General features: G+C 44.6%; 2 protein-coding genes across 2 annotated transcripts; both read right to left on the reverse strand.

Moving 5' to 3' along the window:
- Positions 1-16,270: 16,270 nt before the first annotated feature.
- Positions 16,271-97,042, reverse strand: Add2 (adducin 2). The gene is made up of 16 exons (XM_051175018.1): positions 97,002-97,042; positions 52,886-52,984; positions 50,694-50,910; positions 48,861-48,999; positions 43,030-43,181; positions 42,535-42,615; positions 37,658-37,807; positions 35,683-35,826; positions 34,216-34,314; positions 29,670-29,846; positions 27,467-27,724; positions 26,369-26,488; positions 25,853-25,942; positions 23,991-24,138; positions 22,707-22,832; positions 16,271-17,087 (listed from the first exon to the last, which is right to left on the reverse strand). The coding sequence occupies exons 3-16, from the start codon at positions 50,874-50,876 to the stop codon at positions 16,783-16,785; spliced, it is 2,172 nt and encodes a 723-aa protein (XP_051030975.1). The 5' UTR covers positions 50,877-50,910; positions 52,886-52,984; positions 97,002-97,042; the 3' UTR covers positions 16,271-16,782.
- Positions 97,043-103,768: 6,726 nt separating this feature from the next.
- Figla (folliculogenesis specific bHLH transcription factor) lies at positions 103,769-107,900 on the reverse strand. The gene is made up of 3 exons (XM_051175024.1): positions 107,688-107,900; positions 105,838-105,990; positions 103,769-104,014 (listed from the first exon to the last, which is right to left on the reverse strand). Exons 1-3 carry the CDS (start codon positions 107,898-107,900, stop codon positions 103,769-103,771), a joined length of 612 nt encoding a protein of 203 aa, XP_051030981.1.
- Between the last annotated feature and the right edge of the window lie 36,279 nt (positions 107,901-144,179).

Here is a 144,179-nt window from a genome sequence, read left to right on the forward strand (position 1 = left end):
ACCCAAGCCTCCTTCTTTCTTTCTTTCCTTTGTACAAGTATACATCCTCTATTTGCCTTGACTTCCCTACCAAATCATACTGATACGTTCCTCCTAAGATTGGCACGAGGACTGAAATGGTTAGGATAGTGGGTGGATGTCCACTTGAACCATAATCAATAATCAAGATCAAGTGCTGGAGAGACAGCTTGTTAAGAGTGCAGAGGACCGGGATTCAGGTTCCAGCACCCACATGATGGCTCACAACTACATGTAACTCCAGTTCCAGGGGGATCTGATGTCCTCTTCTGGTCTCCAAGGACACTGTAGGTGTGTGACACACACACACACACACACACACACACACAAGACAAATCATTAAAATTAATTGATAGATGTTAGCTATAATTGGAGTTGGACATTAGCTACAAGGTCCACCAGGTTTAAGATGCCTGACTAATTATAATATATCTAATACCTTAACATGTAAATGATTTTAAAAAACAAATAAAATACTTACAAGGGTAGGATAAATAAGATGATTCCAAAGCTATAAAATGTTGAAACTGAAAAGTGGAATGGAGAATGGAAAATGAAAAGGCTGCATCATAGAAAAAAAAAACTTTCAGTGTGTGTGTGTGTGAGAGAGAGAGACAGACAGAGACAGACAGAGAGAGAGAGAGAGTCTCATGGAGACCAGAGGACATCAGATTCCCTGGACCTGGGTTTATAGGTAGTTGTAAGGGACATAACCATGACAATCACAGAACAACTGATTAAATTAAAATATGACAGGAATGAGAATGCAATAGAAACACTTGAAGCCATATTGGAAAAAAAAATTCTGGAAAAGACAACAAAAAGGAACAGAAAGCAGGAGAGTCAACATATATCAGAGGGCGAATAAAGGAAATCAAGAGATCCCAAATATAACCAGAGCAATTCAAAAGAGAGCAGAGAAAATTGACAGTAACAGGACCAGATCAGAAAAATTTCCCACAACTGAAGGATGTGGCCTCTCCAGACTTGCAGGGCCTTCTGGGACTCAGCAGGTTGATTAAAAGTAAACCTAGATGAAGACACTCCATTATGCAATTTCAGAACTGTGAGAAGAACTGGAAGATCCTGAAAGATTTCAGAAAGAAAGAATATTAAATAAAACAGGAGGGGAACCTGAATCGCCTTTTAGTAGCAACACTAGAGACACAAAGGTTATGTCAATCAGCTTTCTGTTATTATAGCAAAATACATAAGGGGAAATTATAAAGAGAAAAAGTCCATGTTTCTCAGAGTTTTTATAGAAAATTATTCTGAGTAACTTCTGGAAGGTGAAAATAAGTACAAAAAATTAAGGCAATAAAAAAGAAGGCAATTATTAACACAGATTAAAAACAAAAAGTAAAAAAGGAAACCTCATCATTGGGCAAGACTTGGCTGTGACTAATATTTGTCCAGGCACAGCAACATAAACAGAGGCCACTGATTTGGTCCAGGACTGTAATAATTATATGGAGGGGGAGGGGACAGGAAGTAAAAATACAGAGATGGTGGAAGAGAGACAGATTCCCATCTACCACCACAGGAAGTCTGTGGCTCAAGTAGAAGATGGAAGCTCTTACACACTAGTTAGAAACACAGATGTGCAGTGTCATGAAAATAGATCAAAGTAGCAGCCTCTGGGGCCAGGAACATGTGGAGCATGGAGAGGTGGGGTAGGGAATTGTATTTTATTCTATCAGATCAATTTGATGTTTGAAACAATGTGCTCTAAAAAACCAAAACTTAAGTGAAAAGACTAAAAGGTTAATTTCCTCTAAGGAGAGGGCATGTGATGTGTGCCCCCACTGCTGGGCTGCCTTTTGTGAGGGCCCTGGCTCAATGTGTGACACAGGAAATAATGGCAATTCTTCCCAAGTTAGTCTCCAGTTTTCTATAGAAGTATTAAAATATGCCATTGTATTGTTTTTTAGTATAGAATACTAAATGTTGCAACAAATGAAGAGAGTGATCCATAGGTAAGAAAATTACAAGCAAGTAGAAAGCACTTAAATGCACGTTTGACAATGACCTAAGTGTCAGTTGTATTAGTCAGCTTTCCATTGCATTGACAAAATACCCAGGATGATGAACTTAATAAGGGAAGATGTTTTCTGAGGCTCAGGCTTCAAGGTCTAGTCATGCTTGCTTGCTTGGCTCTGTTGCTTTGGGATTGTTGGTGTCTCAGTATATTGTGGTAAGAGTGTAGGTCGGCAAAGGTATTTGCTTCATGGTGGTTCATGAGCAAAAAGAGACAGGATGAAGATGGCCTGGGTACCACTATCCCCATCAATGACACATCTTGATGATGTGACTTTCTCTAGGGGCCCTCCACTTAGAGGCTCTACTACTTTGCAAGAACACCTTGGCTGCGACCAAGTCATTAATACATGGGCCCCTGGGGAACACTCAAGACACTCAATCACTGTAATTTGTCATGTAGCTGATTTCCTTTTTGACTTTGTAAGAAACCTTTAGACTTAGAAGCCTGGCCCTCAGCCCAAAAGAGGCCATGGAATCTGCTACTCCAGGCTTCAAACTTTGATATATGAACACCCCTCCCTGAGAGCTGAGTCCTGCTCATCTCCCCAACCCCAGCCCAGGATGGACCCAACAGTTATTAGCCGATGAACTCAGAACCATCCATCCATGAAACAGAGAGTGAGAGGACTCCTGCTTTATTTCATCTGTAGACCCCAAGATGGAAGCTAACACTCTTGCAGGGTATGGAGGTGTGTTTATGTGTGTGCATGCACGAGTGTCACACGTGCAATTCCTGTGGGTTTTGTAACAGCACCACAGCATGGGGGCTTTAAACAATGAGCTGTGCTCTCTAACAGTTCTGAAGGATAGCATTCAAAATCCAGAGGGTGGCATGGCTGTGCTCCTGACAAATGCTCTAGAGAAGACCCTACTTTTCCCATCCAGCAGCCTCAGGAGTTCTCTGACACTATACTGGTCTCTGCCTCCACCTGCATGTACCTTCTCTTCTTGGTCTTGTGGGATTCCTCCCCACCCCCAGTGATCTTTTTTGTTGCACCATGCATTATAGATACCGCCTGCTAGATTAGAGCCACATCTACCCTATGCTCTGTCCAGCTGCATCTGCTAGGATTCTATTTGAAAACCAGGTCATAAATTGAAGTAGTTCAGACTTGAATGTATCTGTGTAAAAAACAGATTTTCTGTCCTTGGCCTGGCAGGCTTACCTCTCCCTGGTGCCATTGTCCCCTCTCCAGGCAGGAGGCTCTTTACAGAGACCTCCACCCAGTTTCTTGAAGCTGTGTCTCCCAGCTGGGTCCTAAGGAGAGGACTCAGTATGACTGCCAGGGAGGTCGATCTGCAATTCAGAAGAGGCTCTTAAAAATTAGACATCAGGGCTACAGAGATACAGAGGACCCAAGTTCTGTTCCTAGCACCCAGGTCTCCGTGGCTTACAATGGCCTGTAACTCCAGTTCTGGAGAATCAAACGCTCTCTGCTGGCCTCTGCCCACACCTGCACTTACACATATAAAAAATTAAGGTCTTCAAAAAACAGATATTGAGAGTTAAGTGAATGGAATAAATGATACATGGTGAGTGAAAGATAGGATTTTAAATTCAGCTAAAGGCAGCATGGAAAATATTCAAGAAAGTCCTCCCTGGAATCTGAGTATCTTATTCATCTTCTCATAAGCACTGACAGAATGCAGAGAATTCTGGGCATTGGACTGCATTCCACTTTGTGAAGACATGGTCAAGGGCATTTTGGGTGCAATGTCCATCCCACTTTTGAGATCACAGAGCCGGAGTGCATTCTGGGTAGCAACATCCACCCATCTCTGAGAGGAACATTCCAGGTAACAACATTCATCCAGCCTCTGAAAGAGTCAGAGTGCATTCAGCCACACTCATTACCCTGAGAAGACTCTGTGTTTGTGAGCTTTTCTTGCCCATCAACCTCCTTGGTACCTCAGAGTTCCCAGCCATGGTTAGAAGTCTGGGGGCTACCATTGGCCTGAGTTGCTCACCTGATGTTGATAGGTTGGGCCTGACTTTTCCTGAAATCCAATGTCTGGTTCCCCTTCCCTTGCTGTGGTGACCTACCCTGCCCATAGTGACTCAGAGATAGGAGCCCAGAGTCGGGGATGTCTTTCCTGCCATGCAAGAAAGAGACAGTGTTTTCACTGTTTAGATGATGCAGTCTTTTGGGTGGCAACATGCTTTATTTATTATTATTGTTATTAGTAGTATTTTATGCCCAGAGACATTTGGGCATAAGAGCAGGAGGTCATGCTGGCCCTGTGTATTTATTTTTAAGGCCATGGGATCATTGTGAATCACTCTTTAATGACTCACTCTGCCCTGTAATTTTGAGGAAGAAGTTTGTCTTGAGCCCGCCTCCCCACCAACGACCATTGTTTCCTTGGTTGTGACCAGATACACCACTTCTTCAAAAAACAATGGTCCACACCTGTGTGATAACTGGTGTCATCTTGCCTGGGAGTCTTCATTCTCAAGGAGTGATACATGAGAGGCACCCAAGACAGTCTTTCCCAAGGAGAGTGGGGAGGAGTCTAGCCAGCTCACACTAACTTCTCAGAATGGGTGTAGACAGCTGGCTTCCTCCCAGAGACCCCTCTGCTACCTGGAGGGAAGTCTACATGGGAAGCACAAGGGCTACCCAGGGTGAGGACAGCCACCTTGGCCAGACATCAGGACCAACCATCATATCCTACAAAAATAAGCTTCAAAAGCTTTGATAAGAAGAAGGCATGTAATGACAGACTGCACTCCTCTCATCTAAACATCTGGAATCTTCTAACACACTAATTAACCCTCTACCCTGAAGGAGAGGAACCCATGCTTGCCACCCTAGAAGGACACCTCAGTTCCCTAGAAGCCAGCACTGTCCCTGAGCCAGGAGTTCCATAGGGTCCAGCTTCAACCCTGTCAGTGTGGTTCTTGAATCAGTGCGTGAGCCTGGATTCACTGTGTTAAAAATGACAGAACTTGGGCTTGCAAGATGGCCCTCTGGTAAAGGCACTTTGCCTCCAAACCTTATATCTTTCCCAAGGACCCACCTGGTGGAAGGAGAACCATCTCCAGCAACTTGTCCTCTGATCTCCATACATGCACCAAGGCATGCGTGTGTTCCTTCTACCCCCGCATAAAGATGGTGCAATACCATTTTTTAAATTGGAGAATAAGGGCTGAAGAAAGGGCTCAACACTTAAGAGCTCTTGATCTGCCATCATGAGGATTAGGGTTTGAATCCTAGCAGCTATGTAGTAAGCTGGGAATCCTCTCAAAAGCCTGGATCCCAGACCTGAGTGGGGCAGGAAGATGACTGGGCTCACTGGTTTTCAGCCTAGCTGATGTTCAGAGAGACCCTGCCTCATAGGGAAAGGCAGATGCTGCTAGGAACTCACTGACACATATGTACCATGAGTACTCACATAAATCAAAATAAATCTCTTTGATAAATGGAGTAAGTGGTAATAGCTAGTGCCTTGTGAGGTGCTGGTAGGCGAAGATGTGGTGTGAGAGCTACATCTGCTTCAGGAGGATTGTGCACCATTTTGCAGGTCTGATGATGGGTGTTGTGAGCTGGGAGGGAGGGTTGGCCTGCAGTCTGTTAGTCAGGGCTCCTAGCTGAGTAAGAAGATCAAATGCCACAGATTGCAGGAGACCCTCGGAGAGTTTACTCACACAGAAGTAGAGAGGGGGAGGCAAAATTCCTGTTTCTGGAGGCCTGTCCCTTCCCTGACAGCCCACAGGCTGTGATACCATGGGCCCCATTTCCTGGTCACTGGTGCTTACACAAGGCTTAGTCAAGATTTCTGGGGACTTGAACAACATAGATAGTTCTAGATTAAAATGCTATCTTGTTCCTTTTGAACGCCCCACAGCCATCTTAAAAATATTATTCTGCTGTGTGTTGCTTGCTGTTCCTCCCAAGGGCTTGAGGAATGTTATTCAGGTGGGGGTGGGATGGGATAGGGGTGGGGGATAAGGGGAGATGGAATGAAAAGTTTGATATTGAAAAAATGGGCTGTAATCTGTGAATAAGCTTGTTCCTGGGTCTTCCTCACTCCTCCAAGGTCACTTGGAAGAGACAGGTCCATAGAGACTATGTTGCACTGAAGGATCAGGCTAAAGGTAGATGCATGAGTCATAGAAATACAGGGTGTTAGGAACCCAGCATGGTGCCCTGAGCCCAGCAGGTGGGGCTGGCTGGGCAGTTAAGGACAGATCCAAAGACATCCTTGGGAGGCATGTCACGGGAGAGATGTGTGAAAATAAGCAGTCCTTTGGGGGCATTTCTGGATTGGTGGGTGAATGCACCCCCTGGAGGCAGTGCAGTGTGTCCTAGAAGGATGTGGATGTTTTCCCAAACACAGTAGCAAAGTTTTCCCCATTCACTGTTAATTTCAACTATTATATCAATTTTCTGCAAGACAAATTACTGTCTATAGGATATTCTGTGTAGCTAGTGAGAATTGAAGATGGAAAGCACACTTTTTTTTTTTTTTTTTTTTTTTTTTTTTTAAAGTGTTTAATGTGCAGAGTCAGGGCCAGGCTTGAACAGGTGATTTTCAATTCTCAGCAGGGCTCCCGGACTCCTTTTTTTTTTTTTTTTTTCTTTTAAGTCCTTGTTGATATACACCAGGGATGCTTGTGGTGATAATAACAATAGCTAATGTATTTCCTGTCCCACTGTGTTCTTCAAGCTCATGTGTCCGGTGAGATGGAACACCACTGTTAGCTTTGTTTTACAGGGAGGACAGAGAGTGGCCACATAGCCAGTAAATGACAGTTCTGGGACTTGAACCCAGACAGCTTGACTCCAGAGCTCCCTCAGCCTTTCCCTGAGCTGCCCCACCCCACACACATCATGTACAATGTCTGAGACAATGGCACTGAGTAGCTGAATGCAGGAAGGCTCTCGCATGAAAGCAGGCACACCAGGATTTGTGAACACACCCACTTTGCCCCTTCTTTATCCCAAAAGGTTGGGAACCTACAGAAGTTAGGAGCAGGGATGAGGGTGAGGAGCCTGAGCTACAGACATCTCTGTACCTTGCCTGAAGATGGGAGGAGGGATAGTGGGTGTCCCCCAGCTCTTCTGCTCTACTACTCTGAGGCTGTTCAGTACAAGCCCCACCCTTGTCGTGCTAGGGCCAAGATTGGGTGTGGTGCAATGTGCCTTTGATCACGGTTCTTGGGAGGCAGAAGAGGCAGGGGTTACTGCATGTTCAAGGCCAGGTAGGGCCACACAGTGAGGGCTTGACTCAAGAATAAATAAAGAAGTAAAGGAACTGGGTGTGGGGGTGCCTTGGTGTGGTGGTGCACACCTTTAATCCTGGCACTCAGGAGGCAGAGGCAGGCAGATTTCTGAGTTCGAGGCTAGCCTGTTCTACAGAGCTAGTTCCAGGACAGACTCCAAGGCAATACAGAGAAACCCTGTCTTGAAAAAACCAAAAATAAGACAAACAAAACAATCAAAGAAACAAAAAAGGAGAGGTAAAGTAAGGAAAAAAGGAAGAAAAAGAAGAAACCCAATTCTGTCTGTATTCCTAGGTAAGTGGGGAGGGGGACTCTAGGTGATAGTCACAGACAGGGCAGCAAGTCCACAGGCCCAGAGCAAGAGACCATGCCAGCAAACACTACTTCCCATAGTGGGAGAGAGGAAAACTGCCACACTGATCTCCAACAGACTCCCAGAAGCAGCCACAGTGTTGGGACATGGCCGACCAACAGGATGCAGGGGCCTTCCCATATACCACCAGAAGTAGCTTCCTAAATGCAATCTGTGGGAAAGAAAGTGGACCAGAGAGCTGGGTCGTCCTGGGTGATGTGATGAGTCCTTCTGTGGCTTTCCAAGGAGGAGCACCAGAAGGGGTCCAGCATTGTTCCCTACCTGTGCTAGTTCCTCAGCCTCAGAGAGGAGAGCTAGATGGCTTGCCATGGAGATTGTGACCAGCATCTAGGTCCACTGTTGCCCTTGCTGTCATTGTAGTGACTCCTGGTATGTGTAGATCAATTTAAGCAACAGACATTGATCTTTTTTCAGCTGATTTGTTTGGCTTATACCAGCTAGGGCAGGGGACACTGTCTTCTTCCCTCTGTATGACAAAACATTTCCCATGCAAGCATGTGGTCATGCCTTCACAGAAACTCTCAGAGGGTGACCAGGCCTCTCCCCAGGGCTTTGGGCAGAAATGGGGGTCTCTGCCCCAGGTTCCTGTGGTCTGATTACCCCAGGTATTTCCTCATTGTACAGATAAGAAAGCAAAAGCAGGACTCTTATGACCTTAGGGCTCACCCCATACCATGGATGGCTCTGGAGCCCTGGCTCCTGTCTGTACCCAGTCTTTACCCAGGTAGTTTGTGATGTTAGGTCTGTTCTGAGTTCTTAGATGAGTGAGGAAGCTCATTGTTTTCAGTTAGAAATTTTGCTAGTGAGAAAAGAGGGAAGCTACAGGACAGCTTAGCTGGAAACAAACACCAGGAAAAGTGAGGAACTTCTGCCATCTGGTGGGCATTTTGGGTAGTGGCAGTGAATTGAGCGAACTGGTGGTCCACCAAGTGGTTAAAGTGGTTCTATCTGGTGTCTATGTCTGGTCCTTCCTTTTTTTTTTTTTTTTTTTTTTTTTAATAACTACCACACAGCCATTTGAAAGGAATTCATATTCTTCTTACAGGCTATTTGCATCTATTAAACCAATATGTTTTTATTGTTACATTAATTGAACCTGCTATATTCATACCCCCCCCCCCCCGAGTGTGTGTGTGCATATATATGTAAATTTTATCTACTTGGTGTGGGAGTAATGAGGCATAAAACCTCTCCTTTAAAGTTATGATTTCTTCATTTTCTTCACATTCCCATTTATTTTATCTTCATTAAAAAACATTAACTTTCTTTTTTGCATTTGTTTATGGGTGGGAGTACCACAGTGCACATGTGGAAGTCGGACAACTTGTAGGAGTCTGTTCTCTCCTCCTGCCCTGTGGGTTCCAGGAATAGAACTCAATTCATCAGTCTTGGAGGCAGGAGCCTCTTCCCACTGAGCCCTGCCTCTCCTTTATTTCTGAGAGAGCTTATATCCCTCTAGGTTTGTAGTTTGTTTCCAGTGCTTTAAGGGTGTCACTCCACTCTTCTTCCTGGCTTTGTTTCCAACAAGAAATGGCCCCTATCTTCTTTGTTCTCTTGCACACACGGGGGGGGGGTTGTTGCTGTGTGTGTGTGAGTGTGTGTGTGTGTGTGTGTGTGTGTATGGTATATACACATGTGTATGCAAGAAGTCCAGCAGTTCACACTGGGTGCCTTCTTCCATCGCTCTCCATCTTTATTTTTGAGACTAGGTCTCACTGAGTTGGAAGCTCATGGACTCAGCGAGGCTGCTCATGAAGACAAGAGGGTTCTGTTCTACCTCCCAGCACTGGAGACACTTTACCAAGTGAACCATTTCCCCAGCACCCTCATTCATTTTTCACAGCTATTTTTATGTTTTATAGTTTGGTAGCTATATTACCTTTTAGAAAAGATCATCTTTAAATTTTTATGTCACCTCTAAGTTAATAATTATCATGGACTCAATGTTTGTGCCTCCTAAGTATATAGATTGAGGCGAATTAACCCATTTGCTCTTCTAACCATTTAAAAATCATAAAAAAAATGACACATTTGGTGTGTTTTACCTTTATTCTCCTCCAATTTATTATTTTTGCTTATTTCAATAAGTATTTTTTAAATGCTTACATTTGGTTTGCGAATGAGACATTAGACTTAGATTATATATTTAATTGCTCACTAACTTGGTTTAATTGCTGGGTTATTTATACTGATTTTTCATTCACTTGTGTCCCAGTGGCAGGTGTTCTTAGGTGTCCATGGGACCATGTTTAGACTTAGCTTATGTTTTCCTCATCCTGCTTTTAAAAATGTTAGATATCTTAATCAAAGGTTGCAGTAAGATGGCTGTAGACCCCAGCTCCCCACTTGCACTGAAGGCAGCCTTCACTTTTCATATTTCTAGAAAGCAGGGGGCACTGCTTCCCTTTCTGCATTCATCTAGCAACTTCAGGGGAAACATGAGGAGGAAGCAGGTCCTATCACCATCTTTAAATATTTTATTCTTATAAAATCATGTGTGTGTAGGTACATGCACATGAATGCAGGTACCCACAGAGGCCAGAAGAGGGCATCAGATTCCGTGGAGCTGGAGTTACAGGCAATTGTGAGCTACCTGATGTTGATGCTAGGACCCAAATCTGAGTCCACTGAAGGAGGAGCAAGTGCTCTTAATCACCTATCTCCCTAGCTCTGTGGTCACCCTTAAGCCATACCAAAGTGGAGTGGCACAATGATGGTTGACCTAATCAATGGGAATAGCTACAGGAACAGAAATGGGCACGTGTTCTACCTGCTCAGAGTGATTTCAGCATAGGTGTACTTGACAACTTTGGAGCGGGAGAGGGCCTGGGTGTCCTTGCTCTCGGGTTCATAGGATCCAGTGGAGGGGAGGCTCAGTATGCTCAGATGGGAACAGGAAGATGGGACTCTGGCTGTGCTGTGGGTGCTGGTGTGGGACCTGCCTGGAGCAGAGGCCTGGGCTGAGGGCAGAAGCATCTTTTGTGGAGCATGGTCTGGGGTCTTGGGACCATGGAAGGGCAAGGCTTCTGTTTGTGTCTGGGCTTTACCAAGTGTGAACCTGAAGCCTTGAAAGTCCCCATTTTCAGAACCTGGTCCTCATCTGTAGAGTAAGGAGCTGTATAATTGGCCTCAGGCTTACAGGGCTAAAACCAGATGCTCTACATGATACACTCAGGTAGACCTGGCCTGTGTATGTGGATGCTCAGTAAGGGTTAGGTGGCCCCCACACTCCTCTGGTGTTGTGTGGGGTTCATGTGTGTGTGTGGGGGGGCATGTGTTTATTTGGAGGTTGACATCAGGCATATTCATCAATTACTTTCTACCTATTTTTAAGACACTGTCTCTCACTGAATCTGGAGCTCACGAATTCAGTTAGACTGGCTGGCCAGCTAGCCCCAGAAATCTATCTCCTTCTTCCCAATGCTAGGGTTAACAGACACAGCCAGCCATACCTTATTTTTTATGTAGGTGCTGGGAAGTGAACACTTTACTGACTGAGACATCTCTCCAGTCCCTCTTCTTATTTTTGTACAGAGGTAGGAGAGGACAAAAGGAGCTTTCCCTCTTCTACTCTCCACCCCAAGCTCAAATGGCTTCTCTTTCTAGCTCTCTGCTGCTGGTCTAACATCTGCCTCCACACTGGTCTCCACACCTGCAAATGCAGGGCCAGCCATCTTGACTGCTCCTGTCTTATCTGCTGCAAAGCAGCCTTTGCAACTGTGTCGGCCCCACCCAGTTTCTCTTGCTCAGAGGACTGTTTCATGGCTTCCCCTCCCACATCAGAACTTAGCAATATCTGTGTTCAGCTTTCTACATGTAAAAAAGGTTAAAGTTCCCTGTGTGATTCATATTTCTACACATGGGCCCCCTTCCTGACTTCCACCTCCCCAAGAACCAGAGCCCCGAGTAGCAGACAGAGTGGAAGCCAAGCACATCTGGTTTACTAGGGTAAGATCTGCAGGTGAAATAACAGCATACACACAGAAACCATGGGCAGAATCCACCCCAAACACAGTCAGATACCAAAGCAGAAAAAGGCCTTTAGAAAGATCTCATGGAAATCAAAGGGAAGCTTTGTTGCTCATAGATTCAAACAGAAAACCATATAAAGCAATATATATATATATATATATATATATATATATATATATATATATTGCAAAATAAAACCCATAAGCCTAACCATCCAACTGCTCATCAGTGGCTCAATGTGTTAGCATACAGAAAGGCAGAACCATTTGTGGGAACGATGTGTGATCTCGGTGGTGGGGGGGGGGGAGGGCAACATGTCACAGCACAGAGTATTACACTGAATCCCTCTTCAAAGCCTCACAGTACTAGGAAAAGTCCAATACACACAGCCTATGTACAAGGGAAGACAGTAAGTTATAACTTTCATGTGATGATTGTCCGACAGACATTTCACCAACACTACCCACATCATTGCATACAAGACACCATACTCCCTGGCCAGCCTGGGTTCCTGCCACCCTGCACCCCATGGGTCCTGCTAGGTGCCTCCTTCTGTCCAATCTCTTCTAGGAGAGGGAGGATCCTGGGACTCATCACCCTTAGCAGTTCAAGGAATTTACAGACAGGGAATTTTGTGGTATGAGTCACTAATACAGTAAGACCCACAGACACAAGGTGGCATTGAAATGAGGGTCTGAAGCTTCCCCAACCTTACTGACATCATGTAAGGGTCTGTGATGTTTCCCAAGTGAGACCCCCTGGTTTAGGTCCAGCTGCCATCCCTATTCATGTTAAAGGGGCCACAGGCTGGTTTGCCAAAGAGAAGAGCTTAGGTCCTTCTCAATATTCCTTGAATTCTGGTGATGTCATCTCTACCCAAGAGACAAGGGAAGTATACTCAGGGTCCAGCCTCACTCAGGTGCTTGGGACAGAGAGGGTGAGGAAGCAGCTGAGGACCCTTCTCAGGCTAGCCTGCACCTGAGCCCCTCCCAGCACCATGAGTCTCCTCTGTCTTGAAGACAGCTGGCACAAAAGTCAATCTGGAAAAAAACTAATAGCCATATGTGAATGAGGCAGGGCATGATTTCCATACTTTCCAGGGACACCCAAATACTGAGTCTTGCTAATTATCCCTGTGAAAAGAAGCCCACTAGGGCACTGCCATGCAACGTTGATGGAAGATGGTTTGTCCCCTGCAGGCTATTCCACTGTGTGAAATCCCCAGAGACCCCCTAGCAGAAGGGGGTCAGGAGCCTTGGGAATAGATGAGTACCACCTCCTAGTTAGATAGGGCTCTGTAGGTGCCTCTTCACATTGGAGAAAGAGGATGTGTGCATAGAAAGTAAATGACCGTGTTTTGAGAACTTCAGTGGCCTCTGGACCTTTCTTCTCACATTAAATCACCTGTTTCAAACCACACATGGAACAGGCATGATGTCCTATTAAGCTGTGATGTGCCCTGTCCTGTCCATGGGAGCAAAGAGCAGATATCTGGCATTCCACTCAGTTCTCAGATTTTCTGAATTACAACATGGGGCCATGGAAAAGTTCAATTGGGCTTAGTGACAAGAAATGTTGTAAGAGGCCCCATAGCCTCTCTGGCCACAGTGGATTGTTCTATGCGAAGAGCGAAGGGTATTTGTGGGACCACATGTGTAAAATAAACAAGGGGTGAAAGTTTCAATAGTCCTATTCAGCTGTCAAGAACTAATTACATTTGGCCTAGAATTAAGACATAAAATTCACACTTATGAATTCACACTTAGGCCTGGCACAGTGGCCTACATAGGGCATGTCCTGTCCCTAAGCAAATGTAGATCTAACCTTTTTCACTCTGGGGCAAATGGTTCTTTCAAACCCATTACAGCATTTCTGCTCACCTCAAAGGAGCAGTGGCCCTGTTACCACAAGGTCAGATGCCTGCCATCTTGCCACATTGTTAATCTATAGGGGTTAGGTTCAGGCATGGTCTCCATGATTGGGTGGCTTAGAGCAGTGTCCCTCATCCCCTGTCCACAGAACAAGGACTTCACACTCATTAGGAAGTGGCACCTGGCTCTTTCCATGACTTAAGAGGGAGAAGACCTCAACTCAGCTGATAAGAAGCTCAGATACAGGCTAGAGTGCAGGGCATCTCTGGGTAGGTTCTCCCAACCCCGGGTTGGGGAATGGGCACACAAAACAGGTAGCCCTCACAGATCACAACCACTTCCAGCATGTGACATCACAGGGACCAGGATTGCCTCTCTCTGTCCTACTTCTGGGCACCTGTGTGTGGGAACAGGTCAAGAAGCTGCTTCAATTTTCCAATCAGTTGGTCCCACAGTAGCACCACTACCCTTCTTGGCAGCAATTACAGTGGCTCAGTGAAAAGGAGGCCAATGGCTGGTAAACTCTGAATTTGCAAACACCCCTCCTCATTAGTTGGACCATGGACTTTTACTTGAAAGCCAGAGAAAATGCCCTATCTGGGCTGTACAGCCATCTCTGCAGTCCTCAGAGTTGTGCACATCACATCCTTTATGTACAAGGGAAGAAGGGAATAGACAAAATATCTTTATACTTCTCCCATCATTTCATTGCAAAGCAAAACAGGGCCTGAGGCTGCGAACCCAGTGTTATTAGCTCTTGAAAACTTCTTCAGGTGTTTTTATCCCAAGAATCCCATGAGAGGAATTTTAAGCTAGAAACTTACTGGTACAGTGGGAGAGAACACAGCACAGGATGAGCCAGCAGCCTTACCCACACTCTCTCCACTTAACCACCAAAATGGCTCTACAACATACTTTTATTTATGATTCTACCCTAATGAACAGATCTCCCACCCTGTCTACAAGTCTTCTTATGACACAGCCTTGCCCACCTGGAATGTAAACCATTTCTGTCACCTTTTACATAATGCTCTGACAATACTATCTGGCTCTGCAGGACAGTTTGTGGAGTATGCCCCCTCCCCCTGCTCCAGGGAAGTTCCTCTCTGTTTTTAAAATCTGATTCAGCCATCAGTTTTCCAGAAGGCTTCCCTATGCCCAGCCCCAGGAAGACTGGATGGCCAGTCATTGTTGTCCTGGCTTGCCTGTTCTATAACTTGTCTACATGTCTCACATGTTCACAGATGAGTGTTTTCTGAACAGTATGAGCTGAACTCAGGGCCTTGACTCCAAAGATGACACTCCAGCAAAGTTCTGACACTTTATCCTAAGCAAGCCTCACTGTCATAAAGGTAACAAAGGGAGCATGTTGGGCAGCGGCAACAGACTTCATCCTGAGCTCACACACACCTAGGCAGGGTTGACACCTCTCATCTTTTTTTATTTTTTCCATCTGACTATTAAGAGAATATGGGTGTGAAATCTTATTTCTAAGAAAGCATCTCCTGTAGAAGTTTCTGAGCATTCACACACAGGGGCATTGGGTTGTCTGTCATTAGATTAGACCCAACTAGGAAGCAGAGCAAAAACAGGGCCTGGGCAGAAGCCACAGATCTGCTCAAGACAAGTGTGGGGGCTCTCTCGTTGCAGCCAGAGGGTTCAGCTCTACATTGTCAGAGACATAGGTCTTACCACTACCCATGGTCACCAGGCGGTGACTGCATCACTTAGGGTGACAACAGGTGACCTCTTTAAATTCATCCCAAGTGCTAACACCACACAGCCAAGACCAGGTGCAGAAATGGCTAATGGGGCAAAGCCACTGTCCATTCACCACAGCTGGGAAGAGCCAGCACTTGGCTCAGACTTACCTGGGTTCAAACCCAGCCTGAGCTCTTGCTCAGCAAGTCATTTATCCCTGATGGGGTTCAGTTTTCTTACCACAAAAAGGGAGGAATGGGACACTGAGAGGACAGAGGGTAAAGCCTGTATGGTGTCTGTAGACAGCAAGTGTGCAAAGTGAAAAATGATGGTGAGTCAAGAAAATTCAAAAATACCTTTACAATAATCTGGACAAAGAAGAGAAATGCTCTTTGAAGATGCTGTGCTTTAGGGAAGATGGATTGTCTTAGAGCCAGAAGTGTTCATTATTAGCCAACACTTCTCCTTGGGAAGATATGGAAAAATGTGGGCATTTACTATAATAGCTGTGCCTATCACCAAGTCCAGGATGCAAGACAGTGATGAGGTTGGGAATGCCAGGCATGTCTCTGGAACTTGGTGAGAAATAACCCAGAAAGACTCATTATTGACTGTCATATGCTGGACCTTCTGTGACTCAGAGTGGGGACCCAAAGAGCTAAGGTCAAGGTGCCAAGAGTAAGATGTTCTGGTCTATGGGTAAGGGCTCTGTCAGGGCATGTGGGAAGGCCAAAGGACACCTTTGGCAAAGCCAAAGTGGCATTTGACCCTCCTTGCAAAACTCAACTCCAGCACAAAATTTAGATGTCCTCGAATTTCTATCCTGAGCATGAGACCTTTTCTTTTGCTACTGTTGGGCTTAATTTTGCAGCCTGAAATGCATAATACAGACAGGCCAGGATCCTAGGCTCTTAAATTTATGGCCCCTGTCCACTCATTAAGCTGACTTGGCTTGCCCTCTATCTGTTGGTTCTTGGGGTTCTTCCATCCATCACTCAATGGGTTCTATGTCGAAAGCTTAGGATTAGTGTTTGGAAAAGTACAAGCTAAGCCATCAGCCTGGGGATCAAAGATTAACTTCTATTGGGGGGAAGGGGAACAGGTCAGCTTGCCTAGTTACTTTGAACAGGGGAAGGGACCCAAAATGGAAGAGAGAAGCACGGCTTCTTGCTGTGGAGACAGCTCCATCAGCAAGAGGCAGGATTCCTGGGAAGAGATGGACCTCATTCAGAGGAAGTCTTAGCCTGTGAGCATTTGTGACCATGCCTGGTGCTTGGCCTTCCTGCCCTGGGCTCAGGCTGGCAGGTGGTGTCCTAACAAAGGCAGCCTAGGACTAGGCAGTGTTGAACAGAGGATAGAGCATGACCATGGTAGTCAGGAAGCTCAAATCTAGGGCAGGCCCTGCCACCAACTAACTGCGACTGTGGGCAAGATACCTGTTTTCTCTGGGAAGGCTGGCTTTAAGCCCCCCTCTGAGTGCGATCCCAGGTCCTTCTCTATACCTCATTGGCCCTATGCTCCAGGGGCAGAGTTGGGAGAAGGGCAGGGAAGGAGGGCAGGGATACAGCAGGAGCCACCAATCAGGATTCCACTTTCTCCTTCTTCTTGCTCTTCTTCAGGAAGGAGGGGGTTCGGAATTTCTTTTTCTTTTTGGAGGGTGACTTGGAGGGTGAACCCTCTGGGGACAAGGGGCCACTGGTAACTGACTCAGTTTTGTCCTTGTAGCTGTCACCATCAGTGTCAGCATTGGTGGTCATCTGGCCCAGTCCTTTGCTGAGGATCTCTTCTGCACTTGGCTCCTCTTCCTTCCCATTCACCACTACCCCTTCCGGTTTCACTGGCTCAGGCTCCATGGTGGCTTTGCTGTCTTCTTTCTTCTTGGCATCTAGGAAAAGACCAGAAGACCCAGCTATAAGATTTCATGAAGGTGAATGTTCAAGAGGTCAACAGAACCACTTGTAGGGGAGGTCTGGAGCCAGGGGTGGATGGGTAGGCTGGAATGGAGTGGGAGCAAGGATCCTGGAACAGAGGGCTGGAGCTCTCATCTCACACCCCCTGCCTTGGGGAACATAGCCTGGGCAGGTGTTACTCTAGGTTCTTGTCTACATATTGAAACACATATTGGTTTCTGGACAAGCACTGAATTCAGGCACCAAATGAGAATGAGGAGGCAAGCCCAAGGGAGGAGAGAGGCTGTGGGCTGCATGTTCTGGCTGTCTCAGTGGAAGCATTGTGAGAAATGGCCCAGTTGTACCAATCAAAACATGATGATGACAGGTCTTTATACCTACACAGCAGCAAGGAACTTAGGGAACCAGTGTCTTTCCAGGTGGCAGAGAGGAGAACCAGTAAGGACCTAGCATTTCCATAATAGAATCGACAGCCCAAGGTGGTCCTTTCATTCTAGTGGCTGCCAGGTTCACCAGGCTCCATACTCAAGGGCATCGTGCTTAGACCCCAGGCACTAAAGTTCTCTGCTGTCCCTTCTCCCCAACTATGCTGAATTTGAAACTCCTGTGTAAAGAGGGGAACTATAATGCCACAGACATTGAAATGTAGAAAGTGATTGAAAGACTGCCTGATTCCCTCCTTCCCATTTTACAACTTAGAATGGGAGAGTTACAGGTCCTGGCTTCTGCTTCCACGTGCTTCCTTCCCATCTATGGGCTGAGAGGCCTGCTGGTATGTGTATAAGTTGACTGTGTCTGTGAGCACAGTGGGGTGGTGTGTGAGAGGTGAGCATTTGAGTGTGGTATAGACTATGTATGTACGTATATGTGGATGTGTGTGTATGATGGGATCATGAATAATTTTGAGTGTGAGCATCACCATCAAAAGGATTGGCCTATGGTCTGCTATATGGGAATGTAAGAAACAGAGGAAGGTAAAGCCATGCTGCAGAAGTACGTAAGAAAAATACTCTAGAGTTCACACTGCAGAGTGACTTGAGACTATAATTTGTGTGGATTGGGTGAGCTTGGTGCAGTCAGATCAGGCTGGCTCAACAACCTGGCAAGATCTTACAGTGAGGACTTTTGTTCCTTCTCAATCTGGCATGCCAAAGTTCTTTCCAGATCTGCCTGAGTGTGGGATCCCTTTTAGTAGTAGAGACTGGCTGCTGCCTTCTATTCATCCCACTTTCCAGACTGAAGCCTGAACTACAGCCCTGACTACTGCAGCGTGAGCTCTGGTCTCCTCACCTCCATGTGTATTCCCATGGCAGTGTACCTCAATGCCATACATCTGTTGGGACAAAGTGCTCTCTCTTGTTTCTCCTCCATCTTTGACTTGTTCTTACCCACTGTGGATCCTTTGACCTGTCACCCAGGCTCTACAATCTGGGGAAAGCCCCTCTCCTTTGTGTCCAAAAACTTAACCTTATACAATAGATTTGCTTTTTATGCTTGGTCTTCATCTAACTCCAATGTTGTATGCTCATTTTACATTGTCATATGCTGTCAGAACACAAACTTTATCAGCAACAATATGGTTGAACCTTTTACTGTGTGAGGCCAGATGCAGGTTCCATGGAGGAGATCTGGCTTCTTCAGGAACATGCTCAGACACATGACTGCTGGCCTGGCATGCCACTTAGACAGCAACAGCAAGGGAGACAAGGGGATGGCCTGGACAGACACATGGGTCAGACACATGGGTCAGACACATGGGACAGACACTTTGGGTCAGACACATGACTGCTGGTCTTTCTCCTTGTTAGGGCCCAAAGCAGACAGTGGGTCACCGTGTGTGTGTGTGTGTGTGTGTGTGTGTGTGTGTGTGTGTTTGCCCCATACATGTTAGGCAAGGGCTCTACCCTTGATCCACATCACATCCCCACCCACCTCTCTAAGTCACCAGGCTATTTTGACATAAAAAGAGCATGGCTGCACAGTGGGACATTTGGGTTCAGGATATACTTTTGTTGGCGCACCTCAGCTGAGACTCAAAGTTCCTCCAAGTGCTGAATATTCTGTTGGCATGCGGGATAGCTCAGGCTCTACCTTGCAGAGCCTCTTGATATTGATAGGTTCCTATAGCCCCTGCTGGCTCCATGGCTTCTGGTAGCAACCAGAATGCAGGGAAGTGTTGCAGAGTTGGGCTTAGGCCAAAGATGGAAGGTCTAGAAACTTCTGCCTAATAGCTTTGGGATACATAGGTCATCATGAATAAAGTCCAACGACACCAGTGGAAATGTGGAGGTTAGGAAGAGTGAGAGGGAGGCACAGAGACAGAAGCCAATTCAGCCACTGCAGCATCCTCACTGAACTCTGATTCTTCCTGGCCTCACAAAGGCACCAGCCATGTGTGTACACTACCTTGGAAGTCCTGGCCTAGTCATGCTCATAGCTGATTGTGTGTGGTCTTGGCTGATCTCTCACAGGGCTGAAGAGCCATTGAGCTAAACCTAGTCAACTCTAGCCAATGCACAGGAGAGCTAGCTCACTATGGACCATAATTGGACAGAGATCTGATGCTACAGAGCTAACCTGCCCAAGTCTTGGAGGCCAACAACATCAAGGACTAGTAAGTTCTCACAATTCAAGGAGCACAGTCCTTAATAAAAATGGATTCATGTGAGCACACTGCAAAATTGCTCATTGTCTCCAGACACACACTCACTCTCACCCTTGGAGGCCCATGGCTGATGTCAGATGTCTTCCTTGATGGACCTCCATTTTATTTATTGAGTCAGGGTCTCTCAATTGAACCCAGAGCTCACCAATTGGCTAGAGCAGCTAGCTAGTTTGTTCTTGAGGTTCTTCTGCCTTTGTCTATGGAGTTCTGGGATTACAGGGCCTGCCATGCCTTGTTGGATTTCATGTTTCTGCTGCAGCAAGCACTTGTATCCATTGTGCCATTTCCCCAACCCTCTGAAATGTTTTGAGTGGCTTATTTGAAATAATGGATTCATCTGTGAACATATGGCATGAAACAGGAGCAATTTCTTTGTTGCTCAGTCCATCGCCCTGAGTATCCCCTGGAGGCTGCACTCAGTATGGATCACATTGCTTAGGGTCTGGTCAAAGAGAAAGAAGTATCATGGTGAGCAGATGTGGAGGAAGAGACATGTTAGAGAGGCTGATGGTGAGGGATTCAGATTCTGGAACATAGGTGAGGATTGGTATTATGGAGACTCAATAGGAGAGGACCAGGGAGCACAGTGACAGAGGGTTGGAAACAGTCATCCTTCATCTAATGGATTAGACACATGTGGGAAATAGCTACAGTGAGGGAGTCCATCCTGCCTGCTGCAAGGAGCTGGTCCAGGCCACCCACCCCCACCACACTGCAACTCACACATGCATCACATTGTGTCAAGGTAGCCATGCTTCTAGCTGTCTGTGGCACATAAAAAAATCTTTAGAGAAAATTGTAACTTTTGTTGTTTTACAAGTGAAGTGCAGTGGGCCCTATGAAAGGGGTAGATTTGGTTCAGAGAGAACCGGAACTCGAACTCTTGTCACAGAGAGTATGATACCCAGTGGTAGGTGGATGGCTCTTTCCATCCCTCCTCACTCTCCCTGTTTTCTATTCCTCTCAGGAGCTGACAGGAATCTCAGGATTTGTCCCCTTGTGCCATGAGCCCTCTCAGGCTCTCCCTGAATTTCCTTCCTGCAGACTGCACACATGTGCTAATGGACAGTCATAAGCCAGGTCCTCTGCACATATCTAGGTGGCATCTGAGGCCCTGAGAGAATTCAGGCTCTGCTCAGAGTTCTAGTAGATGCTCCTTAGAGGTGCCAAAGGGCCAATTAGTAATTCCTGATGACCATGACACTCTCCTGCAGCCCCCTATCCTCCTCATAGGACTTGTTATCTCTTTCTCTTGTCTCTCTCTCTCTTTTTGAGACAGGGTTTCTCTGTGGCTTTGGAACTTGTTCTGGAACTTGGAACTAGTTCTTGTAGACCAAGATGATCTTGAACTCACAGAGATTCATCTGCATCTGCCTCCTGAGTGCTGGGATTAAAGGCATGTTGCCACCACTACCTGGCTTTCTCTCCCTTCCTTCTTTCCTTTCTTTCATTCTCTCTCTCTCTCTGTATGCATGTACCCATGTTTCTTACAGGAAGCCTAGTCCATGCAGCACAGGTATGTGTATGTGTGTGCCCATGTCCCTTATAGGAAGCTTAGTCTATGCAGCACAGGTGTGTGTGTGTGTGTGTGTGTGTGTGTGTGTGTGTGTGTGTGCACGCACCCACATCCCTTACAGGAACCCTAGTCAATGCAGCACAGGTGGAATTGGTCATGGATTTTATATCTGAGAAACTTTCCAAAGGCGGGACGGTGAGATGCAAGAAGAAAACCTTAGAGGGGAAACAGATTTCTTTTGAAAAGCTCCTCCCTCTCTGTTTCAAGTGACAGGTGAGTTAGGAAGTGGCCTCTCTATACTTACTACAGAGACAAGTATTCAGACTTGGAGGAAAGTCCTTTAATGAAGGCACAAATGAGAAGAGAAAGGAAGACATTGTGGACAAGTTGACAACACACCACGATGAGACACAATGAACACATTCAGCCAATGGAGAGGAGGGAGGGACATCCACTTGGGGCTCTGGCCTCAAGCAGATGGCTCTTCTCCAGTGAGGTGGGTCTATATGCAAGGCAATTGTTGGCTTGGAGAGGAAGCTCAGGTTGGAGGTGCTACCAGAATCACACATGTGACCCATCACCTAGGAAGGAGATCCTGGCAGCCCAGCAGAGGCTGTTCTTTGGGTGGCCCTCTCTGGTAGAGTTTCTCAGGGGACCTAGTATAGCATCATAGAGGTGGCAAGGGACCACAACATCATTATTACCATGCATACTTTAATCATAGTTGAACCTATGTTCAAGTTATTCCCTTATTCCTTCAAAGTATGCTATCATCAACACTCCCTCTAGACACAGCAGAACTGTAGCAAGGGAAAGCATTTGACTGAGACATGGAGTAGGTCTCTGAACTACAAAAATTAACAGGTTTTTGGGGGCTTGGAATTCTATTGCCTAAACTCATGTCTCTCTAATGGCATGGTTTTTAGCTGGTTCACATTTTAGAGTGCCCTGGAGAAATGCTGAGGGTGGGCTCCAGGCCACAGAACCAGGGGGTCCCAATGCTCAGTCAAGATGGAGAGTGATACCATCAGATCATGCCCCCCCCCCCAGGAAATCCAGAGTTTCAGGCCCCATCTCAGACCTGACAGAGCAGTGCCTTCATTTTAGAGAGACCCTTCCCCACACCAGCACCTGAGAACCAGATGGCACAACTGGCCAGCTGGGGATGGTGAGGGTGTGGGTTAGTCTTTTATCTCTACATGGAAGGCTTTGGCTGCATCAGCAAAGTTCACTGGTAAGAGAAACTGAATCTTGTCCAGAAAGCCTAGAACTGTTTGAGAGGAAATATTTCCCATGGGAGTGAGGCCACCCTCCCCTGACAAACCCTTAGCAACTAACAACCATTCTCTACAGTGTAAAGAACACCTGCTCCCCAACACAAGTGTCTTTTGAAGCCTGCTCAGCCCCACTCACCCTCTGAAGCCTTGGAAGGAGAAACTGCCGGACTCTTGGTCCCTGCTTTTGTTTGGCTCTGCACTGGAGATGCAGGTGTGAACTTTACAGGTGAGCCAGGCTCTCCTGTGTCTATGTCCTTCACCCCTGAAAATAACAGAGACCCACCTTAGCACAGAAGTCACAAAGAGATAAGAGGGGCAGGGCGAGCATGAAACCCAGTGCTTTTCTACCAGTCACTTCTGGCTGGAGAATTACTGGACTCTCCTTAGCTCAGATTTACCCCTGCTTCTTCCTAGGGAGGCTAAAAGGGGGCAGTCAGAGTCACCTTGTCTACCCCATGGCTGCCTGTGCTGTGAGGAAGGAAGGTGGCAAGAGACTGCCATGTGCCAGATCAGCACCTGGCTCTGCAGGTATTGCTGAAAAGGATCGCCATGGACACATCCCCGGGGGAAGCAGAGCCTCCAATAGCCATTGGCTCTCCTTAGGAATACCCAAGCTTCTTCATAGTTGCTAGCTTGCTAGCTAACTCAGCTAATTCATATCTTCCTTCCAAACAATCCCTAGTACATTTCTCTATTTTTTTCAAACAGGCACATTTGAACTCCAAGCAAAGCAGGAAGCAGTACTTGAAAAGATGTTTAACCCTGGGTGAGAAGTAATGCTGGTAGAGGACCCCAACTCTTGGTAAATTATACCTGTGTCTAAGTGGATTTCAGGCCCCAGCTGTTCTTCAAGCAAGGAGGAGAGACAGCTCTTTTGGGCAGAGTGGGAGGGTGAACAAGTGAGAGGGTGCCTTTATAGCCAAAGAGGGATTTGAGGTAGAGCCTGTGCCATAGATGACTTTGTTCAGGCTAGCCCAGAAGGGAACAAAATCATGACCCAGCAAGTCAAGACACCAGAAGTTTCAACGAAGAGGGACTGGCTGGACTCCAGACTCTGAAGCAAGGTAGCTCATAGAATCCTGGCTACCAGGGTGATAGACACACTCCAGACTTTATATGACTATCACACCTATCTCATTACAGCTAACACCAACCTGTTGCCTACTGACCTTGTGCCTCAAAGGCACAATTCCAAGTATTTTATAGGTATTAACTCCTCCATATCCAGTGGAGGAGGGTCAGTGATGTCACGAAGGTGACATCCCATGGAGCTGTGAGATGGTGGGTCATATTGATTTTCTAATAGTGCTATTTGGTGATGGGGCAAGAAGGTCCTCACCGGGACTGCAGATCCTAGTGAAGAGCCTGAGCTCTCTCCCTAGGCTGGCAGGTCCTGCAGCTATGGCACACACAGGGTTACCTTCCTGTTCTTGTTTCTTCCTTTCCACCTCCTTCTTGTACTCTTCCAGCTCCTGGTCGGTGAGTTGGCTGAAGGGATTGGGCACGGTCTCCTCTGATTCGTCTTTGGTATCTGCATCACCCTTGGACACCAGCTGGCTTTCTGTAGACTGAAAGTTAACCAGAGTGTGTATTGCTCTGTGACCACTGTGCTAGGGCCCAACCTGGAACTTCTCTCACACTCAGGTGGCAGTCAGCTGTCTTGCTAGGGAAAGGACATGTAGCTCCTTGGAACCAAGCTTAGGGCCTTGGGGTAGAGTTCATTCATTGTCCCCATTGCTATATCCTCCCCACATTTAGACCTTGAAACTGTCCTGGTGAATATAGGGTCCACCCTTTGCCCTTGAAATGAAATCAAAAGATGCTCCCAAGCAAAAGACACACCTTTATTGCAATCCCATCTATGGACACTTCCAAGCCATGACTGTGCATACATTCGGTTGCCCAGAGTCAGTCAAAGTCTAGCAAGCATAGCATTGGCTAAAGCAAACAGCATGCCAGGCCCCTCCCCCGCTGCCCCTTCCTGTCCCCCAATAGCAGTGCAAGCCACAGTACACAGCATTAAAACAGCAAGACACAGGCTACTACATTCTCAGTTCAAGCAGTGAGTGCTGGAGTTACAGAGACCAAGAGGCCAGATCCTTCTCTGGCTGCCTGTTCCTGAGGCCCAAAACACAGAACTTGTGTTTTGCATCTTGGCGGAGTCCCTGACTCTGAGATCTGGCTAACCAGACACTTAAAAGCTCCAAGAATCATCTGGTCCCTCTTGCTAAAGGGGAGGACTGAACTTCAGACCCCACTGTCCTCTCCCTAAGTCAGTGTCCTCACTGTACCTACCAAAGGCATTGTTTGCTATCTGTGGAGGAGGAGCATAGACTAAAGCCTCAGGGGAGGTGAACCCATGGGCTTCACTCACAATGAGTTTCAGAGTCAACAGTGAGTCTGAGACAGATCCCAAGGGACAGGAGAGACTCTAATGAGAGCCTTGCTGAGAAGATCAGAACTGCTTTGAACAATCCTGCTCTGGGTTGACCTTTCACCTCTCTGGGATCAGAGGCCATTTCTAACCTTGACCCTATGGTGTGTTCACAGTTCACGACTTGGCTGAGTAGGGATGGAAAGGAGGCATGTGTGAATGCATAGCCTGCTGCTGCCCAATCTGCAACCATTACATTGCATTAATGAACTCAACAGAGAGTTAAGGGCCCTGGACTTCCCACCTATCATTGTCTAGGAAAGTATCATACCTTTTGCAACAGCCACAAACAGCCATGATGCCACCTACACAGGCAGAATTGCAATGCCACTCTGCTGCCAAGCCCTAGACAAGATGCCACCCCATCTCAAACACAGAAACAGTAACTTCATGCTTTCTAAGTCTAACTAGATTTGTACGGCTACTCCTTACCCTTCCCACCCCATAGGTACAACAGTCCTGTCTGCACCTCTTTCACTGTGCCCTGGAGCTCTGACCAGATGATGCCACATCAAACCCAGAGGTCAGAAACAATAGTGTCACCAGAACACTGAAAGATACTGAGAGAGGACCTCGTGAAGTCCAATGGTGGGAGGCATGGGACCAGCCAGAGACCTTCCCATGAGCAGATGGGCTACTATTGCTGTTCTCTATCTGTTGCATCCAGGAGTGAGCCAATATTGTCCTCCCTGATGTCACAGCCACCTGTATGGTGGCCTTTCACTATGCAGCAAGAGCCTGGCACCTAAGATCATGGGGTGAGTAGGCCTGAGGACTCAGGGGTCCCACTGCCCAGCCTCAGGAGACAGATATGCTTCCCCCTCAGTTGGGGGTGGTTTCTGCTGTACCGGGCTTCGGCTCTTCTCGGCGATGACGCTGGCCAAGAGCTGGGACTGAGGCCCTGCAGACTTTATATCTTGTCGGTTTTGCTCTCGAATCTGTGTGGAAAGGGGGAGAAGAAGGGTCAAAGCATGGGTAGGCACTCTGTTGTCTAGTGAGGCCTGGGAGAGGTCTGACAAGGTCCTCTATGGTGAGCAGCATGTCCTCTCTGTTCTAACACAAGCTGCCCGTCCTGAGAGCTGCCACCATACTTGACCCCGAGCCACTCTGAGTTCATAAAAGGCCACTCTGTGGACACATCTTTCAGACATACCTATTATGGTATGAAGCAAGTGTCCTGCTATATAAAGTGATTACAGAGGATCTCAGGACCTTGTAAGTCCAGCATGAGGCACCAAGCCTAGGATGTAGTCCATACAGTGTCATATCAGGGGTGCTGGTGAGTTCCCCCAATCCAGGAACTTGGGTTGTGCTTCTGAGACCCCAGATTCCTTCAGAAAAGCAAGACAGAAGAGCAGAATCACCTTGTTCCTCATGTCCAGCACTTCTTGGGGGTCAGTGTAGAGAGGCACGAATTGGTTTGGGTTTTCGATCCGTATGGGCATGCCACTGCTGGGCTTTTCCACTTCGTCAGCTTTCATCCACTGACAAGACAAGGCAGATGAGTAAGGAGAGGGACCACAGTCAAATGGGTTTCCCACCCACCATGGAAAGTCAGCAAGCCTCTCTGTCAGAGCCAGCTAGATGAGTGATAGATGACCCAGGTTTCGAGAAAGGTCAGTGGGCCATAACAAACATCAGAGAGTAGTGGCTGAAGTTTGGGTAGCCACCACTAGGTTTCAGTTCCAGGTAAATAGATCCCCATCTGGTGGAGACCTATTCTGACTGGCTGTAGTCACTTTCTTGTTAATAAAAAAAAAAAAAAAAATCAAACAGTGGGATTGGAGAGATGGCCCAATGGTTAAAGCACCTGTCATTCAAGAGCAAGGACATGAATTTGGATCCCCAGGAACCTGGATGGGTGTAGTGGTCCACCCATAACTCCAGCCGTGAAAGGCAGAGACAGGATTCCCAGAGCAAATAAGTTTAACCATAGCACCAAGCTCTAGGCTTATCCTTAAAGAATAAGATAAAGGAGCTATTGAAGATGATTCCAGACATCAAGCTTGAGCCACATACATGTGCACCCATGTACATGCCCCCCCCCAAAATAGCACACTTACCAGTGAAAAACAGGAAGGGAAACATTAAATAGAGACTGTCTGAGTGAGGAAAAGGGGAGAGGGAAGGCAAAACATGCCCAACCTCTTCTCCTCCTGGATTTGTATCAGACCCCAGGCCCAGTGTTGGACACCTCTACAGGAGTTTCCTAAAGTCCTCCATGATTGTGGTGTGAAACACAGAACCCAGTCTTTCTTAAATCTGTGCTGATGGAAGCCTTGTCACACTCTGGGGAAATCTGCCCCTCAAACCCCAAACCTCAATTCAAGGGTGCAAGAAAGAGGTGTTAGGGGCTCTGGGGCCTGAACACAGCCCATAAGAACCTGGAAGAAAATTGCACAGCTTGCTTTCTTTCAAATACAACTCATCCTATCCAGCCCAGCCTGACTTCCCCCTCTTACCGTGGTCTTGGGCCTGGGACTGCCCATGTTCTTCTGTACCTCGTCGGCCACATTCACCCGCAGGTAGGTGTTGGGTGTGTTAAGCCAGCGGGTCTTCTCCTTCTGCTGCTTATGCGCATGCTGACGTAGGGCAGGGACTGGGGCACCATCCTCTTCAAACACGAAGGCTGTGACTGTGGCTGGGATCTCCACTTCACTTTTGTGTTTGGTTTTCTCTTGGACAAAGGGGTGGCGGTATGTGTAGCCTGTTCTGTAGCCCTGAGAGGACAGAATCAGAACAGGTGTTGTGGAGTCAGAGGTCCACACCTGTACTGAGTTCAACCCTGAATACCCACCAGACAACTGAGAAGCCAAGCTAAGGTTACAGGGCTTTAAAACTGAGATGGGCCTGGTCCTCAGGCTTGTTACTCCAGCCACTCAGGAAACTGAGGCAGGAACTTGACAAGTTCAAGGCCTGCCTGGATTACAGAGCAAGCTCAAAGCCAGCTAGGTAATTTAGTGATCATCAGCTCCAAAATTAAACATAAACAAAAGAGCTAAAGTATAGCTCTGTGGTAGAATGCTTGCTTGGCACATGTGAAACCCTGCATTTAATCTCCAGAACACACACACACACACACACACACACACACACACACACACACACACACAAAATGATCCTGCTTAATGTTCATGATTTTGATGAATCTGTAAGTAGTATTGCTTCCTACTACTATACTATTAATAATAATAAATGTATAATTTTGCAGTGCTGCTGCCTAACATATCATGCCATAGCACTCATTCTATGCCAAATATACCCTGAGCATGCAAAGTTTTCAAAGTAGCTAACATTAAGATAAAAATAACTTAGATTTAAACTTACATGTATGCGTACCCATGTGCCCATGTGTCTGTGTGCCTGTGTGAGTGTGTGTGTGGTAATAGGACTGGAAAGGGGATAGTGAGTGAGGAGGAGGTCTTGAGGGAGTGCTGCATATATGTCATAGGAAAGCAAAAGTGGGACTGGGGGAAGGAAGAGGAACAACTAGAGGGACAATTGGTGGGGACAGTAGTAAGGTGGGAGAAACAAGAACAATGTATGTATTCATATGTATGAATACACCATGAGGAAACCCATTACTTTGTATGCTTACCTTCAATATTAACTTTAAAATAACGTCAAAACAGCTATGATAGTAAATTGCCCTGGAATGGTAGTTCCCGGCTTGGTGGTTGTATAGAGTTGGTTGAAACTCCTTGCTCATTCCAAGAACCCCTCATCAACATTCATAGTGAAATCTATCTGATTCCATTAGAACCCTCCTTTCTCTCCTCTCTGAGATTTTAAATGGGATCTGCTCCTTCTCAAAGCTTTAAAAGGGTTCCTGTAGGAAGCCACCCCATACAGCCCTGGTGCTGTCTTTGGGGACAATGATTCAGCACACAGCTGTTGCCATCTTACCCAAAAGGCATGCTTTGTCATTATAAAGCCTCCCTCTCGATCAGCCTTGCAATGGGGTGAAAAATAAGTTGGAAGTTAAGTACTAATTATTGCAATGGCCTTGACATGACAAAATCAAGTGGCTTTGAGGGTGAGGAAGGTGAACCAAATAGGAATGTTCTGAAGACAGGTTTTATTTCTCACCCCTTTAAACAGTCCCAGCTCCCCACTGTACCCCTCCCTCTTGTGCCTGAAATGTCTCCTCTGATTTTTCATCAACCCAGTCATTAGCTCCTAGAAATGGGATGCTGTCTGCTTGTATCCTTTAATGAACCATCCTATTTAATTCCTTATGGGAATGGTTCATTCATTCACTGCAACAAAATAATATAGTTACTGCTTAGAATAAGGAAACTGGCTGCATGATGGGCTCTTGGTATTAAAGCTGTGACATGAGGGATGGAGCAGGATCAACTCCAGAGGATGCATGGGATATGAGGACGATAGTGGTGGGCTGTGGGTATGAGGAGAGCCACTCTGACTTGGCTGAACTGCTACTTCCCATGGAGAACACAGACAGACATGAGGATATCTCAGCACTCAGCAGAGGGAGGGAAGGCGAGTAACAGAGAAAACTCTTGTTCAAGTGAACACAAACTCAGAGGCCTTCACCAACTAAACAGAAGCAGTTCTTGTAGTTCCTAGTGTTTTGAGCTGTCTGGTTCTGTGGGCTCAGCCTCCATGGAACGGTCTGAAGGACAGACACACCAGGACACTCACTAAGTTGTCCAGCATCCTCATGAGTGCTTCAAATTCATGTTCTCCCAGTCGGCTCTTCTGCATGGGCCCGAAGGTGCTGCCCGCCCACTGCACAGAGCCCACCTCATGTGGCCGGTGTTTCTCTTGCTCCAGAAGGATAAGGTTCTCAGTTCCTCCTGCGCTGGACAGAGCTGACACCTGCAGAGAGATCAGAGCACTTAGTCATAGGTGTATGAAGCCCCTAAAACTGCGATGGTACGCATGAGGGGTAGTGGGCCACAGAACAATTCAGGATCCAGAAAGGCCCAGGGAACTTGAGGAAAGTACGTGTTGATTTATTTGTTGTGCACTCATTGTCATGAAGTGAATTATTAGCAATTCATCCTTGGGCTCAGTTCTTAGAGAACCCAGAGGGGAAGAAATAACAAGTGTTAAACTTCCAGAATGAAACATAGAGGACTGAACTGGAATTTGGGATATAGCATCCTAGGTACCAAAAATGATACCTCAGAAATGGTACCCCAGAGAAAAAAACAGTACCTCAGAGAAGAAGAAACGATACCCAGGATGCATTGCAAAATTATAATTACCTCTTGGATAGATGATTCTGGGAAGGGCTCCAAGGGGGACTATTCATTGTTTTATAGGTAAGGTCGAATGTAGCCCAGGCTGGCCTTGAACATGTTAGGTAGCCTATGCTGGCCATGAACAACTGCTTTTCCTGCCTCTGCCTACCAAGATCTGGAATTAAAGATGTCTGCTTTCATGTCAATCTGGATCTTCAATCATTATCTGTAATACTTTATCTCTTCAGTAGGAAACTATCTGAAGCAAATGGCCATAAGTACTTGTTAAACATGAATAGCAGTGTCATCATCTTATTCTCTTCATTTTTCCATATGAGTGTGTGTGTTGGTTAGTTTTAAGTCAATGTTATATAACACAGAGTCATTTTGGAAGAGAGTACCTCAGTTTTGAAAATTACTCAAATAGATTAGCAAGCATATGGAGCATTTTCTTGATTAATGATTGATTTGGGAGGACCAGCCAGCCCACTGTGGCCAGTGGTAACCCTAGGCTTGTAGTTCTGAATGTTATATATATAAAAAAATAAAACAAAAACAAACAAACAAACAAAAAACAGGCTTAGCAAGCTATGAGGAGCAAAGCAGTAAACATCACTCCTCCATGGCTTCTGCTTCAACTCCTGCCTTGAGTTCCTGCCCTGATGTCTCTTGATGATGGAGTATGACCTGAGAGTTGTAAGGTAAGATGAAATAAACTTTTTCCTCTCCAAGTTGCTTTTGGTCACAATGGAAAGTAAGCCAAGACAGTGCAAAACATAAGTTATTTTTCTCTCTCTCCCCCATTCAGGCCAATGATCTTTACATATGACCTCTACTTCAGGGTCTGTAGATCTACAAAATGCCCTGGGCATAAAAAGAAGCCAGAAGAGTTTTCTACAGTCTTGTTATCCAAGATGTTTGCCCATATGCCCATTCTGGGGTGATCAGTAACCAGGTCTAGTGTCAACATAGTACAGCCAGGTGTACTGCCGTGTCAGACAGCCTCTCAGGGTTGTAGAGCTTGTCCCACTAGAAAAGGAGCAGTGCAAGTGGCTTCAGGCAGCATATTAATGTTTAGGATAGAGGTATGTGTATAAACAGGCAATTTAGAATAATCTTAAATGCATCCATGCATTTAACCAGCCTCCATCTTTCCCAATCTCATGCTTATCTAGTGGTACAATCTACTGGACCCTGCATCCCTGCCATTCAGATAGTCTCAGTCAGGTTTGACTTTTGTGGAGGAAGAGAAATGTTGAAGCCATGTCACTATAGCAGTGTGCTAACACACTCACATTGGAGATGACTGTTCCCACACAAGTTCACTTACTGGAGTTGCCACTCTGATGATCTAACCCACAGTGTCTGATGTTTCAGAACAGGTTGGTGATCTGAGTTGTGGTTTTGGTGTTGTTTGTTTTGACCAAAGATAAAAGGGTCCATTTAATTTATTGACAAATGCAGACACATGAGCTCCAAGCACCAACAGATGACCCCATACTACTTCTCAGAGGTGAGCTCATCAGATTCCCTCAGGTGAGCTTTGTCACCCTGGGACAGGGGGGGCATAACAACACTTTCCAGTGCCTTTTTACCCAAGATCTATATCTGTACTATGTCTTTAACCATCCCCCGCCCTCACATTGCCCTGGAGAGGCAATGTGAGGGTGTGTTGAAGGGGAGTGGGCACCATGCTGACTGGGTGTGTTACATCACCTTCTTACTGTGTGAGTTTGGGCAGCTATTTACCATATTTGTGCTTTAGCTTCCACCTCTACCAAGTAAAAATGGCAATGCCCTAGCTACATCATGAGGAATCTTTTAAGGTAATATTGTAAAGTATTTAGAATGTTCTGGAGAACTGGGAGCACCATGTGGATGCTGTTGCTAAGCTAACAGAGGATGAGAGGCAGCCTCCTCTGGGACTGGTTGTTAATGGAGGAGGAAGGAGGGAGAGAGCACCCACAACCTTGTCTAAGCTGCCTCCTTCCATCTCTTCCTCCAGCAGTTTCCATGGCGATGGGTAGCAGATGGAGAAGAACTGCCTGTGCTTCCCATCTGCCTCTCAGCAGAACAGAGAGCTGCCTCTCAGCGAGTGATGACCCACTTTTCCAGAACTCCAAACCAAAGAGAATACTGGGCCCAGGAGGGCTGAGCAGGTACTTGAGCTTAGACTACAGACATGTCCACAGTCATGTTCACCTTTCCACCAAGGTCACTGAGGAAGGAAGCAGGGCCCGTGGTAGACACAGATCTCCAGAGCTGGGTGCCCGAGTGCAATCCTGACTGTGGCTATGGGCTGTGACTTCTGCATTGCTACTTGAGTGCAATCCTGACAGGTCTGTGGTTCTGCATTTTTGCTCTTCCATGTCTAGACCTTCATTCTCTCTAGAAGCCTCTCCATTCTTGAAACTGACAGAGCCACTGGCACTTTTCTGGGCCAGTTGCCTGAGGGATGTGAGTGGACAAAGGCACATCAAGCCAGTCCTGCACAGAAAGTGACAGCAGCCAAGAGGCTATTAGGGACTAGAACTAACAGCTCTGCCCCATGGCTGCAGGTCAGAAGGTTAAACTGCCCAGGGGCCATTTTTCTGGATCTGAACTTGGGAGGGGCCTCTTTACTCTGGATCTGTAGGGGACACAGAGACAGCTCTCCATCTATACAAAGGGCTGGGGCCTCTTTGCAGAGCAGAGCTTTTCTTGTAGGCCATTTTTTCAAAGAAGTGTCTTCAAAGGTGTGGTAGGGAGCCTTTTACAGTCCAGTGTGAAGAAAGATCACCTTCCCTTGATAACAGACATCCAGCCAGAGTTCTGATGCCAGGCAGTGACCTGAGCATGGGGCAACTTTCTTAATTGAGGGGAAAGGCACCACATCTTGGATCCAGGGTCCCATAGTCTCTAATTCTGACTATTGCTGTTTCTTGGGATCATTACCCCACTCCTTGTAACATTTATTCATCTCTGGATTTATGGCTGCCTCTGTAACTATAAAGCCCACTGTTAGGGTACCACAGGGATCCTCAAATCTCCATACTCTTGAACTGATCTCACATTTCCCCAAGTGACACTAAGAAAGTGATGGGCTTCTTTTGGTGCTGCTCTGCCAGGCCAGCCAGAATAAGGCGGAATGGTACCACGTGGGGATTTCAGAGAGCTGACTTGTCCTGGAACTGCAGCCTCTGCATCTGGCAGTGTCATCACCTCTCCTAGCCTGGAGAGGCCATTTCTCCCAGCAAACTTTGACCCATGCCAACATGAAGAAAACAAGCTTGCAGAGGGCATATCTTTGCCTCTCTGCCCCAAGGATACACAGCCATGGCTGGAGATGATGGGGCTGAGAGAGCTGGGTCATTACTATCCCCCCTCCCCATCCCACCAACCTATCCACTACAGAGTGTGTGCTCTTGGATGACCTGTACCATAGAGCTACCTGTACCAGCATTCTGCTGCTCTAGGGACTCTGCGGTCATTGACACCTTTCACCTAGCTGTCCCTTTCCAGTGAGGAGGCTGGGAGATGAGCTGGCTCCCTGCATACCTTTGGGGGTATCTTGGCTGTTCTTGTTTCTATGACAACACTGACTGGTCTCTGTCCACTTCCCTTTCCATGCTGGAACTTACTTCTGGCCCACTCCCATTCCATCCCACTCCCTGGCCAAACAAGAGCAACCCTTTTCTGTGTCCCCCAGTACAACTTGGTGCAACAGCCATACTAGGTGACACAGGTGTGCTAGGGCTTTTGTGTGCCTTGTGATGGTTTCCCCATGCTGGCCTCAGTTCCCCTAGAAATGAGTAGTACCAATAAGATACTGATATTTCCAGGATTTGGATCCTATTGTAAGCAAGAAACTGCAGGAGCATAAGGAAAGTGGTGACAGAAAGAGTGACAAAGTAGAGTTTCAGGAAGTTTAGGCTCACAGGACCCCAGCTGACAGCTAGCAGGGCTCACAGTTCCCAGGGATCCCATAAAAACCAGCTTACTTCCCAGAGTACCTTACGTACCTGTACCTCACATGCAGCCTGCAGGTGGAAGATCTTATAGAAAGCCTCCTCCACGGTGTCACCCAGAGCAACCATGCCATGGTTTCTCAGCACCAGGATCTGGGGAGGAGGAAAAAGCCTGTTAAGCAAAAGCCTTTAGGACACCCCCCTGCAGCCCTCCCCCCACCTCCCGGAGCCAGCAAGATGGGGGTAAGGCACCAGTTATCAAGTCTGTAAATCTTGGTTCGTGGGCCCCATGTGGTGGGAGCTCCCTCTCCTGCAGCTGCCAACTCAGGCTGTCTCAAAGCTCTTTTCTGAGATGGCACCCTGACCTCTGTGCTAGTAGAAGACAGTGCTTTAGACTTAAGCCAGGCAACAATGCCCTTCTGCTCTCTTCTATCCAGTTGGTCACTAATAAATGGAATTAACTGATGTATTATTATAGCACCAAGTTTTGGGGAGGATGTAGAGAATTGCCCATATATGAGGAAGGGGGCAGAAGAGACAACCTTTGTGGGAAGCAATGGGGCAATATGAAGTCTGACTTATAAAGGGTGCCCCCTAGAAATGTCTAAGTGAGCATCTTCAAGCCCGGAGGATTAGCTGGAAGGATTTCCTCTTGGTGTTGTTTCTATTAAGAGGAACCTGGGAGGTGGGGTTACACTTACATTTCCTTGTAAGGTTCAACTACAGAGGACTGCTCAGGTAAATTACAGCCATTCGTACAATGAGGTATGATTTAATAAGCTGAGTGATGGAGGAAATAGTGATGTAAAAGGACATTTAGGGTACATTGCTAAGGAGAAGGAGAACTGCTTTCCTGGTTGCAGGTTTGTAAATATGCTCAAACACAGTCTTAGAAAACGCACCAAATTCTCAGTGCAATATAGGCTTAAAAAAAAACTTATAAAACTCAGAGGCTGGAGAGATGGCTCAGTGGTTAAGAGTGCTTCCTGCTCTTGCAGAGGACCCAAGTTCTGTTCTGAGCACAGGCATCAGGCTGCTCACAATCACCTGCAACTCTAGCTCCAGGGGATCTGATGCCCCCTTCTGACCTCCACACACACTGCACATATCATTCTTAAAAATTATCTACAAAACAAATACTCTCACAGTGAATACATGTCAGTGCTTTCTCCATCTCTGTCTCTGCCAGCCACCCCTATCCCTGTGCGTGTGTGTGAACCAGAGGTGAACGCTGGGCATCTTTCCTAATTCTTCTCTACGTGATATTTCTGAGACAAGGTGTTGCATTAAAAATGGAGCTCACTGATTCAGTCAAACTGACTGACCACACAAGCCCCAGGGGGTCACCTGCCAGCTCTGGGGTTATAGGTACTTAACTGCCACACCCAGTTTTTATGTAGGTACTGAGGATGGAACTCAGGTCCTTGTACAGCAAGCTCTTTACCGTTAGCACCATCTCCCCAGTCTTGTGCCGTCAGCTTTTGGCAGTTACTACTCCACAACACCCTCCCAGAAACAAACCTTGCAGGTAGGTCCAAGGCACTTCTGCAAGTTGATTCGATCTGCTTCCTGCTCCATTTCCCCATTGAAGTCATAGTAGGTCATATCCCCCACCAGCAGGGCATTATGGGAGACAGGCAGGAGGCCACACTTCATAGCTGACACCTATGGGGAAACAATAGTTGCCTGGCACCTGCAGCCTAGGCTCCAGGGTGCACTGGGCCTCTCTCCTCAGAGCACAGCAGGCTAGCCCTGCTCTGGAGCCAGGGTGTATGGAATATCACAGGAGGAAGACTATGCACTACCCAGGTCCACTTTTGCAGTGAGGGCTCTAAGGGCTCCCCATCACACTTACACATCACTCCAATAGCACTGAGGACTGCTGGGCAAGCATGCCCAAGGAGGCCTCTGCAGCCCAGTCCCAGCTCTGTTCTGTCCGTGACTCTGGGAGGAGGCAGGAGAGGTGGAAATACTTTCCCCCAGCGTATGATCCTGGGGCAGTATGAGTACAAGGATCCAGGGCTAAAACCTGGGTTGTTTCCTGTGCTGGCTAGTTTTAAGTCAACTCTTAACACAAGCTGGAGTCATTTTAGAATTGGGAACACCAATTGAGAAAATACTCCTACCAGATTGACTTTGGGGCAAGTCTATGGGCCATTTCTTGATGATTGATATAGGAGGGCCCAGCTCACTGTGGGTGATGCTACCTTGGGTAGGTGGCTCTGGATGCTATAAAGAAAGCAGGCTGGGCAAGTGATGAGGAGCAAGCCAGTAAGCAGCACCCTCCACAATCCCTGCACAAGTTCCTGCCTGACTTTCCTGCATGATGGATTACAAGTTGTAAGATGAAACAAATTCGTTCCTCCTTGTTGATTCTGGCCATGGTATGTTATCAAAGCCCCAGAAAAGTAAATTAGTACAGTCTCCTACCCCATCTCTCATTGAAAGCCAGAACGTGGTGGGTTCAGAGGAGCCTTACTATCTTGCCCCACTACCCCAAATCACCCCAAGACTGAAGAGACCATTAACACATATACACCATTAAGTCTTGGTCCTGATTCTGGGAGGTCTATACCCTGTGTTTTTCTTAGAAATCAATAGGCTGGTGCCATGTGCTTTGCCCTATAGGTGTGAGTTCTGGTGTCAGCAGGAGAGGATCATGGTCAGGGCAATGCCCAGTGCCTGCCATTTCTCCCAGTGACACTGTAGTGTCTTCCATACATGTGAAGAGATCATGGTACTACCTGTGATCTGATTGCTCGCTGTATTCTCCCCCAGATTTACTTCCCCTTCCCCAGATCTCGACTGCCTTGAACTGTGGATCAAGTTTTCACCAGCTTGTGGTTCTGTGTCAAGGCCTTTCCTCTGAAGGTCTGGGTCATGTGGGGAAAGGGCAGTATAAAGCCCAACAATATTGACTTGAGTAGACAGTCAATAGTACAGATGCCTGGCTGAGTTTCCAGCTACAGCTTCAGCAGAATGGGAGAGTCTGTGAAATGCACTTCCTCTCCTTCACCTTTTACCAGGACCCTGGTAATCAAAAGGAAGGCTGTAATGATGAGTCTTACAATACAAGAGAATTCATTCTCTTGGCCTGACTTCCATATTTTTCCAAGATTTTTATTTTTTTATTTATTTTTTATTTTTATTTTATTGCTTGTTTTATATGGGTGTTTTGTTTTCAAGTCTGTCTGTGCATCACATACTTGCAGTGCCTACAAAGGACAGAACAGAGGGTGTTGAATTCCCTGGGTTACAGATGATTGTTAGTGGCCATGTGGGTGCTGAGAATGGAACCATGGACCTCTGGAAGAACAGCCAGTGCTCTTAACCACTGAGCTATTTTTCTGCCCCCTTTGCAGAATTTTTAAATGATAACATTGCTATATCAGATATGATATCTCCTAAAGGGGGAGGGGAACAGGTGCTCCTGAACTGGCTGCCACAGAGAGTCTGGCACTGGGTGGAGCTCAGGTGCCTGGGAGGCCTTACTCACCGCGGCTGTGGCAGGCGTGTGTAGGTGAATGGCACACCTTACGTCGGGCCTGGCGGCATAGATGGCTGAGTGCAGACTGAAGCCTGTGGTGTCCACTGGGAAGCAACTGCTGCCCTTCTCTACCACCTCTCCCAGAATGTTCACCTTGATCTAGGCAGTGAAGAAGAGAACAGACTCAGAGTGGCAGGCAGCAGGGCCCCTGCCTTCATTCACACATGGACCCAGTGTGTCCCCTGCCCATGTCTACCCTTCCAGGTAACAGGAGGTGCTGGCCTTGGTGTTGGAGGATAGCAACATGGAGTCCTGCCTGCAGTGAATCTTAAGGGGTGACAGGTGGTGATAATTCTGCAGGAAAAGTGACAAGACCAGCGGCGGCAGGCCGAAAAACCTGTACTCCTTACAAATGGCGCCCACGTGGCTAATAAGAACTTCCACTTAAAATTTAACAAAAGCTTAAAAAAGGGCTTTAAAAACAAAAGAACAGAGACAAGCAAGGTTTCTTGGTAGCAGCATTTTTCTCGGTTGGACTCTGCTTAGTAAGGGACAAGCAGATATTTGCGCGGCTCCTTTAAGGGAAGATTCCTGACTCAGCATAAGCGGCAAAAAACCGCAAGGCTTTTAAATAACTCTGCTAACAATTTATTGGTGTGTATGAGAGATGGCAATGGCAGTGACCACATCTCCAAGCTGGCAGCATGCTTGCTGAATGGCAGCGCAGACCAAGGCAGTGAGCACAACTTTCAATGCTGGCGGTAAAAGAACCCGCCACCATCTTTGATAAACCGCGGCTAACACAGCTATGACTTTAATTTCAGCAATGTTGTTGTTTACCAGATAAAAGACTCGTGGCTACAAAAAGATAAAGATTTACAGTAAAGACAGATTCACATTAAGAAAAACGCTAAAGGTTTACAGTAAAATATATGTAGGCTTGGAAGAAAAAGGAAAAAAAATGGAATGGTTTTAAAAAGACAAAGAGGAACTGGGTGTGGTGGCATACACCTTTAATCTCAGAACTTGAGAGACAGAGGCAAGCAGATCTCTTGTGATTTCAAATTAAACCTAGTATGCAGAGTGAATTCCAGGACAGATAAAAGTTACACAGAGAAACCCTGTTTCAAAAAATAAAAAAATAGATGTAAAAGAAACAGAGTAATAAAAAAGCCACGTAAAGATGGAGAGAATATGGATACTGTATGGTATTATACTGTCTTTGTATTGTTTGACTGCTGAGGAAACAACAACTGTTAAAGGAAATGCTGCTGGATTAATTCAATTTATATATTTTAAAAATGCTTTGACTTCAAAATTTAAGTCTAAGGACAAGTTACTGGGGAAAAGGATTTCTGTTTCCACAGAAAATGAAAAGCTGTGTTTTGATCAAGCCAGACCCCCTGAAACAGAGTACCAGGTGATCCTACATTCAAAACAGCTTGGACAAAGCAGCCTTGCAGACTACAACCAGGATATCTGCATCTTCTTAGGATCCCTATGACAGCGCCCCCTATCAGCAGGAAGTAGTTTGGAAAGAACGTCGCCCAAATTCCCAAATATTGTTTATAAATGTTTGTTTTCATTTAATTGGGGTTGGTTATAAATGGTTAATGATCACAGCCAATTCTTTTTAAAGGTAAAAAGGGAATTATGGTATAGATATGAGTACTTTGTTTTGGAATGGATTTTCATTTATTGATACAATTTAAGGTCAATTTTGTGATATGTATATTTCTCCTCTTATTTAGGTGTTGTGTTTTTATAGCTCATTTAGAAATTAATGTATAATTTAATACAGATTTTAGATAGTTACCTATAATAGTCAAAACTTATAGTTAATTTACTTAGGTTTTCTAGATATACAGAGATGTATTTGAGATGAATAGGCATTCTTCAAACCTATCAAAGACCTACAGAATATGGCATTTAAAATGGTTTAGGGTTTTTCTTGACAATGAGACATAATTGTTCCTGGCAACACCACCTGCGTCAGAAAGGAAGATGGACATTGAAGAAACTCATTATAGAGTTTGCTTCCAATATGGCAAGACTAGCCATTTGGACAAGATACTGCTCTTGTCTGGACTGTATGACTTTATGCTGTAGAAACTGGACATGCAGGACCCACAGAAAAGTGATTGCTGATTCAAGATGGATATTGCTATAGAGTTCCTGCTTCATGGAAGAGTCTGCCAGACAGTCTGCAGGACACAGAGAAAAATGACTGACAAACTGCCAGTACTTTGCTGAAGAGTCTGCCAGACACACTATGGCCTATGGGCTGAAGATGGAAGATTACAAAAGAACTTTGGGTGACCAGGCAGTGAACTGTCTCTGTCATTTCTAGAGTTTATATACTATCCTTCTGTGGTCTTTGAAGGAGTTGAAGACAGTTAGTTATGGTTATAGTTTTCCTTAGTTAGGATTCAATGATAAGGTACATATAGGACTTTAGACTCACAAGATAAAATAGATGATGGAATATTTTATTCAAATCTTCCTAATTGTTAATGGACTAAATATTGTTAACTGTGATTCTTACTTGATAACTATTGTGTTATATATTTTGCTATGTTAAGGTTAAAACCCTTCTTTTTATTTTAGACAGAAAAGAGGAGATGATGGGAGATGTCATTCTGTATATGTTTCTCATACTGGTTAATGAATAAAGCACTGTTGGCCAATAGGAAAGGAAGATAGGAGGGACTAGGAGACAAGAAGGAAATAGGAAGGAGGAGGGAGGAGTCAGGATGGAGAGTCTGGAGAGAACAGAACCGCTGTTCCTCCGCTCTCGGTAAGACCACATGGAAATACATAGAAATGGGTTAATAATTAAGACAGAGCTAGCCGATAAGAAACTAGCACCTGGCCAATAGCATTGTATCAAATATAGAGTCTCTGTGTGTTATTTGGGGCTGGCGGCGTGGCAGCAGGACAAGGCCAGGCGGCGGGAGGAAAAACCTTACACCTTACAGGGCAGATTGTCAGACTGTATCATTCATTCTTCAGGGAGTTGTCAAAATAGAGCAGTCAGCACGCTTAGCATTTTCCTAAATGATGCCCAGAGTCAGTGACTGAATCCTCCAGAAGCAGCTAAGAGGATTCTAGGATGCCAGCAGAAACCTTCCCAGAGGAAGTCAGGTCTAAGCTGAGCCATTTCATTTTTGAAACATCTGAACATACACAAAGGTAAAGTGAATGATATACTGAACACCTCTCATCAGTCACAGAAAAGGGAAGTATTTTAAGGGACCAATGGAAAGAAGTCACTTTCTTAGCCTGCACTCTACTCCAAGAGACTAGCAGGTGGCTTGGCTAAAAAGAACAATACATAAAGCATGTGTGTAAAGGAGACAGCAAGGGAGAATGGGGGAGGGGAGGAGTGGGGGAAGGGAGAAGGAGTGAGCAAGTGAACAAGAGACAGAGAGACAGAAAGAAAGACAAACATACAGACAACACACAGTGAGTGCTGGTGGAAGAGTATATACATGCGTGTGCATGCACGCACACGCGTGCACGCGCACACACACACACACACAGGCACACACACACAGTGAATAAAATGAATAATGCTTGTGTCTGGTCATTGTGTTCCTACTTAACAAATGGATTCACAAAGTACCGACACCAGAGAAGGCTTTTTATTACTGATAGACAATGGCTTCCTGCATAGAAATGGTAGGCTGTTTCATCCTCAAAATGCCCTCCACCAACCTTCCCAGCATACTGAAGGTCCATCCCTCAGTGACCCAAATCACCCAACACAAAACCAAATTCTGAGGCAAGGTCCTCCTAACAGTGGTTTTCAACTTTCCTAATGCTGTGACCCTTTAATACAGTTCTTCATGTTGTGGTGACCCCCAACCATAAAATTATTTCGTTGCTACTTCATAACTATAATTTTGCTACTGCTATGAATCTTAATGTAAATATCTGATATGTTACCCCCAAGAGGTTGTGACCCACAGGTTGAGAACTGCTATCCTAACAATTTCATGGGCATACAGCCTGGTCCCTAGGCTTGCTTGACTACAATTATACCTCACGGCTGTTATGCAAATTTATAAAAGAAGTCAACTGCAGGAGCAGAGCTCAAGCGATTTCACCTTTCTTCCTCATCAAGCACATCCCATTGGAGGATAGGAGCTGTACATCCACACATAATCACCCATGGTCTATCCATACCCCAGACCTCCTGCTAGTGACCCTACAAGCCTGCCCACATCCCAAATAACCTTCTGCTTGTGATACCCTCAAGTCTACATCTTGGGGCCAGACCCCTTCTCAACCTACCTCAGCCAAATGCCAACTGCATCTGCCTCAGGGACACTACCCCCTCCCCAGCTCCTTATACTCTATCCCAGCTACCAGCCCAGCTGATCACAGGCTCACTATGCATGCAAGCCCAGAATTTCTTTCACAGATCACAGAAAGAGCACCGAGCATTTGTCTTAATGTCTACTGGGCTCCACACCTCTGTCAGGGCAATCTGTGAATAAAGGAAACAGACTGTGTTGCCTACACCTCCAGATTCTAAAAGCTGAGCCAGACTTGCAAGTCTTTTGCTTTCCTGTTCCAATGTGTTCCCACCCAAGGAAGCTTTCCTTATGACATGTGGTCTAACCTCAACCCAGGAATATTCCCAGGACTCTAGATCACCTCCCATTCTCTCCTCCCTTCCACTATGCTTACTGCCTGCACCCTGGTCACATCATGCCTGAGGTACCCATTGTGTCTATGCATCTTCTCTGACCAGGGAGAGTGTGAGATCCACAAGGAACAGGTTAGTAGGCTCTGATTTGGAGATGAACCTGTCTCTCCAGGGTCACATGGCTACTGTCATCTTATTTAGGATCAGTACTGAGATGCTGGCCCATACTTACCAGGCTAGATGCTGTGACCTCACTGCAGGAGACCCCCTTGGGACTGATCAGGAAGTGGTCCTGCTCCTTGCTCACTCTCATCTGGGGGAAGACAGATAAGAAACTTAGGGCCAAGCATGGAAAAAGAAGAGATGCTTCCAGGGACACTGTTTAAATCCATGTCTCCCCAAACTCATTGCACCAAGGCTTTTTCCAGGAAACCTCCACTGAGAGATGAAGAGGTTTGGTCTTTATTTAAGCTGTGGAAATGGAGCCTCCAGAGGAATCTCCCAAAAATTAGGACAGCCCTGGATACAGGAGCTGGTTCCCATTTGAAGAGATACCCACCGGGCAGTTTAGTCTGTTTATCATAAAGGTTAGCAATCATGGAAGAGGTGAGTGGATTTTAACCAAGAGCCCCTAACAGCGCTTGACCACGCTGAGGGCCAGGGGTCTTCCTTTCAGGTTTTGTGGGGAAAGGGGGATGGGGATGGGCATAGGGTGCCTGCTGCTTACCGTGACATAGGTGTCGCTGAGCTGCGCCCAGCCATAGAGATCCAGGAGGCGGTAGACACTGCTGATCTTGCACCGCATGAGCCTCTCCCCCTTGGCTAGGTTCAGGGAGTCAGCAGCGTGAAGGTCATTGATGGGTGTCATCATGGAGAAGTCTGCAGGGATGGGAGGTGACAGCATATCTCTCTGAAGACAGGAGTTCCTACCACACAGTTTGGCACTTGTCCCTTGCCCTTCTAGATCTTACTGACTGATGCTACCACTGTGCATAAAACACTCCCTGCCAGAGGACCACACAGCCCTCAACTCACACCTAGAGGAAGAGAGGTTGTAGAGTGGCCATTTGTGGCTTACAAAGTCCTCTACTCAGCCCAGTGAAACTGGTGTTACATTTGGAAGAGAGTCATGCCAAGAGCTGGGGACATAACTCAGGCAGTACAGTACTTGCCTGTCATCCACACATCTCTAGGTTTGATCCCTAGAACTATGTAAAATATGGTGATGCATATCTGTAATCTTGACATTCACTTTGGAGGCAGAGGGGGAAGGACAAGAAGTTCAAGATTATCCTATGCTACAGAGCAAGTTTAATATTAGCCTGGGCAACCTGAGACACTGTCTCAAGGAAATAAACAAACGAACAAAAACAATAACAAAACAAAGAAAAAACACAAAGCAATGTCAAGGTCCAAAGCCATGAACAAAATGTTCCTGGAATTTCAAGGCTGCCATAGGGGCACTGGGTAAGTGTAGAACAGTTTCTTAGTAGGGATATGCACAGATATGGCATTAGCTTTAGGGGAAAAGTTGCTGTTCAGGAGACTGTAACCATATTTTGAGTGACTCTGCAATAGAACTTATTCTGTGGCTTGGAAACAGGGCACATAGAAAACCACATCAGCTAGGAAGAAATGTCCTTGATTCCCCCCCACACCCATCATATTTGAGAGTCACAGACCCCAGCTAGGGATGGCTAGAGAGCAACAGTGTCTGGCAGTGTGCAGTGTGCATCTGTTTCTGTTAGGACAGGTGATCTGCAGCATATGGGCATGTGTTGCTTTTTTCTAGGAATTTGAGGGAAAGGCTAAGAGATTTGGAAATGGGCCCACAGGGGTTAGAAGTCTTGTTCCCAGATCACCCCAGATGTAGGAACTGATGGCCAGTATGCCACCTTAACCATGATAGTCACTGCCTGTGAGTTTCAGGAGAACAGAGAAGGCATACAAGTTAAGGGGCTGGAGAAATCAGCTGTTGAAAGCACACTGCTCTTGTAGGGACCAAAGCTCAGTTCCTGGCACCTATGTCAAGTATATATACATACACATACACACACACACACACACACACACACACACACACACACACACACACACACCACATTTTCTTTTTAAAAATGCACTGGATAAATAAAAATTTTAAAAGTCATATTACTGTTATCAAACTGGAAGTTGGAAAAATAATCTTTTGTTGGATAAAGACAGCCATTTTCAGGTCATTTTATATGTTATATGTTACATGTTATAAAACCTTATACAGTGAAGTTATAGCGACAGTGGATGTTTATACTCTTGAGTGTTATTTTGTCAAGATTGGTTGGGTATGGTGGCAAAGTACTGTAATTCTGCACTCAGAATATTGAGATGGGAGAATCAAGGCCAGCCTGGGCTACCTGATGAGACCCGAACAAACAAAACATGAAGCAAAACACATCCTTAGTACAAGAAGAAATGAACAATAATGAAATGGATGGGCCAATTTTCATTTTTGAAAAAAGCTAATGAAAATGGCAACATAGACTAACTAGAGTGTCCTGGAGATTGCCCTTAACCATAGATCATTTAAAACTAATTATATTAGGTTGCAAAAAAGCTCTCACTAAATCCTTAACATGGAACTTAAGCAGGACATGTTTTCTAATTCAATGAAACCTGACATTAACAGATCTATAGAAGGACAAGCACTTGGTTGTTTAGCAATGAGGAAAGACAACTCATGAAATAAAAATCAGATTAACTGGGACTGCTGCTCACTGTGTGCGTGACATGTGTGCAGCCACAATACAGTGCCCCCACTATCAGACAGAAGCAGGACCAAAGCAGCAGCACAAATTGTCCATTGCATGAGACAAAACTATGCTCAGAAGGTCATAGCCTCAAGTGTCTGCAGCACTGATTTAAATATGGAAGATATCAAAGAAAGGACAAAAGCACCCATAGAAAAGGTTAGCTCGTCTGACATATCTAGAAGAGGAAATCTTATTTGGAGAATTGTGTCTAACAGACTGGCCCACAGGCAAGGCTCTTGAACATTTTATTGCCTAACAATTGATGTGGGAGGGCCCATCTCATTGTGGGTGGTACCATCCCTAGGATGGTGGTGCTGAGTTGTATAAGAAAGCAGGCTGAGCAAGTCATGGAGAGCAAGCCAGTAAGCAGCACCCCTTCATGGCCTCTGCTTTAGTTCCTGCCTCCAGGTTCCTGCCCCACTTGAGTTCCTGCCTTGACTTCTATCAACAATGAACTAACATGTAAGTCAGATAAAGCCTCTCCTCTCCAATGCTTTTGGTTACAGTGTTTATCACAGCAAGAGAAAAGAAACTAGGACAGAAATGTTACGGAAAACCAAAGTGTGCCAGATGTGGTAATGTGTCAGGTGTGGTAATGCCCACACCTGTAATCCCAGTATGTGTGAGGTGAAGATAAGAGGACTGAAAGCTCTTGTCCAGTCAGAACTACATGACTACACTCTGCCCTCCCTCTCCTTCCACACAAGGCTGGGGCATAGCTTGGTGCAGTGCTTGTCTAGAGTGTACAAAGTTCTTGTTTTGATCTCTGTTGCTGGAAAAGAAATTAGAAATCAGGAAAACTTTTAGGACCAATAAATAATTCCAAGAATTTGTGTATAAGATCTGTGAGTAAACAAATGTGAGTTGCTCATTAAGGCAAATTGAGAACACACTGAAGCAGAAGCCAGCCAGGTGCCATCTCTTGGTTTTAAAGATAATCTATTGAAATAGATAATTTCATACAAAATATATGACCAAAATCTAATGACACAGAAGCAAAATAAAAATTTAAAGCTCCAGATGAAACTGATGGTGGTAAATGTCAAGAATATTTGAAAATGTCACAGCTCTGGATGATTTTGCAAGTGAGCTGCAAACCTTCAAGGGAGATGTTCCTGCCTTGTTTAAACTCCAGCAGGGAAGGAGAGAGGTGGAGTCTTCCTGGTTTGTGTTATAAAAGTCATGGCTGAATGCCCTGGAAATGGACTGCTCAACCTCACATGAGAATATGTGTGCACAAATCCTTAACAGAACACACAAACAGTTGCACACAAACAGAAGGACATCTGCTTTGTCATTACAACCCATGTTAAAAAAAAAAAAAGCCAAGTTTGTTGGGACACATTTGTAATCCCAGTATTGGGGAGGTGGAAACAGGGGGCCCACTAGGGCTGCCAGCCTAACTGACTTAGAAAGTTCCAAGCCAGTGAGAGACCCTGTCTCAAAAGATGTGGTGAACTACTCCCGAGGATCAAACCTTAAGGTTGAACTTTAGTCCCCCCCACCCCACACACAGGACTACAGATGACTTACTTCACATATTTCAAAAGAGCCCAGTATTCAGAGATATGTCACTATAACTCATTGGGACGATTGCTTAAGGGGGAAAAAAAGGAATCAATGCCCCAAATGCATCTTATAAAACTCAAAATCTATTTATGAGAAAGAGTCATGATGAGCTAGTTGTAAAAGACATTTTCTCAACATGATAAAGAATAATGATCTCAAACTTTGTGGTTAAAGAATTCCATTAATGTCAGATGCAAGACAAGGAAGACCATTCTCTAAATTATTAAACATCATTCTAAATTATTAAACATCCTGAGGGAATAAAACCAGAAAAAAAAAAAATAAAGCCAAGGGCAAAATACCCGGTAGATGGAGGCAAATGACAATGTTTGCAGATTATTTGATTTTCTATATATTAAATGCAAGGTCAGTTAGATGGCTCAGTGGATAACAGTGCTTGCCACCAAGGACCTCACATGGTAGGAGAAAACCAACTCCTGTGGGTGGGCCTCTGACCTCCATACTCATGCTATGGTATATACATACTCACACACATACACATGTTTGTATATATACACACACACACACACAAATAAAAGAATAACATGTTTTTCAAACACAAGAGAATATGTATGTATACATTTGAGAAAAAAATGAATAAAGATTCATTTACGACAATGAAATTATATATTATGGGCTTAAGATAGTCAGATTACATAGAAATAACCAGTAACCCTTGCTGGTTGATATGAAGAACTAGCAGATTCTAAATCAATTCTTAAAAATATTTTTAAATTATATCCCACATACTAGGTACAGTATTCTAATAACCAACCATACACATTTCTAAACTATATTCTAAACTAAAAATCCCAATGCAATCCCAACCAAAATCCCCAAAGAATTATTTTAAGTTATAGAAAAATAGAGCTTGACATAATAACAACTCCAAAATTGCTTTATAGAATAAATTTGTACAAGAGGTTAAAATAAATTGGTGACTAACTCCAACCCTTTGTCATATTGTCTAGGCACATGGCCACAGGCAGAAGGCACAAAGGAAAACAACAGAGGGCTCTCTTCATTCTGTAAGAAAACATTCTACAATATGAAAAATTCTGTGAACAAAGTTAAAAAGCAAAGGAGAAACTGAAAAAATAGCTAATGTATTTGACATGTCATAGGGAAGTAGCATTAATTTATAAAGATCAGGAAACTTATACAAAATAAGTAATAGGAAAGCTGGCAAAGTATGAGAATAAACATTTTACTATAAAAAACGATGAAGCTTTAGATACAGCCTGTCTCGAGGGAAAGGAAATGACAACTAACAGTCTAAGACCAGGTACAGGAAGGCGATGTTGAGAACAGGGTTAGCACAATCTCTTTCTCTAGGATGGCAAAGGAACACAATCTGCATTATGCATAATGTATTCAAGCACATATTTGCATTCCTCTAGCAATTCTCACAATTTATCTTCAGAAGACAGCTCAGCTATTTCATCATTTTTCTCATTATAATTTATTTTTAAAAGACAATTGTGCATACAGTATCAAATTTATTTACCAGGACGTTTACCACACTGTAGTTCATAACATCAAAAAGCTGAACACAATCTAAAAGTCTAATGGAGCAATTAATTCAATGGCATATAACCACAAAAATCATATGGCAGAACCATATTTTTAAAGCAGATTTTTAGTTGATATGCCATTAAAATTATATGTGTAATGTATTCTTGCTTTCAATAAGCTACCTATATTAAAAGAAAAAAGTTGGAAAGACACATCAAAATAGTGCTGATAGTGATTTTGGAGTTCTTAGAACTCAGGAGTGGGCTTTGGCTTCTCTTTCTTTAATGTTTTCCTTAGCTCCAGCCATCACCCTACATGTCTGAGTCATATGGAATGAGGGCAGCTTCCAGGCTGTGGGTGAGCTGCATATTCCAGGAAGAGAGGCCCCACATAGCCATAGCATCTCTCACAGCTCAATAGCTACTATCCTGGCTGGTGTCCTGATTCCCCTCTTCTCTTCTCATCCCCTGAAGTCACCTCCACCCTTCCCATCCCTGCTATCACTGACAATGTGGGTCTTTAATTCACAACATCAGAAGCAGAGCCAGGCATCTCTCTACCCAGGCCTGATAATGCAACTGCAGCTTGGCCATTGCCTAGCAACCAAGCTGCTCCTGGTGCTTCCTCCTCCTTTCCCTCCCTCCTTCCTCCTCTGCTCCTGGCAGACACCCAGACAACCACATACTCATGGAAGAAGCTGGGAAGACTGCTTGGGAGGTGCTGGCCATGAAGTCCGCGATCTGCCTTAGTGCCCAGATGTTGGAGGAATTGTTGCCCTTCTTCATCTGCTCCTGGATGAGACCTTCCAGCTCCTCCCTGAAAGACTGCAGCAGATCGAAGGGCTGGTGCCCAGTCCTCATGGAGAGCTGATGGCCCACAGGTCCCCACAGGAGGCTGAGACCCCACAGGTCTTTAGGGATTGGTGCCAGGCTCCTCATGGGACGGAGGACCCTACAGATCCCCAGGAGCTGAGAGCACAGCAAGCCAGGAGGAGCTACTCCCTGATCTCTGCACAGGGGATGATCTCCACCCTTCCCCCATAGCTCCTCAGAGGAGGACAGTTCCTGCAACTCTCCAGGGAGCTGGTCGTCCAGCTCTTCAGGAAGGGCCAAAGACCCTGAAAGTTACCCAGATGTGGGTTCACTAGGGCCTCAGGTCCCTCCTCAGATTGCTGTATAGGTTTTAAGAAGACTCTGGGGGTGGACCTGGGTACCCATTTTCTGTAGGGGTAGACCAGATTCCAGCTCCCTTCTGTATGAGTGTTGGTCAAGGCCATACCAGGCAGAGTAGGACTTCACGTTTAGATAGAATGAACTGAATGAGAAAGTATGCCACCCTCCCTTCTTCACTAGCACATCTAGGACTCTTCTCACATGTCTCAATTTCTCTGTATCCTTAGTGATTGAATAGGAGGAGATGGGGAAGGACCAGAGGTCTTCTGCAGCAGCTTCCACTCTGAAGAACTACGCTAAGCTCAGGTTTCAGCCCACTACACTGTGGTAGGAGGAAGCATGGAAGGGATAAGGATAGGCAGCTATATGAGACTGAGGGTCCCCATATTCTGCCTCACCCACTAACGATGGCTGGTGCTGCTCTGTCACCCCTCCTGGTGACTCTTTGCATGTCTGGGGGCTGTCTTACTCCAAGGCCTTTAAGAACCTGATGTCTTCCTCCAGGCTCCTGACATAACATCACAAAGACTCTAGACTCATTCCTTCCCACTCCTCAAAGCAGTCTGTGCTCCTGGCCTAGGCCCTCCCCCTGTATATCTAGTCTGAGAGAGTATCCCTCCATAGGGAATGGACTCCATTCATGCACTAGGGATAAATAATTGGGGGCCATGTTTCAAAAGGCCCTAGAGAAGTCTGCTTCCTCCCTGGACTTCCCATCCTGTGTCCTGCATAGCCTCAAGCACCATCCTCCTACTCCTCCCACCACCCTCCCCTGCTCTTCTTTCCTATCCAAAGGCCAGCAGCACTCTTACTCATCAGCCATCAATCTTTTCCGTGTACTGCCTACCTGGGGAATGAGCTCTGAGGCTGGTACCAATCCACCCAGTTCTGTAGACTCGGGGTATCTAGGTCAGGTTGACTCCTGTCTCATTGCTCCTCTTAACTCCCTTCCTGGCTAGACATTCAAACTCTACTTGCCCTACAGTGAGCAGAATACTCCATGCTACTCAGCAGAGGGTACCCTAGGCCAACCCCATGGTGATCCATTCTTCAGTTTAGGTAGTCCTATCTGTTGACTGTTGCAGGAAAGGAGAACTGGAAACCGAAACTCAGATGTGGCATAGTAAACTGGGGCAAGGGTCTTATCTCTGCCACTTTCTGAACCAGAATGTATGCACTCCCCCAGGCTTGTCCTTGACCAGTGGTTAAGGAGGTAATCAAACGCCCACATGGCCAAGCCCATCTCATCCAGCAAGCCTAAACTATCAAGACCCTGGATGAGGGAAGAGGAGCCACCGGTCTTTCGGGTCCCTGGGAAACCAGCCCTCCCCATCCTGCCCACTCACAGGGCTCTGCAGGATCATGGTAACCCTTTTCTTCTGCTCCATCAGGTTGAAGTCCTGCCGCAGGTCAGCTGCACGGTTGCGAAGGCGCAGGTATTCAGGGTCATCCTCAGAGAACCGGTCAAAGTAGTGCTGTCCTTGAGAGGGTGGTGGTGAGGCTGCCTCAGGGACCGTGTCCTCGCTCATGGTCCTGCTAGGGCGTCAATCCACTCCTGGAACCCTGTAGCAGGACAGATGAGCACACACAAGCTGTGTTCCTAGTGGCCAACTGCTTGCCGTGGCAAAGGGTGGTGTGATTCACCATGCCCTGTAGCTACTTGCCTCCTGGGATGATGACCCATAGAGGCTGCTAATACACCAACAGGTGCTGTGCAAATAAGGGTCCAGCTTAACTGGTTACACAGGAGTGTTAGAGGAGACATCCTGGGTGGAGTGGAAACATAGCCTGTAAACTTTTCTGAGTCTTTCTGTGTTGAGTCCCTACAGAGTAGAGCAGAAGCTGCACCGATACCCATGCACTTTGGTAAAAGGCCAACCTTATTGTAGTGGGCTGGAGTGTAGTACATAGTGAAAAGTAATGGATCCACATAGAAGAGACAGGAGGATATGGATGTCCTGAGACAGGTAATTTCCTGCCTCCCCAGCCCTAGAAGCCAGCACCGAACACTGTGCCTCCATTATTCCCCCATTCAGCTCATCCTTGGACATTGGGGGTATGAGGAAATGGGAAGACAGGAACAGAGAACATACCATCCAAGCTATGAAGATATGTGGGGTAGCAGATTCTCTGGGCTGTGGCCAGAAGTTCTCCTATGGGTCCTTCCCACTCAGCTGACATTACTCTACCTGGTACCACTGTAGAAAGCCATTCTCCATGGAACTTTAAAAGCCTTGAGGCTGTGGGCATTTTAAAAGTAGAAGCAAGCACGTCTGCCCCATTAATACCCTGGTATGACCATGGACATACCTACACCCTAACACACATCCTCCTAGAACTCTGTCTAGGCCACCAGTTCCAGAAGCACACCACTTTCTGCTTCCCTGGGCCTGGAGTACTGTGGCCCAGCACAGCTGGTCTTGAGCTCTACTTTGGTCCCTTCTGCCTAGCAGAAAGATACGTGTCCTCCCATCTCCACTGCTGAGCAGCTGCCTGCTCTCTGGCCATCTTCCCTGCTCAGAGTGTACCCATGGTTCCAGATGTGCTCCCATGAGGATGGCTCTAACTCTGTCTCCAGGGATTCTGTGAAGTGAGATACCCCTTCTGCAACTCCCTTCCCCAGTGGTGGTGGTGATCAGTTACCTGAAGATGGCTTAGTGGGTAAAGGTAGCAACACTGAAACAAAACCATCTGGGTTCAAATCTCAGCAATGCCATTTAGAAATGTGTAGTCCTTGACCAGGTCATATAACCACTTTGCATCAGTTAAGGGATAATAAAGTTTGGTATGTGAATATTTAAGATAGGCAACTGTGATCATATCTTTGTCTATAGTCCTACTAGGTGCCTCTGAGGGGGTGTGGTCTTCTTCCATTAGGAACTTCACGAGGAAAGGCAGTGATTCATCAGTAAGCAGGTGCACTCTAAACAGGTATAATGATGTGTTTTAGCAGAAGGAACCAATTCGATTTTGAGCTCTATTAGCACAGGGACATAGAAAGGAAAATGATGCATCAACCCAGAGATCACTGGGCCAAGCTTCTGGATGCTGCCCCAGTTCCTGTAACAAGATTCAAAACTCCTTTGGAATTTGTCCAGTGTCCAAAAGAGGAGTTTTTGTTATCACTCATCATGAGCTGGAGTTTGTGCTTAAAAAAGGTGAGTGCTATGGGTGGGCCTCAGCTAGCTTCCAGGGAGAGTCTGCTCACCCAAAAGATCAGACATGGAACACAAGGAGAAGTTAAGGGGTTCTGCTCTACACTATAAACATGCACATATCCCCATTCTTTGTCCCTCTGACTCTCCCTTCCCCCCAGAGGTTGAGTTTTATTAAAAGACAAATGATCCATGCCTTTGCATTAAAGCTCCCTCTATAAGCTGGGCAGAGGGAGACTGTAGACACTCAGATTTTCATGGTGGCATGAGAGGATGTCCCACCAGTAGAAGCAGCTGATAAGGGAGGAGGGGCCACATGAGTATCTGAACCATCACCCTCAGTTAGCTTCCACCATGGCCTTCAAAGGACACCAAGCACTTACCAGTGGGTTGAATCAGGCCTGTCCAATGTCTGTCTTCAGTACCAGGTCTTCACAACTAGGAAAGCTGGCACAGCCACACGTCACACAGCCAGGTTGAAACTGCCAACAAAAGGACAGACATCAGATCCTTGACCATTGTCAGCTGCATCTGTTATCACCCCATGTTGTTGTGTCATATGTTGGGGGCTACGTTTTTTTGCGGCTGCAGTTGGAACCAGCCAATCAGTCCCAGGTCTGCTCTTGATTGGGGGTGTGTAGATAAGGGAAAGGATACCTATAGGTGATAAAGGGAAGACAGAGACATAGGAGGACAGATTCAGTCCATACTGAATGCATCCCAGTTTATTTATACACCAACTTAAGTAATCAACCAAAGATGGGGACAACAACAGAAGACTTCTATTATTATGTATAAAGGGCAAATAGCAATTACTTCCCTTAATCCTAAAGACATTCTGTAGCTGCTGGTACTACTTTGCCTTCAGGTACTCCATAGCCTTCAGGATGAGGGTAAAACAGTCTGGGCCTAAGTCTATTGTTATTTAGATAGAAGCCATTCACCACCAAGACCCAGGCATCCTGTAGCAGTTAAACTAATGTCTTAGAGACAATAGGAGAGAGTTAAGCTCTCTGAACTCATGGCATGATGGAATGGACTTCCATATACCAATCCCAACCAGCCATCTCATCACCACTAAGGCTTTTCACCTGCCTTGCCCACAGATGATAGGACCCCCTTAAAAATGATATGGAAATAAGTATATAAATGCTAAGCACGAGTATCAACAAGTTAAGAAGGCTCCCAACACCTTTAGAACTGGACTTGAACTTCCTTTAAAACTCCGTTTTCTGGGTGCAGGCTGAGGAAGGAGGGAGGAAAGGAAGGAGGCAAGGAGGGCAGGGAAGAAGGAAGGGAGGAAGGAAGGTCTAAGGTGGAGGAGAAGAAGAGAAAGACAGGAGGAGGAAGGGGGAGATAGGAGAAAGAGGAGGAGGGGGGATAAGGAAGTCAGGGAGAGAAGAAAGAGAAGAGGTAAGAAAGGAGGGGAAGAGGCAGAGGGAAGGGAGGAAGAAGGAAGAGCAGGCAGCCATTACAGTTGCTCTGAGAGTGGGAGAAGCAGAATATAGTGCCAGGGGATAAGACTATGGCCCAAGACCTCCCAAAATGCTTTACTAACAGCCACTGGGCTTACAGGTACTGGGGTGAGGAATCTGAGGATCACTCCCCAGAGACAGAAACAGTCTGAAGGATATCACACCCCAGGAAAGTGGGATCATCTAGGATTGGAAATAACTTCACATAGAATGCAAAGAAGGAATGGACCCAGTTGAATCATCTAAAGGGGAAACCTGCTGACAACTGACACTCCTGCAAAAACTCTGGGCCAAAGATCCTCAAAGATCTGTGTGTGTGTGTGTGTGTGTGTGTGTGTGTGTGTGTAGCCGAGAGCTCTTTTTACCTGGATGTCTTGTTGCCTGGAGACTTCCAGGTGTTTGGCTGTCTCACCTAGGGCCAACCTCCCCTGTATGCCCCACCTAAAGCTATGGCTTGACTCTGCTCCTTCCTTGTCCTGATGCTGGAGAAGGAGCCATCTGGGGCTTGGCCCCTCAGTGAGGAGTCAGGAAGAATGGATTTGGGGGGGTGCATATGCCTGTGCTCCCCTAGACAGCTCCCTCTGCAGCCCAGCCAGTGGGATTAGAGCTTTACATCTCAGTACCCTACAGTCTTCAAAGGACAGCCATGAGGCTCAGGGATTGGAAATGCTTCCAAAGGCCAGGCACCATGTTTAGTATGCCTGTCACTGGCTGGTGACCACTTAACGGTGACTTTATTTATTATTTTAGCTATAGAAGTGTCATAGCCACTATTGTGCCCTCTGGAGCCTTTTCTTCATTACTGATCTCATGATGGAACTGCTAACACCCTTGATGCCCTCCCTAAGAATTAGTCCTGCCTCAGAGATCAGAACTCAGTAAGACTTGAATTTCTGGAATCTGATCACTGTCTTATGTACAGTAAAGAATTCACCCCAGAAGTGATGAGGAGGTAGACATCTGTCTCCCCAGTCTCAGTACTCTAGAGCCCTGTGCCTGAAGTCATGGTTTCACCTCTGACTGAAGTAAAATAGCTGAGTTCTCACTCAGTGACAACTCTGCTTAAGCACAGACTGCAGAGTCAGGCTGCACTAGGCTGGAACAGGCAGGAGATCAGCATAGATTAAGGATGGCTTTGCATTGGTCAGAGCACTCCCAGCAGCACCAGCTCCTGTGGCTTCCTGATACATGCCTCAAGAGGTCCCCTGACTCAGCTGGGATTTCTATTGCTGTGATAAATACCATGTCCAAAAGCAACCAAGGGAAGTCAGGGCAGGAACTCAAGGCAGGAGTCTGGAAGCAGGAACTGACACAGAGGCCATGGAGGAATACTGCTTAGTAGCTTGCTTTTGTGGCTTGCTCAGCCTGATATCTTATACAATCCAGGACAACCTGCCCAGGGCTGGCAATGCCTACAGTGGGCTGTGCCCTCCCACATCAATCATTAATCAAGAAAATGCTCTATAAACATGACTGCAGGCAATCTGGATGGAGGTATTTTTTTTCAATTAACAGCCGGTCTTAGCAAATGACTCTAGCTTGTGTTCAGCAGACATAGAACTAACCAAGACACCTCTACATCTAGCTTCCAGTCCCCAGAGAGCTGGGAAGCAAAGAGTAAAGTGGACTACAGAGTTCAAGTTATGGAGAAGAGGTACTTGATACACTGACACTGTTAGGTGACTTAGCTGAAACACATGGCACCCCAAGGCCACCCACACTTGATATGTCACCAAGCTGGGTTGTAAGGCATGAAGGGTCTCTCACAATTTATGCTTGCCCAAGAGAAGGGGTACTCAGGCACAAAAATTCTAAAGGACCTTTTCCACCCATACATTCCATTGTCATCTTAATATCACCTGCCCAATGTCCTGTGGCTCTGTCCAGTGCATACCATGGCCTCTCTGTGCCTGGCTGGGTCTACCTCTCTGTTCTAACCAGCCATTGTCACTAAATATACCAGAGAGGCAACCTTGACTCTTCCCTCTCCTTGCCCCATAGATTTTAGCACAGAGCTCTTCTAATGTTATGTCTCTTTGCCTCTGTCCCTCAATTGGAGGTGGCCTGTGTGACCCTTCCTGTCTCCTGACCACTGTCCAACTGGATGACAGTCAGTGCCCGAAAATTGCAACTTGGCCCCTGCCTGCCACGGTCCTGCTGAAAACCCAGCACCCTTTGACAGGGGCATCGAGCTGGCGTCTTTAATTCCTGCTCTTTTAGTCAAAACTTAGTCAAACTGAGATACTGTTACAAAAGTGGCAGGCATTCCCTTTTTTGACCAAGTATAAAACTATAATCATGAATTTGCTTCTTAAAACCAAATGCACACTCCTTCTGTGTTGAATTCAAACACATTGACCTCCACCAAGGAGCTGTGGTGTGTGTACTCATGTACACTCTTTATCTCTGTGTTTGTGTGTATCTCTCTCTCTCTCCCTCCCCCTCTCATCCCCTTAAGAGGCCACCTATCTAATGAGGTGGCAGTCAGAGTTTGTTCCAACCTCTATTCCCATCATGCTCTGAAGCTGCTCATAATTCTTGGGGACAGTGGGGTGTTCCAGGAACATCTTTTCCTCTTTACCTCCTCCTGACACTCAGGTCTTCTTTCTGGAGAATCTGTCCAATCTAGCTGTCACCCACTTTCACTTATTGTTTTCATTTGTCTTGCAACCCAACAGCAACAGCTATTCCCAGAGTTCCCTATTTTAGGTATAGCATAGGACTGGTGTAAAGAAGGTGCTGGATAAATGCTAACTGACTAAGCAAACATTTGACGAATGGTGCAGAGGGTGAGTTCAACAAAGCATCACCAGGTCCATCCAGGCCTCAGGCCCCAGAGACAAGGAAGGCCTAAGGGGAGTTTATAGCACACAGTGGAGAGACAGAATCCAGGCAGCTCCTTATAGAGAAAGGTGAAAGATACCCTAAGAACTAAGTGACAACCTTATAAATATTATGCTCTTGATGTACAGCCCAGGGGCTGGCCCCTCAGGCCAGTCTAAAACAGATTCTAGCAGATCTCCTGTCATATCAGTGGGGTATTTCTGGACCAGAACAGCCAGTCATAGGTTTGATACATACAGCCTAGTCATGAGCTGTCTTTGCCCCGCTGGTCACCACTGTCACAGGCTTAGCCTGAGAGCCCAGCCCTGCCCCTTCCTGGGTCATCTCTGAGCAGGACGGCCATAGGCACTTCCTAAAAGCCTCAGGCATGGTATCAGAACCACAATCACATAGTCTTTATCCTGCCAAACAAGCCCAAGTTCACATGCAACACTGACTCCAGGGGCTCCAGAAGCACTACACACACTACATCACAACCCACAGCCCTCTCATTTAACAAAATTCCCTTACCCCAGTTTTGTCTCCCATAGGACCCTTGCTATCTGTACATGAAGCCCTGGAGCCCTGGATGCCCCTCCCACTGTGGCCCATTCTTTGGATTCTTTGTCCACTACAGCTCAAGGATCCAGGAGGTTGGAGGCACAGCTGTGTTGCAAGTCACTACCAAGGGCATTTTCCTCCATGTCTCACCGAGAGCAAGTCCCAGTGGTCCCTGGAGGGTACATTGACTCCCTGAGGCTGAAAAGAACAAAGCAGAAACAGGGAAGAACAGCTAGGGGCCCACATAGCTAGACATTGCTAAAATCTAAATATTAAGCTCTATGCCTTAAGTAAGAGGTGGGTGACCATTTCCTGCCACTTCAGTGGTGTGTCTTCAGACCAGAACATACAGTCGCATACTTGGCACACAGAGCCTAAACAGCCATGAACTGCTTTCACCTTGTCCAGGTCAGTTATGGGCAAGGCAGCCACAGGCACTTGCTGCAAGCCTCACACATAGCATGAGAACCCACACTCACCTGTCCTCCATCCTTGTAGATTCCCACAAGTGGCAGAGGCAAATGCTGTGGCCTTGCTGCTGTTATTCAGCATAGATGTGAGCAGTTAGTTAAATAACAGACTGAGCCACACCCTGCCTGCCATGTTCAGATAAAGGCAGGATCATGGGGGACACTTATCACCCTCATACCACTCCATTCCATTCTTCTATGTTCCACCTCATATAATAACCACCATGTGTAGTGAGATAGTTCTATTTACCGCGATAACCATGATCATTTAGGGCCAAAGTTCTTTAAAAAGAAGAAAAGAAGGAGGAAGGAAAGATATGTAAAATTTGACATTGGTCTCCTTGAAACCCTGCTTATTGAAAGAAGTTCTGCCTGCCTTAGGTGCACCCAAGTACTGATTTCTGGGTACTCCTGATGTATGCTCTTCTAGAGCAGCCCAGGGGAATGTTAAACACTTCTGGCTAAGAGCCTCACAGTGAAGGGGCTTGTAGATAAGTTTCCCATCCACCTGCTGCTGTGAATGACAGCCATGGGGCTGGACTCACTTTGCTTCTTCTCACTGTGTAGCAATGGGACTGGATGGGAGCTTCAGAGGTCAGGGGTGAGCAGGAACTGGAACTGGACACCAGAGCAAGACACCTGAGAGAGAGACATCTGCCAGCCATGCATATTAACACAGAGAAATGCAGACACATGTATGCAGACATGTAGTCAACTGTTCATCTCAATATAGGGCTTGGAAATGAAGGCCAGGTCTGACCTGAAACAGACATTGTTCAGTGCTTCTAGAGATAAGAGTACTTTGGGTTCACATTTATGAGAATCAAGGTCTTGACTTAGATTTTAATGACATATTACTCAGTGCACAGAACTGGGAAACCCAGCAGCTGCTCAGGCTGGGCCAGGCCTTTTCCCTAGCCCTACAAGGAAGAACAGTATCTTGATTTACCAGGCAGAGAACTGAGGCCTTAGGAACCTAAGTGAGTAGATTTAGGGCTCTGTATCTATGATCAAAGCCCCAAGCATTCAGGCTGGCAAGGAGAGTCTGATCCTGACCCTGGCAAACAGGCTCAGAACTGAGCTGGATTCAGCTCAGGAAGAAGTGGACATTAGAGGAGGCAGAGATCAGGGAGGCACCTCTAGTACTCACTTTGACAAGGTGGGCTGCAGGGCTAGCAGGTGTCCATAGACCACCCAAGCATACTACTTTGACTGCTAGGGCCTTAAGGTAGATGGAATCACCTCTGGGCTCTGCTGGACCTGAACTCAAAGATAGTCCTCTCATAAATACCTGCCATGTTCCAGGCCCTGCCCAACTGATAGAGATGTGAATAGCAGAATCCCCAATCCCTGCCCTCAAAAGGCATTCTCAGGGGGTGGAGGCCCCTGAATCTTTAATGGTGTGGAAGCTAACAGTTCTCAGCATGGAAGCTGTGCAGTTCCCAACAATGAGGCTCCGACACTGGGCTTTAACACATGCACAATAGGTACCTCTGCTGCTGATCCCCAAACCAAGTGACTTTCATGCCTTCATGAGGGGGAAGAGGGACTTGTAGGAAGCTCTGGGTTTGCAGAGACTGGGAAGAACTAGCAGACTGGCTAGGCCTGGCTTTCCACCCACAATCCCTCCAGGGAAAAGGTCTGTTACCTTGGAACTATGCAGATAACTATAGAGGCTGATTTTTCTATGAGTCACCATTTCTCACCTCTGCTGTCTGGCAATCCACCCAGGCCCTTTGTATCCAGGCATGAGTGCTAAAGCCCAGGGAAGTACACCTTAAAAGCTCAACCCGACCAACTGCAAACATCACAATTTTCTCATGTTTGGCCCAAGGTGACAGTCTCATGTCCCTCCTGCGGTCAGCCAAGGGCTCTAGGGAGCAACCACCTATGATGTCTTCTGCCATTAACACAGCAAACACCCCTGGCCACCAGAGGTGGAAATAAGCACCCTTTTAATGCATAAAGGTCAAACTTGTTGAGTTTTGTTTTTATTAGGGTGTGTGGATGGGTGGTGTTTTCACCAATTGGGCACAAGGGAAAATCGTATAAACACCTTTAAGAGGTGAGAGGTTTTATGATCATGGGGGTGTATTCTTAAAGAGGATTATGAGATGGCAGGCACATCCTCTTGTTTACACCCACCTATGAGGTGAACAGTCTCCTTTGTGAGGGGCTCACACCCTTGGTATCCATATGTGGGGTCTCTGCCCTTATTTGTCCTCTCCCTGGTTGTGGCTCTGATACTTCCCTTGCCATCTCACTGCTCCTCAAAACACTTTTGTTTTTCCTTTACCATTTCAGATAAGGTGAAATCAATCTCCCAAGACAACCTTGAGGGATAACTTCTATCAAACATTATCAGGAAGCCACAAGCCTTCTGGGAATGAGTGTGATGTTCACATGATTATCTCAACCTCTCACCCCTCAGAACAATTTCTACTCTAACAGGACCACAACAATTACTTCATAACCAATCTACTTTGGATTAGAGACTTAAAGCACAAGTATGTAGGAAGCTAGCCCATCCCACTCCTAGCTTGAAAACTTCAATTCATCTGAGTTCATTTGTAGTGATGGGGAGGGGGGGGTGAGCTCCTAATAGCAGACTCAAGGGGATAAATAATCATTTGAAGCCACAAATCTTAAAATATGATCTTCCATCTTAACTTCTCAAGAGGCCATAAAATTACTGATATGGTAAAAGAGGTCAATATAGGGAGAACAAGTGACAGATACTGTGATTCAAGTCAGTCTCACTCTCAGGACAGCTCTTGTTTGGGAAAATGACACAGGAGATGAGTTGCACAGACCAGCACAGATGCTAGTTTCAGAAGCAGGGGTTGGAGGTAGGGTGTAGGGAGGCACCAAATCTGGCATTAGGGTAAGCTGTAAAAATAACCATCAGCACCACCATGTTCATCTAAAGAGGAAACACCCTCGGCTATAAACTACTGTTGGTTAGAAGACACATCCCAGTTTCTGAGATTATTTAAATGAGGGGAAGTGTGTCTTAGAAGAGATAAAGCATGGGACCCAAGTTATAAGTCAGTGTTGCTGGAGTTAAAGCATTTGTTTTCAAAGAATGAAGACCAAAGTTCAGACTCCCAGATCCCATCAGATGTGTGTTTGTGGGGGTGGACATCCACGGGTAATTAAAGCCTTTGAAGGCAGAGACAGGATCTCCAGAGCAAGCCAGCTATCAAGATGAGCCTTACCAGTGAGCTCTACTTTTAGCTAAGAGATCCTGTTTCAGTAAATGAGATGGAAGAACAATTAAGAATAGTTTCCAACATCAACCTTGGATGTCTGAGCATGCCCACACATACCTATACATGTGCAAACACACACACACACACACACACACACACACACACCAAATTAGTGTCATCGTATTCCCATGGTAGGGAGCATGTCATTACCAGGTGAAGAAATTAAGAAATGTCAAAAGAGAAACAGCCCAGGAGGGCTTGAGCAACCTTACAAGCATGCATGGGTACCTATCAGTGTCTGTTTCTGCCCAATACTGTATCCTGAGATTAAGGACATGGGCAGGCTTAATGTCCCAGCTCCCACGCAGGTTTTGCTTGTCTGTTTTCTGATGAGAAAGCCACTTCCTCTTCTATGAAACAGTAGCACAAAGTCACAGGTGAGGAGAGCCTAGTGTGAGATGAAAGAGGAGACCTACTTACCACCCAAGCTCTGATTTGCTGAGCTGACCAACACAAAAGGGGAAAAGGGGATAGAGATTGAGCTCCCTGGAATGTATAGGGCCCTGAGTTTGATCCCCCCTCCTCTCTCTCTGTATGTCTTCCTCTCTCTCTCTCTCTCTCTCTCTCTCTCACACACACACACACACACACACACACACACACACACACACACACACGAGGGGCAGGATTGGGAGGCGAGGGGAGATCAGCATATAGTAGATGTTCTTTCAGGGCCAGTTAATATCCCATTTTCCTCTGGGATTCATTTCAGGCCTTCATATTCCCAACTTTGGGGGAAGAACAAAGAAAATGAAGAGCACTGGAGGGCAGTAAACAATTCTAAAGTATTCCAAACTGTCTTTCTTCAGGACAACCCAGATGCTGGGTCTACCCATCAGCATCAGTGGGACCATCCTGAAGATACTCTTCACATTGTCTTTTACTGTGAGACTGTTGAAATGATGGTCCTGAAGAAACATCCATTTCCCAAGGAACCTCGTGTTGAGAGAAGGAAAAGGTTGGATGAAACCAGCTAGAGGTACACAGTGCCTATAACTTGTCAGGCCACTTTATAGGAGAAACTGAGGCAGAGACAATGATGGGTTACTTAAGCAATAGATTACAACTTGTCCAAGGCTGATGGCTTACCGAGGCCAAGTTAGGGCTGCTAGGGCCTAGGTTCTGACCCTAATAACCACGGAAATAATAGCTAAGCTCAGTAATGAATCTTCTCTCTCTCTCTCTGATGTGTGGAGACCAGAGGACAACTTGAGTCGAAGAGTCAGTCCTTTCTTTCTACCATGTGGACTCTGAGGGTCAAATACTTGGTGGCAAATATTTTTTTTTTATCCACTGAGACATTTCACTGACACAAATGGCTCTTTTCTCACCTCAGTTTCTTCGTTTGTATGCTATGTTAAATCATCCTTGGTGTAGCTTACTGACAATTTAACAATTGAAACTATAAAAAGAAATCACTGCCCAGACTCCTGTGCTAAGGACACAGATTTGGGGCTGCAGTGCATGTCAATGGTCTGTCGTGCTGTTGGCTGAAGGTCCCTTCCCCGAGTTAAGATTTAATTGCCATGGCAGTGGTATTAAGAGGCTTGACCTTCAGATTATTGAGTCAGGAGGACAAGATGCTCATGACTGGCTTAGATTAGGTCATAATCTCCAGAGCTGGCTCTTATCCAAAAGATGCATTAGGCTAACCTGTCTGCCTGTGTGTGCTTCCTTGGTGCAGTATGTCCACAAACTTCACCTCCAGAGCCATCAGCTATGTAAGCCTCTGTTATAGTTACATTCCTGCTGCCATGATAAATACCCAGGCAAAAGCTCCTAAAGAAAGGGTGGGCTTACTTTGGCTCATGCTTTGAGGGTACAGTCCATGATGACACGGAAGGTGTTGTGGCAGGAGATTGAGGCAGCTGGTCACATGGCTCCCAAACTTAGGAATCAGAGATTGATGAATTCCAGTGCTCAGCTTGATATTTCCTTTTTATGTTGTGTGGGAAACCAGGGAATGCTTGTCACTGGCTTTTAGGTGAGTCTTTCCACTTCAGTTAGCCCAGGTAAGCCTCCACAGGCATGCTCTTGGCCAAGTCTTCAAAATTCTGTTATAGTAGCTGAAAACGGGGCCAGCTGCAATGTTGTTTGCTAGTGAACTTTAGGATGGGCTGTGGGGCTTCCAGCTCATTCCCTGTCCCTATAGCCTGGACACATTGGAGGTATAAAAGGCTATGTCCACCCAGCTCCTGACACATTTGTGCCCTGGGACTTCTGGCTCATCTTGAGAGTCAAGTATGGAATACACAAGTAAGAGGTGATATTTTTAAGTGTGAGAAAAATGAAAGTGTAAACGGCAAGCAAAGCCTGAGATCCTTGCAGCCTTAAAAAAGAGGACCAGGACAGAAGAACCTGTCTCTCACCACACAAGAGTAGAGTAGAACCTTGTGAGACAAATTTGGGGTGTGGTTACATACAGGGAAAGACTCAAATGAAGTGTGTTAGAATGAAACACAGCTATTAGCTGATACACATTAGCTGACTGTGGTGGTTTGGAAGAAAATGGCCCTCATAGGCCCATAGGGAGTGGTACTCTTAGGAGGTGTGGCCTTGTTAGAATAAGTGTGGCTTTGTTGAAGGAAGTGTGTCACTATGGGGATGGACTTTGAGGTCTCATATGCTTAAGCTATGCCCAATGTGATATGCAGTTTCTTCTGCTGTCTGTGGATCAAGATGTAGAACTTTCAGCTATCTCCCCAGCCACCATGTCTGCCTGCATGCCACCATGTCATACCATGATGATAATGCACTAAACCTCTGAAACTGTAAGCCAGCCCCAACTAAATGTTTTCCTTTGTAAGAGTTGTTGTGGTTGTAGTGTCTCTTCACAGCAACAGGAACCCTGACTAAGACACTGCCCATGTAGCAGGTGTGAACTACATGGCTTCATTCCAACAGTGCTGTTCATGGAATGTGTGCCATGTTTGTAAGGATTCAGGCATTACTCTGGCCTTCCCCTGTCACCTGGCAGAATGCACTCAGGCAGTACTCTGGTCAGCCCAGGGTTCCATGAGTACTAGTCTGCAGACAGGTGTAAAGGACCCCTTTAAAAGTCAGACCCCTGTCAACTTTTGCTCTCTTTTGCTTTCTCTTTTGCTCTCTCTCTCTCCTGCTTTTGGTTGGTTACCAGCTACCCCCTCTTTTCCTCTCCCCTCTCTCTCTTCCCCTCTCTCTTCTTCTATTCCCGGTGTCTCTATGTCTCTTCCCTTCTCCCTCACTCCCTTTTCTAAATAAACTCCTCATTTAAGCTACATATCTGCCTGGAGTGTTATTCCCTCCCACCTCGATCACCCTTACCTGCTATGGAACTTGCTATGCTCTCCCATGTGGTCCCTTACCTTGAGACCCCACTCACCCCACTTCTCCACCTTTTATTCCCATAACTGTAACTAAAGAACAACAATGGTGGGAAGTGAAAGTTATTGGAATGGAATAAACATGTTTTTCCTTACCAGTGCCTGCCCTACCAAGAGCTGAGCCCTGCTCCAGCTCTCCAGGCCTGTGGACTTGAGGGACCCAGCAGTTGCAGGACCTTGGACAAGTCTCTCAGCCACCATGGTCCTTACATCCACATGGCCACTATTGAAGCGGAAACATTTGCCTGTATTTCTGGGTGACATCTTCATAAGGAACAAAGAAATTGGCTGCCAGCTTTCCAATAAAACTGTGCATAGTCATGGCATCTGTGACTGCTCCCTCCCTGACTCTTACATTCATCATTGGTGGGCTCATCCAGTACTGTGAACACTACCTCATATGGTAAAGGCTTAGCAGGTGCACTTAAGTTAAGGATCTTGTGATGACAATACCCTGGATTACTGAGCTGGACCCTAAAATTACCATCAGCGGAGTCCTTAGTAAAGACACAGTTTTACACTGAGAGGAAAAGGTCATGACACAGAGGCCGCGGAGGCTGCTATCATTAGTTTGATTACTAACTTGACTGGATTTAGAATTACTAAGGAGGAGGAAGGAACTCTGTGTGAGTCTTAGATGATGTTAACTGAGTTGAGAAGACCCGTTCTATGGCCTGGGGTCCTGGGTGTGAATTAAAAGGACAAAGTGAGTGAGAACCAGCTCTCTGCTCCCTGACAGTAGAAGCCATGTGACCAGCAGCATCAAGTCCCTGACACCATGACTTCCCTGCCCACAACACACTGTGAGTCAAAATAAAACCCACTTTCCCTAAGTAGCCCTCATCAAGGCAAAGAGAAAAGTAACTGATACAGTGGTAGAGTGCTATTGTGGCATGCACATGTACAAAGCTCTGGGTTTATGTCCTGGTACCAGAGAATCAAAGCCAGAGTGCCTCTGTGGCAGAGAATATGAAGACAAAGAGTCACTGTGGATCCAGTCACGCATGATTCTGGGCCATGGTTTTAGTATGTGGAAGCTCTGCCTTTAGCAGTGGATGAAAGTCGCTGACCTTTGGTGGCACCTGTCCCTGGGCTCAGTTGATGCTGCTGAATTGAACAGCCACTCATCTGGGCAGTGCTAATGGGTCCTGACAGCTCTGGTTCATCACCCTTGAGCAGGTTAATCAAGAGCCAACTTGTTCTTTTCCTTTCTTTTCTATAAAATCCCTTTGCTGTAATGAACTCACGAATGAAAGCATCACATGGCAAACACATGCCTATTCCAAACCATATACATCTTAGCAAATATCTATATAGTTAGAATAGTGTGGTACTCTGCTTAGGCTTTTATATTCTCACTGTGTTTGGTTTTGATTTTGATAGGAAAAAAATTTAAAAGAACTTCTGTGTCCCTGATTCTTGGGGCAGGGGGAAGCTGAAGAATTCCTGGAAGAATTAGGAGTCTATGTTACTAATTCTGATGAACTTGATCTGACCCATAAATCATTATTAAATCAATTATCTTAATGTTTTTGTAAAGTGAAAGTACTTGGTCCACTGAGATGGATCAGCAGGTCAGGCACCTGCCACCTAGAGCCTGATGACCTGAATTTGATCCCAAGGACCTTTTATGGTGGAAGGAGAGAAATGACTTCAGTAAGTTGTCCCCTGATCCCACACAGCCCCATATGCCCTCAAGAACACACACACACACACACACACACACACACACACACACACACACACACACAAATATAACTTCAAAGCACTTGATCCAAGTAGGCTAGAACTGTATCTTGGCCTCTCAGACATCTGAACACTTAGCTATAAGTGTGATGCGTGGGAAGGAGAGCCACAGATATAGGGCTTCAGGTTGAGATGGAATGAGTGGCCTCAGCCTAGTCATAGCCTGTGCTTTATTCTTCAAAAGTGAGGACAGGAATGAGCATGGCTTTCCTCTGGACTGTTTCCTTCACTCCTCCTAGACCATTCCACATTCATGGTGATATCTCTAAAATGCTTCACAAAAGTCATCTAAGAACTTTCACTGTCCATAGCCAAGATAACTGCAGAACAGACAGACCAGGGACCAGCTCTCATCCACTGGGAGCTAGCATCCTAAAGAGAGGGAATTCATGCCTGGTACTGTAAATATGGGGAAAAAAATCATGGCTAGGAAAGCCATAGCCTCTAAGACAGAACTTACTGATATCTTTTGCTAAACAGTCACATTACCAATTTGCCTTCTAAATATTTATGGTTTATGCATTTGTCCCCTGGGATCAGAGAGGCTTCTTCCTGCAGTGGACAGTGGTTAATGCAGACTTACAACTCAAAATTGCTGAGGACAAGATTGTTGAACACTCAGCCATAGCTGGGGCATCTATACCAATTCCTACACCAAGGCTCATTTGTGGCAGAAGGGATGGGAAGAATGTCAGAGCCAGGGGACAGAAGGAAAGCTGTGGGATGTCTTCTAGACATGACATCGATGTTATACACATCAACTCACAGCAACTGTGGCCACCTGACCAAGAGGAACCTAGGTAAAAATCCTATGGTGATCAGGGAAGGGCTCACAAGGCCCCACCACTAGCTTATGAGGAGCTATTGGCAGTTTACAGCTGCTAGGAGAGGGAGATTCACTTTACATTGGGAAGGGTCCACTGGTAGGTTGGCCATGCCCCAATGGACAAGCCTACACCTATGTGCATATGAGTAGCAATTAATAGGACTCAATGGGTTATTAAAGAAAAAAAAGGACATGAAGTTGTAGCATGAATCTAATTGGCTTAATAATAAAAACCTGGAGTCAGACATTACAGGGTAAAAGCTGAAAGATCAGAGAAGTAAAGCAGTCAGTCAGCCCCTAGAGTCCTAATCTCTATGAAATCTCAGTCTGTAATGGGCGAGCTCTTGTCTCTACTCGATTTATATTCCTCTGTGCCCAGCTTCTTGTTTCCTCCTTTCTAGTGCTGGGATTAAAGGCATTTGCCTCCCAAGTACTGTGATCAAAGGCATGAGATCCCAAGTGCTGGGATTAAAGGTGTGTGCAACCACTGCCTGACTTCTATAGTTAACTAGTGACTAGCTTCACACTCTGATCTCCAGGCCAGCTTTATTTATTAGAGCACAAACAAAATATAGGGAGATGTGTTGAGGCCTAAGGGGAGTTGGAGGAAGGAGTAGGAGTAGATATGATCAAGATATATTTTATCCATCTAATACATTTTGAGAATAACCAAAAAAAAAAAAAAATAGGTGTATAAGAAATTTTGCTGTTTCCCATTTCATTTTCAATAAAGGTAAGACCTTAACTTGCTACCATGAGTTTCTCTGGCTACTCATACTCATTTTAAAGCCACAGCAGTGCTGTTGGTGTAACCTCATAGGACTTAACCTCCTGTGACATCATGTTACTCCATCATGCACTGTCTCAGCCATGACCCTTGTCATTTAGTTCTCTAATAGGCTTCCAAACATGAGAAGCAATCCAAGCTTGGCAAGATGTAACCAGTTTATGGCCTGCTTCCAGACCTGTTTCCACATCCAGGGAAGTTAAAAAAAAATGCTATAAAACAACCATTTCCAGAAGGCCCCAGACGTGTTTCTTAATATATGCAGCAGAACTTAAGTCCTCAGATTTTCAGACCAGATGGCTTGCAAAGTAGCTTTGATTCCATAGTTATTTTTAAATGTCATGCATTTTAAATACACAGTGCTTCTGCTAATTAACACTTCGTAATTTCTCAAGAGTCCTACAGGCAATTGGTACCATTTGTAACCAGTGCAAGATAGTGTCAAAAAAAATCCTATTTCTTTTCTGAATAGCTGCCCTGGGATGGAAAATGTGAAATATCTCAGTGCTCCCTATTGTGTGAACCAAGTGATGTGAAAGTCAAGTGTGACTTCCTGAGGCTGCAGGTGACATGTAAACACAACATCATATCAGGTCTTTGACCCAGACGTTCTTCAAGCAGACCCCCATTGTGGTCCCACAGCCAAGACAATCACAAGAATATATGTAAGCTAAACAGCTCATTATTATGAGAACATGTATGCACACACATACACACAGGCACACGCATGCACACACATGCACTGAGGGCAGAAGGCACCATGGCTCAGCCAAGCAAACCAACCACAGGTATAGAAGGCAGTAGTGGGGGAATTATTTCCAAAACTGAGTGTCTTGGTTACTTTTCTGTTGGTGTGATAAGACATTGTGACCAAAGGCCACATACAGAAGGAAAGGATTTGGGAAGCTGACAATTCCGGGGGCTGAGTCCATCAAGGCAGGGAAGCATGACAGCAAGTGGCAGGCATGATGGCTGGAGCAAGAACCTGAGAATTCACATCTTCAAATGCAAGCAGGAAGCAGAGAATGAATGGGAAATAGTATGAAGCTCCCAGAGCCCTCCTCACCACCAGTAACAGACTTCCTCCAGAAAGGTGACACCTTCTAAACCTATACAAATAGTGCCACTATCTGGGGATCAGGTGTTCAGATACGCATGTCTACAGGGGACCATTGTCATCCAGAGAGGCAGGATTAAAGTCTGGGAAAGTAAGGAAACATGGAAAGGGAAAGGAGCTCTGGACTCTAAAATCTGGATGAAACAACCTCTCCACAGAATCAATGATCCCAGTACACTCAATGAGCTTTACTGTGGCGGGCTCCTACACAGAGACAAGAAAGATATTTGTGATAAGAGAGTTGAAACAGCAGTGAGCGTGCCTAAGGCCTAAGCATCTGTGTCCTTCAGTATAGCCTACTCCTCTGTCAGACATAATCCTATAATTTTCTAGAGTCTCACAAGCAAGCTGAGAATCCCCACTTATGGTAAAAAATGCCCTGTGCAGACCATTTCCACCCTCTTGGATTATAATCCTATCAAAGTTACTTCAGAAACCATCCTGTGATATCATTTACCAAAAGGAAGAGGTGGAGAAAAGCTCCTGAGACATACCTTGAACAATGCAACTTTGGAAGCCACCAAGGTTGTGTACAGGGATGCTGTTAAGCTGTTACAGAGTACTGTCTCTTGAGAAGTTCCGCTACACGCTGGAGTATGTCTTATTCTTTCTTGAGTGCCCCTACGCTTACATTTCTGTTAAATCTTTTCTTAATGGGCTACACGTTTGCTTCAAGCTGATCCCTCCAAGGTCCTTTGCAGCGGTAAGGCAAGGTCAAGCACAACCACTTCACCAGAGTAAAGTCCCTCAACAGAACTCCCCAGGGGCAGCAAGCGAAACATGGAGCTGTGTCGCCTCAGGCCCTACTCCTGTGGACATCATGAAGTCACCTACATAACTCCTTCCCCTCTGCCTGAGATTTGAACATGAGGAGGTTTATTTGGCTAACATTGATTCTCTTTATAGCAGCCAGTGCCCTAGGGAGACTTGGCCAGACATTTGCTCATCTGTCTGACATCAATGTGACCCAATGAGCTAGTGTTCTTCTAACATTCTGATGCTGTCAGGGTGACAGGAGACCCATTGGAGTGTGTCCTACCTAGGAAGACACATGGAGAGAGATAAAGGCCTCCTCACTGTAACAGTACAGGGGGCCATGGGGAAAATGGGCTCATTAGAAGCTGATGAGCACCAAAGATGAAGGCTGTCTGGTCCACCTACCATGAGAGGCTATGATCACCCACACCTACTCTCATTTCAACAGAGCTCCTGGCTATGGGAGGAGATCTGGGCAGAAGGCAGGACACAGATGTAACCACAAGAATGCGACAGAAATGTTTGCACTAAAAATCCTAAAGCAGCAGAGAACTAGATGAGCTGTCACTGAGTTTAGACTAGAAGTTCTCAAGGAGCAGGGCTCACCTGGCATTGGCCCCCATGGTGTCTTTGGGTCTGTTGGCACCAGAGTGTACTCACGGGAACCCAGTCTGGTGAAAGGATGGTGCAGATGAGGAGGGGGTGTCTTGAGGCCTTTCTACTCACATTATTGCACCCCAGATCTCCCCATCCATGCATTCACATGTTCACAGTCTCTCTTGCTGGAGTTAGGATGGGCCTCTGCAGGAAGAGCCCACAGACAGGCTCTGCTGAGCTGACCCTCTGTCCTGAGTGGCTGTCTTTGTTAGGCAGTGTCCCCAAAGTGGCCAGCTGACAGGTGTCCTGGAGGGCAGTGTGAATACCTTCCCTGGGCACCACAGGCTTAAGATTCAGAGATTTCACAATGGAAGACACAGTGCAAGCCCCCTCATTTCTGAATTGCCATAGGCCAAATAAAACTGTTATTATTCTGTTAAACCTGATACCCTGAGTTGATATTTTCTGTCTTTGTGCTTCACAGGGCTCAGAGCTCAGCAAGATGCAGGCTGCAATAAGAGGCAGCCATTGTTCTGTAGGACAGGGGAACAGGGTGCCATGTGTAACCTTGTTCTGAAGCAGTGCATACACACATGCAAAGTGAAGCCTCTGGATCTTTACAGTTTGCAAAAACATTTCCCTGCATGCAAATCCACACAGCTCCCAGTACCACCATGAGTGATTGATGTTTGTCCAAATGAGAGGTATGAGATCTAACAAGGTGCTGGACTAGTGGAGATCTCACACTCAAGAACCTGAAAGCACTCTCTGGTCCCTGGGTATACATATGCCTCACAGATCTAGGGTGCTGAGCAGGTACCACCTGGAAGCTTTGTGTCAAAGGGGAAAAGTGTGGGACATATAAGCAACTGGGAGCCTGGTCCCTGATTACTAATGGAGCCATCCTCAGATGGCCTGTGGGGAGATGGGTGGAAGAGAAGGGAGCAGGATCCTGTCTAAGTCAGAGCAGCAGAGCCCCAGGGATGAGAAGCCTCCTCCAGACAGAGTTCTGCCAATGCAAGCCCCCTCTAGGTTAATAAGCCCAGTGTTTGCCTGGGAAAGTCAGTGGCTCTCTGCAATGTGAGGGAGACAAGGGAATTGTGTGTGTGAGGTTAAATGTCTAAATTCATCCAACCCCCCAGTAATGCATGAAATATAATTGAGCCCTGTAGCTGTGATTGTCACAAGAAGCAAGCCTCCCTGAGAGGACTGGTGTGTACACTGCCCTTGACACATTCATCTAAAGTCACTGTCTCCCACTAATTATTTCCCATCTCATCACAGCCACTCCTGCTCATAGTTCCCATTTGTGTCATTTAGCATTCAAAAATCCAGTACACTGACAAAGAAACATGACATGCATAGACAAATGGGCACTGTTCTGAGCCTAAAGTCTGAGGCCATCTCCTTGACACTTGCCACAGGCTCTGAGTCTATAGAATACTTTCCTGGAGCAGATGTTGCTATTGCAGGCAATATGAAATCTCTGCTGGCTGCCTCCTCCTGTGATCTCTGAATGCTTCTGAAAGAAGCTTTAATAATGCATAGGAAGGGAAAGTACCCATGAATTAAACACCAAGCCACTACTCAAGATGTGCTGCCTCCATGCTGCCCTGCTTCCACACTAAGCTAATGGGCCAGCATTGTGCCTATAACTTCTGGTTTGTATCAAGAAGGAGGGTTTGACTCCCTAAGCCTTGTCCAAGGATACCATCTGACAAGTGCTGGTATGAGTCCATGTCAGCTTGCCAAGTGCTGGTCACACACTATTGTCATCCCAGAAGATAAAGGTGCTTTTGGCTTATCTTTGAGTGACATCATAAAATATGGTACCAAAAAATATTGCTGGCATGGTAAAAAAACAAAAACAAAAAGAAAAAAACCAAACCAACAACAAAACAAAACAAAACAAAAAAACAAAAACCAAATCATTAAGGATCAGGGGCAATGTAGTGGGAAAAAAAACAAAATTTTATGCCTAGCCTCCCAATGAGCAGATTATATAGCTGACGTTCCTGGGCCACCTGGGAAGAGTTTAAATATTGTTAATACAAAAGGCTTGGCACATCTCCAGAAATGGCTGACTGAACAAATAAGAAAGGATTGCCTTTCTTGTCCCCAAGTCCCAAAGCTTTCCATAGTAGACACACAAAAGCCTACCCAAAGCAGCAGATGAACAGACTTTAGCTCTGTTGTCAAGGAAACCAGTCTGCTCTTAGCTCTAGAATTAGAAAGCCTGGGCCTGGTCTCCACAGAGCTGCCACCTACCCCTCTTGATGGAGTATTCCATCTCTTCCTCACCACACCCCTACACTCTGAGACCCTTTCTCTAGCAAAGGCTCTGATATGTTGCTGGAACAGGAGCTCCCATGACAGCCCAAACCAACCAGCAGGCCTGTACATGGGCAACACACAGATAAGCACACAGGGAAATGAACAACAGCTTTGCCTGAGTTACCAGCAATGGCTTAAAGAAATGGGATTTACTGGCCCAACTCGCTCTTGCTCCAAAACACCTGCCTCAAACTTCCCAAATGAGGGCCTTAGCCACAGCATCCATGGATGGGCTGAACCCACTGCTGTGGGCAGGAGAGTATGGCTGGGAAGATCTTTGTGATGAAAACACTCCCCCATAAGTGGCTCTCAGAGACTCAGGAGTAATGGAAGATATAAGAGGAAAGGAGGAAAACTCGATGTTACCAATAAAGAGTGAGGGAGAGGCAGAATAGAAAGGATGGAGGGCAAGGCGGGGTGTGGGGAAGATAGCTGCTGCCAGGCAGGAGAGGGAATGTGCTCATGAAATGTCAGAGAAGAGAGGAATTAAGGGAAGCAGTGAGAGGGTGCCTCTTAAGATCTCTGCTTGATACACTGAACTCTAGAGGCATCCACAGTAGTGCACCTTCATTGACAAATTTCAGGATTGTAGGGTCTATGCTTAGACATAGTCTAGAGATACAGATACTCAGCACTGTGTGTTCTGTACTGTGACATCCTCCATCATTAAGTGGCATATGTCTGTACTTGTCCCTCAACATCCTAAGCCAGTGTATGTCTCTCTCTCTTCCAAATACTCAGCCCCGCATTAGGCCCATTTTGATACATGTTACATCTATCCTTTTAAGCCAAGAGCCCTGAAGAATCTCACGCCAACCCATCTGTCCACACTACACAGCCCTGGAAGAACAGCCTGTGTTAAGCACCAGATCCTAGTAACTAGGGGCTGACTGTGTTTGTCCAGTGCTCATGAGTGGATCAACTCCTATTCTAGACAATGAGAAACTGTCTGCAGAAGTGTTCAGAATTTGGAGTTAGGGGTATAGCTCAGTTGGTAGAGTGCTTGCCTAAAATGCATGAGGTGATGGGTTCAATCTCTAGAACATCACACAAACTGGGTGTGTTGGCACATGCCTGTAATCCCAGTACCAGAGAAGTGGAGGCAGGAGATCAGAAATTCATCAAAATCAAAGTACATCAAAAAAGTTTAGGCATAGCCTGGCATGTTGGCATTCACCTCTAATCCCAGTACTCTCAAGGTAGAGGAAGGAGGCAGGATTTATATAAGTTCTAGGCTAGGTAGTCTACATATCAAGTTCTAGGCCAGCCAAGGCTACATAGAAAGGCATTCTCAAAAAACTGAAATAAATAAGTAAATAAATACTAAAAAGGAGAGAGGCTATCCTTGGCTCTATGAGATAGTGAGGAAAGGAAGGGAGGGAGAGAAGGAGGGAGAGTTGATTCAGAATTTTGAAGTGATCCTGAGAAAGAATTTAAAGATTTCACCTCTTGAATCTCAAACATATTTGTCTGCATTTCTCCAGTGTACTGTTCAGCTTTTCCCAGAAGCATCTCCTACCATGGCTGCTTCATTATTCTTCCTAATAAAAACAGTGTTGTCAGTACCAAGAAGTCAAAGAGACACCTGAGTAGGGGAGGGAGGGGGTCTTCCTGCTGGCAGCAGAGCTTTGGGAGGAAATTTGTATAATGATTAATGAAAAAGAAAATGACTCTTTGTCTAGTAGGGCTAGACTTTAATTAGGCAAACATGCACCTGGGTCAGTCCTGAGAGGATGCCATTGTCATGGGAACACAATTCTGTAATGCAAATTTTAAAAGCTTGAAACTTTTACTAGAACAAGTATAATACCCAAAGGAACAGAAGGTAGGCAGGGCCTTTGAAGTCCCCTTTTTATTTCCCACTCCATGCATTCCACAACCAGCTAACCACAGGCCTTCCCTCAAACTTTAATCCTTCTCCAACCCATGTGCCCAGCCTGGGGCCTGTCCCTACTTCCCTTCTCCCCTTCTTACTTGATCCTCCTGGCAACCTCAGCACAGGGAAGCAAATGTTAAGAAATCATCCTGGTTTTCCTTTCCTTAGCCACCTCCCCTCATTGTCTTCTCTCTACTCTCCCCCTTTCCACCACACAAGGCAAGCATGGCCTTCTTACTCCAGGAGGTGGGACATTCTCAGGACAAAGTCAAGTGGGTGTCAAAACAGCCCGGGTAGTGAGTGGAGAGGCAAAGAATGTTCAAACAGATTCCAATGGCCCTTGGTGGAAGGAAGGAAGTAAACAGAGAGACAGAGGGCAGAGGCTCAGGTGGAGCTGAATTGGTGAGGGGCAGAGTGGCTGAACAAATAAGACAACAGCAATTTCCCTGGGATCCACTCACATATTATGTTATGTATAGCACCAGCTAAGAAGACAGAAAATGCCACTTGACTGGGCCAGCCAAGCATTTCTAAGCATCTTTGTAAAATATCGTTCTGGCTTTATGGTGTAAGCATGACAATTTTCTGAAGTCTGCCACCACATTCCTGTGTTTTTAAAGACTCTGTAGACAGATCAGTTGTTTAGCCTGTTGTATAACTTCTAGAATTTGTCCAGTTAGGAAAATCTTACTAGTGTGTTCCTTATTTTAGAAAGTCTATTTTCTGTTTTGTTTTGTTTTTATGTGAGGGCTGGGGTGGGGGAGGTAGGTGTCTTTGTAGATGAAGTATTAGCACTTCAGGCATGAGGACTGAACTTCAAGTCCTAGAGCAGTGGCAGACTCTAATACCAGGACTTGGGAAGCAGAGACAGGGATTTGTCTCTGGGAAAACTAGCTAGCTAGATTAGCTGCAACTGGTGAGCTCCAGATTCAACAAGAGACCCTACCCCATTGAATAAAAAGTGGAGACTGACTGAGCAAGACTCCTGCTGTTAATCTATGGTGCGTGCGCACATGCATGCATGCACGCACGCACACACGCACACGCACACACACTCATGCACATGTACTCTCTCTCACACACTCATACACACACTCATACACTCATACACACACACACACACACACACACACACACGATTATTTAAATAATGTAACTTTGAAGGTGCACAGAGTCAATAGTTTTCTAGGCTGGTTGTCCTAGTTAGGGTCACTATTGCTGTGCACCATGGTGAGGAAAGGGTTTATTTCACTCACAGTTGCACATCATAGTTTGTCATCTAGAGCAGTTAGGATAGGAACTCACACAGGGCAGGAACCTGGATGCAGGAGCTGATACAGAAGCCATGGAGGAGTGCTGCTTACTGATAACGTTTCTTGTGTCTTGTTCAGCTGCTTTCTTATAGAACCCAGGACCACCAGCCCAGGGATGTCCCCACCTGTGTCAGTCACTAATTAAGAAAGTGCCCTACAGACTTATGTATAGCCTCATCTAGATATGGAGACACTTTCTTAATTGAGGCTCCCTCACTTCAAATTACTTTAGTTTGTGTCAAGTTGACTTAAGACCACCAAAGCAGATGCTTATAGACATATAATTCAGGAGGCAGGGGGTATGACACATAACTTGTTCTGATAGATCCCCCCCCCAAGTCCCCTGCTCTGATTCTATCTCCCTAAGGGTCCTGGCTGCAGCCCCTCGGTTCTCCAGGCCCAAAGATATCAGGTCCCAGCTATCCATCCCAAGACTGACAGTCTTTATTGGACAGCTATATCCCTTTAGGTCCATAGAGGAAGATGGAGATAGTATTAAGGGGGGCAGGAGAAGGAAACATTCCTTCAGTCATCAGCTGAGAGTCAAGAACTTCAGCACAATCGACATATGCTACGGAGTTTGCTGGAGACAAAATGCCTTCTCCGTGAAGATGTTTCAAACAAAAATGTTCAAACAGGGAACCATGCTTAAGGCCCAAGTATACATGGTCTTCTAGTAGTGTCCTCATTTAGTATCACAAGAATCCATTTATAGTAATGACAAGTCTTATCCACCTTGTACAACCCATGTGGTCCACGAGGTGTTTTTTGTTTGTTTGTTTTTGTTTTAGGTTAATTTTATTTTAAATCTTTCATATGTGGAAGGATGGTATGTGTATATGAGTATAGTTGCCCATGGGGGCCACAGGCTTCCAATCTACCTGGAGCTGAGGTTACAGGCAGTTCTGAGATACCCAACAACATGAATGCTGGAAAGGGAACTCGGGTCCTCTGCAAGAGCAATACATGCTGTAACCGCCAAGACTCATTTTCAGAACTGTGACCCACTTATTGAAAAAGGGTAGAAAAGGAGATGATATTAGGATGAGGACCTTAGAAACCCTCTGAACTATGTAATTCCCAAAGCCTCTGAAACCCTGAAGTCACTGCTAAGACAGTCTCTTGAGAAACCCACCCCAGGGTGTGCACTAACTTTTCCTAAGGGCCTCTCTCCCCCTCACACTTATACTTAAATCTATATTGAGAATCTCTAATTCCAACTCTATTCATATGGTTCACACTAAAATTTTCTTCCCAGAAAAGTCAAGAATCCCAGCATCACTGGAATAGAGGTCTCTGAACAAAACTCAAGGAAACTATAAGTCATGTCCAGACTTTCAACAGCTCCATTAGGACCATGGCCAGGAAGTAGCAAGGCTGAACCCTGGGGCCTGACACATCTATGTGCAAAACTTGGTCTAATTCCAGTTGTTTCTATAACGTAACTTTTAAAAGGATAAACACTACAGGGGATATAGAGATGGCTCAGTGGTTAAGGCATGAGCATTCTTGCAGAGATTCGAGCATCCACATCAATGGCTGACAAATCACCTGTGACTCCAGCTCCAGGGAAATAGGACAGCTGTGGTCTCCAGGGATACCAAATATGTGTGTGCACATATCTACATACAGACATACATGTAATTAAAAATTGAAAAACAAAATAAGCAAACTGATGACTCTACCACAAGACACATGCAATGGAAAGAGGGCTGGGGAAGAGCATCTGAAAAAGGGTTCATCTTTCTTCACTCAGTGGAGACACAGCTCCGGACTATCAAGGAGAGCCATCCTTTCCCCTCAGCCTGACTCTCATCTCAGGCAAGGTCTCCTCCACCAAAAAACTTAGCCACCTTCCCACAATGATGAGGCAGCCACTCATTAAAATGCCAAGAACATTTTCTGCCATATGATCTCCAATCACCCCCTTCTCAGCAGGACAGCAGGTCGGCCTTGCCTGTGACCACAGGGGACTGAGCCACAAGGGCTGAATTTCAGCCACAGCTTTGGAGACATTAATAAGAATAGCCTATGACAAGGAGGGATGTGAGAGGCAGACAAACCCCACAGGAAGCACAATGAAGTCATAGCATGTGATTACAAATGATCAGCTGGGTACATAAGAAACATTTATGTCAGAGACAATAAAATCCAAAGTGTACAGCTTAGATCCTGTGGTTGGACATGGTGGCATATACCTGTCTTCTGAGCACTTGGGAGGCATAGACTGTAGTTCTAGTTCAAAGCCAGTGTGGGCTATACTATAGAAATTTTCTCAAAAAAGGCAAAAGGAACCAGATGGTTCATACCTCTAATCCCTGGAATAAGCAGGCTGAGGCAAAGGACTGTTGTCTGTGCTACAAAGTGTAACCCTGTCCCCACCAAAGAAAATAAATCCAATAATAAAAATTGAATAATCATGTATCATATAACTCAGTGTAGGGATGGGTCTATAAACCCACCCCAGAAAATCAGGGGAGAAAATAAAAATCACAGACAATGGACCACATTAACAAACTTGTCAGTCGTTCAAGGGTTCAGAGCTTGGGGGAAGAGGACAGTAAAGAACCCGAACAGCCTGATTCATAGACAGAAAAGGCACTCCCCCTTACCTCCATCCTCACAGGACAAAGTCAGACAACTGACAGACTGCTTAGCAAGATACACAGTGAATATCGACATTAGAGTAAAAATTTTAACACACAGCTGAGCCAAATGCTAAAAAACAAACAAACAAACAAACAACAACAACAAAAAAACCACTTCATGCCTCTTTCATTCTAGAGAAAGTACTTGTCCAGGGGGAGAGAGTAGGAGCTATATATATATATATATATGTATATGTATATGTATATGTATATGTATATGTATATGTATATATTATTAATGGGTTTGTTTGTTTGTTTGTTTGCCTTTAAATATGAACATAGTGAGTTCCTGCCTCCTTTGCAAACCATCACCAGCTTTGACCTGGAAGGCATTAAACAAAGGAATGGGGTTCATCTACAGCATAGCATAAACCAGGCATTCTGGAAAAGCCTGGAACCCTAGAATTTGGGAGGGAGAGACCAAAGATCAAAGTTGAAGGTCACTGGAGACTACATAGCAAGTTTGAGGCCAGCCCCAGCTATATAAGCCTCTGCCTTAAATAACTGTAGAGCATCAAAAGGATACTTTGTTCTTCAGTAAAAGGATCAGTGAGAATGGTCCTCCATAGCATCTGCTTCAGTTCCTGCCTTGGCTTCCCTCTACTATGGTTTGTAAAGTGTAAGATGAACCAAGTCCTTTCCTCACTAAGTAGTTCCTGATGATGGTAGCATAGCAACAGACAGTAAATTCGGAAACTCTCTAATCCTGCTGAAAGCAGGATCTGTATGAGGGAAACTGAGGGAAGGATCACCCCACCCCAACCCTTGTCTCCTGTCACCCTGACAGCATCAGAATGTTAGAAGAACACTAGCTCATTGGGTCACATTGATGTCAGACAGATGAGCAAATGTCTGGCCAAGTCTCCCTAGGGCACTGGCTGCTATAAAGAGGATCAATGTTAGCCAAATAAACCTCCCCATGTTCAAATCTCAGGCAGAGGGGAAGGAGTTGTGTAGGTGACTTCATGATGTCCTGAGATACTAGGCCTCAGTGAGGTGAGCCACTAGAGTTATCCCACAAGATGCTCTGGACTCTTAAATGCATGCAACCCTTGTCAAAAGTGTTTGATGAAGCTAAAGAAACTACCAGTTCTGGGATGCTCAAACCCTTCAGACATCCAGGACACAGCTTCTTTACAATAACACACTGTCTCCCTAATCCTCTAAGTATACCAATAGTGCTATTGACTGCTACATGCAAGGAAAATAAAACAATGAATGAGGTTGTTGCTTTTTAATATGTGGGGGTGGAGTACATGCAAACACCAAAACACACATGTGGAGATTGGATGACAACTTGTGGGAGTCAGTTCTCTTCTATCACATACGTCCAGGGGACTAGAACTCAGATTAACAGGTTTGGCAGCAAGCACCTTCACTCCAAGTTTTCTTCCCAGACTGAATTTGGTTTATAAAGTTATAAACTTGAAGGTCTACAGGGAGTAACTTAGCTAGTGTTTATTAATTTACTCAGTTTATGGACCTGTTTTTCTTGTCCAAAACTAAGATGTCAGTATCATGTTCCCTGCAAAGAGCTGCACTGTGATGATTACATTTCCAATGCATAGAAATGTAAGCACATGGTGAGAACAGAGCCCATCGTGTGGGAGGTATCTCATGAAAACTTCAGTCTCTGCAGTCATCATGGGCCTGAGTGGGAGGATTCAGGGTATGTTTGGGAGTACTAAGGTCACACAGCATTAATGGCAGTTTGGATGAAAAGAAACAGAAACCAAGGTTAGCCCCAACCTTTCTGGCTCTAGCAACTGGAGGGTTGACAAGAGAAAACACAGAGAAACTGGCTGAGAAGTCAGGCATGTACTCCACCCAGGAAGGGGTTGGCATGTGGGACTATTGCCTTGTGTGCAACACTGCATGAAGGAACATCAGGCCATTTGAGAGCTTAGAGGACATTTGTTGCTCTAGGCCACACTCAGACTTAGGGAATCAGAATCTGCACTGGAGCTATTTCTCCAAGTGATCCATAGGTAACAGTGGGCTAACCTTAAGGAGAGAGGAAGACTGTGAACTCCACTGCCTTGTAGCTAGAGCTAAAGCCAACATCTGGGTGAACTCTTGGCATGGAAGATCAGGTACTAGGCACAGCCCTGGAGATCTCTCACATTTAAACTTCCTCAGGAAGGTTGGACTGCACAAGGAAGAAGGATGCCCACTGAAGCAAATGGGGAAGTTCCTATCCTGCCCAGTTCCACAGTTGTTTAGTCCCAAATAAACACATAGAGGCTTATATTAATGATAAAGTATTCAGCCTATTGCTCAGTCTTATTTCTAACAAAGTATTTCAACTTAATTAATCCATATCTATGTTTAGTCACATGGCTTGGTACCTTTTCTCAATAAGGTATACTCATCTTGTTTCCTCTGCACCTGGCTGGTGACTGTGTCTGTCTTTCCTCTTCCCAGAACTCTCCTAGCCTGGTCGCCCACCTATACTTCCTGCCTGGCTACTGGCCAATAAGCATTTTATTAAACCAATATAAGTGACAAATCTTTACAGTGTACAAGAGCATTATCCCAGAGCAGGAACTTAGAGAGCATGATGGCCACATAAGAGAATGTTGTAGAAAGAGGGCAACTGTACCAGTGCTGCCAACTGGTCCAGTAAGATAGAGCACAGAATTATCATTATGTTGGTTAGTAGGATCATAATCATCACAGTACCCTTGATGGGAGCATCTGCCACTTGTGAAAGTAGAAGAGTGAAGGCACAGATTGCCAGGCAGTAAAAAGAGACTGGGGAGGTTTTTGGCTGTCATTTCATAAACCCCCACAATTTCCAATGGAGTGCTTCCTTTCTTCATATTGCTCTGTGCTGAGTGGCAGTGAGTGTGTCCTTTCCATCACTCCCATCATTCTCCTACTGCTTTCATTAATGGCGGTGAGTGCGTCCTTCCGATGGCTCCCATCATTTTCCTACTCCTTTCATTAATGGGCAGAACAAGGCTGGAGAGAGGAATCACCACAAACCAAGATAGAAATGAAAGATCCAGGAGGGGTCTCTCCCAAATTACAGGGAAAACACAGGTGCCTCAAGGGAGGGAGGGGCCCGCCTTTTCTCCCCTCCTGCATTTCACAAGAACTATGAAGGGATCCCTGGAGACTACTTAGGTAAACAAAAACATATTCCATCACCTTTTACTGAGCTCTGTACAAGCTTGAAGCCCAGAATGCCTGCTTAGTCACTGTCTGTGGTGGTTTGAATGAGAATGCCTCCATAGGCTCCTCTGTTTAACGGCTAGGTTTTCATTTGGTGGAACTGTTTGGGAAGGATTAGGAGGTGCAGCCTTGTTGGAGTAGGTATGTCACTGGGGGGGGGGGGTGAACTTGGAGGCTTTAAAAGCCTACACCAGACCCAGTTAGCTCTCCCTCTGCCTCATGGTTGTAAACTTTTAGCTCTTAGCTTTCATGGTAGATCAGATGTAAGCTTTTAGCTATTTCTCTAGGCATCTCCAACACCATGCCTGCCTGCCTGCTGCCATGCTTTCTGCCACAATGGTCATGGACTAACCCTCTGAAAGTATAAGCAAGCCTCCAATCCACCGCTTTCTTTTATAAGTTGCCTTGGTCTTGATGACTCTTCACAGATGTAGGAAAGTAACTAAGACACTGTCCTTCCTGCATGGATGCTAAATTGAACAATCACAACATACCTGGAAGCCCATTTTGTGGTGTGTGAATCAGGAAGTTAAAGGACAGATCTTCCCAGCAAACTACTGCCCATAGCTCTCTCCCCATCCTAGGGACCTGGGAGCTGTCAGGGTTCTTTGATGATGTTCTTAGCACCTGACAGCCACCCCCCCCTTTCCACTCTTTTAAATACTCTATTGCATTCTGGGGATGTAACTCAGTTGGTAGAGAAACTGTCTAACATGCATGAAGCTCTGGATTAGACTCCCAGCATTCTGGACAGGAGGATCAGAAACTCAAGGTTGTCCTTAGTTGTGTAATGAGTGTGAAGCCAGCTTGGGATATATGAGACTATGGTGCTTGAATGAGATGCCACCCCCATAGGCTCTGATGTTTGAATACTTTGATCCCCAGTTTGTGGTTCTCTTTGGATAGGCTTAAGAGGTGAGGTCTTGCTGGAGGAAGTATGTCAGTGGGGGTGGGTTTGGGATTTCTAGTCATTCCAGTTATGTTAGTTTCCTGCTTGCAATTCAAGATGTAATCTTAGCTACTACTCCAACCACATGCCTGATATATTTATTTGCTTGTTTATTTAATTTAAATTAAAACAATCTTATTTACATGTCAATCCCAGTTCCCTCTCCTTTCCACCATCCCATGCCTTCCACTGAACCCCCATCCCATCCCTCTTCTGCTCCCCAGGAAGAGAGAGGCCTTCCATGGGGGATCATCAAAGTCTGTCACATTATTTAGGGCAGAACCCTGTCCATCATCTCAGAAGTGTGCACCTTCCATTGACTGACACTTTCCCTCTCCTTGTGATTTTTTTTCACTTTTCCTAGGTGCTGATCTCATCCCCTAATGACATCAGCTCTTGGTGGTCATTTTCCTGTCATTGTCACCTTTACTTAGTCCTGATGACGTTGACACTCAGAGTGAGCCACCCCAAGCTGCCTCCATCTCAACCATGTCTAGCTTATTCCTTTCTTCTCCCCACCCCCATGCAGGCACCTCCTTTCACGGGGACATCACCAGTAAGGTCATTCAATGTGGATGCCAATGTCCTACTCCTTTATTGCCTTGCTCTACTTTTCCCATACTCTTCTCTAGTTGGGCTAACTCCCTGGCACAGCACCTCTAGTGGCCATTCTTCTCATCTGGCACATCTCTGTCCTTGGCTAATGCCCTCTATGATCTTCCTTCCTGAGCAGCTGGCCCTTACTCCCAGCACACAGAAGACACTGGCTTCAGAATCCCCTCCATCCCTTTCTGATGCTGCAGCCTGTCTTCCCTGGGTAGATGCTCCTAAAGAACCACCTCCCTCTGCTTATCTCCCCAGGTCCTCACACCTTCCTCAACACATTCTAAGCCTGTGAAGTCACACAAATGTCACAATAAAAATACCTATGGTCAACCTTGCCTTACTAACCACCCTCATTCCCTCAGCATGGAGAATCCTGGATACTTGGCCAAGAACAGCCTCCTCTTATCACTTCCCTGTTGTGCCTCAATGTCTCTTCAGCATAACAGAACAGGTGCTGGTGCTGTTCATCTGGTATTTCCAGATTCAGCTAGTTTTCCTCTGACTGGAGTGTGAAGCCTCGTTCTGCCAGACAATCCCACAGCTGGGGCAATAGTTGCACACAGGAGTCCAGTGAACACACGCCCACTGGCTGATGGATGTGCACAGCCATGCCATAGTGACAAACCATTTATCATTGTTAGTCCTTCTCAAGCAAACTTGGACATCTTTCATGCATGCCTCCTTTCTCTTCTCTGCAAAAATCAAAAGGCCAATCAAGGGCTGCTCTCAGAGCCAAAGAGAACTTTGTCACTTTTTTCTTAAGATTTATTTTTATGAGTATGTGTGATTCCTGCATATACATATGTGTACCTGGTGCCCTCAGAAGTCAGAAGATGGAATCCAATCCCCTGTAGCTGGAGTTACAGATAGTTTTGAGTGGGGCCTGGGAGTAGAACCTGGATCCTCTGCAACAGCAGTGCTCTTTAACCACTAAGCTGTATAGACCAGGCTGGCCCTAAACCCTGAGACAGGATTAAAGGCATGTACCACCATACCCAGCCACAATACATATTTCTAAAGATACTTACTCAGCTAAATCTATAAAATCAGAACTTGAAGTAAACAAATAAAACAGAGTTCACTGCCAACAGAGGGAGGGCACCACCCCAGAAGCCTGCACAGAAAAAGGACCAGAGACCCTGGATCAGCTCCTACTCTGAGTGCCACTTGCCTCTGAAGCCATTCCCTATATCCTCCCTTGGTGCCTTCTGTCAAGCTCCTGCTGCTCCTTTGAAACACTAGTTTTCTTGAGCATGATGACCTATGAAAGCCAGTATGTATTGTTTAAACACTCAGATACTCAGCATTGCTGATCATTAGAACATGGATTAAAACCACATTGAGATATGACTCTGCACCTCCTGTGATAGCTAAAATTTACACACACACACACACACAGAGACAGACACACACACACGAGACACACACATACACACACACACACACAGAGAGAGAGAGCAATGCTAAACATAGAGCTATGTGGCTGGGACAGTCATTTTGGAAACTATTTTGCAGTAAGAATTAAACAAGCATGCTTCCCCCAAGGTGTTTACCCAGGTAGCTGGGCTCTCAAGTTCACATAGACAGTAGCTTCATACCCACCCCAAAATGAAGATCACCCAAACACCTGTTATTTATTTATTTATCTGTTTGTTTGTTTTGAGATAGTTTCTCACTGTGTAGCCCAAGCTGGTCTGAAATGAACAAGTTCCTTCCTCAGCCTCACAAGTACTGGGATTAGGGGCATACACCTCTCTGCCCAGACCATATGATCTCTAATGGGTGTGTATCTAAGAAATTGTGGTTTATTGCTGAATAGCCAATAACTGTCAGCAGACTGGGGAGTTGGTTCAGTAAGTACAGAGCTTGCCACATAATCATGAGGCCTGAGTTCAGATCCCCAGAACCTACATAAAGCTGGATGCAATTGTTATATATGTAATTTCAGTATTCGTGTGATGAAATGGGAGGACACAGGAGAATTCCTGAATTTTGATTGAAGTGGCAGCTATGTGATTCTATGTATTTGTGAAATTCACAGGTCTGTACATCCAAGGAAGATAAAATCTGATATAGGCATATTAAGTCCAGGTACATATATTACAAAGCAGATTTTATATGATACAGGGTTAACAGTCTTAATGGTTGGCAACAGAGCAGAGGAACAAAGTGCCTTTGGAATTTAGGCATCTGGGCTCACTGCAGTGGCACAGTACCTCTGAGGAATCAGAACTAGCAAGTGCTACAGAACCCCACTGGCAGCCCAGCCTCGTCCAAACGTCCTGTGAAGCATCTATTCCTGCCACCCAGAGCTCCACCTTGAATAGCACTCACAGGTCACATGACCCACAGCTACCTGGGCCTTTTAATTAGTGGAACCAAATGACTGACATCTTGAAAAGGCAGGCCACATTCTTGTGGCCCATCCCAATGCCTCGTGTAATGGTGAAACACATGCAGAAACCCTGCAACATGAAAGTTACGGAGTGGGAGTATAATCTTCCTTTCTGAAAGTCAGAATCACACTTGAAAAGAAGATCTAGTAGATGAGCAGTACTGGGAAGTCTCAAACAGGGGACACATGACCAAGACAGACAGAGACAGCAGCTTCCCAGCCTCTGAAGCAACAAGCCTACCCCCTAGTCCTATTCATTTCCCAACAGACTTTCTCAGGATGCCTTCATTTCCTAGCTACTTCAAATAGAACAGATTGACCATGGGAGAGAAAGTGTCTCTCTGCTAGGGTTTACAGTGCAGGCAGTAGAGCTGGGTCTTTTATGGCAGTTCTAGTTTTCAGTTTTTTGAGACTTCTCTTATGGCTACACTAGTTTGCACTCCCACCAACTGTAAGGTCTCCCCCTCCTTCCTCACATTCTTACCAGATTTATTGTCATTTATTTTAACTTTAGCCAGTTCTGACTAGAGTGATATAAAATTGCAAAGAAGTTTTTTTTTCTCCATCTGTGGCTTTTTTATTATTCTGTTTCTTTTTTAATTATTTTTTATTTAATTTTATATAACAAAGTCCAATTAAATGAAAACAAACATTTATACACAATATTTGGGAATCTGGGCGTCTTAAATGTGAAACACCAAGATCAAAAGCAAGTTGGGGAGGAAAGGTTTACTTGGCTTATACCTTCATATCATATCTTTCTGAGTTTGGGCCACCTTGCTTAATATTATACTTTTCAGAACCATCCATTTTCCTGTATATTTCATTTTTCTTCACTGATGAATAACATTCTATTGTGTATATGCACCACATTTTCATAACCCATTCATTATGGGTTTCACATACACAATAGAATCTAGGCTGTTGTGACTAGAACAGCAACAGACATGGATATGCAGTGTCTCTGCGATAGGATACGGAGTCCTTTGGGTATACTCCTGGGATCACTATAGATGTTTTAAATAAAAAAAAAAATTAAACAAACAAACAGATCTTCCTGGGGCTGCAAGAATAATAAAGAGCACAAGAGTGCTGAAACTTAAACTCATAAAATAACCAGGGGAAACAGCCCACAGTTAAATGAAATTGTCTTCATGAAGTCTCTTTAATGTTTAAGAACTCTGTTCTTTGAGAAAAACAATTTATCAGTGACATTCAAATTCATTGAATAGATTTTTTCCCTTTGATAAAGAGATTCACAACTGATCACAGACGTTTAACTCCCCTTTCTGAGCGCTGCAGAAAATTGCCAAAGGGGTGTAAAAATAGGAATCAGTTCACATCCTTTGGGTTACCAGGAAGCCAGTAGGAACTGTGGGGGATTGACATCTTTGCAACACTGTTCCTCCCATCCAGGAACACCACATTCTGTTCCTTAAGTCAATATTGGTGGTTTACATTTTCTGTGAGGACTGTCCATTTTGTCAAGAGCTCACACACGTGGCATCAGATAACTCAACATGCCTGTTATTTCAAATCTTCTCCCTACTGTTCCATATGCTGCCTCCAGCATTCTGAATTTGCACCTTTTTTTCTTAATTAGCCTTGTCAATAGTTTTCCTATTTTACTGACTTTCTGAAAGAACTTGCTAGACACAAAGTAGGGGAGGGACTGTGAGGAGGAAGAGGGCAGAACTCAGGAAAGGTATAGGTGTGGGATGTGGAGGGAGGCAGTCAGGTACATCCTGAACATAGGAATTAAGACATTCCATTTTTGTTTCAAAGATCAATTGTACTCCCAGGGAGGTTGAGCTGGAGCTGGGGGTAAGATTGGGGTAGGGGAGACACTCTGAGCATTCCATGCTTCAGCTAGAGTGGCATGAGCCAATGAGATCCAAGAGATCCCATTCAGCATGCCAGAAGAGATGGATGCAGCCTTGCTGGCATAGGAACTAGAGTCTGGCTGGGTTTCTTGGTAGCTAGATCTGGAGTCACTTCTGGGAGCTAAGAGTCTTCCCTGTGGACCAGCCATCATGTCCTCTCTTCTAATTTGAATTGCCCCTCTTTGTGAAAGGTCCAAGATGACCACAGACCCTGATTGGCCTTCTGTGAGCATAACAGATGTGGTTCAGGGTGTCAAGCAGGGTCTCAGAGATACCACTGAGAAAAGTCAAAGGGATTTGCTACCTGCCTAGTAAGATTTTCTAGCCACTTCCAGGATGGACCCAGGAAAGACTATCCAGGTATGAAGTGAAATTTTCTTTGGAGCAGCCACATAATAAGTCTGAAGCCTACGGAATAAAGGCCTATGTCAGATCCAGTGTGTCAGCCATTGTGGTAGTTTGAATGTAATTGCCCCCATAATCTCATAGGGAGTAGCACTATTAGGAAGTGTAGCTTTGTTGGAGTGAGTATGGCCTTGTTGAAGGAAGTATGTCACTGTGGGGGCAGACTTTGAGGTTTCCTATGCTCAGGATACTGTTCAATGCCTCAGTTAACTTCCTGTTGCCTTCAAGATAAAGGATTCTCAGCTACTTCTCAGCATCACACCTGCCCGTATGACACCATGCTCCTTGGCATGATGATAACAGACTGAACCTCTGAAACTGTAAGCTGCTCCCTCAATTAAATGTTTTCCTTGTAAGAGTTGCCATGGTCATGGTGTCTCTTCACAATAGAAACCATAAGACAACCATATTTACTACTGCACCAAGCATCATCTGTTAATGAATAGTTATTTTCAGCTATCCCAGTTGAAGTGATAACCATAGACCTTGCTCATAGCTGCTAGGTCAGCATGCTGCAACTCTCTCTGATCATCAACCCTCACACTTGACCACTGGCTGTGCCACACAAGAGCACTGAACCTGTGGACTATTCTAGAATTCAACTAGACTTCTCCCCATGCAATAGGAGGACCTGTGTTAAATCCCCAGGACCCATATGAAAACTGGGTGTGCTGGAACATGATTGCAATATCTGCACTCACAAGGGAGAGACAGGAGGATGATCCCTGGAGTTCACTGGCCATGCAGCCTCACCTACTTGGCCAGCTCCAAGCCTGGCCAAGTAACACATCCTGTCTCAAGAGCAGATCATGAATAACATCTCAGGTTGACTTCTGGCCTCCAGCTGAACACATACATGCTCACACAAACAAAAATCTTGAAACTGGAGAAATATCTCATTATGAGAGAACTTGCCTAGCATGCCCAAGGACCAGAGACTAATACCACCTCATGCCATGATATAAAAAGGAGTCATCCCAGTGATGTTACAGATACCACAGTCTAGGAAGACAAAAATGGTGCAATTGTGAAAGCGTAAGAGCAATAAGTTTGACCTACTTTTCTTGGGGATCCCAGTATAAAGAGAAAAGCAAGTATAAAAGATAGGTGAATGGAAACCTGTAAGCAGGAGGAAGAAATGGGATTAGGAAGACTACAGGGCTCATGGCTAGCAATACTCTTTGTTGCTGATTGATCTGCACAGTGGTCACTCACGCATTCATTTTAGGACTGTTAAGTTGTACCTTAGTCCATGTACTTTTCTATGTTTTCCATTTTCTAAGGTTTATTTTTATTTTATAATTGTATGTATGAATGTGTGTCTGTGTACACGTCTGTACATCTAAGAATCATGACCATGAGGCCAGGAGAGGGTGCCAGAGCTAGAGTTACAGATGGATATGAGCCACCCAATGTAGGTGCTAGGAACTGAACTTGGGTCTTTTGCAAGAGCAGTATACACTTTTAACTACTAAGTCATCTCTCTAGCCCCCATGTTTTCTAATTTTAAAATCTTATTTAGAACAAATAATCACCAAGGAACTAGGGGTATATCAGTAGTTGAATGTTTGCTGAGCATATGCAGTGCCCAGCATTGCAAAAAGCAATAATTGATTAGTTGTTGTATAGAGAGAAGAACTAACAATTTCCTAGACTTCCTATCAGTGTTTTTTTTTTCCTTTTTCATGTGAATGTGTGTTGTGCATGTGTGTCTTTATGTGTGTGAACACACATGTATGTATAAGTATGTGTGTATGAGGCTACTGCTGGATATCTTCCATGATTCTCCACCTGTTTCACTGAGGCTCAGTCTTTCAGTTAAAACCAGAGTTCACTGATACAGCTAGGCTAGCTGTCTTGCTCTTCAGATCCCCTTCCTAGTTCTGGATTTACAGGTGGTTCATGCCCACTTGGCATTTATGTGGGGTTCTTGGGATCCAAACTCCAATCCTCATGCTTATGTGGGAAGTGCTTTATCCACCAATCATCTCCACAACCCTGAGTTTGTTCTATTTTGCTTTTTTGTTTTGTTTTGTATTTTGGTACAGACAGCAAACATACCTTCCATTAACTTGAAGATTAACAGAAGATTAAAAATAATATGTAGAGTATTGAGGTGAAGAGTTTGATGAGGAATTACAAAAGTATTGTTGTATGGTAGAAACATTAATTCTTACACAAGCAAGAACCAACAATACATTACATTGTCTGAAAAAAATCCAAAAAAGTAGAAGTGAAGATTGTAGAAGTGAAGATTGAATATAGGAAAGAGTTATGCAGAAGCCTTTATAACTCAGCCCAGATACTATGAGCACAGTTAGGAGATCAATACAAATAGAAGCACACAAGATTAAAATTCAAACAGATATCAACTAGCCATTAAGCCAAGAACTTCCTAAAGTAAGAAGTTAATGGGTGTAAGGGAAGCAGAAAGAAATCAGTGTAGTAAATCTCTCATTGTTTGGTAAAGAATACACACACAACTTCAAGTAAGACTAGTAGCAAAATAACTGCAAAGATGCTGCAACCTCTGCAACCTCTTTGATTTCAAGAACAAGGAAGCCTCAGGCTGCTTTTAGTAGAAATGAGTCTGCAATTTTTTAAATGTAAAGTATAATTTTAGAACAACAAATCTGTCACAGAATAAATATTAACATTTATTAATATTAGTTAGAAAAATCCAATTATGTTGTTTTAAAGCAGCTCAGTGCAAGCATATGTACTGAACATGAATGAGGTTCATTGCTAAGCACGAAAGAGAACACAAAAGGCAAAAATCAAAATGACATGAAAGAGTGAGGTATGGTGACTCACACTTGTCATCCTAGCATTCAGAAGGCTGAGGCAGGGGGTGTGCTAGCTCAAAATCAGCTTGGGCTAACAAAACTAAAAACAAACCCCAAAAGGACATAGAATAAGAAAGTTTGAAATTTTAAAATAACAAGCACCATACTGGTGAAATAACTTTTTAAGGCAGGGCCTTGGTTTCATTATCACACAGTAAAATTTAAGACAAAACAAAGCAAGGACATTTGACAAGAGAATCACAAGTTTTGTGTCAAGAAAATAGGTTCCCTGGAGCTGTCCAGATTTAGTTCTGAAATCCTTCCAAGAAGCCTCAGGCTGGGCAGCCAGTACACAGAGCACTCCAGGCTGGGTGGCCAGTGCCCCACACAGTACCCCATGCTGGGAAGTCAGTGCCCCACACAGCATCCCAGGCTGGGCAGTGTCCCATATAGCATCCGAGGCTGGGCATCCAGTACCCTACACAACACCCCATGCCAGGAAGTATCCCACACAGCACCATAGGCTGAACATACTACACTCTAGGTTGGGTGGTGAGTACTCCACAGAACACCCCAGGCTAGGTGGTTAGTGCTCTACATAGCACAGTACTAGCAGTGTTTGTTGGCACTACTGTTTGTTGTCCAAGACTACTCACTAGCCCACTGTATTTTTTAAACTGCATACAGATTTCACCAACAAATTCTTGTTTAAAAGACGGGGCTGGAGGGACGTCACAGCAGTTAAGAGTGCTTGTTGAAGCTGGGCGTTGGTGGCACACACCTTTATTCCCAGTACTCGGGAGGCAGAGGCAGGAGGAACTCTGAGTTTGAGACCAGTCTGGTCTACAAGAGCTATTTCCAGGACAGTCTCCAAAGCTACACAGAGAAACCCTGTCTCAAAAAGCCAAAAAAAAAAAAAAAAAAAAAAAAAAAAAAAAAAAAAGTGCTTGTTGTTCTTATGGAAGACCCAGGATTGGTTCCCAGCACCATCAGGCAGCTAACACCTGCCTTAACTCCAGCTCCAGGAGACCCAACACACTCTTTTAGCCTCCCAGGGTACCTGCATACATGTGGTACACATAAACACACATAAATAAATAATTAGGTAAAAATTGTGCCTCTACTATTCAACCCAGTCATCTTGCTCTGGGCATAGATCCAAACAAAACAGCACCTATCATATAAAGAAGACACCTTACACCAACATCTACCACAGCACTACTTCAATGCCCATCACTTGGAGCCAACCTAGAAGCCCAACCACAGATGAATGGTTAAAGAAAATGTTGCATTGCACACTATGGAGTATTCATCAATAATGAAAAAGAATGGCTTCTCTACTGCTAGACAAAACTAAAGGCATTATGTTAAGCGAAATAAGCAAGACTCAGAAAAGTCCTGCATATTCTCTCTCATGTGTCACATGGCAGTCCTCATTTTCTTCTTCTGTTTTTGTTATTTTGAGACAGTGCCTCCTGTAGTGACTTTGAACTACTGATCTTCCTGCCTCTAACTGCCCAGTGCTGGGATTACAGACACAGTGTTCCACACCTGGTCTATGGAGTGCTGATGATCAAACCCTTCTTTATACCTGTTAGACAAGGACTCTGCCAATTGAGCCATTTCCTTAGCCTTTGGTGTCTTAAAAATAATAATAATAAGAAGAATGCATAATAGTGACTTTCAGAGGCTGGAATGTGTGAATTGGAGAGGATTAGAAGGAGGTTAGGAAACAGGTACTCAAACATGATTGATAAAAGGTGTAAATTCTGATTTTCATGAGGGGATGAGAGCTTGCAACAATCTATTCCAAGTTTTACAGTAGCTAAAAGGCAAGGGCCAGAAGGCTGCAAATGTGAAGTCATGAGAGGGTGGAAACATTGCCTTTGTTTTGTCAGAACACATTGTAGACATGTATCAAAATACCACAGTGAACCCAAAAGAGAAGCATGCTACTTCATGGTGGTCAAAACCAAAAAGCCTCTCAGGAGCAGAACACATGAACTATCTTGATTCAATAATTACTCACTTCATATATAGAACAATTCACTGTACCATACCCCATAATTTAATATAATTAATAATAATTTTTGAAAACATATAGAATAAGATTTCCAATAAATTAGTTTTAATTGGTACCATTGAACTTTGTATGTCACTGTTTTCATTGCATTCACTGTCATCTACAAGCTATTCCCAGGGCATCTCTGACCTTTCTTGCCATTCCATAAGTACCATCCGAGTGTGAGAGATAGGTGTGGTAGTTGAAGACAACAGCCATTTTTGGTACTACAGCCCTAAAATTCTTTTAGGCTAGTCCTTCAGCAGACAGGTTGGACACTGGCATTGCAATTTCTTTTAGAGATTCAGAAATGTTACTCAATAATCCTGGTGGTGTCCTGGAATACAGTTCCAGGGGACAGAAATCCCTCTTGAAGGGAAACAATACTTCTCAGGGACTCAAGGGACATCCCAGTTGAACTTTGGTACTTTCAGTAAAATGTAACTTGAATATGCATATTCTTAGAATTCTCAAGTAACTAAAATGCCAATAGGGCCAGTGAGATGGCTCAGTTGGTAAGGATACTTGCCAAGCAACAAGTGTGATGACCCGAGCTCCACTGTTGGGCCCATATTTGAAAAAGGAGAACTGACCCCCACTAGTTGTTCTCTGACTTAAACATGTGGACTGTGGCACCTATGTACACAGACACATATGTAAACACATAGACACACCAAATATATGTAATAAAATTTTATTGCTGAAACAAGCCAGATGATTGCTATGAGTTTGAAATCATCCTTCTGCTGCAAAAATCTAAATAATACAACAATTTTAAACTGTCCCACATACAATCTGAAATGAGTAATAGAATCTTGAAGAAACCCTAAATACCATTCTGATTTTAACAATGGTAGGTGTGGTGGCTCCAAGAGTGGAATCAGATACTGGAGAAGGATTGTTTGAGGCCAACCTGGGCCACATAGTAGTTCTAGGCCAGCAGCAGGTGTGGGCTAGTACTACAAAGATCCTGTCTCAAAAGCAAAACCATGAAAAAAAAATGATGCCTCAGACCATTTCTCTCCTCATTGTCACTTTCTGCACTTGATGTTGACAGTGGCAGTACAGACATGGCTCACAGCATGCCTACAAAACAATGCTAATAGCCCCTCCCCCCAAACACAGCCACTTGAAGGTAATCAGATATAGTATTTAAAATTCTGCCACCAAGCCACCCTGGAGTGCCTACATAAGCTGGTTGCTGTTTAATTTTACAGTAATAAAAATAGTCACAGCTACTGTCTAAGGAGTGTCAGTTTGTGTCCTGAGATTCCCATGTGTAAAACTCACTAGTCCTTAGGAAAGCAACATCATACACTTAGTCTTGTGTTGTCATGAGAGGGTTCTGGAGAATAGAGAGGCAATTAACTTGCCCAAACTCTCACAGCTAGTAAGTCAGGAACTGTGCTCCACTCCACCACTGTACCCACTTGCCTGGGTGTAAGGTACTTAATGGGAGTCAGTCCTTATGCAATCCAATTATCTGAAAATCAACACGTGCAATGTCTATGTCACACTTCCACTACATCAGCTGCTACTAATATGTGGCTCCAAGTCGATCTATGGGAAGGTGCATTTGGCATGACCCTCTCATTCCTTACCAATGGCAGTAACCATCAGGAGCTGCTCCTCTGAGCCTGACCAACCTACGCCCTGTACAGACCAGCCTCTTCCTCTTCTGTGCACTCTATTAAAATGCCCTCCCTTTGCCCATGCTGTGACTGATTCATCAGTTCTATTCTAACAAGGCAATGTAGAACCCCAAGACTATCTTGAACACATTTCTCTTTATGAATTAGCCAAGATTATCACTAGGATGAAGTCACTCATTTTAGAGAATACATAGGTCCCGGGAAATGTATATAACCTCAGAACACCCAAGGTGTGAGAGACCTGAGGTCAGACCAAGCCTATGAAACTTGCCCTGTGCCTGAAAAGGAAAGAATGGATTTCCTGGTCCCACATGCTGTGTCTGGGGATGGGGCCTTCCTGGTCCTGGGAATGGCTCTGCTCTCCTGCTTCTCTTAAGAAGTTCTCCTGTTTTATACTCTGGAGGAGTGATGTCATCCAAGACAATGCTTATCACACTTGTAATGATGCATCTGAGAGATTCCTTTGTGACTATGTCTTCATGCATGTGTCCTGAAATGCTATCAGGGTGGAGTCCATGTCCATCTATATCACCTCTTTGTTTCCAGAACTTCTCACCAAACCAAGGGTCTAGTAGGTTCTTATGAATGTTCACTGGATAAACAATGAGTGAATATGTTTACAAATAAAACACAGACATGTGGCTGGTCAGCTACCTTCCCCAACTTCCTGGAAGGTTCCTCGGCTGCCTATAATTCTATCTTGCTTCCTTTCCCCTACACTTGCTACCTTGTTATATTTTATGAATCCTTGTTGACTGTCCATATTTTCAATGCCACATATATATTTTAAACTTAACACAAACTCTCTGCCAACACATGTGTGTGCATGTGCGCACCCACACCCCCACACACCCATCTGTATACTTAAAAAAAAAATAGCTGTGGGTTATCTGAGCCTCACAGTGCAAGCCTGTCATCCCATTACTCAGAAAACTAAGGCAGGGGCTGGTGAGTTTGTAGCCAGCCTGGGATGCATATTGAGAACTTATTCACCCCCCCCCAATTATATTCAACAATATAGTAAAGTAATCTTCAACAATATAGTAATGTTTGAAGTGAGTTCTACCCCAAGCCCAGGGTTCAGTAATATACATGGGACAAGCCCACTTCTAATCAGCCTGAGTGATTTGATGGACAAGAAATAACACAAGGAAGAACTTGGGGGGACAAGAAAGACTTCGGGTCAAAGAATGATTAATCTGTGGGTTTCAAAACATGTTATGCCATCTTCACAGTGAAGAGTTTGTCACTACTTGTACCTTAGGTTGGGAAGTGAGAGTGTGCTAGGCAAGATCCTGGTCAACAGTCACTGAGAGACATCTGTCCACTTTACATAATGAAGGACAGAAGGCAAACACACTGAGCTGGAGGTATAGCTCAGGGGTAGAGCACCCGCTTACTGTGCTCAGCACCACAAACCATGGTTTGAAAAAGGGCAAAAATATTCAATATAATTTCTAACATGTTATCCGTATTTATACCAGTGGGAAAGTGTGTTGCAAGTCTGATGTGTTTATTGTTTTCTATAGCCATGGTCATTTAAAGCCAGTGAAACATAACTTCTCAATACTGTTCATGTGAATACTGCTCAAAACACAGGTTAAACACATGACAGCCCCAGCTAGCTCCAATGCAGTGTCCCTTTGCTCCACTGAGGATGGAGAACCAGCCCTTCCTTGCCTGTAGTCAGAAATCTCCATGCAAGAACCTAAGATTTGATTTCTATTATTATGAGCTTGTTTGAAACACTTAGCTCTTGATGACAAACTGCCAGGAATGGGCATAAAGAGGGGTGGTAATGATTTGTGTGTCATGAAGACAATTTTTAAAAAGGATTTGATAGTGTAGGCAGAGACTTGCTTTTTATATGTTTATTTATTCACTTCTGACAGTGGATGGAGATTAAGGATAGAAAGGGAAGGAGACTGAAAATCCAGACAATAGGCCAGTTGCAGGCCTGTCATCCTAAAGCAGTCGCCCTGCCCTACCCTGCCCTCCCCTCCCCCAACACCTGGCAGGTTGTGGTTGTGATTTCACAACAAGTAACTGCTGGACCCTGGATCCAGAGCGGCATTCTCTGTTTCTCCCTGGGGTGCAGAACAGGAGGAGAAGAAACACAGAGAAAGGAAAGGTGGGCTCTAAAGATGAACTAGCCGATAACATCTCCTGAGGGACAGTGGCCTCCCCTACTTCACCCTCAAAGCTCTGGGATAACATAAAAACCCAAACCCTAGTTGTCTCCCTCCCATCCTCTGCATCTGCCCTGCCAGCCCCTTTGCACGCAGCCAGGTTGGCGTATCTTGTGAATCCGAACCAAGGAGCGCTCAGCTGAACAGGCGCACATCCTGCCTATATCTGGCTGGGCGGCGGCCCGGGAGGCCCTCCGAGAGGGCTACACCAACAGGCATCGCGAACCCAGGAATACCCTATATCCGCATTCAGGCCCATCACCAGAGCTCAGTGTGACAGATCTGCAGAGTCGCAGGTGTACCCAGGAGCCAGCTCCTGCGCGGGCGCAGCCACTCCCTGGCTGCCGCGGAGCTCGCCGTCATTCTGTGGCTCCAGCATCCTAGGGATCCACCCGCTGTGGTGCCCACCCTGTTACTTCTTCGGTGCCCTACCTCACATGCAGCGGCCTCGCATCCATCCCCAGTTGCCCCCCAGCACTTCTGGGCGGTGTTCCTCGTCTCTGGGACCCACTTTCCTGGCGCACAGCTACACTGCTGCGTGGTACTTCCCGCTCATCCTGCAGCTCGGGACAAAGGCCCTAGATCAGCGTCCCTGCGGCGAGAGCTGCAGTCAGAGTCAAGTCCAGAGCCTGCAGGAGGCTGGAAGAAGTGCGAGCTCCCGGCAATGCGTGCTGACAAAAGGCCGGATGAGTGCGCAGCGCCCCCTCCAGAGCCCAGCTCATTGCAGCGTCCCCGCCCGTCCGCGCCCTGCAGCAGCCTGGGCCTAAGGCAGAACCTGCCCCTCTGAAAAATCCCTGAGCAAGCCACACTTGTCTCACACTCTTTATTTAGGGTCTCAGAAGGACATCTTGCCTTTAGAAAGTAACGTTCAGTGTTGTTAGCTATTCACTGGATGACTGAATTCCTAACCAGAATGATTCTGATTCTAATTCTGACGTCATCTTTAACTAGGCTGGGGGCTTGCTCCTGCAACAAGCACTGCCTCTGCTTCCTCTGGCCCCTTGCACATCTCCCTATCCCCTCTCTGGACAGCCCCCAGTGGCTGAGTGGGAAAGCCACCTTTACACCTGCCACTACCTAGCATTGTGACCTTGAGGATCCCACCTAACTCTGTGAGCCTGTCTGCTGCTAGCAAATACCTGAAAAGAAGGTATTTGTTTCCTGGGCCTTTTCGAATACTTGTGGCAGGATTGGAAAACAGGATGTCACAGGTAATCGGGGCCTTACCCGGCCAACCTGCTTCCTCCAAAACACTGTAATTGCTATTCACTCCCAAAACTTTTAGAAATGTGAGTATCAAAATAATCAGCCTCCAGAAAAGCCTCTGACTACTGATGCCAAGCCAGACTGGAGCAGCTCTGCTCTTCCAAAGTTCCCAACAGCAACCATCAGATCCCAGTAGCATTAGGCCCAAATCTCTGTAAGCCTGCAAGCTGCAGAGGAATGGACATTTATATACATGTTGGATGGGGGTGGGGTGGGGTGGGGTGGTGGTGGTACATGTATGAAGCTCGTAGAAGTTCGTAAGTTGACCTCAGATGTTTTCTATCACATTCTACCTAATTTTATAGCATCTTTCATTGAATTTGGAAGTTGCTGTCTTGGCTAGGCTGACCAGCCAGCCAATAGCACAAACATGGGAATGTAGTGCTATGTTTGGCTTTTGCTTTCAGTGTTGGGAATCAGGGCTCAGGTTCTCATGCTTGCTCAGGAAGCATCTTACCTACCCACTGTCCTAGTGAGCTTTGTTAGCTTGACATAGTTTAGGGCAGTGGTTTTCTTTATATATATTTTTCTTCTTATTTTACATATCAATCACAGATCCCTCTTCCTCCCTTCCATGTCCCCCACGCTTCTCCCATCTCATCCCCTCCCCCTACACACACACACACACACACACACACACACACACACACACACACACTCCACAGGGAGAGTGATGCCTTCCAGGAGGGATCATCAAAGTCTGTCAAGTCATTTGGAGTAGGGACTAGGCCCTCCCTCCTGCCTCTAGGCTAAGGGAATATCCCTCCATAGGGAATATACTCCCAAAGTCCTTTTGAGCACCAGGGATACAACCTGGTTCCACTGTCAGAGGTCCCTTAGACTCCCAGGCCTTCTAACTGAGACCCATGTTCAGGGGGTCTGAGTCAGTCCAATGCTGGTTTCCCAGCTATCACTATTGGGTCCATTAACTCTCCCTTGTTCAGGTCAGCTGTCTCTGTGGGTTTCTGTAGCCTTTTCTTATTATTCCTCCCTCTTGTAGGGCAGTGGTTTTCAACCTTCCTAATGTTGTGACCTTTTAATACAGGTCCACATCTTATGGTGATCCCCAGCCACAAAATTATTTTATTGCTATGTCATAACTGTAATTTTGTTACTATTATGAATTATAATGTAAATATCTGATATGCAGGTTATCTGATGTGTGACCCCCATGTGGGTTGAGACTCACAGGTTGAGAACTGCTGTCCTAGAGTCATCTGATAGGAAAGCCTCAATTGAAGGATTGCCCAGAACAGACTGACCTGTGGGCATGTTGGTGGGGTGATTTCCTTGATTGTTAATTAGTGTAGGAAGGCTCGGCCGCTTTAGGCAACACAATTCCCTGGGCAGGTGGTACAGGCCTATCTAAGAAAGCTAGCTGGCTGAATGGGCCAGCCAGAAATATTTTTCCATGGGTTCTTCTTCAAGTTCCTGCTTGAGCTCCTCTCCTGACATTATCTCAATAGATTGTGATCTGGAAGTGATCTTCAAGTTGTCTTTGGTCATGGTGTTTGACACAGCAATATGAGGAAACTAGAACATTTAGCAAGCCTTTTCCCTCACCCACAAATATTTCAAGCAAGTCCTCTGATGATTCCATTGCACACAGGCATCTGAGAATGGACACTCTAGAGCTAGAACTGTAGTCCAGTGGCAGAGTGAGGTCCAAAGTTCCAGCACTCAGCAGTATAGAGGTGGGGTGAGAGGCGACTGAGGCAATCTGGAAAGACTCACAACCACCCCAGGACAGCCTGCAGACATGTAGCTCAAATGTCAGCATGACTGTTTCTCTGCAGTTCTCTCTAAACCCACATGCCATGTCCCTTGTCCCCATACCTCTTCCACCTCCACAGCTTCTCACACATTTCCATGTTGGTTGGTCTCTCACACTCTGCAGTGAAACCTGACAACAGGAAAAGCTACAAGGTGAACTCTCCCCTCTCTGGTACCTATGTCCAAAGCTCCACAACCAAGGAAGTATGAAGTAGCATGCACCATCAGAACTCCAGGGAGTCTGGGAGCCCCTTTTTAGAAGTTCATAAAATGAAAGGTAAAGCAGGCTCTCTTCCTGAACAGAACCTCAACAGGGAATCAGGGATTGTTCCTAAACCCTCTCAACCATCTGTTACATTGAAATCTCTTTTCAGGACATCAACAGCAGAGCCTCCTTGGATCCCAGCACTGTCTGAAGGCTTTGTGCACTGTCTTCCCCATTAAGTCTTCAGAAGAACTCCTGGAGGCAGTGTTATCCCTCTTCATTGAAGAAACTGAGACAGAGTGGATAGGTAACTTATCCAAGACCACACAGCTATGATATGACAGAGCCAGGTTTTTAAACCAGGCATCCTGCCTCTGAACTTCAGGTTTTCTGAAGCAGAACTAGAAGCTGGCCATGGTAGATCATGTCTATAATCCAAGCACTTATGAGGTAGAGGCAAGGTTGAAAGGTTGAAACAGCAAATTCAAGACCAGCCTGAGCTACCTATCAAGTTCAAGGCCACACAGTGAGACTCTGTACCCTCTCCCAAAGGCAGAACTGGAACAAAGTGGTGACTAGCTCTCCTCCATGCACTGGGAAAGTGACCCTCCTCCCAAGCCATCACAGTATTTTCAAAGCAGGAAAAAAAATCAAACATGTCTCTCTCCTCCTAAAGCTTCAGGACTTGTTCAAATGTCTGATAGAAAGCAGAAATTGTGTCAGCAGCCTGTGAAGTCTCCATCCATATGCAGGCATTTTCACTCAATTCCAAAGTCATGTTGTTGGTGCCAGCTATCACAGAGGCACCGTGGAAGCCCAACATGCCCGGGCCTCTTTGTCTGGGAACATAAGAGCTCTGGACACCCTAGGTCAGACTTGCTGCACATCAAAATTGAAAGTGGGCATTTTCCTGAGATACAAATGACAAGCAGTGGCAGGGCAGCTGCCACACTACCATCAATGCAATGCCAAACTTAACACCAGAAACTGCTCAAACAAATCTCTCCCAAACCTTGATATAAATCCAATTCCTACCCAGACTAGGTACATGGCTTTTCATGGTTCATGTTGCACCTCCATCTATACATAGGTAGTTTTAGTTCCCAGGGAACCTATTCCGGTTCTAAAAGCTAAAAATTCTACCCCCACCCCTGCCTCAGCAGATGCTCATGAGCTTCTTTCTGATCCTGCCTCGCAGGAATGTTGCTGAGCTTGCACAGCCCATTCTGACCCTCATCTCTAAATCCTCCCAAATGCTATCATCACCAGCCCCAAGAATTCTATTCTCCAGATCCTCTCTTAAAGGCCAGAAGAGGGGTGCCACCTTTGCAAAACAAAGCTGGTGAGGCCACAACCTATATCCTGAACCCCTCTGAAAGAATACTTCGGTCTAGAGATCCTAGCTAGCTGCCAGCACGTGAGTTCAGTCAGGGTACATGGGGAGTATTCTGGAATTCTATGAAGTCACCCCTTTAGGTAACCTGGGCTGAAACCCTGTGGTCAAACAAAAGCTAGTTTAAAGTGACTAGGGAGGTAACCTAATGAGTAAGAGTGCTTGCTTTGCAAACACAGGGACTTCATTTCAAGTCCCCACATTGGTGGGTGGACACAGGCAGACAGTTGAGGACTCATAGTATAGTACCTGCCTTCCTTGCATAAAGCCCTGAGTTTGATCTCCAGCACCATATAAGCTCAGTGTGGTGGCACATGTCTGTAAAGCCAGTACTGAGATAATGAAGGAAGAGTATCAGAAGTTCAAAGCAAACCTGAGCTACATGAGATCCTGTCCAAAAACAAACAACTCTTTTTAAATTTCAGTGGATAAGAATTTCCTAATTAAGTGACTGGAATTCTAGAATGCATTGCATAAAAATAGTGCTACTTACAACCCGACCCAGAAGTCACCCTGACAGAGGCCACATGCCAGTAAATCAAAGTCTCAGATAAGCAGTATGTTTTTGTTCACAGAAGTGGCATGCTTTTGGTTAGTAGGAAAGACCAAACAGTGCTAGGCATGATGGCATGTGTCTGAAGTCACAGAACCCAGGAAGCTGAGACAGGAGGATCATGAGTCTGAGGCCAGCCTGGGCTATCTTACCTCAAACAAAACAAAAACCAACCAACAAAAAACAAAACCAACAGCAACAACAACAAAAAACTCCAGAAAAATAAGTCTTTTTCATTTTTCTGAAGCAAATTCAGGACCTGTTATCCTTAGAAAATAAAGACCTCATCCACATACATTTGCAGGGGTGCTGCTGAACCCAGCCTGCTCCACCACTACCCAGATTCCTGTCTGACCCAGGCTTAAAAGGCTAGAAGAATGGCATGAAAGTGTTAGAATGACCCCCACCTAACAAAGGCCAGTGAGGACGAGACATGGGCTCAAGTCTCACCTCCGCACCCTAGTACCTACCAACACTAGCACCTGGGGAGCATTGTACTTGTTAGCTTAGGTAGGTGGGGAAAGCCCAGCAAGGGGCCCCTCATCCCTCTATTTCAGTCATGGCCATCCACTCATATAGGACACCAGGAATTGTCCCCTACCATGGACTTGCAAAAGGGCTTTATTTTTGTCTGTGTGTGAGTGTTTGCCTGCAAGGTATGTATGTGTATTGTGTGCATGCTATGCCCAAGAAGACCATCAGAGGGCATCAGATCCCCTGGAATTAAGAGTTACCTGTGATTGTGATAAACCATACAGGTGCTGGGAACTGAACCCAAATCTTCTGGAAGAACAGCCAGTGCTCTAACTACTGAGAAACCTCTCTAGCTCCAAGAGAAAGTTTTTATTTCAAGTGGCTATACTAGGAATATGTAGGCTAAGCATGGACTCAGAAGTCTTTAGGAAGCCAATCAGAATGGAAGCCATGGACAGTTGGGTAGACAGGATGCCTAAAACACCCTTAAAGCAGAGTACTGGCTCTTCCTACAGAGCTGAGCTTCCTGTGGTTTGCTGGAGCAAGCAAAGACCATCTAAGTGAACACTAACCTGCCAAATACTGTGCCAGACACACTGTATCACCTGAATCATTAATCCTGTCCTACATCTACATAGAACATCTACATTGAACTAGGGCTTGCTCTGAGGTTCAATAGTTTGTGCAAGGCCAGGAAGCTAGTATTTGAACCTCAGCAGTCTGCCTCTAGGCTTACTTTCAACTGCCATCTAACTGCTTCCCATGATACCCCCTCTTCCTCTGTGCCCCTATGCATCAGTGAGCAGTATGTTGGTGACAGTAGGCTTGACTCAATGTCAAGCATTTCTTATTTCAGCAATATTTGCCACAAGACATGGTCTATAGCATACACAAAAGCTGGCCCCTTGAACCAGGAGAAGTCACACTTATTACTTAGAAAATGTGACCTTATAGCCACCCACACCAAACAAACAAAAACAAATTAACCAACCGATATCATCTAAAGAGGTATGACAAACTATATAATTCTTTTTCTGGAGACCAGAAGAATTCAGAAAGCTTTTTGTTGTGTTAAGTACGGGCATGAAACAAATAAATTACAGAGGCTGGAGAGGTGGCTCAGCAGTTAAAACTATTAGCTGTTCTTCCAGAGAACCTGAGTTCAGATTTTAGCACTCAGTTTGGACAACTAACCACCACCAGTAATCCTAGTTCAAGGATATCTGGCACTCTCTTCTGGTCTCTGTAGGTACTGTATACACATAAACACATGTGCATGAACACACATGCATGCATGCACGCACGCCCTTTAACAAAAAAAAAAAAAAAAAAAAAAAAAAAAAAAAGGAACAAACCTTCCATGTGGGCTGTGTAGCTCTGGAGAAAGCCCCTTTCCCCTGTGCCTACTGAAGATTTTGGGAACACAATAATCTCCAGACAAGCATTTCCTTTCCCAGATCATCTCATTTTAATCATGTTTCACATGGAACATAACCATCTCAGTAAAGCATTTAGAACTTTTCACCTTTACGTGACTATTTGAGAAGGAATCTCTCATCAGACTCTTGATGAATGAAGTAACTCCTCACCACAGGTGCTGAGCTCTGATGACAGGTGTATGATGGATCAGTCTGGCCACCATAAGCCCAAGGCACCTCTTCTTTCTTCAAGCCACTTGCACAGCTGGTAGGCTGGGCCACATCTCCCAAGAGCTCTCTAGTTGAGGATACATGAGTGTCAGAGGGTCTGCCATTGTGGGTCTGCTCCTCAGGGTCCTGTTTCTAGAGATCATAGTGATTGTCAAATAGTATAACACACCAGTCAGACATTCTAAACTCTGAAATCTGGAGGTTCCTTTTCACACCAGGCTGCACTGTTCTCTAACCTCCAATGCTGTGCAAGGGCACAATGCATTTAGCACTGTGTATGGGCAGGGACCATAGTTTGTAAGGAATGCAGCACTTCAGTTATGCAGTTAACACACAAGGGGGAAATTAGTCATGGTGGTCTGTGCCTGCAGTCCCAGCATGCCAGAGGCCAAGGCAGGACAATCACAAAATTGAGGCTAGCCTATCTCAAACAAAACAAAATCAAACCAAACCCATAAAGCAAAACACACCAATGAAAATTAAGACAGCTACCTGTTGTGTGCCTGTCTTAGGGTTTCTATTGCTATATGATAAAACAGGGTAATCAAAGAGGAGAAGTATCTATAAGACTCAGATCACACTCCATCACTGAGGGAAGTCAGGGCAGGAATTGAAGCAGAGGCCATGGAGGAACAGTGCTCAATAGGCTCAACCTGCTTTCTTATGTATTCTGGAAACACTTGCATGGGGGTGGGACACTGCCCACAGTGGGCTAAGCCATACTACATAAATCATCAGTCAAGAAAATGCCCCCACAGACTTGCCTACTACCTGATCTTATGGAAGCATTTTCTTAAGTGAGAGTCCCTCCTCTCAGATAACTCCAGCTTGTGTCATTGACAAAAAGCCATCAGGGTGCACAAACACTATCACTGTGCTTCTGCCCATTGTGGACAATAGAATAACCCACTTCCATGGTGTCAAAGGATATTCCTTTCCAGAAGTCACCTGAGTACGGCTTGTGGATCCCCCAAAACCTAATTCTACTACATTTAAGTTTCTAAGACATTTGTTCTTCCCATCTATAAGCCTCTCCTCTTCAGTGCTTAGAAACAGCTTCCCCTTGAAGTTTGCTTGAATCTAAACATTTACACTGCATACAGCCACCTCCCACCTCCAGTTACTTGCAGCCCACTTCCTTTCCCCCTTCCAAGAACTGATTCTGGCTTCTCCCAACCTTACCCTCTACCCAGTCTCTGCAGTATCTTCAGTGGCCTTCACCCTCATTTTCCAAGATCCTCTCTTCAGTTTCATGACCCTGTTTTGTGCTCCTGGGTCCTTTTCTTCACTGGTGACTTTCCTCTTAACATTATTTTAGGCCTTGTTGTAAAGCCCTTTGTCTCAGAATAATCTTACCTTTCCTGGTGACAGGTCCACTTTCAGGCCATGAAACAGACCATGAACCAGCCAGAACCACTTCCTGTCTACAAGGTGCTTCTGAGCAGACTGACCCTCATAGTTTATAAAGCATGCTCAGCAGATAGTCACAGCCCATTTCTGTCCTGTCTAGTGGCTAATCTGGCAGGGAACAGCCACCACAAAGAGCTCTGATGGGAACCTCTTTCTGGTGCTTCAGTTATCAGATTTCTAAAGACCCAGTAGTCAGCAGGCAGGTGTCCTAGGCAGTGCCAGGGATGCTACAGACATATGATCATGCCTGGGTTCAAGGCCAGTCCTGATGACTCTTACCTAAATGCCCATGATTTCCTCCAAGTGGGGCTCAAATAAAACAAACATTAACTGTTTTCTGTAAATTTCCTAGCATGGTACTTGGCAGGTAGAAATGGCTCAAAAAATGGTGGCCACTACTGTTCCAAATTACTAACTTTTTTTGAGACAAGGTCTCCCTCTGTAGTATAGAAAGGCTTTGAAGTCATAGCAGTCTTCTTGACTCAGTCTCCTAGGTGTAAGATCCCTACACCTGGCTTTATCTTTAAGTGTTTCAATATGTATACCTCTGAGGCCTCTGCTCCTTCCAGAACACAGCCAAGCACCCGGATGTATTCTGTTGCACCTTTCAGGATGTCAACTTTGCTGGGCTTCCTGCTTTGTGGCAGAAATGGCACCAGAGCCTTCAGCTTGGCAAAGCCCCGGTTGAGATTTTTTATCTAGAAGACAAAAGGCCACACAGTGACACACTGATACATTACCTTGCACAGACATTTCCCCAGACCACAGAAGAGGCTTGTGAGTGTGATCCCTACTGTTCTAAGTGAAAGTGTAAAAATATATTGGTCTTGAAATCAAACAGGGTTATATTTCTAGTGTCTCCTGGCAAAAGCATACTTCTCCAGAAGTATGCCTTTCCCTAACTTCTGTTGTTCACATGGTCCCTTCCCTACTGCATTTCCAGACGTTCATTTTTAAAGAGCTTTCCTGAGAAGTTTAGGAGTAAGTAGTAGGCCTAAAGGTGTGCTTCACTCTTCCCCTCTTCAGTTTCTGCTCCAGGGTCACCTTTGCTACTGCCAAGCCCAAAGGTCATCCAGAGCTAAAGGAACCCAAACCTTCTTGACTTCTTTGGGGGCCAAGTTTTGCCTACGATACTAAAATCTACCAGCAGATGCCGCTCTAAACACAGCCCACCATAAATTCAGCTAGGGAGGAGGTGTGCCAAAGAGATGGCTCCAGGGGTAAAAAGCACTTGCCACAAAACCTGGCAGCCTGAATTTGATCCTCAAATCCCACATAAAGATTGAAGGAGAGCACCCACTCCTGAAATTGTTCTATGACATCTACACTTTACACATATGTACTAGCCCATAACAACAACAAAAAGAAGCACAAACAAACAAAACCTTCAAGTTTCATGAGGGCTGGAAAGATAGCTCTTGCAGAAGACCCAAGAGTTCAGTTTCCAGTTGGCTCACAACTGTTTATTACTCCAGTTCCAGGGCCTGCACTCGGGTGCACATACATACACATAATTTAATTCTTATTTATTTTTGGGGGGTGTTTCGAGACAGGGTTTCTCTGTGTAGCTTTGTAGGCCAGGCTGCCTTAAACTCACAAAGATCCTTCTCTCTCTCTCTCTCTCTCTCTCTCTCTCTCTCTCTCTCTCTGTGTGTGTGTGTGTGTGTGTGTGTCTGTCTCCCGAGTGCTGGGATAAAAGGCATGCACCACCACCACCCAGCATAATTGAACTTTTAAAAAACAGTAACTTGGGTTGGAGAGATGATTTAGCAGCTAAGAGTACTTGTTCTTGCAGAGGACCTGTGTTAAATTCCCAGGAGCTACATATTCTGTAGTTTTAGCTCAAGGGAACCTGACACCCTCCTTTCTGACTTCCTTGAGCACCAGGTACACACACTGGTACCCAGGCAAATCTGACTTCCTTAGCAGGCAAAATGCTCACACAGGATATAAACAGATGAATCTTTACATCAAAAAAATTAATAAGTAACAGTAACTTCCACGAGAGGCCCCCACCTACCCTTTGAGGTCAGGATTCACCAGGCAGGGAAAAAGACGTGAGGACCCCTTTAGCACCTAAGCTGTACCTACGGCTGTGAGGCCAAGGCTCGGGTGCACTGCTTGTAAAACACCTGTCCTAGTATAGGGTCCTCAGTTGGCTTCCTTTGTCTCCGCTGGACCTGCACCCGCCAGGAGGGTCAGCGAGTGAGTCAGTCATTCCCACAGCCCTTAACAGGGCAGGTGCATAAAGGTAAGAAATAACCAGGCCAGTGGGACCCGGACTAAGCCTCGCGTATACAACATCACCCAGAAGGGCCACAAGGGCACACACAAGTGTTGGGTGTCGAACACCCACTGGCATGGTGGTGGGAGTGAGGTGGCTCTGGACCCTCACCCGCTCACGCTCTTTGGCGTTGGCCACACGCCTGCGCTCCAGCACCAGATGCAAGTCGTCTGTGGTGGAATAGCTGCCCGAGGGCAGCCTCTTGAGCCTACAGATGGCCGCGAGCCGTGGCAGGGGCCCCAGCTGTGCCTGCAGCAGCTCCTCCAGCACCTCAGTCTGCGGGACGAGCAGGGAGGGCTCTGGGGATGCAGGTGATGTATCCATGGTGGCACAGGCTGGCGAGGGCCTTGCACCTGCTGTGCCTCAGGTACTCAGAGCCTCGGAGGGCGGGGCACGCGGAGGGCACGAGGTGGGGGTGGGGTGGGCGCACGGAGGCCAATGGGCACAGGTCTTTCCCCTAACACACTTCACACCTGGGTGTGAGAGGCGGGTTGGGGGCGGAACCTTGGTCTTTCATCAAGGGCCTAGGCCCTGGGAGAGCATACTCAGGTTATGGTCAAAAGGATTTACACCTGTCACATTTCCTTGAGCTTCACAAAGAAGGGTCAGGGTGGGGCTGCAGGGGCCAGGAGGAGGGTGAAGAGCCCCTTGAGAGGCAATGGTGAAAGTGTCGTACAACCTGGCCTACAAATCCAGAGTGAGGGCTGGCACGTGGAAATCTGAAATCAAAGGGCCTTTTACATCTGAGCCCGGAATGGTGGCTCCGAATTCCCTCCCTGGTGGTGGAAGGAGAGAATCAACTCCTAAGAACCCTCTGACTTCCATTTATGTGCTGGCAAAAGAAATAAGGACAGAAAAAAGGCCTTATGCCTGCCACACCTTGAGTTCTGGGTACCTGCGTGGAAGAACAAGGGTGACAGAGCACATGGGAAGCCATGGTCCGTGTGATTACGTCCCGGTTCACTGGGGAACACGAGGCTCTGGGAAGAGCAGATTCATGGGGGGTACTAGGAGGGGCGGGGCATGAAGAGATTTCTGATCCAAAAGCCTTACACCTGTGTGGAGGCAGGATGGGGCCAGGTGGAGGGGTGTCAGCCTCAAGCAGAGGGTGGTGAAGGACCTTAGCCTGCCTCACCTGGGATGCACGAGGACCAGGCAACGACATGAGAGACTCAGAGCTCACAAAAGGTGAGCTTGTCCAGCTGGACAAAATGCTTGCCCAGCATGGGTGAGGTCCTAGGTTCCATTCCCACTCCAAACTACCAGTCTGCAGACAAAGTTATAGCCACAGCAGCAAAGAGCTCCTGAGCTGCAAGGAGAAGTTTCCCTTGTTCAGGCCTCACATTTGCACTTGCTGCAACTTCTTTCTCCTCACTTATCACTTCCATTTTTTTCCCAAGCTATTTTAGCTATTATGTTTTTGAATTTGAAATTTTATTCTGCACTGCCTAGAGTAAGTCTAAATTTCTGAGCACAAGTCATCTTCCTGCCTTAGATTCCAGAATACTGGAGTCACAGGCAGGTCAACTCACATCTGGGCAGTGGGGAAGATACAAAAAAAAAAGGGGGAGGGGTAAATCCTGGAAACTGCTTGTTCACTCAGGGGTTAGAAGGAATGCAGTAAAGTCAACCTTCTCCTCTTCCTGGCTCCCTTCCTACACCTTCACCATATGCAAGCTAGGGTGACTGTCTTGGCCACTCCACCATAGGCTTCACTATGGTGCATCTCTAGCAGAAACAGAAGGGGAACAGACACACAGGCACTGGCAGAGGTTTCTCCCTAGAAAACAGCCAGAAATCATTTCCTCATGTCCCAAGGGTCACCAGGACCCCTTGGGACAAACCCTTTTTTTCTCCATGTTGGCCTTTAGAGCCACAAGTCACAAGACAATGCCAGACCAGGGTCCTAAGTGTGCTTTAGCCACAGAGGAACTGGCACTCAGGCAGGACTGGGAGCCACAGCCGAGGACAGAGCCAGAGAAACCTCTGAAACATCTTTTTTCCTATTGCTGAGGGCTGGGCTAGAGGGAACTCTCCTTGAACAGGGAGTCAGAAAACCCATCTTCACCACAGTGAGCACTGTACATGTGAACGGTGGGATCTGTATGGAAAACAGTGAGAGCTGCACATGTGGACAGTGTGGTCTATGTGGAAAACACAGTGAGCACTGTGCATGTGGACAGTGGGATCTATGTAGAGAGAGGGTCTCATGTAGTCCAGGCTGGCTTTTAACTTGCTGTCATGAATGACGACTTTGAACTCCTGGTCCTTCTGCTTCCACCTCCCTAGTGGGGAGTCACATAATACACTCCAGGCTGGGTTCTATGCAGTGGCTGCAATTTCCACAAGAGGGTCATCTCTAGCTACTGCCGTTCCATAGAGGAAACACACAGAGCACTCAATCTCCCAACCAGAAAGGCTAAAGTGGAGCTGCACCCATCCCACTGTCTGGCACAACCCCACGAGGCAAGTTGAGGCTCTGATAGCAAAGATGGTTTCTAAACCAGATAATGTAGGAGTTCTGCTACTTTCCAGACAGATGGAGAGGGCCCAGCAGGAGGTGGCCAGAGCACATGTGCAAGGCTCTCAGAGCTTGGAAAGTCATTGCTGAGGGTGTGACCCAGTTCAGGTGACCGTTTTAGAGGTATGATGTAAGGCACATATGAACAACCTGAGGAGGGCCTTGATCTTCAGCCCTGGGATCTGTAGGAGACCTAGGAGGGAAGACTGTGGGAAAGGCAGGACTTTGGGGAGACTCAGAAGGTGAAAGGAAATTGAGTAGAAGGCTCAGTCAGCAAAGTACTCAACCTCAGGAGCCTGGAGATATCAGTTTGGATCTCTGGAATCCATGGAAAAGCCAGGCACCATGCTAAGCCTTGCTCATGTGGCAAAGTTTCAGGCCACCAAGAACCGTGTCTCAGAATGTGGACCTGTACCTAAAAACCAACACTCATGTTTGTTCTCTGACCTCCACACCTGCATGCTGTACACACATACACCACACCCATAGCAGTACACACCTCCAAAATGGTAATAGGGTACAGCTATATGGGCCTGTTTCCCTCATACACTCCGAAAAGGAAAGATGTCTTACTGAATCCTCTACACTTACTAACTGAACTTTTGCCCTCAGCTCTGGATCTGCATTGCATGGGTTTCATACTTAGAGTCAGGTGTGCCCAGTTACTTAATCCCTAACTTTCCTGTTCTTGGTGTAATCAGGAGGGCACAGTGGGGATTTCTGTGTGCAGAGTCCACATACTATATGATTCCATGGTGGTGGGGATTTTTTTTCCAAAGAATTACTTTGTTTAAAGAGGCTGCAATTTTATACATTTTCATCCTTCAAAGTCCACACAAAATTCTCAAAAGGAAAAGGCACAGGGAACTTGCAATGGGTCTTTCTTTGTCCCATCAGCTCCAAAATAATGACATGAAGACTTCTGATTAATCATGAAAGCTCAGCCTATAGCTTTGGCTTGTTCATATCTCACTCTTATAGCTCAAATTAACTCATTTATGTTAGTCTACATTCTGCCATGTGGCTGATGGCTATCACCTCTCTTCCTGTATGTCCTGCTTGCTGTGTCTCCTGGTGCTTCCTGATATCTCCTGCATGACTTGATCCTTTCCTCCTCCTCCTTTCTTTCTGTGCAGAAAGCCCACCTATCTCTCCTCCCTATCTATTGGCCATTTAGCTTTTCATTATACCAATCACGGCAACACATCTTCACACAGTGTACAACTAGTACATAACATTTCCCTCTTTTGTCTAAATAAAAAGGAAATGTTTTAGCTTGGATACATTAAAACTGTATACAATAAGAACAATTATTGAGTAAGAATTACATTTACAATGTCCAGTCCATTTGTATTAGGAAAATTTGGAGATTTTTTTTATTATCTATCCTATCTGGGTGAGTCTAAAGTTTAATACGTATGCCACTTTTTATTATTATAACTTGTATTACCATCCTAAAAATATCTTTTTAGACCTTAAAATTTTTTTCTTAGATATGTAACTTAAGCTTTTATGTATCTCAACCTTATACACTTTACACCTCTTTTGTGAAGTTTTTTTGTTTGTTTTGGTAACAAAGAAAACTGTAAACTATACCTATCTACCCTTCAACCCAATCAAATACTCAAGAAGGATATAATATTACCTGAGTAAACAGGAAGTGCAGAGCAAGTAACTTCCAAAACTATAGAAATGACAGAAACGGCTGCCTGGTCAGTCACCCAAGATTCCTTTGCAATGATGGAGCATCCAGCTTCTGACTACAGGCCTAGAATACCTGACAGACTGTTCTGTGAATCAGGAATTTTGAAGGACTGTCCTACCTTTTCTTGGCAAAGTTCAGTAGTTGCCATCTTTTGTGTCCTGTTTGTACATACTGTTTGAAGTTAAGGCAAGGACAATTTCTTGCTCAGAACCTAACTTTGCTATGATAAAAGCAAACTCCATATGGAAGTTATTTGGTGCCCATAATCCTTTTTGAAGTAAATTGGTGATGCCAGGAACAGATGTGTCTCACTGTCATGAAAAGCCTTATGTTATTAAAACATTTTAAATGTCATATTCTGTATGTCTCTGAAGTGTTTAAAGACCATCTATCTATTTAAACTCCATTTGACCTTGAAAATATACCTAACATGACTATACATTTGATAGTTATAGATGACTAACTGCTAACCTTCATTATCCTGAATATCTTTCAAGGACTAGAATTTTATATGTTTTTTAAAATGAGCTGTATAGGCACAATACATTAAGAAAGAATAGAAACATATACAGTATAACAAAAATAACCTTAAATTTGTATCAATATACAAAAATCCATATCAATATAGAATAGTTGGGAACAGTGGTTGTTCAAAAGTAGACTCAACAATCCACCCTTCTAACCCATCATTTCTATACTATATCTTCCCCTTTTCCCTTCAGAAAGAGATATCTAAACCTAGTCTTCTTTTTTTACCATTTTTTTTTCTGACCATGACTAATAACAACTCATAACCAATCCATTTAAATCATGACAAATATCCATAACCCATTGAATGACCAAAAACCATCCACCCCACTTCTTGGGAATGTGGGCATCATGTTCTCTAGACTGCTTCCTGTTGTCTGGGAGTGTTGGCATCTATAGAAGACCTGAGAAAACTGGGATGATGGTAAAGTACTGGGGAAACTGCTGTAACTTTTGTTGTCTAGTATCTGTGCAGGGCTTATCTGAAGTCCTAGCCAGAGTAGTCTCTGAGGCTGAATCATTTCAGCTAGAGGCTTTGAAGATGTTCTAGATGCAGAATTTTGAGAAAACTGCAACAGGGACATTCTGAGAGGCTGAATCATCTGGGCTACTTGTTTTTATTGGTATCTGGTCCCTTTTTCTGAAAACACACAGACTTTTAAAGATAACATATATATGGAATGTGTGGTATACATAAGTCAGCTAAATGATTTTCTGTTTTATGGTTAAGCAGGTAAAAAGATTTCTGTAAATTTTTAAAGTCTGTTTGGACTGTATAACCAAACCTCTATCCATGCCAGAATGGATGGCATGTACCCTGTAGCCAACAAGACTTATCATGTCTCACCCAGTCTCAGAGCTGTTCCCATAGTAGAGGGACTATACATCACCTGTCTTGTAGTTTTTTTTTTTTTCCCTGTTTTATTTCTTTATGTCTATAGCCAAGATTTTGAGGAAGTCTCACCCAATCAAATCTAACCTCTATTAATTTTAAAGGAGTCCACAGCTTTTCATTTTCTACGGAAACAAAAGCACAACCTCTTTCCCAATGCAACACATTTTCCATTCTGAACTTCCATCCTGAAACCAGAACATTCTTAAAGTATATAGGCTGGTTTAATTCAGTAGTCCATTTTATAATCCATTGTCTCTCAATAGCTGCCATTCTCTGTTCATTAACATTAAAAAAATTTAACATTAAAAAAGCACCACATAAGGTCCAAACTCCCTGTGTTATATTTTTCATCCTTATGTGGCTTCACTTTATTATTTTTAAACTATTTTTCCATGACTGTCTATGCCCATTTTTCTTTCTTTCTTGAGCACCCAAGTATATTAAGCATACTGTAATCTGTTCAGTTTTTCTTGCCTTTGACCTGGCTTTACTAAGTGCCTGTAGTGTTTTTTGACCTTGTGATTCAAACCTTAAACCCATTGGAACTCTTCACATGGTGATGGTTGGCCCAAGCCCACAGGCCTTAGCAGGAAGCCATGTCTGGCTTCATGTTTGTGTGTTTGGAACTTTTAAAATAAAGCTTTTTTAGGTACTATGTGGAAATATGTGCCCCCATGTCAGATACCATATAAGTTGTTCTCTGTCCTGCCAGATCCAAATTAATAACATGGAGACTTCTGATTAATCATGAAAGCTCAACCTATAGCCTCAGCCTATTCCTAACTAGTTCTTATTACTTAAATTAACCCATTTATATCTACATTCTGCCATGTGGCTCTTGGCTGTTACTTCTCCTGCACATCCTGCTTACTCTTTGTCTGCTGACATCTCCTGTGTGCCTGGATTCTCTCTTTCTCTTCTCTCTCTATTTAGAAGGTCCACCTATCTTTTCTGCCCAGCTATGGGCCATTCAGCTTTTTATTACACCAATCACAGCAAGACATCTTCACACAATGTACAAATATTTGCAACTCCTATAAAACATAGTGGGGATTATTAAAAATGAAGGTAAGAGGTTCTGGAGAATTGTGATCCACAGTGTAGAAATATTGAAAATTTGTCAAGCAGCAATTGTTGTCATGCTTTCCATACCACATTTCTTCTTCTTAACTGTAAAAATTGTTCCATGGACATGTCTTGATTTTGCATTCTTTGCATACTTGTTGAAGGATTTCTACAGATAATTATTGCATGGCTAGACCCCCTGTTCATCTTGCCAACAAAGTTTCCAGGACTTATTACGAAATATGTGTTTATTTATGGAGGATTTGGCAGTATAAAGACAGGGCCTAGTATATTCTAAAACTTTCAAGAGTGTTTTGTTTTGTTTGTTTTAGCTCAGTGCCCCATTTTAGATACCCAAGTCTAAAAACACAAAGTATCTTTGTAGACCAAACTGGATTCAAACCCACAGGGATAGATCTACCTGCTTCTGCATTTTGAATGCTGGCATTAAAGGCATGTGTATCTACTTCCTCCTCTCTACAAAATTCTGTAAGTCAGACCACTCTCTATTCTCTATTTTTTCTCATGGGTATCAAGAGATTCAACAGCTCATTAAGGGTGGGTGTTATAATGAAAACGCCTGAAATTGCTAGCTTATAAAGAGAAAAGATCTACTTTGTCTCATAGTGCTGGAGGATTCAGTCCACAGTGACTAGATCCTGTGGATTTTCGTCCTGTGGTGAGAGAGGGTATCAAACACAAGGAACATTGAGTGGGGTCACTAGCTTCTGCTTGGCCTGGGCAAACAAGAGAGAGGGCATACAGCTCAGGTGGCAGGATACCTGCCTTGCATGCACAAGCCCTTGGCTCTTTCTCAAGTGTCTCATCACCTGTGTGGTACTTTGGGCTAGGTAGGTGAAGGCAGGAGGGCCAGAAGATAAGAGACATCCTTAGCTACAGGGTCAGTGGCAAGAGATCTTGCCTATTTAAAGACAGAATGAGAAATTGGAGAAAAAATAGGCTTGAGCCCTTCAAGGGCATCCTTCCAGTGACCCAAAGGCCAGTCATATTCTTAAAGGGTCTATAACCTTGTAATAGAGCTCACCCAAGGACTAACCTTGAAACATATGGATTTGTGAGAACATTCCCAATCCACATACAATATATTGGTGGGTCTTTTCATGGAAATTTGATGCTTACACATGTAAGCATCCAGTCCTCTACTTGGTTCTGTTTAAGCAAATACTGTGTATCCTGCCCTGGTCCTCAGTTTCTGTCACCAGCTTCCATAAGTAAGTTGTGTTCAAAGTCCAAGCACTAAATTCTAGCTTGCACTCTCTATATCTAATTTTGTGTTCTGGAGCTATTCTAAAGGTGCTGATCATTCTTAGGAATTTTCTGGTAGCCTTTTAGTGTCACTCATAGAATCATATACTATGCAAAGAAAGACCCTTTGATTTCTTCCTTTCTTTTTTGTATCCCTTTTATTTCTTTCATTTGTCTTATTGCCATAGCTAAGACTTCAGGTAGAATATTGAATGAGAGAAAGTGAGCATCCTTATTTTATTCCAGATTTTAGTAATAATGGTTTTTCCCCCCATTTTGTGTAATGTTGGTTATTGGTTTGTCTTACAAAGCTGTTTCTATATTGAGATATGTTGCTTTTATTCCAAGCATCTCTCAAGCTTTAATCATGAAGGTGTCATGGTTAAAGAAACTCCAGTTTAATCTAGACATCCATCTTGGTCCCTACAAACCATTTGTCTCTGACTCCAGTCCCTGGAAGATACGTTCTTGGTAACCCTGATTCAGTGAACCCCCCCACCCAGAAGTGTACAGCCTTGACCATCTACCTGTTATGATATGGCTAACCTTTTTTTGGCTTCTGTGGCTTGCTTAGGCAGAAACCCCAGGATTGTTTTGAGTTGTCTTGATCACATAGCATGGCAGAGCAGCCCAGTTTGTTTTGTTTTGTTTTGTTGTTGTTTTGTGTGTGGATATTGAAGGTCTTCTTGTGATTTTTGCCTTTACAATCCCTTTCCTCAACCCCCTTCTCAAAGCAATCTCAAGTTTGCTTCAGAGACTGTCATCCTGCTAGCAGCCAATCAATAAATCTTTTAATTATACTTGAATTGGGCCTATGGTCTTTCCCCAGTGGTCACCAACTCTATAACAAAGGCACACTGAATTTTGTCAAAAGTTTTGGTGCCTGAACTGAGATGTGATTTCTATCATTGGGCTTATTTCTTTGATTATTATGCTTGGGAATACTGAAATAGCACTTCTGGGATGAATCCATATTCATCACAGGGAATTACTGTTTTGATGTTTCCTTCAAACCCAATTTGAAAGTCTCTTATGATCAATTTTGCATCTCAGTCCATCAAAAACTGCATGGTCTTAAGTCAATTTAGCATGAACATGTTCTCAAATTTGTGCATTCTGGAAGATTGGGATTTTGTGATTCCTGATAGATTTATGCACACTTGCATATTATTGTGCCTATAGACATTCATACCATTTCTTCTTGAAGCCACATACTATTTTCTATCATTTCCAAAGGGCTATTTCATAAGTTAATGTCACTTTAGAATGTGCCTAATTTATGTTTACAATCTTTTTAATTGTAAAAGAAAAACTTTCTTCTGTTCACTTATGGCTGTTACTTATCCAATTAGTAATATACTTATACTGGTCTGTTTTTCATTATGGGAGAATTTTCATTATTATGAACACATGTGGATTTAAATTTGACTAACATAACTATCACACACAAGTTTAACTAACAACCAGCCCATTCATTCGCTGATTTAAAAAATAATTCTGAGTTTTCCTCTAGCTTATGCAGTAAATAGTACTGTGAGTGGATGTAAGCTACCTTCAGAAGTTACTAAGGTGAAACATTTTTATGAGTGGCCACCATGGTTTTCTACAGTCCACTCTGGAACTTAGTCCACTGCTCTGATGTCAGATGTCCTATCATGCAGTTCCATGAGTAGGTGAATTCAGAAATTCCTTGGGAGACATAGGACTCTGATCGATGCTGAGAAAATCTTGCCCTTGAGTTTCGTTCTCTGTTCTCTCTGGTGTTTACTAGAACATAAGGCCATGCTGTGCACAGCTATCATAATGCTACATCTGTAAGAACAATAAAACTAGCTCTCAAAAGAAGGGCAGTTCGATGGGATTGTTAAAAACATTAACACTTCTCATGATATTCAAGACAAGGCATTTTCTGTAAGAGAAGATGAAAATGCCAATCAAACCCAACACAAACACCTCCCACACAGGAATATGTCAATATTGGATAGTTAAATAAATGGTGGTACTTTTAGTTATATTGACTATAATCTGCCAACTTCTCTGAGACTTTTATAATAAGAATGGATATGAATATATGTGCATGTCATTTGGAGACATGTTATAAATGTATAGTGCATACTTTTGTTCAGAAAGAGAATATACAAGTGTGAAACTAAATACTATGAACAATATACATAATGACCATAAGGAACACAGAGGCATGTGGGGCAGTGGGTTAGGAGCATTGAACTCTTCTTCGTGGCACACCTAGTATATCTGCACTACCTGCTTCGAGCTGCAGAGGGCGCTGCGGCTACAAAAGCCTGTTGGAAAGGGAAGTTACTTTTCAACTGCAAGCCAGTGCACATGCACACCATGAAGGCATGCAACCAGCAGTCCTCAGGTCGTTATTTTGGGCGCTGAAGGTGTGAGGGGTCGGGACTGAGTTGAAGACACCCAGCCCTAGGTACCAGCTGGAGGTATTCTGTCACTTCAAGGATGCTGGAAGCAGAGAAAGGGAGTTTCTGCCTTTGGATGGTTTTGCGACTTAGCTCACAGGTGTTGGTGACCCCCTTCTTGAGACTGTCTGCTTCCTTCCCCAGTTCTGTCTCCACAAATAAGGAGTCGCTGAAGCCAGGCTTGGCCAGATTGGGACTTTCACCATCCCAGAATTCAGCAAGTCATTAGTTTCACGTCCACAAACAAGCAATACTAAAGCTGCTTCCCCAGGCTTCAGTTAGCACTTCCTTTAAGCTTCACCAGTGAGCAGTACCTAGAGGCAGACACAACAGACTGTCCTACCCCCCTCCTCAGATTTCAGTTAAGTCCTGCGTTGGTACATACCTCTTGGATATCCTTAGAGTCTTGCAGCTTCCCTCGAGGCTTCAGCCTCCCAGTGAAACTCTCACCTGACCTGGTGCAGAGGAGGTCTACATGTGTTCACTTATCTGCTCTCATTTCCTCCACTGCATTTTCTACACAGGAGACCCTACATATAGTGAATTTATAAAAGCTGAAATAGAGTGGGGAGACAGAACACATAGCTTAAAAGTTTTTTTAAATGAAAAACCAAGGGCTTGCCATGGCCTGTGACACTAGATTCTACTTATCCAGCCTCTCTGTGACTCTAGCCTGGTCCTTGTCATCCAGTCCTTACTCTCTATGCTTCAGGTGTACTCAGTGAAAAACCAGCACAGCTCTCTCTCCCACTCTGATCTCTGGTATGCCTGAGGGTTTCCACTGATGGAATTTATGTCAGTTTTGTGAAGACTAAAAACACCGTGTATTTAATGTGAGCACTTTCAGCGAGGGTGTATGTATTCCTTCTTATATAATGTTGTCATTCGTGTTTACAGTGAGCACAGAAAACACAGGGTTTCCTTGTATTTCCATGCACGTAATCATTACACTTTGCTCATGTTCACTCTCCCACTATTCTTCTTTGTCCTTTGCACCTCCAGTTAGTTGATTTCCTTCCCCTGATTCATTTACTTTATACATTCATGTTGTATATTTGTATATATGTATGCATGTATATTATATACATTTAAATTTAGATTCTATGTGTTCGAAATACTATTTGCCTTGCTTGCATCCCAGCAGCATCCCTTGTTGCCCCTCCCCTACTTTTAGGTCCTTTCTTCCTCTGATGTAGTCACCCTTCTAAACTCATGTCTATTATGTCACCTTAGTATTTGAAGCCAGGCTAAGTTTTATCAGGGTTACAGAAGTTCTAGCCATCCCTAATGTGATGCATTGCTTATTGGTGGAGACTGCTGTCTTGTATCTATTTCAAGATATGAAACAAGAAGAAGAAAAGTAGAGGTGATTATTAGGAGGAGGTATATAGGTTGAGTGGCAAAAGACGGAACAGAGAGATAGGACATGCCGTGTAGGCTTGGCTGTCGAACATAAATATGCCTTCAATCCCCGAAGAGGACACTGGTAACATGCAATCTTAATAACCACAGTCCTTTGTTGCAGGTAGAAAGACTATGTCCAGTACATAGCAGGTGCCTGGAACCCATTTTGCTGTTTTCAAAATTCTTTTGGGAAAGGTAAATGAAAGTTAACTCAGGATTCTTTCAGAAATCAAAATTCCCCATGTAGAATGGCAGTTCTCAACTAGGCCACTCTCCATTTGCACTTCTTATAGTAAAGTTTACTAACCAGAAATGAAATTCACAGATCAATATGGTCTACTTTCATGTAATTGTAAGAAAAGACATCATTCCAATGGCCAAATTGTACATAACAAATAAACTAAATTTATGCTAATGTCTTTCAGGGTGTGAATGTGTAGGCTTGACTACACGAGAAACATAAATAGGACAGTATTCCCTGAGTAAAAAGAATGTTTGCTACTGGAAATTCATTTAAAATTAAAAATTTGAGGAAGAAAACTTTAAGAACATTTATGAAATTGGTTTATGTTCTAAGGCAGACATAAATAGAGCAATTTTTATTCCTATTTTAATGCTGACATTCTGCACTTACTCAGGTGTGGAACACAAATAAGCACCCCCTACACACACACACATTGTATTAGTATAGGTGCGCTAGAAGAACAGATTCTATAGAAAGAATCTGTATGTCCATCTGTCTATCTATCTAAATGGATTTATTAGAATAGCTTTCTGGCTGTGGTCCAGCTAGTCTAACAATTCCTGTTTTCCAACAGATGGTCCAAGAATCCAGTTGTTATTCAATCCACAATGCTTAATATCTCAGGTTGTCTTCAGTGTACACCAGAATCTTGAAGAAGCAGGCTCTAATACTTGCAAAGGAATGGGTTTGCTATCAAGAGCAAGATGGAGCAGGCAAATGGAGAACTTCCACCTCCCATGTCCTTTGTATAAACTGCCAGCAGAAGGTGTGGTCCAGATGAAAATTATGTCTTCCCACCTCAAAAGATATTGGTTGTGGGTATATATTTCCACCTCAAAGATCTGATTTAGAATTGGATTTAATTAAGGCAACATCCCTCACAGGTGCCCAGTCATTTGGGTTTTAGTTCATTTAGATGTAGTCAACCAAGAAGAGCCTCCACAAGTCCCTGTGTCAACTTGACAATCAAATCTCCTTATGTTCTACTTACTTTCCAACTGTAAACAATAACCATGTCATAATTATGTCTAATATGATATAATTATACTTTGTACAACTGCAATGCATTAAAAATTTAGAATAGGGGTTCATGTCCATTGAGGGGCATTCTTTAAGCTTCTCAAGTTAAATAAGAAAAACACTGATATACTTTTAATTGGTACTAGATGGCGTAATAAAAAAAAAACGAGGAAAGAAAACACAAATATCAATCAGGCTGGGTGTTGGTGGCACAGGCCTTTAATCCCATCACTCAGGAGGCAGAGGCAGGTGGATCTCTGTGAGTTCAAGGCCAGACTGGTTTACAGAGCTAATTCCAGGACAGGCTCCAAAGCAATACAGAGAAACCCTGTCTCAAAAAACAGAAAAAAAGAAAGAAAGAGAAAAAAAGTATGCACAAGCATACTTTAACCAAGTAAGGCAGAAACATTCATGTCTGTTATAACCTGCATTTCTGCAACTGGTCAGTGGCCCAAGCTGGTATTTATAACTACCTTTCTCTGCTTCCCACTCTGTATTTCCTCTCCCCTCAGCAAGCCCTCAGCAGGAGTTGGCTCTTTTCCTGGAGGAGTGACCCATACCTTCATTCCTGAAGTATTTGCGCCCTTTGTCATCCTGCCTGGAATAGGTTGTTGTAGTTTCCCATTGACTTTAACCTCAGAATGTGTGTCTTGGGGTTTTTATTGCTGTGAAGAGACACCACAACCATGGCAACTCTTACAAAAAAAATTTTTTTTTTAATTGGGGCAGCTCTCTTAAAGTTTCAGAGTCCATTATCATCATGACAAGCATGAAGGCAGATGTTATGCATGAATAGTTGAGTGAGAGTCTTACATTTTGCAGGCAACTAAAACACTGGAAATCTCAAAGCTCACCCCCACAGTGATAGCCTTCCTCTAACAAGACCATACCTACCCCAACAAAGCCACACCTCCTAATAATAGTGTCACTCCCTTTGGGGGCTATTTTCTTTCAAACCACCACAAAATGTCAGTACCAAGAGGTGCCCTAAAGGATATCCAGCACTCCAGATCTTTCTTGCCTCTGTTGTGGATAGGGAATACAATCATCATCCCTATGTCCTAGCTGCAATCGTGGCCTTGATTTCTTCTATATCAATATGTATGAAGAGAAGTGTGTTGTGTTTAGATGCATGGAACAATCTTCATGGGCAGAAAAATATTTCCTAAAGCCATGCACTGTTAGTTTTAAAAGTCCAATTTTCCAGTTATGAAAGAGAACATGATAAAAATCCAGTCATTGGGATTCCTCCTATGATGCCTTCTTTCATTATGCAAGGTCTCTTCTGCCCGTCCCACTCCTGCCTTCACCTGGCTTCCCCTTCTTCCAACTGCCAGCAATGGCCCTGCAGACCTGAAGTCTCACAAGTGCCTTAAATTCCACATGCTACCACTGAACCTTGCTTCCAGAGTCAGTCCTTCTGTAGATGCCCTACTCACACTTATGAGAGGATCACTACCATCCCCATGAGCCCAACTCCAAGTCTGCCCTGTTAAGACTCGTCAACCTCTAGTCCTCATTCCCTGGATCTCTGAAATCCCACATTTCCCCCCCACACACACACACAGCCATCACCCTCTCATCATCATTGTTAGCACCCACAGATCCCAGCCAGGAAGACTGCTTCATGGCAGGAGTGCAGTGTATCTGGCTAATGCTGACCCCTCCCTCATGAGACTCCCCTGGGGTCCCTCTTTCCAACCACTATAAGTCAGGTGTGCCCTCTCTTTCTCTGAACCCCATAGTGCTCTGTATTTACCTCCTGAAGAATTGAAGGCATTGCTGTCTGATGTGAACAGGTGCTCACTCTCTGTGTGTCCCTAGGAATGACAGGCAAACAGTAATGATTTATACAATTGAACAGAAAAGGATGAAGACTCAGGAGCCTTGCTGAGATCTGAGTTCAGGTGTCTGCGATCACTCCAAATGCACAAATAAACGACCTGATTGTGGCTACAGCTGTCACGGCAGCTTGTTCTATGAATTTCAGCTCTTGAAACAAGGAAAACATCCAGAAGCACTCTGGAGGAAGGAACTGTGTTTCCTTGAAGGTCATTGTAAGTGTGTGCAGGGTGTGCAAATACTTGAAAAGATGATGGAGGAGCTCTTGGTGTATGCACAAATCCAAGTGCTGCTCACTGGAGGGAAAAAATGCAATCATCAGAATTGGCTTATTTAAATGCTTCATATACACAGCTTTTAGGTCCATGTCTGTATCTGTCCTATAACAGCTGCCTTTTACCCCAGCCTCAATGTGAACTGGAATGCTGAATAATTGCTTTAAATGACAGATGAAGTTTAGAAATGTTTTAAAGCCTTCAATGTTGAGACACAAGCAGTCATGTGCTCAGAGACAAAAGAGATGAAATGACTTAACTCTGCTAAGAGAAAGACTTGGCCAGTGTGCTTCTAAGAGATGGAGAAGAGGAGGCCCATCTACCCATCCCGGGGAGGTCAGATTGGCTTCCATGGATCCATCCTAGGCTGAGCAGTCCCAGTCCCTCCTGCACACAGAATGGATCTTCCTCACATTCCTGTGACAATAATCAGGCTCTCAGTTCTGATCCAGGATGATCACATGTATTATTACTTCCTCCTCTTTTACCTGTTAAGAGAAAATAACTCTTCACAATTCCCTGGAGCTCTCAGTCCCACTCTCTCATAGATGCATGTGAAGCCTCACCCCCACCCCACCTCATTGAGTGGCTCTCATCTTTCTCCCTCTCTCAGTGTTTCACAGCCTTGGCTGTTCTGCTTTGCTGGGGTACTATATTAAGCCACAGATGCTGAGATGAACCAGAGATGTTCCCCTAGCACATGCTAGGCCTAGCTGGCCTGCTCAGGATCCTTGAGGTGTTCTGGAAAGAGCCTCACCCCTCAGCTGCCTAAAGCAGCTTCCCTGCTCAGGCCTCCTCGTTAAGGTCTAGGTGAGGTTTGCTTCACATCACTCACTGGCTTGTTTGGAAGCGAGCAGTGGGTTCAGGCTCTCCTTCAGTGGCCTTGCCTTGCTTTCCTCACAGTTCCTACATCTCTGCAAAGGACTGCACATTTATGGACACATGTGAAGGCCTTAGATGATTTCTATTCCCAGACCCACACTCAGGGGGAGCTCAGAACAGGACACAAAGGGAACTGAGCCCTCCTTGTTTTAGAATTAGTCAGTGAGCCAGCCTCCCTGCCTCATGCTGGCCTGTGTGCCTGATTGCCTGCCTTCTTTTCCTGTGAGACAATGTCTCACTCTCTATGTGAGGTTGGCCCTGACCTTGTAGGAAGCCTCCAGCCTCAGTTTGCAAAGGGCTGGGATACTGGCATTAGCTACCAGTAGATTGAAACAATTCAAGGGTCTCTGAAAAGCAACCAAGTATGAAGTCATAAAATTCAAAGTGCTCATTCTGTTGAGTGATATGTGTAGATTCAGTCCCTGGATATGTTCCTGGAGAGTCACTGGACACCACATGTGTCTGTCCCTCTCTGAGTGTACCACACAAGTGGCTTCCCTGGACTGTGCCAAACCACCAGCATTGCAGAGCTTCCACCTGTAGAAGGCCTGCTGTGGAGATGCTCAGCTGTATAGACCATTTTCTCCAGGAACCATGAGAAACTCCATGAGATTTTAAGAGGTCGAATACAGTCTAGAAACACACATAGAAGCTTGTCTCAAGCTAAGACTACCTCATACTGTCCCCAATAGGGCAATGTTGTAGGGATGGGCAGCCCCTTGAGACCCCAGAACTTCAGGGCAATCAGTGTGCTCATGCAGCCTGGAAAAAGTAAAGCCCAAGTCTCCAACTGTGGGTGAAGATGGTGCACTAAGCCTAGCAAAGCCACAGTGACAGGCTTTTCAACATAGCTGTGACCAGTCACCCCTTTCCTGATTATTTCTCCAAGATGAATAGGAACTGAACAGCTCCTTCATTGTGTTTTGCAAGTGTGTGGATTCCTGACTCACCTGTGTCTGAGGTAGAATTGCTATTTGATTTGAAGCTCTTCCTCATTCAAGAAGAGGTTTGACTCATGCAAAGTAAGACAAGAATCAACCAATAAAGAAACTTCTGAAAAGCCAGCCCTGGTGATGCACACAGGGAATTTCAGCATTTGCATGCTGAAGCAGCATGACATCAAGTCTGACTTTCAGAAATTAACAGTGTACAGCACATTCCTTATGACATATGATTCTGTATGTACTCAATGTGCTAAATGTGATTCTTTAAATCTCTACAGAGCTCTTAAAAAATGAATGTCTGAATTCCAAAAAGTTTTGAAGACACTGAACTGGCTTAACCTATGTCAATGGCCATTTTTACAAGATACATAAACAGAATAGCAAAATACACAAACACAGCACTCATCACTCAAGGTTCTGTTACCACAGCTGAGTAAGTGGGACCATGGAAGCAAAGCCTGAAGACATGGTCAAGGGGACACAGCATTCTCTGTGGAGCTCAATGCTCCAGACTCAGACACCTGTCCACCAGTCCTGCCTCACCTTACCAGTGAGCTCCAATCTCACACCTGTGTGGCTGACCCAGATCCAGTGGGGGCCACATCTACACAAGTCTTTTCCTAGGCAAGGAACCTGTGGTGACTAACCTGGCCTGTCAGCGACACACTTTCCCCAGGCTGAGTGACTGATGCCAATGCACTGGGACTAACTCATCAGAGGCTTTCTCTAGGCCTGGCAGTGGCTTGGCAAGTCTGATTCTCATAAAAAAAGGTCTCAGTCTTTGTGGATGATCATGCTGTACCAGGGTCCACCACTTTTCTTGTATTTTCTTTGCCGCCATCCACTGGCTCAGCAGGATGAGACCTTGGCAAATACTTCTGAAGTTTTCTGTAGCATGTTTTTGACATCTTCCCAGAAGACACTTCCTCATCTTTTTTCTTCTACAGAAGGGAAAAGGGATTTAGGCTAATTGTGGTTATTTGAAAGAAAATGCTCCCCATAGGAAATGGTACTATTAGGAGGTGTGGCTTTGTTGGAGTAGGTATGACCTTATCGGAGGATGTTTGTCACTGTGGGGGTGGACTTTGAAGTCTCCAATGCTCAAGCTATGCCCAGTGGCACAGTTCACTTCCTGCTGCCTACAGATCAAGATGTAGAACTCTCAGCTCCTTCTCTAGCACCATGTCTGCCTTCACGTCACCATATCCCACCATGATAATGGAGTAAACCTCTGAAACTGTAAGCCACCCTAAATGTTTTCATTTATAAGAATTGCCATGGGCATAATATTTCTTCACAGCAATAGAACCCCTAAGACACTAATACTTCAAATCTCAGAAGAAAAAGCCTTGTCAGCACAGAGATGACCAAAATGTGGTTCAGGCCTGACATCTCAGCATAGAGTCCATGCCCCTCTTCATAATCCTGGCTCTGTGGAACACAGCCACCACCCCTTACTCAGTTACTGTATGGCTGTCTTCAGTAACAGCTACATGCAAATATTCTCAGTATCCCACTGCACTTTGTGGGGGCTTCTATTGGTGCGCAATTGAGTGTGGAGCTGATCAGCTGAATCACACACTCCACTGATACAGCACAGCACAGTTCAGGGCACAGGTTGAGTAGCCAATACACAGTCCTCCTGTCTTTGTGGTCTCCACACTGACCTTCACTGCCAGCTGTTCTTCATACTCCCTGGTGAAACTCTGTAGGAACTAGCATTTTAGGTTCTCCGCCCTTTCTAAAATAAGATTTTCAGTCTGCAATACAAAACTGAAATGGAGAATCAGGACAGTTCTAATATCCAAAGACAGAGGAAGACAGGTTGGGAAAGGCAGCTGTGTCTCATGTATGACTTGAGCCCCATTCCCTGCCTTCACATTCTTCTATACAACTCAGCAGAGGCCCACCCAGGGGAAGGATCTATGACTTTTCTCTCAGCAGCTCTGTGCTGCTGTGGAGATTTTAGGTCAGAAATAGAGATAATGAAGAGCCTCCTTGAGGATAAGGTTTCCTTCTCCCAGAGGTAACAGTGTTTCCATATTTAAGGTCTCTTTTCAGTTTCTCAACAAAACATCTAGGGAATAGAGCAGAGTGACTGGTACAGAAAATGTCCAAATATCTAAATCAGACCCTGGGGAAATGTGGTCTCTGGAGATACCTGGAGAAAGAAGAGGCACACCCTGATATCTCAAATCCCTTCCATAACAGTGCCTGGACAGAGAAAGGCCATCAGTTTCATTCAACCAGAGCATTCAGCAAACAACAGCTATCAAGAAGTATAGCTAAGCTAACATGGTGCTTGCTTGTCATCCCAGCTCTCAGGAGTCTGAGGATAGAATTAGTCATCCCTAGAACCTCAAAGAAACAGGCCATACTGCTGAACTTCAAAACAGGAAATAAAGACAACAGTCTCTTTCTTCCACTTTCAATAACAATATGGATCTTTGATAATCCAGCACTTTAGTGTGTTGTTTCTAATCAGGACAATCTGGAATTAGATATCATTAGCTAATGTCAGGAGACACTGGTGGTGCTCAGAGGTAGGAGTGTGTGGAGACCTAGTGGGATGCTGGACCCAGGGATGCTGCTAATGTGCTTCATCACACCAGTCCAAGAGCCAAGAAAGATTCATGACTATGTCAGAAACTCCTCTTGAGAGGAGGGTATGATCAGAAACTCAGTGTGACAAACTGATGTCTGGGAGGACACATGAGTCCCTGGTAAGAGTGACTTGTCTTTGGAGCAGGTAGGAAATGAGAGGGAGTTTTACTATGATCTTAAGAGACTGGAATCTTCATCTTACAAAACCCCCAACATGAAAATAAAACAACACATGTTCTAAAATGAACCCTGATATAGGAACTGTACAACCTGGGAAATGCAAACTGTGGAACCTGAGCTCATCCCTAAACCTGAGTTTGCTCTCCCTCTGTGGACCGTGAAGGTGATGAGCCTACTCAGCACACACAGCCTTGTGAAGATCAGTAATGTCATGCCCAGGGAAACCCCTCCCCCGTGTCTGAGCTCCTGAGAGCCATACACATCTCCTTAAGTGGTCCACAGTCCTCTGGTGACTGTATAGCTACAGGAAAGGCTAACCTCTTTGCAACACTCAGTAGGCAACAGGATGAAGACAAGAGGAATCTGGACTCTGCCACACACCAGTGATAAGCCTGTGACTGGCTGCCTGAGCAGATAATGAGCAGTCAAACCACTCACCAATGCAGACACCCTGCTTACCTTATCTGCCAACTCTTTTGTCTAATAGCTGGGCCATGTGGGCGGACAGAACCAAGTCTCCTACTCATAACACTCCTTATTTATGATACCACCACCTTTGGTCCCCATGTCTTTGAAGAGCAAGGGAATGCATATGTTTGAGCTGCCTGAAATCTGATTAAAAGATGACTGTCAAGTTCTACTGTCCACAAAGGCTAGAAGCATGAAGAGGAGGGCAGGGATCAGTTACAGGAAAGGAGATGAAAACCGCAGGTTCTCACATTAAAAACATGTGGTACATCACAAGGGCATCTTCTAGATTTTGGTGTCTATGCTGGGCTGCTGCCATGCCTAGGATGCTTTTCTGCAGGACAATGTAGGAGGTCCAGGATAATTTGTTGTTTATTTTGACACTCTGGCCAAGAGCAAGTAAAATTTAGAACCACTCTTGGGGCAGGAGATTGACATCTTCATGTCTAAAAAATGGGACTGTTTTAAGAGGGAAAAAAGACAGGGAGTATCAAAACCCATCTCCTGCCATCCTGCCATCTTGCCATTCCAGTGGTCCAGTATATTCTGTGTGTGTGTCTGAGAGAGGGAGGAAGAGAGAGAGAGAGAGAGAGAGAGAGAGAGAGAGAGAGAGAGAGAGAGAGAGACCTTTCCCTAGAGAAATTAGAACAAACAAAACACCACATAGGGTGATTTAGCTCAAAACTTTAGTGAACAAACTCAGCCTGGGATATTCTTACTGTAGTAGTAAAATGGTAGAGCAGGGACTAGGGGTGTCTGTACCCCTTGGGTAGCATTAAACTTAAGGAGCAGACCTTACAAACAGACCTTACAAAAGGAGAGACCTCTCATCATTTCCAAAACTAGGCACTTGAAAGTAAACTCTATCTGAGTGGTATATGCTTGTCACCCCACCACTCGAGAGACTGTGGATGGCATTAGTGGACCATTAGAACCTAGAGGAAACAGTTTACACTAATCACTTCAAAACAGAAAATACATTTGTCTCTTTCCTTCACTCTCAAGTCACAATGTAGATCTCTGCTCATACAGTATTTGAGCACATTAATTCTCAGTCAGGGCAACACTACATCCTCATATAGCTTTCAAAAAAGCCAGGAGAGACTGGGGTGTTTAGTGCTGCTGTCACTTACTGGGCTGCTTCCCCCACCTCCCCAGGGATACTGCTAAATTTCAACCCTCAGATCAGTCACAGAACCAGGAAGTATTCCCTACTGTGTCAGAAACCATGCTTGAGAAGACTGATAAACTCAGTGTGTTGTGCCTGATGTATCGATAAGAAACTCAGTATAAGCCAGGTAGTGGTGGCTCACACCTTTAATCCCAGCACTCAGAAGGCAGAGGCAGATGGCTCTCTGTGAGTTTGAGGTCAGCCTGGTCTACAAAGTGAGTTCCAGAACAGTCAGGATTGTTACACAGAGAAACCCTGTCTACGAGGGTAAAAAAAGGAAACTCATTGTGATGACTGATGTGTGTATGTCTGTCTGTGAGGACACATGCAGAACTGGTTATTGCTGGTGTCTCTTGTGTAGAGAGGGATAGAGAGGGAGATTTACTATGATCTCAAGAAACTGCTCTAGAATGAAACCTGTTCTAGATGAAGCCTGAAATTGGAGTTGCAAAAGCTGGGACATCACTATGAACTGAAACCCAGGCTCATCCCTACCCTGTGTTTGCTCTTCTATAGACTAGAACTGGAGGGTAATGTGCTTACTCAGTACACACTGCTCTGTGAAGATTAAGGAAATCCATCCCGAGTCCCAGAGCTCCTCAACATCATGGGCAACTTTTCAGATCCTGGTATCCTAAAGTGTAGACTAGCCATGACAGATGAGCTTTACTACGGTCTTCACTGAGGCTTCAGGAGTCACCCTAGTGACAGTTCTGACAGTTGTGTTTATGCTGCCTCCCCAAAGATGATGGACAGCATGGGCAGGTCCTACTGTGATGATCCACAGGGACAGCAAATGGTCCATAGTCATCTGGTTACTGTGTGACTACAGTGAAGGCTAGGGAGGAAACCCCTTTCATATAGCCTTCAGGGAGAGGACAGGAGGGATACGGGCTCTGCCACACACCAGTGATAAACCTGTGACTAGCTGCTGGAGTGGAGAAAGGGCAGTCAAAACACTCACCGAGGCAGACACACCATGCTTACCTGCCAATCTTAGGTCTAACAGATGGGACAAGCAGACACAAACAGAACCAAATCTCCTACTCATGAAATTCCTGGGTCATGCCAACACCACCTTTGGTCCACATGTCTTTGTATATGGGCAAGCATGTGTGTGAGCAGCCAGAAATCTGATTAAAAGATGACATTGTCAAGTTCCATAAGGTCAGCAAAGGTGAGTAGCATAAACAGGAGGGCAGGATGAGTGAGGGATCAGATATGGGAAAGAAGACAGAAACTGCATGTTATCACTTTTAAATTTTGTTTTATATATATATATATATATATATATATATATATATATATAAATATATATGGAAGTCCTCTTCTGTGTGACCCTTTACAATGGTCTGACATCATGCAGATAATGATATTTCCACAGCTGACACAGTAAGCACAAGAAAGGTCTTGGTTGAATTCAATTTTTGGCCAAGTTTGGTTAAATTCTTCAATCATTCTTGTTAAATTCTTCATTCATTCTTGTAGTGGGAGACAAAGATTGGGTCATTCTGGGACAGAGAGAGAGAGAGAGAAGGGATAACATCTGAATTCTGCAATAGCCATGCCAGTCATCTAGCACAGAGTGTATGTATATCACAGACCTCTTCTTAAATATTAGAGAAGTTAAAGTACAAGATGCAGTAACAACTCAAATTCAGTGAACAAATCCAACTGGGAATATTAAAACTAAGGAGGCCTGAGTAGTGGAGTAGGAACCAGGGATGCCTATGCCCCTTGAGAACATAATGTAAAGTAGCTCTTGAATAGAATTTAGCTTAAGGGAGTGATATTACAAACAGCCTAGATATTTAGATTCTGACTAGAAGTAGCTATGAGTGAGACACACATCAAAGGGTTGTGGATAAACATGAACCCACAAGTCACCACTCATAGGCTTCTCCTGGTGTCACTAAGGCAATTAGGGGGCAACTAGGCTGGGCAGGATCCCAACTCATGCCTTCTACAGTGCAATCAGAGCCAGAAGCAAAAGCCAGGTACCCTTATTAGTCTAGTAGGTATCTATCATATTCAAGTCTGTACCTACAGTGCAGGGACATCGAGGAAGGAAAAATAGTTCTTGTTTAAGGATGTCAGGGACTAGGGCTGAAAGGCAGCAAGAGGGAAATAAACCTTTGAGAGCTGTGAGCTTCATGTACCACAGCACTGCACAAGCCTGTTTTGAACTCTGGGCGGGGGTGTTTGTGAGGAGTGTGATGCACTCAGAGACAAACAGTATTGACCCCTTCCTGCAAGCCCACTGTGGATGCAAAAGTCAAGGTGAGTCATGAACTTTGGGGAGAAGATACACTTCTAACAGATAAAGGTGGTATAATGATAAAATTGAAGGGAGGGTGTGGCAGTGAGATGTCTGTCATGTTTAACAGCAGGGAGAACTACTATACAAAGAACAGGCTTATCTTGACTCACAGTGCTAGAGGTTTCAGTCCAGTCACTTGGTCGTGTGAAGTTTTGTCCTGTGGTAAAGGAGGGAGGGAGTCATAGCAAGGAACACTCAGTAGATCAAGATTCTTCCCCACAGACCAGCCAAACAAGAGAAAGAGGGGGCACTGAGGATGTACCTTAGTTGCCTGCCTGGCTTGCCCAAAGCCCATTGTTCTACCTCCAGCAACCTATGATACTTAGCATGGTGTTACAGGCCCATAATCCCAGTGATTGTGAAGTGGAGGCAGGAGGATTAAGAAGTCACCAACTTTCATATGTAGAACCATCCCTGGGATGAACTGGGATCAAGCTAACTTCATTGTGGTAAAATACTGTTTTTATGCTTTCTAGAATTCCATTTGCAAGTATTTTATGAACAATGTTTTTACATCTCTGTTAATCAATAAGTCTGAATTTCTTGGGCTAAATTGGTGAGTTCTGGGAGATTTTAAGAAAAATGTTGCTGTGTGGCAGTTTGCTCTGAAATTAAAATTATTCCATCCTGCCAGAAAGATTCTTTATACAGAAAAATAATGACTCCAAATAGCTTCAGGGATCCCCTAAAATTGATATGACTCACTAGGTCCCTCCCTCTCAGTAGTAAACAATAAAGACTGCTGTCACTTTCAGAAAAGGCAAGCGGCAAAGAAGAATGAGACCAGACCAACTGCTTGGAAAAGTAGAAACCACTGAAGCTGAGCCATCTGGAAAGGACACTTTTCCATATAGTGAGGTGCAAGCAGGCTGTGCAGCATGCTCCAGATCTGCAGCTCTCATGAGCTGTCACACATGCTGGGATGGGCTCTGCTGATGCAGCTGTCTTAGTCATTTCTGCTCCTGCTCTCACCTATTTCCTGTAAACAACCCCAGTAGAACTCATTGGTTCATCAAGTTGGTAGTTTGGTGGTATCAATATCTGGCTCTGAGGTGAGTAGATTGTGTGTTGAGTCTCCCCCCAAAAGAATTTTATCACATAACAAAGACTGATTTGGCTTTTGTAGTCCCTGATAAATTTAAATAATGTTTGCATATTATTATGCCTATAGACATTTCTACTATTTGTTCTTTGGGTCACATAACAAATAATTTTTCATAATTTCCAGTGTACTGTTTTTTTTAAACTATTCTAAGCTTACATGTACCTGACTGGGCCTTACAATCTTCCTGCTTCTTCTGTCAAATTGCTACTTGCGCCCTGGGGAGAAGGGTTGATGAAGACATCTCATTTAGGACTGAGTTTTCTAAAATCTCATTCTTTCTGCCTATTGTTAACAATTTTATCACCTAATTTGGAATGTGCCTAATTTATGTTTGTAATCTCTTCAATTGGAAACAAACTTTATTCTGTTAACTTTTGGCTTTTACCTTTCCAATTAGCATTAAACTGATACTGACCTGTTTTTTTTTTATTATGGGAGGACTTTCAGAATGGTAAATACACATGGACTTAAAATTGGCTAAAATGTGACTTTCCCCCAAGAGGTTTGACTAGCGATTGTTTGCTCAATCATTCACTCACTCAATACCTCTGGCTTTTCTGTCAGCTTACACAGATCTAAGTTTCTGTGAATATTACTAATAGCAGATACAAGGTACTTCCAGGAACTACAAACTAGTGTATAACGTATCTCTAATGACCACCATATTTTCCAGTCTTCTCTGGGACTTAGTCCACCACTCTGATGTCAGATGTCCTGTCCTTTGGTTCCACTTTTGGTCAATCAGATTCCGGAGCAGGCACAGGAGCTTCTGCCTGAGAACTGTGGGACTCTTGCACTTGAGTTCATCTTTTCTCTGTTCTCTCTGGTGTTTACTAGAACATAAAGCCATGCTGTGCCCAACTGTCATGGGACCTGCTGTGCCATTCCAGTAAAACTGGCTGTCAGTGGATGGGTGTATTGACATTATTTTTCTGCAATTAGATGGGATTGTTAAAAATATTAGCATGTGTTTCCTTCATTCCATCCACATCTCTGACTTTAGAAAAGTTCTGTAGTCATAAGGATGTTCACACAGCTTCAGCATTTTCAGCAACAGGAGATCAAAACCACAACCAAAACAAAAAAACTCTCAAACCAGCAGAGGTATGTCGCTATTGGACAGGTTAAATGGAGTGGCACTTTTAGTTACATTAATTATAATCAATGAAATTCCTTGAGGCTTTTAAAACTAAAACAGACATAAAATATATGCACATATACACATAGGTATTGTGTAGATAGTCAAGAGATAAAGGGCTTATTGAAGGCTATAAAGGGGTCACTCACACCTGTGAGTACAGTCACAAAACCAACCATTGGCAAGAACAGATGGGGGGAAAGTGTTGTAAATGTTTGCTTTTGAACAGAAGGAGAATAACATGTGTGGAAGAAAATACCCAAACAAAATGTACACGATATACTACTTCTTTAAAAGAACGCACAGGTGCCTCAGGAGGGGTGGAGGGAGGTGAACTCAATTTTTGTTCCTATCCTGAGCAGATGGAGTTCTGCAAGTGAGAGAGAGCTCTGTCTTCCATACCTGCCCTACCAGATTCTAGCTGTGGTCATCTGTAGACAGCGCTGTGGTCCCCAAGGGCTGTTGGCAAATCCAGCTCTTTTGCAATCCATGTCTTGATATCAGCAGAGCCATCCAGCCAGCAGGCACACTGGTATTGCACACAGGACCAAGAGCTTCTTGCTGCACAGGTTGCTGAAGAGCCTGAGGCCATTGATGATGATCCTGAAGTCGTTGCTCTGACAGTTGGTGCCCACCAGTGTGGAGTGGGCAGTGTCACATCGCTCACGTGAACCAGGATGACATCACCGGCATGGTGGCCACGATGGAGTCCTGGACATAGCTGGCTGTGCCCCACCGAAAAAGACGGGCAGAAATCACATCCCATCATGGGAAGGTGCTCTTTCCAGCCTTGGTAGCCTTGGGTCTCAATGATTTCCGCAACCTGATCCCTTTTGCCTCCCAGAGTTCTTTGCACTGCACTGTATTCTGGGAGTCTCAGGTCTGTATGTGGAGCTATGGTCAACGTGGAAGGGCGCCATGGGGGCACAGCTACCAATATTGAGTCTCCCCTTCATCATAGGGACCCGCACTCTTCCGGTTGCGATTTAGACAAACAGCTTAAAAAATCCAGTCTGAGCTGGAGATGTTCTGTTACTTCTAGAACTTTGGAGGCTGAGGTGTCATTTGAGGGAGTTTCCCCTGTCACTGCCACTGGATGGTTTTATGACTTACCTCACAGGTGCTGGTGACCCCTTTATCTCCTGCAACTTTCTGCTCTCTGCTCCCCTTCCCAGAGATCACAAAGTGCTATCCCCTGGATGTGTTTGAGTCTGGCAGCTTCCCTCTTTCAACATCCCAGTGCAGATCTTACCTGATCTATTGCAGAAGAACCCTACATATGACCAGTTAGCTAGTCTCATTTCCCTCCCTGCATTTTTACACAAGAAACCCTAAATATGGGGAATTGCTTAAAATTAAATTGAGTAGGGAGACAGCTCTAAGACTTTAATTTTTTATTTACAAATTAAACATCAACTCCTTGATTCCCATACCCTGCCTGAAGCCTCCTGAGGCCTGGGGACTGCCCACAGGGGAACCCATGCTGGTGGACCAGCCTATCCAGAGTCTGCCAGCATCCTAGTCCCGCCTCCACCCAGGGAGAAGGTAAGCATAAGCCTGTTTCCAGACTGTCTCCTGGTGCCCTGCCCATAGCCTCCTGAGGCCTGGGAACTGCAGAAGGGGGAAACCGTCCTAGCACACTAGCCCATTTAGAGTCTGCCAACTTTGAGGTCCTGCCTCCACCTAATGGGAGAGGAGAGCCAAAGAGAACCTGTACCCACTAGGAGAGGGAGAGACCCCACCAGTATGCATTGGAAGAAGGGATGGGTAGATGACAGTAAAAGAACACAGTCAACAACAGAAAGATCAATATGATGCTTACAAAGTCTAGGAACACCATACCAGCAAGTCCTGAACATCCCAATACAGATGAAGCAGAAGACAATAACCCTAAAACCAACTTTGTGACAATGATGGAGACCCTCAAAGAGGTAATGAGAAAACTCTTAAAGAAATGGAAGAAAAAACAAACAAAACATTTAAGAAATGGAGGAAAAGACAATCCAAAAATTGCAAGAAACAGTTCAAACAATGCAAAGTAAATGATCAGGAACTAGAGATGCAAGCATAAGCAACAGAATACAAGAGATGGAAGAGAGAATCTTAGGCATTGAATATACACTACAGGAAATAGATTCATCGACCAAAGAAAATCTTAACTCCAACAAATCCTTAACACAAAATGTCCAGGTAATATGGGACACTGTGAAAAGACCAAACCTAAGAATAATAGATATAGAAGGTGAAGAAACCCACTTCAAAGGTACAGAAAACATATACAACAAAATCATAGAAGAAAAATTTCCCAACCTAAAGAACGATATGCCAATGAAAGTACAAGAAGCTTACAGAACACCAAATAGAGTGAACCACAAAAACAAGTTCCCCTAGCCACATAATAATCAAAACACCAAACACACAGAATAAAAAAAAGAATATTAAGAGCAGCAAAGGAAAAGGGTCAAGTTACATATAAAGGCAAACCTGTCAAAATTACACCAGACTTCTCCATGGAAACTCTGAAGGCCAGAAGGTCCTGGAAAGATATTCTACCAACACAAAGAGACCAAGGATGCCAGCCCAGATTCTATACCCAGCAAAGATTTCAATCACTATATGTGGATAAACCAAGATATTCCATGACAAAAACAGATTTAAACAATACATACCAACTAATCAAGCCCTACATAAAGTTCTGGAAGGAAAACTCCAACCCAAGGAAGTGAACTACACTCACAACAAAAACATAGGCAATAGATAACTCCACTTGACCAACAGCAAAAAAAAAAAAAAAAAAAAAAAAAGCAGGATGGGAAAGAATCCACAATACCACCAAAAAGAACAAATGCAAAACAAGAATTAATAATCAATGGTCATTAATATCCCTCAATAGTAATGGTCTTAACTTGCCTATAAAATTACACAGGCTAACAGAATGGATACGAAGACAGAATCCATACATACAAGAAACACACCTCAACTTCACAGACAGACTTTGTACCTAGAGTAAAGGGTTGCAAAAAGATTTTCCAATCAAATGGACCCAAGAAACAAGCAGGTGTAGCAATTCTAATATCTAACTAATTAGACTCTCACCAATAGACAGGATCACCAGACAGAAACTTAATGAAATTAACATAAGTTATGACCCAGTTGGGTTTAGCAGACATCTATAGAACATTTCATCCATACACACACACACACACACACACACACACACACACACATCTACCTTCTTCTCAGCGCCACATGGAATCTTCTCTAAAATTGACCACATACTCGGCAATATAGCAAAACTCAGTAAGTACAAAAAAATTGAAATAACTCCTTGTATCTTATCAGATGACTGTAAGGAGTATGGTTTTTTCCTCCCGCCACCGCTGGTCTTGTCCTGCCGCCGCGCCAGCATCAAATAACACACAGAGACTCTGTATTAGAGTTGGCCAGTTACTACTTTCTTATCGGCTAGCTCTGTCTTAAGTATTAACCCATTTGTGTAAATCTATGTATTTCCACGTGGTCTTCTTACCGGGAGCCGGCTGCTGCATACTGCTCTCTCCAGACTCTCCATCTTGACTCCTCCTTACTACTTCCTATTTCCTCCTTGTCTCCTAGTCCCTCCTATCTTCCTTTCCTATTGGCCAACAGTGCTTTATTATTAACCAGTATAAGAAACATATACACATAATGGCATCTCCCATCAGACGACCATGCTTTAAAGTTAGAATTCAACAACAACACAAACTACAGAAACCCTACAAACTCATGGAAGTTGAACTATGTACAATTGCACCATTCCTGGCTCCAAGAAAAAAAAATTAAGAAATAAAAAACTTCCTAGAATTCAATGAGAATGAAAATACAACATACTCAAACTTATGGGACACATGGAAAGCAAAGCTAAGAGGAAAGTTCATAACACTAAGCGCCCACAAGAAGAAACTGGAGAATAGTCACATTAGAGAATTAACAGTACAACTAAAAGCTCTAGAACAAAAAGAAGCAAACTCACCGAGGAGGAGTAGACCCCCAGGAAATAATCAAATTGAGAACTGGAATCAATAAAGAAGAAACAAAGAAAACAATACAAAGAATCAATGAAACAAAGAGTTGGTTCTTTGAGAAAATCAGCAAGACAGACAAACCTTTTTCCAACCTAGCCAAAAGGCAGAGAAAGACCATGCATTCTGACAAAATCAGAAATGAAAAGGGGACATATAACAGACACTGAGGAAATCCAGAGAATCATCAGGTCATAGTTTGAAAACCTGTACTCCACAAAATTTGAAAATGTAATGGAAATGTTTTCTGGATAGATATCACTTACCAAAATTAAATCAAGAATGGATAAGCAATTTAAATAGACCTGTAACCCCTAATGAAATAAAGCAGTTATCAAAAGTCTCAACCAAAAAAAAAAAAAGAAAGCTCAGGGCCAGATGGTTTTAGTGCAGGATTCTACCAGAAATTCAAAGGAGAGCTAATACCAATACTCCTCAAAGTGTTTCACACAATAGAAGCAGAAGAATCATTGTCAAACTCTTTTTATGAGGCTACAATCACCTTGGTATCCAAGCCACACAAAGATACAACTAAGAAGAGAACTACAGACCAATATCCCTCATGAACATTGATACAAAAATACTCAATATTTTGGCAAATCGAATCCAAGAACACATCAGAGAAATCATCCACTATGATCAAGTAGTCTTCATCCCAGGGATGCAGGGATGGCTCAACATATGAAACTCTATTAATGTAATCCACCATATAAACAAACTGAAAAATAAAAACCACATGATGATCTCACTAGATGCTGAAAAAGCCTTTGACAAAATCCAACACCCCTTTATGATAAAGGCCTTTCTTGGAGAAAGAGATCAGGGATAACAGAAATATACCTAAATGTAATAAGAGCAATACATAGCAAGCCAACAGCCAACATCAAACTAAATGGAGAGAAACTCAGCATGATTCCTCTAAAATCAGGAACAAGACAAGGCTGTCCACTTTCTCCTTATCTCTTGAAGTTCTAGCAAGAGCAATAAGGCAACAAAAGGAAATCAAGGGGACACAAATTGGAAAGGAAGAAGTCAAACTTTCACTATTTGCAGATGATATGATCATTTACCTAAGTGACCCCACCAGGGAATTCCAACAGCTCAGTGTCAGGATACAAGATTAACACACAAAAAGATCAGTAGCCCTACTATACACAGATGATAAATGGACTGAGTAAGAAATCAGAGAAACATCACCCTTTACAATAGCCATAAACAACATAAAATATCTTGGGGTAATGCTAACCAAAAAAGTGAAAGACCTATTTTAATCTTTAAAGAAAGAAATTAAAGAAGATACCAGAAAATGGAACAATCTCCCATGCTCTTGGATAGGTAGGATCAACATAGTAAAAATGGTAATCTTGTCAAAAGCAAATTACAAATTCAATGCAATCCCCATCAAAATCCCAGCACAATTCCTCACACACCTTGAAAGAACAATATTCAACTTTAAATGAAAAAACAAAAAACCCAGGATAGCCAAAACAACTCTCTACTATAAAGGAACTTCCGGGGGCATCACCATCTGTGACTTCAAGCTCTATTATAAAGCTGTAGCCTTGAAAACATCATGGTATTGGTGCAAAAATAGACAGGTAGACCAATGGAATCAAATTGAACACCCTGATATTAATCTACACACCTTCCAACACCTGATTTTTAACAAAGAAGCTAAAATTATGCAATGGTAAAAAGAAAGCATCATCAACAAATGGTGCTGGCATAACTGGATGCTGACTTGTAGAAGACTGCAGATAGATCCATATCTACAACCATGCACAAAACTTAAGTCCAAATGGATGAAAGACCTCAACAAAAATCCAATCACACTGAACCTCTTAGAAGAAAAAGTGGGAGGTACCCTTGAATGAGTTGGTATAGGAGACCACTTCCTGAACATAACACCAATAGAACAGACACTGAGATCAACAATTAATAATGGGACTTCCTGAAACTCTTAGTTTCTTAAGCTTTTGTAAGACAAAGAACACAGCCAACAAGACAACAGCAGCCCACAGAATAGGAAAAGATATTGACCAACCCCACATCTGACAGAGGGCTGATTTCCAAAATATGCAAAGAATTCAAAAAGTTAGTTACCAAAACATCAAATAATCCAATCAAAAATTGGGGTACAAAACTAAATAGACAATTCTCAATGGTGGAATCCAAAGTGCCTGAAAGACACTTAAGGAAATGCTTAACATATGTAGCTATCAGGGAAACGCAAATCAAAACAACTCTGAAATGCCATCGTATTCTTGTCAGAATAGCTTAAATAAAAAACACCAATGACAGTTTATGCTAGAAAGGGTATGGAGAAAGGGGAATACTCCTCCACTGCTGGTGGGGGTGCAAACTCATACAGCCACTTTGGAAATCAGTATGGCATTTCCTTAGGAAAATGGGAATCAGTCTACCTCAAGATCCAGCAATTCCACTCTTTAGGCATATACCCAAAAGATGCACATTAATGCAACAAGGATATCTGTTCAACTATGTTCTTAGCAGCATTGTTTGTAATAGCCAGAACCTGGAAGTAACCTAGATGCCCCTCAAATGAAGAATGGCTAAAGAAAATGTGGTAAATTTACACAATGGAGTACTACTCAGTGGAGGGGAAAATGGAGTCTTGAAATTCGCAGGCAAATGGATGGAACTAGAAGAAACCATCCTGAGTGAGGTAACCCAGTCACAAAAAAGACAAAAATGAGCCTTCATCCAGTAGCTGATGGAAGCAGAAGCAGATACCCACAGCTAAACATTTAGCTGAACTCTTGGAATCTATTTGCAGAGAGGGAGGAATAATGAGCAAAGGGGTCAAGACCAGGCTGGAGAAACCCACAGAAACAACTGACCTGAACAAGAGGGAGCTCATGGACCCCAGACTCATAGCTTGGAAACTAGCATAGGACCAACCCAGGCCCCCTGAACATGGGTTAACTATGAGCAATCTATGGAGACTCTGGTAATGGATCAGTATTTATACTAATCCACTAGTATACTAATGGGAGCCCATTCCACATAGAGGGATATTTTCTCAGCCTAGACACATGGGAGAGGGCCTAGGCCCTGCTCCAAATGATATGACAGACTTTGAAGACTCCCATGGAAGGCCTCATCCTTCCTGGGAAGCAGAAATGAGATGAAATGAGGGGGCAAAGGAGGAGAAGAGGGAGAGGGAACTAAGATTGACATATAAAACAAGCTTGTTTCAAATTTAAATTAAAAAAGGAATAAAATGTAAAAATAACAAAAAACAAAACAAAACAAACAAACAAACAAAACCCCACAACTCCTTGTCATGCACTTTGACACTAAATTCTACCAATCCCAGGTCCTCTGTCTTCAGCTTGGCCTCTTGCCACTCAGTCCTTAAATTCTGATCTTCATCTATACTGAATTAACCCTGCTTAGCTGTAATTAATGGGCATAAACTACCACAGCTCTGATTCTCCACACTGACCTGTGGCAGTCTATTCATATAAGAATTTGGAGCTTTCTATTGATTAAATTGGTGTCAGTTGTGCGGAGATTGAAAATACTACAGTGAAAGGATAAAATTTAAGCTCTTTAGCCAGTGGTCTGTACTCATCATTTTTCCTTAGTATTTTCATTGAAAATTCAGTTAGCACACAAAACACAGGATTCATTATTTTTGTACACATAATCATTGCATGCTGTTTATGTGTGTATATATTTAAATTCAGATTCCATATGTAAGAAACTACTGCTTGCCTTTCCTTTGTTCCCAGTGCCATCTCCTGTTGCCCATCCCCTCCATTTAATCCCTTTCTTCCTCTGACAAACTCCTCCTTCTGCCTTCATGCTGTTTATGTCACCTTAGTATTTGATGCCAGGTGAAATTTTATCAGGAATTCAAAAAGAAGTTCTGTCTATCCCTGATTTGGGGTATTGCTTATTGGAGATCCATGCACTGTTTTGTTGCCCTACCTTTATTTTCAAGACAAGGAAACAAAAAGCAGGAAAGTATAGGTTGTTATAAGACAAATTGTATGCATTGAGCAGCAAAAGGTAGGTCAGAGAGAAAGGACATGCTATGTGGGCATGGTTTCCCATCTTAAAGGTGCCTTCATTAGATGAAGAAGATGAAGGTGATGAGCAAAATGGCTAATCACAAACCTATGTTATGGGTGGAAAGACTATCTCCAGTACATAGCAGTTCCCTGGAACTCATTTTGCTGATTTCAAAGTTCTTTTGTGAAAGGTAAGTGAAAGTTAACTCAGGATTCTTCCAGAAATCTAAATTCCCCATGTAGAATGCCAGTTCTCAACCATGAGACTCTCCATTTCTTTTCCTACAGAAAACACTTTGTGATGTCCCTATCTAACTTGAGATTCTGATAATAGCACAATCTATATTCATATAATTTTAAAGAAAGGCCATAAGTGTAATGCCCTAACTGTGACATAAAGAATAAACCAAATTTGTGAGAATGTGTTTCAGTGTGTGAATGTATTGGTTTAACTATACTAGAAACATAAATAGTACAGTATTCCCTGTGTCAATAAGGAAGTTGCTACTGGAAACTCAGTGAAAATTAAAGAAACCATTATGAACATTTGTGAAACACATAAATAGGAACTTTTCCCTCTGTTAATGTTCACATTCTGAACTCATTCAAGAGTGGGACACAAATGAGCATTAAAAAAAAACACATTTCCTTTCTGTGGGAGATCCTGTATCAAGGCTGTAGACAAATAGAAGTAGGGGAAGATACCTGACATCCTGTTCTTCCCTCTATGCACATGTGGACAACTGTGTGCCCCCACGCATGTGCACATAACACACACACAACCCTCCCCCAAATTACACAAGACATTCACACACATCTGAATATGAGTTTCCTTTCTCCCAAGCATGAAGAGAGATTGTAATGGGGCTTCCAGAAGAGTGGAGCCTGCCTTTTTATGGGTGCCATCTCTTAGGGCTAAAAGAGCTACATAATTCAGGGAAGGGTTTTAAGCAGGCTTATTCTCTCTCCCTTCATGCTTTAACAGAAATTTGAAGTGGAGCTTGCTCCTAAAGAATGCTTTTCTCCTTTGGATCTTTTTAACAAAATCTGAGAAGTATTTGGCATGTATGAAACATGGTCATAAAGCAGAGTTAAGTGGAACACTTATTTTCCAATAATTTTTTTAGGGTTTTGGTGTACATGTCTGTTTCTTAGTATTAGTGTGTGTGTGTGTGTGTGTGTGTGTGTGTGTGTGTGTGTGTGGGTCTGCAAGTACACATTTGTGGCCTAATGAAGCTCATTGCATGTACTTCTCTATCACTTTTTCCCTGTTCCTTTGAAAAATCTCCTTTGAGGCAGGGTCTTTCCTGGGATCTTGGAGTACATGAGTCTTTCTCCTAGGCCGGAAGTCTACAAGCTGCACAGCCCTTCTGTCTCCATTTGGTCAGGTACTGATATGTGAACTTTGATCCTCATGCTTGCATATTGAGTTCTCTAAAGCACCAAGACTTAATCTTCATCCCCAGAACTCTGTTTTAGGATTTACTTTTTTTTTTTTGTTTTGTTTTCTTTGAGAATTTATTGGTCTCCACCATGTGTTCATATGAAGTCTGCTGGCCTTCTTTAGTGGGTGATTTTGACAGGGAAACTAAAAGTCTCCTAATTACATATTGCTGTCTCAAATGGAGGTTGGAATTTTGAGACTGAGTCAGGAGGATCATAGTTCAAAGCCAGCCTAGGCTATACCATGAAGCCCTTTGGGTGAACAAAAAACAGGACCGGGGAGATAGCTAAGTCAATAAAGTTCTTTCCCAGTCCAGTGAGGTCCACGTCAGTCAGACATCTCACAAAGCAAGTTGGATAACTCCTGAGGAAGGACACTCAAGGTTGTCAATTGACCTTTACATGCATGAACACATCAGCACATTTACATACATGTACCCAAAGGATCATGCAGACACAAACAAGAGAAACTGGAGACAGAAATGGAATGGTAATGTTTACTCACCGTGTCTAAATATATTTCTTCTTCTGTAAGTACATCCTGTAGTTGTGAAACATTGTTCTCCCATCCCCAGCCCCGGCCTTAACCCTAATGACCATTTCTCAGACTTTCTGTACTAAGTGAATCATATCAAGCAGGAACTGAGGGTTTCTGTGAATTCTTTCCCCTGGCATTAGACAACACAAACACCATTTCCCCATATTGTTAGTTCTCATGTTTTTTATTCATGGTAGGAAGTTCAGAACAAGTCTACTTTTTAAAGAAAGGACAATGAAAGTCTAGCCTCACTGTTGAAGGTGACTATGTTTCAATATGCTGCCTGTGTTCCTTTGCTGTACATCTTATATAACTGGGACAATCCTGGTTCCATCATTCTGTGTGCATTTTATTATGTGGAGTCTTTTTGAGACAGGCTCTCACTGTCAACCACTGGCCGGCCTAAAGCAGCGGGGCTCCTTCCTGTGTCTCTGCATGCTTCAGTTCTCTTTCTTTTTAGTTCATTGGCATAACTGAACACTGAATGTTGATAGGACCTTCCTGTCATT

Source organism: Phodopus roborovskii, unplaced genomic scaffold (genome assembly GCF_943737965.1).
Source record: "Phodopus roborovskii unplaced genomic scaffold, PHOROB, whole genome shotgun sequence".
Taxonomy (NCBI): Eukaryota; Metazoa; Chordata; class Mammalia; order Rodentia; family Cricetidae; genus Phodopus; species Phodopus roborovskii.

Bases quoted from the DNA above. Each gene is read 5' to 3' on its own strand.
- Add2 (XM_051175018.1), bottom strand. From the start codon at position 50,876: ATGAGCGAGGACACGGTCCCTGAGGCAGCCTCACCACCACCCTCTCAA. The intron at 43,182-48,860 runs GTATGTGGTTGT...CCATCCCTGCAG, and splicing joins CTTCCCAGCTTCTTCCATGA to ACTTCTCCATGATGACACCC. The intron at 27,725-29,669 runs GTGAGTGTCCTG...CTGTCCTCTCAG, and splicing joins TGAGGATGCTGGACAACTTA to GGCTACAGAACAGGCTACAC.
- Figla (XM_051175024.1), bottom strand. From the start codon at position 107,900: ATGGATACATCACCTGCATCCCCAGAGCCCTCCCTGCTCGTCCCGCAG. The intron at 105,991-107,687 runs GTGAGGGTCCAG...TTTGTCTTCTAG, and splicing joins ACGCCAAAGAGCGTGAGCGG to ATAAAAAATCTCAACCGGGG. The intron at 104,015-105,837 runs GTATACATATTG...TATGATCTCTAG, and splicing joins AAGGAGCAGAGGCCTCAGAG to AAACAGGACCCTGAGGAGCA.